This window comes from Thunnus thynnus, chromosome 22 (genome assembly GCF_963924715.1).
Source record: "Thunnus thynnus chromosome 22, fThuThy2.1, whole genome shotgun sequence".
NCBI lineage: Eukaryota > Metazoa > Chordata > Actinopteri > Scombriformes > Scombridae > Thunnus > Thunnus thynnus.
The window spans coordinates 357,746-478,464 of NC_089538.1; the positions used below are offsets into that span (position 1 = coordinate 357,746).

A 120,719-nucleotide genomic window follows, 5' to 3' on the forward strand; every position below is an offset into this window, starting at 1 on the left:
GTCTACAAAGCACTGATTGGTTATGTGAAAGAATGGATTGTCAGGGCCCTCTCATCATATTCTTGGCAGAGAATAACCCCTAACCCTTTTTTTCCAAACTAAGTGTTGTAATAACAGGAGTCCATTGATATGTGAAGTGATTTTTTGGACACTACACTGTGTAAGAGTGAAGTTATTGAATATTGTTTGAATTATCTCTTTTTGGTGTTGCACTTTTTAGACAGTCCTTGTGCCCTTGTCTCACAGCCAGCTGTACATAGAGAACAGTGTTATTAGTCCAGCTCTGAAGAAAATAAGGTTGTAGCTTGTTGTCTACCTTACTACAATAGGAAAGAGGCCTCGTTTGTATTTTAATGTTTCACTGACGTGTTCATCACTCTTAAATTCTATAATGTGTTGTCTTGTGGTATTTTTAGCGCCTTTTGTTAATGTGCTGTATTTGCAGCACATTTTCTAAATGCTGCCCATGTGTTGTCAAATTAATGAAGATGTTTTCTTAATTTGCTTGTGTTTTGTCTATTTGCATATGTTTTTTTTTAAGTTGCAGCGCATTTGCCCTTGTTGGCCACTGGCCACTTTCCATTTTGAGAATGCATTCTGGATATTTAGAGGAAAAGTTAGTAATGTCTATAAGAATTAAGTTGTCATTTAGAGAAAAAAAGTAATATTATGATAATAAAGACATTTGCCAGGAACAAAATTGTGAGAAGAAAGTCATAATTTTGAGAAAAGTATTTTATTTTTGAGAATAATGTAGGATTATGGGAGTGTGAAAAATGTCAAGTAAAAATATAATGATACTCTGTATACACTGTTGTACGTTAGTGAAAACTTCACATAATATGTCGTAATGGGACCATCTACTCATGAATACACTCAAAAGTAAGAACAGAACTATGCACTGCCTGCATCTGTTTTGGAGCATATCTGTCCCTTTATCCCGTATGATCTACACTGAACTGTAATGTCAGTGTACACAGGAGCGTGTTGCATGCACAGCACTTGCTCACAGGCTCCTGGTGTGTGAGCAGCGCTTAGCTGTTGGATGGGTTGACATGTTGTAACAGCTGCAGCAGTGTGAGATTGCTGACCAGCAGCAGGAGTGACCTGCAGAGCACTGGACTACACTTGTCAAATCTGCAATGAGCAAAACACAACACACAGAATGGTGCTGCACACAGTTTTTAACATGTTAAAGAAGTGGCCAACCACTTCTTTGACATATATCCAACCAACAAAGTTGCAAGTCTAGTGTGGGTTTTGTCAAGTTGTTTCACTTCCTTGTTGTTTGTCTGCAATGAAAATGTCACTACAGTATGTTCCTCTAACACTGTGGTAGTAATATCCTGTATAGTTGCTGATTCACTGCAATATTCTCTGATCTGTCTGGACTGTGAGAGCTATTTTTAGTTTGAAAATGATTTAAACAAAGGTCTATGTAACTGTAAAGGATTGTCTTAAGAATGTTAACATGTAGTTATTCAGTCACTAAAGACACAATGTGTTAAAAGTAGTTTTTGGTGAGGTTTATGTTGAGCACACGTCTCCCAGTAGTGTAGGTTTTTTTTTTTATGTGTGCTTTTCTTTGCTAACAGGGACTGACGGCTTGTATGTGTGGCAGAAAACTGCCACACAATTCTTTGTTCCTGATTTGTACAGATCCACTTTTGCCATTATCCTGCAATCCCACGTTAAAGAAGCAGCCTGTGTGACAGCTTGTGGTCCTTACTTCAGCAGTGCAGCTCACAGAACACAACGCAAATAAAACAGAACTTCATGTGCAGTCAGTCAGTTGAAGCTGTTGCCCCAGCACACACTTTACCCAGTGATAATTGATTAAAGGTCAAAAAGTTACTTCTTCTTAAATTTTACTTGTCATCAGTAGCAATTCACAGTAGTGACAAAATTTGAATTTGCATCCATTTCGATCAGGGATTTTTCTTTTTTTGGAGCTAATCCCCTTCATTTTCCAGCAGTTGGGGGAACAACAGACGTGACTTTTCTTGGTCTTGACAAGCTGCACTATTCCTAAAAAGGAGCTACGCTACCAAGAGTTTCCAAGGCAAAAGAGGTTAACTCACGTTTCGGAACACAGAGGCTCCCAAACGCTATTGATTTCCAAAGGAATGGATATCTGGCATTATTATCGGCATTGAAAAAAAATTTTTTTTTGGCCTGGTGGGGTTCTTGTTGGCCTGGGGGCCCGCCAGGCCTGTACAATTATAGGGGAAATGCCATGCATTCAAAAACAGTATACAGAAGTATTCATTTTATACATGTAAAGGATATACTTGTGCAGACAAAAAAAACACATGAATATTTACTCCTGTATGCATGTGTGCATGCACACCTGAAAGCCTTGAGAGAAGGGAGGAACAAGGTGAGAGAGAGAAAAAATTCTGTTTTTTCTTTTAGGACAGAAATCCAACACTACAAATTCAAAAAACGTTTCAAGACTACACTACACTGGAAAAATAATATTAACAGCAACATTAATAAAAGGGATGTTTGAAAACAATTTTAATTTGACCAGGTTGCTCTGACACACGTCTCACACCCCTCAGTCTACGCCTTCACATCACATCAGGCTGTATGTCTACATCAACTGTTGCTTTATTTACTGAGCTACATGACCAAGAATTGTGAAATGTGTTCATATGTCATGTCCACATCAAGGAATGGCAAGACTGCTTAAAGGTCTTGATATATAGGACACATTTTGAGGCAGTTAAGTAATGTCAGATATATCTAAAATGTCATATTTTACCATGGCGTATGGTGCAGTAACTGCTTTTTGTCTGGATGCCTTTCTGTCAGCATCACAGGGTGACGTCAGATTCTTCCAAACCTGCTCTGTCAAGTTGACAGAAGTGAATCAAACTGCACAGGAAACACACCCATTTTGCTGTCAAAATAAAAGCATGGACCGTGACCACGTAAACTTCTGTGGAACTGTGATGTCATATGGCAACACTCAGGATTTAGCATTCTCCACCAGAATTACAGCTTTTTAAAAATATCCTCTTATCATAATGCAAGAAAATAAAATCACAGAAAACATTTTAAAGAAAAAAAAAGCAATTTGTTTAGTTTTTTTTAAAATTGCCTGATTTTGGTTGGTGATTAGTCTTTGCTCAGTTGGGTGGGGTTGTGTGCAGGAAATCGGACCTATGACGTCAGTATCTAAATCTATAGGCTATACGCCTACAACCTCTTGACCTCTCCAGTGTTTCTCCTCTGATATCTGATGATTTGAGCTGTTTGTATGAGTGTAAATTAAGTAAATATATAAATAACACTTTTTTTTTTTTTTTTTTTTTTTTTTTTTTTACAAAAATAAGTTTAGAAATTATAAATTTATCAAAAGTTTACTAAATTTGAGGATTTTTTTTGTTTTATATTATTGCAATTAGAATGGGAATTAATTGGACCTTAGGACCCAATTTTCTTTGATATGTAATAGACTGAACTATTAAAATAAAAATCAGTTAAGAATTAATAATGACAGTAATAATGACAGGCAGCCTGAGAGTTCACTGAGGTTATGTTTATGGGTTTTAACCCCACAATTCAAAACACAAGGTGGTTATTTTATAAGCTGATTCCAGTATTTTGTTTGGACTATTTTTAGGCCAACAAAACAATAATTAATAAAGGACGTGTGTCCTCTGTATTTTTTGCCTGGCTAAATTTATAGGCTAGAAAGCTTCAAAACATCATAAATGGACTTTTAGAGGGTGGATGAGACGAGGTTGGCCGACGACGCATCTCTCTCACTCTTGTTTTTGTATAACTGCCTGCTCAAGCGGCCCATAGAGCGACCGGTGCTCCCGTCTGACTCTTACAATTACATTTACATTAGTTGTAGAAATTGTGTACAAGAGAAAAACAGATACATTCTGTATTTGCGATTTAGGACCTGACAGCAAATTCTCCAGTGTAACGTTAATGTGTGAACTCGGCAGCAACAAAACACAACACTCTCCGGTAGTTAAAGTCGCCATGACAAAGATGTCAACGATAGGGAAATAAGCCATATTAAAGCAACATTCATCTGGGGACAGGATTGTTGTGAATGATCTCCAGCTACACTTTATATTCAATGTCACTAACAATTTATGATCAATAGAAAATTTATTTCAAAGTAGAAAATGTTACACTCCATAATGTATTGTATTCATATCACGAGGTATGGGCTGGGTCCGCATTAACTTGCCGTTCGGTCCTGATGCGGACCGAGGTCCGGACTTTGAGAGGCCCTGTGGTATGCAAATGTACAAATGTGGTCACGACTGTCTGTCTCCTACTCACAGATCCAGTTCTGGACCGCTTCGAATAACAATGCACTTGTTCTGTGTTACATTAGCAGGAGTTTCCATGTGCAAACTCTCTCTGAGGTTTGAAATGATACAAATCATTTTATCTGCTGCTGCAAAGGTCTTCAAATTGGCACTAAACAAGGTTTAGTATAAAAGCAAGAAACTGATTTTGACACAACTTGCTATTTTTAAGTAGACAGTTTGTGATTTTGTTATAATGCTCAATTACACAGCATGGACATGATTTGACTAATTCTCTCACCATTTTGATGTGATGCTATGTAGAGGTTGGCAGTGGTGGGAAGTAATTAAGTACATTTACTCAAGTACTGTACTTAAGAACAATTTTGAAGTACTGGTATCTTACTTGAGTATTTCCATTTGATGCTACTTTATACTTCCACTCCACTCCCAGGAAGACTAGCTGTGCTTTAGGGCACAGCTAATGGGGATCCTAACAAATATATTTCAGAGGGAAATATTGCACTTTCTACTCCACTATATTTATTTGACAGCTTTAGTCACTTTTCAGATAAAGATGTGACACAATAGACAATATTACAAGCTTTTAGATTACAACATATTGTTGACAGTTTGTGATTTTGTTATAATGCTCAATTACACAGCATGGACATGATTTGACTAATTCTCTCACCATTTTGATGTGATGCTATGTAGAGGTTGGCAGTGGTGGGAAGTAACTAAGTACATTTACTCAAGTACTGCACTTAAGTACAATTTTGAGATTCTTGTACATTACTTGAGTTTTTCCATTTGATGCTACTTTATACTTCCAGTCCACTACATTCAGAGGGAAATATTGTACTTTCTACTCCACTACATTTATTTCACAGCTTTAGTTACTTTCCAGATGAAGATTTGATACAATGGATAATATAACAAGCTTTTAAAAGACAACGCATTGTTAAAGATGCAACCAGTGGTTTCCAACCTTTTTGGCATTTGACGTCTTACAAAAAGCAGTGTGTAGTCGGGCTCACATTTCAGATGTTAATTAGTTATGTTAATTAATCATCTCAAGACCTCTCAGCTTTATCTGGTGACCTTTTGGGAGGGGCCTGACCCCTAGGTTGGAAACCATTGTACTAAACTAGCTACCTGTATATGAAATAATTCAAACTAGCTTTACCTCCAGCAGCTAAAACAGTAACATGCCACTTAGACACTGATGCTTCAGTATTAATAATCTAATGATGTCATATATAATGATATATCAGTCAGAGGGACCAAACCACTACTTTTACTGCAATTCTTTAACTACATCAAGCTCATAATACTCATGTACTTTTACTCTAGTAGGACTTTAAATGCAGGACTTTTAGTTGTAATGGAGTATTTTACTACAGTAAAGGATCAGAGAACTTGTTGGAGGGGGGTCAGATGCAGTTGTTGCCTTGAGGGGGCCTACTCTGTTTTTCTCCTGCATGTCCGTCAAAACGCTTTTATTTTGCAAGTGTCCGGAAGTGTTGTACATACACACTCTCTCCTTGTCAGAAGTGTGTCTGCACAGCCCGTCTGTCTTGGCCGTCAGCAGAATAAGCGTTGGAGCTTTCGGTGCACAGACAGAGAATTCCCTGAAAGAATAAAGTAGCTCTCCGCAGCGCACAGGCTGATCCGGGCTCCGGGTTAGGGTCCGGGTCTATGGCCTGATCTGTACCGGCGGCAGATAGGCTGCAGCTGAAGCCTCCGAGATGCTCCGAGCTCTCTGCAGCTGCTCAATAACGCCGTCACCGATACCGGCCCGGGGACACAGCTATGCTTTTCCGACGGAGAGCCAGGTAACGTTAGCTAGCTAGCACGAGCTGTCAGAGAGGGAGAAAAGGGAGGAGATGGAGATCCAAAGAGTGTTTGCACAGATTGGGGATGCAGTGATTGTGGGAATGAACGGTGGCGCTGAGTGGTGATCCTGTAGGGAAACAGAAGGTGTGGGTGGAGGGCTCGTTCAGCCGCAAAGGCCTTTCTCTCACATTTATTCAATCCATCTGCGAGGACGATTCTCGTCTCTCTCTCTCTCTCTCTCTCTCTCTCTCTCTCTCTCTCTCTCTCTCTGTGTGTGTGTGTGTGTGTATGTATGTGTGTGTGTAAGTGAGAGCTGTATTATGTATCTTTGTGTCTGTATTGGTAGACTGTGGGTGGTGGCCACTGCTGTCTTCTCTGTGTATTACCACTCCTATTGTATATTCATACTACACATCTGCTTTTTGGAACTGTTATGTAACAATTTGAACTCTGCTGTCCATATGTTTAGAACATATGATTCATATAATACTGATAGTAATGATAAGAGGGAGAGACCTCAGAGAATGTTTTCAGAGGGAGCCTGTGTGTCCTTCATACTGTTTGGTTCTGTATGGACCCTGATGAGACATCGCCACACCATCTCCACACTTTACTGTGTATATACTATATATATATATATATATATATATATATATATATGTGTGTGTGTACACTTCACTTTTCCAGCAGTTGGGGAAACAACAGACGTGACTTTTCATGGTCTTGACAAGCTGCAGCATTTATTAACTGACATACTGTAGTCTGTACTGTACATTTAACGCCAGACTGACAACTTACCGCTAACCTTTTCCTCTGCTCTGCTCGCATTCACCGTTATTTTTCTGTCACTCGCTCTCTCGCTCAACCACTCACTCGCTTACGCTCTGCCCTATTCCTTAAAAGGAGTTACGCTACCTTCAGTTTCCCAGGCAACGACACAGACGTTAACTTAAGTTTCTGCTCAGCTGCTCCCAAACGCTATTGATGAAGCGAATGAATGGATATTTGGCGTTATTTTTGACATTTAAAAATATATTTTTTGGCCTGGCGGGGGTTCTCTGCCAGGTCTGTACTATTATAGGGGAAACACTGCTATAAAATGTAAGAATCTGCAGAAAGAAACAGCCCATCACAGTTTCTCTCGAGCCCAGGGACATGTCTTCAGATTGACAGTGTTGTCTGACCACCAGTCCAAAACCCAAACATGATCTAAAACACAGAAATGCAGCAAATATTCACATTGTAGAGGCTGAAAACAGAGATTAGTTGTTTTTTTTTTGTTGCTTGTGGATTAGGGACGTGCATCTCCATCACTGCGATATGCATCACGATACATTGCCAATGATCCAATACATTAATAGATACATATCGCGATATACCAGTCTTGACGATAACCATGATATTTAAAAAATGAAATATTGATATCATGTCAATAATACACAATAATACACATTATTACATGATAATATCATGTAAATAATCCGTTCTTGCTTTGTCTCCCCCCCAGTGCTCCACCCACACTTTTTTTATCAGTTCATCTGGTTGCCTTCTCACTATCCATTAAGTGTATTGTTCTTTTTGTTTGCTTTTGTACAGTAATTGTTACTCCATCTCCCTACACTCGTATTTTGAGTGTAATTCATTTGCCAGAAAAGAGACAAAACACACAGCAAACAAAGTTAAATATAAATTTGACTTTCTAAAAATTTTCTATAGATATTGCATTAATATTGTTATCAGAATTCTTTTGGCCGCGATAATTGTCTAGTGAAAATCTAATATCGTAACAGCCCTGATATGAAGCAGCTACCACTGCAATACAATACGATTCACCCATAGACCATGAAAAAATATAGACGTTGTGACCATCGCTAAACTGTCACCATCTTGCATTTGACCATGATTGATTTTGATTTTTGGAGCCAGAAGTGACCATATTTGGATGAGGGGGTGGAGCTGACCCTAGTGCTAGCTGCTAGCTTGGTTAGCACTGTGCATTTACAGTCTATGGTTAACTGTGATAATGCTAATGTAAATGCTGATTTTCGCCAGCGAAAAATAGGCATAAAACCATTAAAACAAAATGTACTTACCGGAAAAATTGAACAGCAGACTCCTTAGAGGGTCTTTTATCACAACCAAACTCTGAACAAGACTTTTTTAGGCGACCAAAATGTTACAATTAACTTTCATGAACTGAAAACACTCTGTGAAATAGCAACAGTTATGCCTATACTCTGTGAATCTGGGGTTACGCCATGGTAACGTTACGTAATTAACATTGTTGCCATGGTAGCGACTTGTTAATCACAAGGTAACACGCCGTAGAGCATACCTTGCTTTATTGTCTGTTTTACTCTAAATGGGACCATCATTTACAAAAAGAACATCATGCTCACCATAAACTCATTAGGAAAGTGTTTCCTGGGGTAATAAATCAAGTGAGAAGTAGGGTCATTTTCTCATAGACCTCTATACAAACAGACTTCTTTTTGCAACCAGTGGAGTTGCCTCCTGCTGGCCATTAGAAAGAATGCAGGTTTAAGGCACTTCCACATTGGCTTCACTTTTCAGACCAGCAGTGACCCACTTGGATTCACCCCTATTGCAATGCAATGCGTTTTGACACAATTTGATTCAACACAATGCGATTTAGTGTGATACGATGTGATTTAGCCTGATGCAAAAGAATGATGCTATGCAATTCAATATGACACAGAGAGTTTGATTTTATTTCTTAAGCATGCAACACATCATAAATTAACTAAAAAAGTGCCATTTTTACTTTACATATTTGTTTTTCCAGTACTGCAACTCCGCAAGCATCTCATTTATAATGTTTCTTTTTGATCTGAAAACACTTGGACCTATGGCAAACAGGCCTTTTCAAAGATGTTAGAAATGATGTACCACAAGTTCATCCTGAATTGTATCCGGTGCACACTTTTTTAATCGGGGCAATCGCATCATGAACGTTTATGCTGGTCCACTGACATGAATCGGTGAATCTTCCTATCCCTATTTTTATTATTGTATTATTTTTCACTTAATTATTCGGTGTAAAATATGAAAAAAATGCAAATTATCAGCACAAGTTAACAGACCTCAGATGTTTTGTCTGAACAACATAAAAAGCATTCACATCCCAGCGGCAACAAACAGGCATTTATCACATCTGAGAGGCTGGAAGAACCTGCAGATCATATTACTCAGTCAAATGTTGTGCATTTCTTGTGAAAAGGTTCTCGAATTAAATATCTAGCCTAGAATGCTTCCCATATGAAAAAAACTGAATGGATAATCTGGTTTTTGTTACTTTTGCTGTACAAAGCCTTTGACAGTTTTAGGCTCCTTTCATATAGATAATCTGATTGGAGCTTAATTTCTTACCAGTACGTCTGAAGCATTTTAAAGAGTACAGTCTAGACCTGCCCTATGTGAAGAGTGCCTTGAGATAACTTCTGATGTGATTTGGCGCTATATAAATAAAATTGACTTAAGTTGAAGCAAATTTACTGACTAGAAAGCTTCAAAACATCATAAATGTACTTTAGAAGGTGAATGAATGAGACAAGGTTGTGTGTAACTGTTTAAAGTTATGAATGTGTAACAATCCAGCAGCGTGACCAAGCAGAGTGCTCACACTCACTGCATTTATTGGTACTGTAAATTTACATTGTGGTATGCAAATGTACAAATGTGTTCACAGCCGTCTGTCAGTTGTTTAGAGGGGAAATGTCTCATTGGTGGAACTGCAAACAACCTATAGACATCTGAAACATGACATAGAGACACAAATACACACTGATTTTTTTGTAAGAGGTCATAAGCCAAAAAGTTTGGGAACCACTGCTTTAATCTTTAACAATGCAGTTTGATTTATAATCTTATTATTATGCTATTTTATGAAAAACTTTCATCTGAAAAGTAACTAAAGCTGTCCAACAAATGTAGTGGAGTACAAAGTACAACATTTCCCTCTGAAATGTAGTGGAGTGGAAGTATAAAATGGAAATATTCAAGTACAAGTACCACAAAATTGTACTTAAGTACAGAACTTGAGTACATGTACTTAGTAACTTTCCACCACTGGGTAGAAGATACAGTTTGTGATATTGTTATGATGCTCAACTACACAGCATGGACAGGATCAATGTTTCGTTAATTGTCTCAGCATCTTAATATGGTGCTATAGAGGTGGGCAATTTGAATATCTGTCTGTCAGAGTGCATTTTTTGCAATAGTGATATAAATCATGATCCAATACAATAACCAGACTGGAATGTCTGATTTGGGTTATTCCAGTGAATTAAATACCCCATAAATCCTGTAAATTCAACATTACTGTAAAGTGGATTGACAGCATTGCAGTGACCTATCCCCTGTTTACATACAGGCTGTTTTTTGTCTTTCTTGAGCCTGAAGCTAGTGGAAATGTTTACATACTCTGTTCTGATTGGACCTGTTGCCACTATATTGCAACACATCATAGTAGTTCATATCCGGAGTGATCTTGTGGTATTAAAGGAATAACTATTATTCAATATGACAGGGCATGTTTATCTCTTCGAATCAAAAATATGTTTTCAGTTAATGAGGATTTCACAGTGGGACAGATTTTTTTTAAATGTAACTCGTTTATTTTGACATGAGAGCTGTCAAAAACTTCTATCATGATTCATCTATATAGAGAGATCGTCAGTGATCATGTTCAATTGCTGTTCACCCGTACACCTGAGGGTGCCTCTAAACTCCCGAAATGAGCTCCTAGCTGACTTTCGATGTTTTAAAAATATCTTGTGTGGTTTGGCTGCTATATTAAAAGGGAGGTGATGCTGTTTTATTACATCACCAGACTTCAAGTAACATGTTAGAAAACAGACCTCTGAGTCTTCATCCTTTTTTGATTTCTTGCGTATTCCCTGTTCATGTATAGAAGAAATGACAGTATATATACAGCAGGTCCTGTTTTCAGGCTGCTTTCCTCCCTGCGATGATGATGATGATGATGATGATGATGATGATGATGCCTTAGTCATGTTTGTTTTATGACTCATTCCAACCTCTCCCTCTCTCTACCCCCCCCCCCCCCCCCCCCCCCCCATTCCACTCTTTGTCCATCTCTACATCTCTTTTTTACATGACATCATTTGCATGGTCCCTCATGCATGCCTTTTGTCCATCCACCCCTCATTCCACTCTGCTTCTTATTCTACTCCCTTCTTCTATTCTTGTCTCACTCTGTGTGTCCCACCCTCTCTCTCACCTTCTGTCCTTCCTCCTTCATGCTCTCTCCATCTGCCTGCCTCCCCCACCTCCACCTCTCCTCCCAGGATGTTGCGATGGCTGGTGTGTGGTCGGTTGGGTCCAGTTTGGATGTGGAAAGCACTGCTGCTCTTTGTGGCCATTGTTTTTGCAGGCCAGCTGCTCGGAGTCATCTTCAACAAGAGGTATCTGATTTCATGTTGTTGATTGAATTATTAAAGTCTGTCAAAATAGGTGTTATTTTCATAGTTTTGTCCATCCTTTCTATCTGTAATAACATTATACTCACCAAGTTAATAGGAGAGAACACAAAACATCACCAAAACAAAATCTGATGGGTCAAGAAACTCAAGCAGTTGGCTTGAAACAAACTGACAATTTATCCTGAGTTTTGCCTCTCAGGCAACGTGGGCCTACATACTGCTTCTGATTGCTGGAGCTTGTTAAAGTACCCTGTGAACAACTAAAAAGCTCCATCTGATTTGTGTTTTTGGGAAAATCTTAATTAACTTTATATATTTCAATGCAACAATGTGTAATTATATAGTATATATTGTATAAGATATATTTAAAATATGCTAGAATGTTAAAGGCACTGCTGCATTTATTAACTGACACACTGTAGTCTGTACTGTACATTTACTGCCAGACTGACAACTCGTTGTCGTTGTAGTATTATACAGCAAACACTGCACCAAAACTTGGTCATTACAAGGAAGTAGACAGAGACAACTGGTGCTCTTTTGTATGTGCACAACTATTAACCTGAGTTGAGTTTTTCAGCTTGCAGCTGTCTGCTCATCATGTAACTGTGGTGACCACAGCAACCACACTGAGGAACTGAGGAGAACAACACAGAAACTAAATGTACCAGTCATACCCTTAATCACTCCTCAAAAGATACAAATATATCAATGTTAAAAACAGGCCTTGAGCAACATCAAAGTCAGATTATGTTAATGATATTAGTTAATATGCTGTTAACTGTGTGTTATTCTTAACACTATATCTAATTTAAGCTATAACCTGGAGTAGATGGATGAAGTGTAGCTGGTAGTTGTGGCAGCAGAGTTATGCACACACAGTGGTGGTAGCTGCTCACTATTCAACAACTATTCAACTGTATCAACAGTTCAGTGTCTACACTGTGGTGTTTCTTTTTACACAACTGCTAGATTTACATGTATGGCATTTATTTTATCTAAGTAAAGACAGAAAGAATCAGAATCAAATTTATTCGCCAAGTAGCATGGAATTCAGTGTGGTCCAGATGTCAACAGAAAAAGCAATAAACAGGAACATTAAACAATAAACATAAACACAAACATAAAAGTGTAAGAGAGTGACAGTCATTTACAATGATTCTGTGTAGTTGGGGTGGATGATGTGCATGCATATTAACATGATAAAAACTGTGTGCAACAAAAGCAGAATATAAATAGACGTATAAATACCAATGTAGAAAAATAAATACATATAAATTTGAGTGTAAATAAACTATGTATGTATATTAACACAATATATACTGTATGTAAAGTTAACAGTTAAAAAATAAAATGTATATACACAGTGTAGGACAGACAAAGAGTATATACAGTGTACACAACATGAATTTGAATGAGATATGGAGTTTAGGTGGAGTTGCTGTTTGCAGTCGTTTATTGTCCTTGTTAAAGATGGCTATTACCTGGGGAAAGAAACTGTGGAGGTGGCAGGTGGTCCTGGTTCTGATTTTCAGAGGGGAATTTTCGGAAGAGGGACTGGCAGGGGTAAGAGGGATCAGACATGATCTTACCCACTCTCTTTCTGACCTGGGAGTTGTAAATGTTGTAATGTTCAGGTGCCTGAGTTTGTTGAGGAGGACATGTCGGACTCATGTCGGCTGCATGTCATCATTCAACCGCTGGTTGTCAAGATGGTATCCACCACACGACGTGGGCTTCATAGACAATTGGTGGACTTCCTGGTTTAGTTTATTAGTAGAGTTAGTAGAGTTTATTAGTAGACCAAAACCATGACAACCCAGAGCTGAGATCATAAGGCAGAGCTGCAGTCCTACACACAGTTACCCACCCAAAAACAAACAGAAACTGTGTCTGCCACCTGACCACTTAAAAATAAATTAAATATAAAGTAAACAGAAGAGGAGTTATTCATAAAAATCTGATAACAACACACCGCCACTGCAATAGTACAACAAGATAGGAGAATTAAATGTGGACTCTTAAACATTAGATCTGTCATCTAAACCCGTATTAATAATAGATCTAATCTCAGATTATCATGGCGTTGCAGGTATTTTCAAGAGGATTGAGGATTTTCAGTCACGATTTAGAGCGCATCATAGCACAGAGACAGCACTGGTGAAAGTTACAAGTGACCTCCTAATTGCATTGGACAAATGCCTTCTCTCTATACTTGTCTTGTAAGATCTTAGTGCTGCATTTAAGACCACTGACCATCACATCCTATTACTGAGACTTGGACAATGAATTGGCATTAAAGGAACTGCATTAAGCTGGTTAGAGTCCTATTTATCAGATCGATTTCAGTTTGTACACGTTGATGATGAATCCTCCATGCACACAAAAGTTAGACATGGAGTTCAACAAGGGCCTGTGCTTGGACCAATGCTATTCACCTTATATATGCTTCCTTTAGGTAATATTATTTTGGAGCACTCCATGAATTTTCATTGTTATGTAGATGATACCCAATTATATTTATCAATGAAGCCAGATGAAACCAATCAGGTAACTAAACTCCAAGCATTCTTTACAGACCTGGATGACCTGCAATTTTCTGCTACTAAACTCAGACAAAATTGAAGTTACTGTGCTTGGCCCTAAACACCTTAGAAACACATTATCTAATGATATAGCTACTCTGGATGGCATTACCCTGGCCTCCAGCACCACTGTAAGGAATTTGGGACTTATCTTTGATCAGGATATGTCCTTCAACTCCCACATAAAACAAATCTCAAGGACTGCCTTTTTTCACCAAGGCAATATTGCAAAAATCTGGCACATCCTGTCTCAAAAAATACAGAAAAACTAGTCCACAAATCTGTTACTTCTAGGCTTGATTATTGCAATTCCTTATTATCAGGCTGCCCTAACAAGTCTCTAAAGACTCTCCAGCTGGTCCAGAATGCAGCTGCATGTGTACTGACAAAAACTAGTAAAAGATCATATTTCCCACTTTAGCTTCACTGCACTGGCTCCCTGTGAATCCAGAATAGAATTTAAAATCCTCATCTACAAAGCCCTTAATGGTCAGGCACCATCATATCTTAAAGAGCTCATAGCACCCTATTACCCCACTAGAACACTGCGCTCCCAGAATGCAGGCTTACTTATGGTTCCTACAGTCTCCAAAAGTAGAATGGGAGGCAGAGCCTTCAACTATCAGGCTTCTCTCCTGTGGAACCATCTTCAAGTTTCGGTCTGGGAGGCAGACACCCTCTCTAAGTTTAAGAGTAGGTTTAAAACTTTGCTTTTTGATAAAGCTTATAGTTAGGGCTGGCCAAGGCTTGCCTTGGACCAGCCCCTAGTTATGCTTCATAGGCCTAGACTGCTGGGGGACTTCCCATGATGCACTGAGCTCCTCTCTCCTCCTCCCCCTCTCCATCTGTACGCATTCATGTACCATTAGTTCATGTTACTAACTTTGCTTCCTCCTCAGAGTTTTTGTGCTTTCTCATTTCACAGGTTTCTATGGTTCATGGTCATGGACCGCCTGGTTATGGATCACCAGCTTCTGTGGGTCATGGTTGCAGACCCCATGCTGCAGTGGTCCTGCTTGACACCCATGCCTGCTATTTTAATTATTATTAGTCATATGTCTATTATTGTTATTGTTGCTTTTATTATTTTTGTTGCTCTGATTCTCTGTCTTTCTCTCCCCTCTCCCCATCCCTCTTTCTCTCTCAACACAACCGGTCAATGCAGATGACGCCCATCAGAGCCTGGTTCTGATTGAGGTTTCTTCCCGTTAAAGGGGAGATTTTTCCTTGCCGCTGTTGCCAAGTGCTTGCTCATGAGGGAATAATGGGTCTCTGTAAAATAAAGACTACAGACTAGACCTGCTCTATGTGAAAAGTGCCCTGAGATAACTTCTGTTGTAATTTGGTGCTATATAAATAAAATTGACTTGGCTTGACATCAGTGATGACAGTATTAAAAGCAGAGCTGAAATCCACAACCAGGATCCGGGCATAGATGTGGGGGTTGTCCAGGTGCTGTAGAACATGGTGCATGGCCAGACTGATTGTGTCTTCTACTGACCTGTTGGCTCTGTAGGTGAATTGCATGGGGTCCTGAAAGGGGTCGGTTATGGATTGACCTGCTACAGGATGAGTCTTTCAAAGCACTTTATGATTCTGGAGGTTAATCCTAATAATCTCTACTCATTTAGGCTGGAGACAGACTGTTTTTTGAGGACTGGGATGATTGCGGTGGTCTTAATGCAGGCAGGCATAATGCACTTGGTCAGGGACTGATTGAAGACATCAGCCAGGGTTGGGGACAGCTGATCAGTACAGTGCCTGAGTGTTACCAGTGACACGGTCTTGGCCGGCTGCCTTCCTTGTCTTTTGTCTTTTGAGAATCCTGCTGACTTGAAGGCTGGTGATTGTAATAGAAGGGAGGCCAAGATGTCACAGATTGATTGTAGATGGTTTGGGGAATTGTGGAAGAGGTGAAATGTATGACTTAAGGAGTCGGTATACAGGAGCTGTACAGGGCCATTTCTGTAACTTTCAGCATTCATACCCACTCCACACTGTGATTGGCCAGCTGTGCAGATGTGAGAAAGTTGTCGGGGTTGGAAGTCGTCTCTCTAGCTCTCTTTTTTCTGTCACTTTTCATGTGAAAATATGAATATTTTCAAACTGTCTGATAATATGCACTGTTATCCCTGTATTTAAACTATATCATGTTTCCCCCCTCTCTATGACGGCAGAGTTTGTTTTCATATTCATCTGCTGAAGAGGGAAAGTTTCCTCTGTGCTCATCTAATATCTCAGTTTAACATGTGTACCTACAAGCATGATTTATGACATCACAACTAGTTTGGAGCCAGTCATGGTCCAGTATTCTACTAACAGAAGTGTGATGTAGAAACCTCAAGCCTCCAGTGCACATACACTGTGAATGGACTTTACAGTGAAATAGGAGACATCTTGTGTCCAACAGTTAAACTTTTGAAATGAAAAATATTTCTATATATTCATAGATTCAGGATTTTTAATGAGGCAGAAGGAGTAGCTGTAATTCTAATCATTGCTAACTCGGTACAGTACCAGTCAAAAGTTTGGACACACTTTCCCATTCCCTTGAATGAGAACGTGTGTCCACACTTTTGACTGGTACTGTAAATGAACTTTTGTGGAAAAATCACATCAGTTATTCAAAGCAGTGCATTCTTATGTCTTAAAACATGTCTGGGGGGAATCTTCAAATGATCAATTGATGATCAAAAAAAATGTTTATATTAATTAATTTTCAGTTGATCCACAAATTGATTAATTGCAGTAGTCTCTACGATCTCAGACCTGCAGACATATTCTATTTGGAGGTGAAATGACAAATTGCTTGTATAGCCCTGCATAGTGTGCAGATTATTGTTGTCTGCTATGGAGCAAACCATGTCCTCACTGTGAATGAAGTAGATGCTTCTTAACAGATTTACTCATAGTTTGCTCCTGAATCTCTTCGTCTGCACTTCAGTTTTTCTCAGCATACAGTTTAATTTAAGATCAAAGGGACAGTGCCTATATTGTGCACTTTATGAGATGTGACAATTCTGTTTTCTCAGTTTACTGTAGCATAAGCAAAAGCAAAATTCATACCTTCCACATGTAGTCACCACAAAGGCATCACAGGAAGTGTAGTAAGATGTATAGTAATGCCCACATAAGTGCTGACAGCAGTCAGTCTCATCATAGAGCACAAGTGGCACATTGGTTTAATATTCAGCACATAAAGCAAACATGAAATGTTAACTGTGTTTATGGACTCAAAACCTTTGCAAATACACAAAATCTTGGCTAAGAAAACATTTTCTTATTTTGCTGCCAAATTTAGACATTCCTGCACTACCCGGAGGTCACTGTGAATGTCTATATCGCAGTTAATGTAATTTCCAATGTGTATTGTTCCTATCAACATCCAAGTCATAATTATGACAGGGGAACGTTTTTTTTTCTAGTTTATCTAACTTGGTGCTTAATAATAAAGAAGTGCCTGAAAACCAAATGTCGATGCCTCTTGTCAGCCAAAGTCCATCATTCCAGGGTTGTTCAAGTCAAATTGAATGGATATAGTAATATATTGTAAATACACTGTATCTTTAACCCTCACAACCAACTCAGTAATTACACACAACTGTCTTGAGTTGTCTGATGACATGACTGCTCAGTGTTATAGCTTCTAGTGGCACTTTAGTCCACTAACTTACCAATCCTCTGTTGAAAATTGTTAGTATTCCCTTTTAATGGCTAACATGATCAGTGGTGTAGCAAGAGTTTTCTAGTGTTGTTGCAGTGCTAAGTCTCTCCAGTCCCAGGGCCTTCAGATGAACAAGTTTTTCTGTGTTCTACAGAGCTGTGAGGGAAAAGTTCAGTTCAGTATATCAGGCTGCTTTGTCTTCAGAGACACATCCTCTCATTCACATATCGTCACCTTCCTAAAATAATGGCCCAAGTCATTTTTTGACAAAATCGTCTCCTCATGATGCTGGCCACCTCTGGTAAAATCGCCCACATCCTCAGTTGAACAGATCATGTGATTCTACCCCTATCGTATAATAGCCTCTGTCAAGAGTGTGACTAAATCGTCAAATGGCGTAGTTATTTAGTCTTTTTATTCAGTCTTTTTAGTCAGCATTTTATTCAGCAAAATAGCTAAGTTCATGACGCTAGCATTTAGCAAAGAGTGGAAAGGCTCCAGAATCTGTGGCTGTTACAAGTGATAGGCTTTCTGTTGACTCTTTTCTGCCTTTTAAACAATATTTAATCTACAGTTTTGAATACGGTATTGTAATCTAACAGCTAGAAATGATGTGTATAACTAAAAAATTACTTTTGTGTTTTTATTTAATGAAAATTTCACTTGAACATAATATTAGTAATCATAACATCATTTGACCAGTATTATAGTATGCCTGTTATGCAGTGTCTATAGGCAGCTTGTGGACTCCTAGGGGTGCATGCACACCATGATGATTTTTTTGTGTTTTCTGAGAAACCTGAAAAAAATGAGTTGAAAAAAATGGCCATTATTTTAGGAAGATGACAATATTTCTCTGCTCCTGCTTCTAGTGTGCTCTAGTGCCACTAATACAAACACAGCAGTGGAGAAGTACTCAGATCCTTTACTTAGGTAAAAGTACTAATACAGCAATGTAAAAATACTGCATTACAAGTGAAAATCCTGCATGAAAAATCCTATTTAAGTAAAAGTATTAGCAGTATTGAAGTAAAAGTAGTGGTTTGGTCCCTCTTACTGATGTATTATTATATATCACATTAGATTATTAATCTATTAAAAAGATTAATCTATTAAAATTATTAAAACATTAAAAAGTATAGGTGTGTAAGCAGCATGTTACTGTTTTAGCTGCTGAAGATAAAACTAGTTTGAACTACTTTTATATACTATTAGCTAGTTTAGTCCGGTGGTTCCCAACCTAGGGGTTGGGCCCCTCCAAAGGGTCACCAGATAAATCTGAGGGGTTGTGAGATGATTAATGGGACAGGAAAGAAGAAAAAACAAAGTTCTGGTACACAAATCTGTTTTCAGTTTTTCTCTAATCTTTGATTTTGGTGAAATAGTGGATCATTTATTGAAATGAAACCATGTGAGAAGTTTAGAGGTAAAAATCACTATTTGGTGGAGCTGTTAACAACTCATAGACATCTGAAATGTGACCCTGACTACACACTGTTTTTTGTAAGACATCAAAAGCCAAAAAGGTTGGAAACCACTGGTTTCATCTTTAACAATGCGTTGTCTTTTAAAAGCTTGTTATATTATCCATTGTATCAAATCTTCATCTGGAAAGTAACTAAAGCTGTGAAATAAATGTAGTGGAGTAGAAAGTACAATATTTCCCTCTGAAATGTAGTGGACTGGAAGTATAAAGCAGCATCAAATGGAAAAACTCAAGTAATGTACAAGTATCTCAAAATTGTACTTAAGTGCAGTACTTGAGTAAATGTACTTAGTTACTCTCCACCGCTGAATGCACACAGTCACAGCTGGGTATCCAAACCAAACGTGTCCATAGTATTAAAACTCTCAAGTATCGAAAAAGGGCATCACATGTTTGGTGAGATTCATGATCTTGTTGACTTATTCTCGAACAGCCCCTGATTTAATCAGGATTTTGCTAATTCAATATACTACTTTGTTTAAGCAAAGATTTTGTACAACCATTTTGATGATTTTAAGATGTTAAGATAACATAGAGCACCGACACATTTAAGAAGTTTGGGTTTTGTAATTCAATATTTTTAATTTAACCATTACTTTGCTCCCAAAGTAAGGTATCAACCAATAACACTAAAACACTGTTACCCATTCTAACCATAACCCTCTTTCTGAGTTTTTCAACCTAAACATCGTGAAAATACTAAAGTCAGTTATTAACCTGAAGTAGACTCATGTCTAAGGAATAAGTTTAACAAAAATGGTGTTACTGTTTTCAAGTCAAAGCTATTCTCTCAAAGATACCAGTACACCCACATCCAGGGCCTCTACAAAGCTTACCATCTAGCTCATTCACTGTATCCTATAAACATCTGGGTCCAAGGGCCCTAAGGGAGGTTCAGGTTGCAGTCTCTCTGCCTGTTGAGAGCATTCATGTGGTGTTGTTCACAGCCAGAGCATAAAACCAGGCTTCTGTTGCATGCACACCGACCTAAAAGAAAACTGTATTTTTTATGCTGACACGATTTTGAGGCCCTTAATGAGACTTTTAATGAGAAACATCTGCAGGATGTGTTGAGTTTCATGTCCTTCACAGGGAAATTGAGCAGAAAACGAACACAGAAAGAGTCCTTATACTTATTCACCATATTACTATCATGTTAGCACCATTGACTGTATATACTGTATATATGGACATCATCACAGCTCTAAAAGTGAAGCAAAAACATATCCATCGCCCCCTGGTGGCTGGCTGCGGTATGGTCATAAATCTGGCCCCCTCCATGTTAGCGGATGTGATGTGTGAAACTAAAACAATCAAAGTACACGTCAAATAAATATATTTTTCCCAAAGATGCTCTCTGTCATTTAAGGTCATCCTTATCACGCTGATGTTTGTTCAAATAGTAATTTTTCTGATAAGTTCGTTTTTAATAAGTTATTTGACAATATATAAAAAGGGGTGTGACATCATGATTGACAGCTGTGACAGCTCCAAACCTCCATCAGGCCATGGTACGATTGAGGTGGCGTGTCCCGCAAGCCGTCATCCCCAAGTATATCCATCTGCAGCCACAGCAGAACGTGAAGGAATTTGAAGGAAGTTGATCTTCCAAATATAGTTTGTGGGCTAGTAGGGGGTCGTCCACTAATCGGAAAATTGGCAGTTCAATTCCCGGCTCCTCCACTCCGCATGTTGAAGTGTCCTTGGGCAAGATACTGAACCCCAAATTGCTCCTGATGGCTGTGCCATCAGTGTGTGAATGTGTGTGAATGGTTAGTTTCCTCTGTTGGGCAGGTTGGGACCTTGCATGGTAGCCCCTGTACCAATTCAGCGTATGAATGTGTGTGTGAATGGGTGCTATACAAGTACAGTCCATTTACCATTCATCAGTCGACAAAACTTGACCGCTTTCTTGTGGTTAGCACTGTCCCCTAAATACACGCAGAAAGAAGTTATGGGGGTCAAACCTGCTGGTCATCTGGAGCCTTTCTGTATGAAGTTTATATCTTCTCCCTGTGTCTGCGTGGGTCTCCTCCAGGTGCTTGGGTGCCCTCCCACAGCCCAAAGGCAAGCAGTTAGGTTAACTGGAGACTGTGGTAGACCGATGACATGTCCATTGCATACCTGCCCCTCACCCAGTGTGAGCTGGGATTGACTCCAGCTCCCAGTGAGTGATTTGCAGACTTTGTTTTGCTCTGGCTTTAGCCTCTAAGGCCCATGGTGGAAGTTGTTGGGGGTGCCTGTGAGGAGGCCTGCAGACACTACTCAGGGCTGAAAAGAAGTCTTCTTGTGTCTTTTGGTGAAGAAAAAAAAAGTTTTTATTTAAAGATAATTCTCCTAAAAACAAGGCTAGAACTGATCAGCGAAATTAGGATCATCAGTCAAAGACAATGCAGTAAAAGACAGGATGGAAGTAAAACATTTATTGAGTTTAAAGCTTAATGATTGACATTTTAAGTAGTAGTTTGAAACTTTAGTAAAATGTTTTTATATATCATCATAACATTATTTATCATAAATTACCATGAAATTATAGGTGATTTTAGGATTGGTTTATTACAATGCAGCAATTTTGGTATACTACCATTATTATGAAAAGCTTAATAAACAATTTGATCGTAATTTGTAATTTGCCAGATGACACGCATTTGTATAAATGGGGTTTATATAAATTGAGGTTTGAACACAAAGGTAAAATTTTCCTTCCATCTGTCCTCCAGCAGTGTCCAGCCAGCTGCTCGCTCCATCTTCTCGTCCCCTGATGCTCAGGGGCCTTCTCTGGGCTCCTGTCAGCCCCACACCCACATCATGTTCCTCAAGACCCACAAGACAGCCAGCAGCACTGTGCTCAACATGCTGTACCGCTTTGGAGAGGAGCGCAACCTCTACTTTGCCCTACCACTGGGCTACCAGCTGGGCTACCCGCTGCCCTTCAACGCTCACAGGGTCAAAGGTTACCGAGGTCCGAGAGCCATGGAGTTCCACATCATGGGCAATCACATGAGATTTAATAAGCCAGAGGTGAGTTAATCAGAAGAGAAGAGGGGGTAGGGGGGATATAAGCTTGACACAATGATGATGGGATATTCTGTAGTCATGTGGATACACTGCAGCTACACAAATTGTGCCAAGGGCTCAATGGGGAAAAAAGAAAACGCCAGAGAGAGAGAGAGAGCATGAGGGAGAGTGTGCTGGTTCTGTGGGGCTGTCATCTTTCTCACATAAAGTAGAAGTATCCAAATGCTTCAAATAATTGTATATTTAGCAGCAGTAATCCTGCAGACAACAGCCAGAGAGGAACTGGGGCCGGTTTCATTAAAACTGCAACATGCAAGCTGTGACTTGCAACATGAGATCATTTCCTCTTGCGTAAATTTTTACATGTTTAATCATGTCAAAAGAAACACCGCTTTCTTCACATCCTTGTCAAATTCAAACGCTCATTTGAATTAAAATTATAATGCTGAATTAATTTGGAGTTTACATATAATACTGAAATTAACAAAAAAAATAAATATATAATTAAAACAAACTTTATACAAACAAAATTTATATTCTGTTCACCATATTTTCATCACCATGGCTGGCAATTTATTTAAAAGGCTTTTTTAGATTTTATGATTTTGCCTGTAGTCTATATTATTCTCTCCTCTCTATCTCTGTGACTGTCACATGACTGCCTCCCATCACAGAGCGCTTTGCTTTAGAAAGATGTTTTTTAGCATCTAACTTGACGTCAAATCATTCCCTCTTTATTTTTCTGTCACAGCGAAGAGCTGCTCCGATGATGTTAGCTGGATTCACATTTTCTATTTGTTTTAGGTCTTCTACTGTCTCTCCTAAATTTGTTCTGTGTTTGTCTTCTGATTTCTAAAAGCAGGACTCGAAGCTGTGCAGTGTTTTTACCTTTTGAGAGCTTTTTTGTGATTGAAACTTGCCCAAAAACGGAGTGGATCATGGAGCCTTATATGGCAATTTTAGGGGGGTGGATTATGCTTTTTGTGATCACATCCCACGAACACGCACCTCCTCATGAAAAGGTGGCATTCATCAGGCTGACACAAGTGATTTACGACAAGTCCAAGCAGTTAGGAGAGTTTGTTGAATCCCACGCAGGATTTTCCTGTTTTCCTCCCATCGCATTGTGCAAGAAGAAATATAGGAGAAAAATGAGAAAACATTCATGCAAAGGCCCAAATATTCCATTTTTTGTTCCATAAATCATTATAGTTCATTAATCTCTGTTTACTACATGATTCTTGTGATAGGGGTGGATGTTGGTGGGCCAGTCATAGTCCCACTCTACCACTTCACTGTAATACAAAATGAGGAATCTGATAAATAATGAAGACTAGTCGGATCATGCACTGAGCAGCTTTTAATTGCTTGGAGATTGTTTTGCAACCTGACAGTGGTTTGGCAGCCTCACATTTCAGTTTCAGCAGCATAACATAGCAAGAATGTTGTTTTAATAACAAAAATAATGGAGGACAAGATGACAACGACGAGTGCCTGACATCCCTGGGATGTCATCATGATATAGTCCATTGTTTAATTGCTGACAGTGAGTGACTTTTATGTTTATCAAGAATTAAATTGTTGTAAAAACTTAATATTCACCGGTTTTTAGATTAATTTCTGCATGAAAGGGGAAAGGGGATTTTGAATAACATAATACATGTTATGTTTTCTATTCATAGCTTCATTCCACACACTGTGTATTTATGTACTTCCACAAATACATAGATACATAAAATTATAGGGTTAAGTCTTCCTTTCCTTCATGCTCCAGAAAAGGGGTAGCCAAATACGATGAATTTACCAACTATAATTACTAAATTTCCCTATAATAATAATTGTTCTTTTCTACTGTCAATACATTCTGAATTGAGCAAGTGTGAGAGAGGGGATCATAAGTCTTCTAATGAAGCAATATTAAATGTCTTTGGATGAAGGTTAGGAAAGTAATAATATTGTATTACTTTGATGGCACACCTGCTGTCTCAGCACGCCAAAAAGTGATGATATGTGAACTGACAAACTCACCTCCTCAACAGGTATTGTACGTTAGTGGTGTAAATTCCTGAATTAATTTGCAGTTTATCAAATTACTATAACTAACTGACCTAGTCAACCTGGGACTTGTGGGGCCACTGTAATGCTGATAAAATACTTAGTCCATTTATCATGAAATATCTGGTCGATAAGGTGGTTAAATGATGGGTTTTAATGTAGAGCAGCATTTGCAGTTTTTACACTTATTGCTCTTGAGCACATCATTAAAGGTCCAAAAATCCTTTAGAATTTCATTATACTGTGATTCAATGTATTTACATTCTGTTATTGTCTGTCTGTACCGTAATTTCCATTCAAAATTACTACAGGATTCAAATTGCACACCCACGCACAAGAGATTCACAGAAACGTGCTGCTCAAGGTGTGTTTGCTGATCCCACATCCCAGAATTGCTGATCCCCAGTGGTCAATGCTTGTGTCGTAGCAGCTACTTAACTGATGGACTAAGCAAGCATGGACACCTTGGCAATCCTAGCACAAGGCATGTCAAAAGCAATAGGGAAAAGCAAAAACAATAAGAGAAAGAAAGAACAATGGAAAAGGAAAAGCAAACACAACAGGGAAAAGAAATAAGAAAAATAAAGGGATAAAAGTAAACAAAGCTATATAAAAGTAAATACATAAACAAATAATAAGTAGGCACATAAATGTGAAAATATGTGAAAATGCTAATAATTATTCTTTTATATTTTGTTATTTCTCTTTATATTTACCAATTAATTCATTCATTTATTTATTTCTCTTTATATTTACACATTTATTTTCTTATTATTTCACAGATATGTTTGAGAAATGAAAATGTCTCATTTCAGGCATTGTATATTACTACTGTTTGCAAAAGAGTTTGTCTTCTTCTGTCTGTTAGGTGGAGAAGGTGATGCCTGCAGACACGTTCTACTTCTCCATCATCAGAGACCCGGTTGCTCTGGCTGAGTCCTCCTTTGCCTATTACAAAGAAGTGGCACCTGCCTTTCGGAAAGCCAAAGGCTTGGGCGATTTTGCTGATGACCCCAGGAAATACTATGATCCTCGTCTCCGCAACAACCACTATGCACGCAACCTGCTGTGGTTTGACTTTGGCATGGACCACAATGCTAACTTCTCAGTGGCTCTGGCTCAGCGCGGTGAGGCCATGATCCACCAGGCTTTTAAGCTGATTCTGATATCAGAGTACTTTGACCAGTCCATGATCCTGCTGAGACACGCCCTCTGCTGGCCGCTGGATGCTGTTGTCTCATTTAGTCTCAACGCTCGGCAGCAGAAGCCCAGCAGCATAGGAGGGATGAGTGGGAGCTGGATGGGCAAAGCGGCAGCAGTGGCTGGTGTCAACGTTAGAGGTGGACGCTCACAAGCCAAGACACCGCCCAATCTGTCACTAACGGAGGAACAGCGGGAAAAGCTGCGGCAGTGGAATGCCTTAGACTGGTATTTATACAAAGCCTTTAACCGGACCTTCTGGGAGGAAATTGACAGGTTCGGTCACACCCAGATGGAGCAGGAAGTGGCTCTTCTCAGGATGCGACGGGACGATCTGGCCCGGGTTTGTCTGAGGGATGGCGGGAAGCCTGTGGAGGCCCACCGGATCCGAGACAAAACCATCCGGCCATTCCAGAGCGGATTAGTGAAGATCCTTGGCTATGAGCTCCAGCCAGGGCTGGACAACACCACCAGGATGGCCTGTCTGAGGATGATCAGACCTGAGATCCAGTACAAAGATGTACTGGATGTTAAACAGTTCCCACGGGCTCAGCCGATCCAAGCCCAGCCAGGCCAACAGAGCCAGGGACTCATGATAGCAGCCGGTGGCTCTTTTCTGAGACAAGACTCGTCCAGGACAGGAGGAGAGAGGCAGGTGGGGGTAGAGGGAGGGGGGAGGACGGTGGAGAAGGGGGAGAGAGACTGGGATGGAAGCCATTTAATGAGGAACAACCAGACTTTGATACGAGTGCAAGAAAAAGGAAGGTTGAGATAGTTTGAGGTGAGTCTTGTCCCTAAATATGGTACCTTTGACTAATGAAACTGAAAACTGAGCCGAGAAAACAAAAAGCTCCTCCTTTGCACTTCCACTTTTTTGGTCATTTGCTTGTTTTCTTAAAAACTGTCTCTGCTTTTAGTTAGTGTAATTCTCGTGGACTTGCCCTTTGACCTCTGAGCGCCTGGGATGCTTTCATGGCTGCAGTAACAAGCTGAAAGATGATGGTAGGTTTTGTGTCATAAAGTGAGAGGACCACTTTGTTTTTGGTATGGTAAAACACTCCTGAAGTGTTGGCAGGTGCTTCTGCTGCAGTTTATTACACAGTGATGTGTGACGGTGGGCACACAAGCCTGTTTTATTCCTGGTTCACGAGTACTATAAGAGTTCCACTTTTCATGTTGACATTGGCGCACATGCTTGAAACTTCTCAAATTAAAGATACTTATAGTCACAGTTTGTGTCTCTCATGCAGTCCAAGTCAAACACATCTGATTTTCTTGAAGCTAATCTTTGAAAACACAGGCCTTTAAAAAGATAACCCATGTTTTAAAGGTATTACCATAATCCTCAGACTCTGGATAAATAAATATTTTGTCTGCTGCACAACAAAAAAAGATTTAAAAATGTTTTTTCTTCATCAAAACAGAGTTGATAGCCAGAAATGTCACATGTTCCAGCTCAATTAGTACAACATGTACAAAAGTTTTAAAAAGTATTTATTCAGTCATCCTTTTTTTTTAGAAATTGTTGTTCCTTTGAGTCACTTTATATTTAATGCAAAATAATGCATTAATAATACTTTATACATAATATACTTTAATTGCTTTACACTATACACTATACACTAAGGGGCGGTGTTAGTGAGACAAACAGCAGACAAACATAAGACAGACACACAAGGATGGATGGGGGGGGGAGCGGGAGTGAGAAACAGTGAGGGATACTGAGTCTCTGATATCTTAGGGCAGGGAGTTCCAAGACAGAGTTTATCTTGTATATACTGTATAAAATGAGCAAAGAGGTGTGCTATTTCTAGGGCTGTACCGAATGTTTTGAAGCTTTGTTCGTTGCCATGATATTTGAACAGCAAAATCAGTAATCAAATATTTGTGTATATATATATATATATAGTTTTTCCCTGGTGGTGGGGGGGGGGAGTAGAAACGGAGGCAGCGAAGGCAGCGAGGGAGAGTGAGTCACAGTGCAGATGCCTCCTCCTTCTCCATGATTTTTTTATCATAAAGGACATTTTTTCTTTCATAAGTTCAGAGGAGTCTTTGAGATGATTGCAAGTGTTTAAGCACCTTCTGGGTTTTTCAAAGATTGTCGGAGCATTTTTCAGAACAGCACACACTCAGCTATGTGACTAATGCCATGGTAACACTTAACCTTGCGAGGCAGCTGGATTCATGAGATCACGCGAGAATCCATCTCGTCAGGTGGTTCAAGTGTGCTTGTGGCTGAACCAACAGTTCAGACAGTTCGGACCAATCACTGTCCTATGTGAAACTACTGGCAGCTATGGGTGTGGTTTAGGAGTGATGACAGTGAGAAGTTAGTGTGATGAACAGTGATAGCCAGTGATAGTTCATCCAATCACCTGCCAAGTTTTTTTTTTTTTTTTTTTTTAAAGTGCCTGCCCTTTTCTGAACAGTTTCCAAGGATGACTTCTCAGAAGGTTCTGTGTAACAAACCATTTGGCACGTCAGGTTATGGTAACACATGAGTGGCACAAACTGGGGTTAGAGTATGTATACTGCATTAATGTTCCATTGCTGATATGTTCTGTAAACTCAGCATTGGCTGGTACTTGCAGGATAAAGGTACTCTTGTAAACAAACTTAGTTCAGCTTCAAAGTCAGTATTGAGCCCCCACTAGTCTGAACAGCTTGTTGAATATCTCTTAATAATACAAGAGGGGAAAATCATCTGAGGCCTACTTCTGTTCTCAGCTGCTTGATATTTACTAGGAGACTGGTAAATAACATTCCTTCCTTCCACTATCTGATAAAGTAGATGGAATGTATCCACATGCAGAGCTGTTCCCATGGAGATCCACTTCTTTGTTATGATGTCAGGTATTAAAAATACAGTTCATCAATGTGGGCTGAAAGTACATCTCAAAGCAGCTGCATCTTCAAGAAATTTTGTCCTCAACTCCCCAGAGTTCCTCCCAGATCACTGAGTGAGTAAACAAAATCACAAAGCGTATCTTTGAACTTGAGCCTAGTTAAGATAACTTTGTTAATGCTCACAGGGCAAACTAGACAGACACAGCAGATGACATACAGTACTAACACAGAAAATGACTTTTTTCTGTTATTGTTGTTCAAGGAGCTTAAAAAAACAATATAAATACAATTGATTAACTTGTAAATAAAAGCAGATCATAAGTGATGCGCTAAAATTAAGACCAATAAAACATACAAAATTTGGAACTAATTATGTCAAAAATACAACCCATATTTTTAACATAATTTAAACTTAAAACAAGCAAATGCCACCTGTCACTCTTAAATTTCACAGCTTTGGGCACATAAAAGCTTCAAAAGAGCTGGGTACTTGTAACTGATAACTAAGCACACCTTTGACATGCTCACCTGAAATTAAATCAGATCTGCAAGTAACGATTATCTTCCTAATCAATTAATCAATTAATTATTTGGTCTATAAAACATCAGAAAACTGTGAAATGCACAATTTCTTGTTTTGTCTAACAGTCCAAAGGCCATGAATATTCAATTTACTGTAATGTTAAGACAAGGAAAAACAGCAATTTATCACATTTGAGAAGCTAGAATTACTTGAAAAATGATTTAATCAGTTATCAAAATTGTTGCAGATACATTTTTTGCCAATAAACTAATCAAGTAATTGACAAATTGATCAGTGACTACATTTCGAGAGATAGTCAGAAGTGCTGTAACAAATGAGACCATGGTTGAAATGTTGGGCATCACTGTCTCAGACTGGTGGTGCTGTTAGTCCTGATGTTCCTCCAATTGAACACAATTTCTTTGATTCCTGCTCTCCACCTCCACCCTGCTTTCTTCAGCTTGGAGTAGGAAACTGAATCTCCACCATCTCTGGAATGCAGCGTTAGATGTGTTTATCTGAGCGAGTCATGTGTTCTATTATAGGGATCTGTTTATGCGCCCTGAGTGGTGCCGCTTCCTTGTCACAGTGCTGGGGATATTTAGTCATTAACATCCTGCTGCGTGATGTTTCCAGTGGAATCTAATCATCTTTGTTTACGACATATATAACAAAACAACATCTCTCCCCTTTCGTATCTCTATCCATAGTCATGTGCACCTACAATCCAATAACACAGTTCTGTAATTTGTGTGCAAACAATGTGTGTGCATGCTGACACTGTCTGGCTGCTTTTTCAAGACAGCTTTTGTTGAGAGCTCAGTCTTTGTGCAAAAACAAATAGAAAAATATAACACATATGTGAGTCACAAAGTCGCACTGGTTGACTGCATTTTTGAAGCATTTTACGAGCAGGTGCAGTTCCATGTTTACACTGAGGGCTTTAAAGAGGCTCTGGAGAGATTTTATGGTTCCCAAAGCAAAGTGACTCACTACATTTGAAATCAAGTAAAACCTCCTCATTTATATCTCAATCTGATCAAAGTCAGTATGTCGTCTGATGTGGTTCTCTTTAGGCTCTGTAACATGGAAATAATTGACAATTCTAAATGTAAATGATAGCTGTAACAGAAATTAGCACATCCCACACTGAATGCCATGTAAGCTATAGGTACCTATATTTACTGGTTGTCAGGTGGTGTGTGAGGAAAACAGAGCACACACAGAAAACTCAGGCAGGTACCTTGCTTGATACTGTGGGATGGAGAGCAGACAAACTGGTTGGTGTGTGAGCAGTCAGAGTACTTCCACCGTCAGTTGTGGTTTTCACTTCGAGCTGTCAGTCAGTACAACACAAGTCTTTCCTGCAGTGCGTACTGTTTAAACACTGGTCTCATTTTTGGTACAGCCATCATACTTTGCCATTGCAAAGTCTTATATAATAAAGAATAATAATAATAATAATAATATAATTAATAATGTATAGACTATATAAATATTTTACAAGTAGGTGTCTGAAGTGGAACAGATGTTATTCTTCTTGCCTTCATATAGCCAGTACGTGTTAAAAAAATAAATAAATAAAAAGGAAACACTCCATGGAGTGTGTTATTTTTCACTGCATGGCTTGGAGTGAACAGCAATTTGACAGAGCTCAAGTATTTATTCATATTTTGGCACAGCTCACGCTTTCCTTCACCAACATTGGAAAAAATGCTGTTGAATGGTGATATCTGAAAATAATGCACATCCTCTGACCAATCACAACGGAAAATTCTCCATGGAAATGAATTTACAATTTACAAAATATTGATTACAATAAGTGTAAATGCCACACAGTTTCTCTTTGCGCACATGTAAGAACATATTAGCCAACATCAGCAATAATAAAAGGTATTAAGCAAGCCTGAAATTTTAGGCAATTTGTGAAAAATGCTGAGGCCGAGTCATAGTACACATACATCGACATCTTATGCAGCTACACTTGACAATATATTCATATTGCCAACTGAATATATGCACAGGCTGGTCAGAGTGTTCAGGTGCAGGTATGGAAAGAAAGTCTGGAAACAGTTTGAAGTGTGTTGGAGCTCTGATTGTGTGTAAAATATCCAATATTCCACTGAACAGTAGAGTGAGTTCTCCATCCTGTGCAGAGTGAATGGTGTCACCTTGCAGCACATGGCCCTTTGGGGGGATTGGGTGTACTGCATTGTGTTCAGAGTGGATACTTCCTCTGTTTCCTATGGTGACAGGAGATTGCTAATCAGCTTTTACAGTCATCTGGTTTAGACATTGAGTCAAAGGGCTGATAAAGAATTAATTAAGCTTTAACAGTAAAGGGACATACCAGTGTTTACATTTTCTTACCTTCCAGCAACGACTGCATTATATTTATTTCACAAAATCTGAAACTCAGACTTGCAGTCTTGAAATTTCCTTCAGTTACAACTATGTATCATTACAGTGACCTTTGCAAAATAGAGCCTGACCAATACTTAGCCCCGATCCAGGATCGTCAGACTATGTATCACAGTCCTGCATGGCCTTCTCCTGGTAACATTTCGGTTGTTCAGCAGAATAAATTTGTTACAGGACAAATAACTCTGACCCAGAAAGCTCTCTTCTCTTAAAGTCAATACAAATTATATCAAATCAAAAACTGCACACAATCCCTCCTTTCCTCACACAGACTACAGTGTGCATGTCGGTAGTCTCCTTAATATACAGTATCTTGTATTGACTTTGAAGGGACCTTTCTTGATCAGAGTAATTAGTATTTTTTATTACTTTGCACTGCCTGGACATCCTGTATCCCACCTTATAAGTTGTTACCATCTAGTGGGTTTGTATCAGTTACGTTAATGTCAATTTTTTTAATGAGCTGCTCATTGACTGAGATGCCAAGATTCCAGGGGATTTTTTTTTTTTTTTTTTTTTTTACAGTTTTTCTGACTTAAACATAGAACATAAACATTATTGATAAGGATTTCTTATATTTTGGTTATAGACTATTATGACATTGTTCAGTTAAAAAAAGTAATCTTTGGCATTTCTGTACTGACATTACGTATCAGACAAATCAACAATATATCTGTGATCTCGATGCTTTGGTCAGGCTCTAATGCAAGATATGGAAGAAAGTGGCCAATTTCCACAACATGTGTGTGTAATGCTTATTAATTAATTAATCATAGTTTTGGTGAAGCTCCGACCTTCCCTCCAGAGACACCAGCAGGTCAGAATTTCCATTTGTCTACATGCATGTAAGAATATAAAATTCTAATGGCAACATTGCACGCTCATGAAAAATCAGCATGTTGGACAGTCAAGCTTTTTTTTTCACAAAACGTCAGGTGTGGATACAACATGACAACATGCTCCCAGTTTTTTTTATTTAAGTGACCCTGTGATCTTTCCTCTAGTCCCACCATTAGGACAAACTTTATGTGTTTAGCTATAAGAACAGTATGTTCAGTATTTGTTCAGTTTGTTCGAAGGAGGGATATTGTTTGCACCAATGCCATACATTTATTGTGCCGATATAAACAAGCCCTACATGCTTGTATTGCAGTGAAGAACTGGACTAAACCTGTGCTCGGACAGCTCTGCTTACTGAACTGTAGGACACAGATGCACAGAATATGTCTCAGAAACACTACCACTAGGATTTGTTTCATGCCTTAGGATGCAGTCATATTATGGACCAAGGTCCTTCTGTATTTATTATTCAAACTGATATGTGTACATATTGTATTTATCAGGATTTATTCTCTTTGGAGATCAGCGGTGGCGAGGGAAGGAGTTGGTATGTCACAGTATGATGGAATTTACTATTGATGTTGATGAGAAAGTATTGAATCTGCTCACACTCATCCCATGGTTGAAATAGTGATGATAAATGTCGCTCAGTAACTAGAGCTGGGTGATAGTGGATGTTTTGACGATTTTTTAGTTTCACTGGGATTGTAGCGTGATGATAGGGTCATACAGTGCTATTGTTTTACAAAATGTCATCATACAAATTTAGAATTTAAGCCAACTGTAATTAAATCTAACAAAATGAATTACTGAAGATTTTGTTTTGCATGTTGGTAAGGGTGTGTGTAATACATGATGGTGGAATAATCCAGTACATTGAAAATTAATTCAATTATTTCATATGGGATTGTTTTTGTATACATATTATGATATTGATTTCAACCATGTTGCCCAGCCCTGTCTGTATAAATAAGTATTCTCCCTCCTGACCTAAGTATCAGTATTCATTCATCAAGAGGTAAAGAGTAGGCCTACAAATCATAGAAATATTCATATTACCATTATTACTAACTGTTGTTATCTTAATATAATCAGGTAATTACATCATGATCATCAAAAAATGGTTTGATTCCTCAAAATGGTGAATAAATCACAATATTGGGATAACTGAAGAATAAAGGGGTGTGTTACCTCTAGACAACAATACATTACATCTTGATCTCAAGATAATGCTTAGACAAGGATCAGTAACCACAGAAGAGTATTGCCTTCACCCAACAAAAAGAAAAAGTGAAATGCTGTCTTGTAGTTATGACCCTTTATTCTTATTCCTCATCTCAATATCTTGTAATAAGGAGATCATAATTGGTGTCTCATAAACACAGGATGTTTATCTCGTAATTGAGAGCTGCAGATCTTGTAATTATAATATATTTTCTCTTGATTATATTTTCTTCTAATTATTAGATGGAGATATTGTGATTATGACAAAGTTTTCTCATAACTATGAGACGCTAAGTCACAGTTAGAAGATACAGAAGCATCTCCACTTGTTTTCTATGGTGTACAGTGTGGTTCCATACATGCTGTGTGCACACATCAATGTTTCATCCCTACAAACACTTCTCCACAAACTCACTCTCTGGTGATAGGTAACAGAAAATAAAGTGAAAACTCTGCTTAATTTTCATGCTTGTCTTCCTAACATACTATTAATCTTTGTTTTTATTCTTCCAGGCAAAATCTGGTTTAAAGAACTCTTACTGATGTGGTACTGTGACTTATTTTGTAGCTTGTTACTATTATAAAAGTTTTCATATGTGAACATGTTTTATGTTACATAGTGTGTAGGAATGATGCAGAGTATAAAAGGTACGTCTTGTCTTGAGGACAGAATGAGCAGAAGCTCTGGTACATAGTATGATTCATCTTTTATCACGCTCACTTCATTTTAACAGTTCCCATCGCTGTCCTACAATTCCACAACCCCAGGTTACTACTGACAGGAGATAGTTAATTTAACTTGTTACAGATTTCACTGAATTTGAACTGCAAGAGTTCATTCAGAAAGCAACAGTGTACCTTGGCGTGGATTTTACTTGAAACTGCGTATTTTTGTTTTTGTTTTTTTTAGCAGATCATGCTCTTTTTGTGCATCCATTGAGTTGTTTTTTCTTGTACTGAATAAAAGCAACATTTCTTTCACTTCACTCATTTGTCTCCTTGATTTTCACATGTTGATAGCCAACATTCAGTTATCATCAGCTGGATGATACAGTTGTTGATGGCATCAGTAACTTGAAATCAAGTCATTCAATAGTACAATGAGTCATAAACATGTAGTTTTTACTAAAGAATATGTTTTTCAGTGGTTAAATACCTCCTGAAATAATGTGGTAAGCAATTTGTAACATCGGAGTCTTTATACTGATGTTGGGGAATAGAGCTACATGGCTCAAGAGGGAGCTCTGCCCAGTCTGGGAAATGTACTCAGGTGACTTTATACTTCACTTAAATACTACATTTTTTCTTTATTTATACTTATCTACATCTCAAAGGAAAATATTTTACTTTTTATGCTACCATATTTATTTGATCCCTGTAGTTACTTTGCAGATTCATCATTTACATGCAAAACATATGATCAATTCATAATATAGGCTGCTGTTATACAGTTAACTACACACTTTATAAAATAGACTATGAAATCTGAACATTAACCTCTGCTTTAAACGTAATGCATCAGTATTAATATAATAATACGCATAATAATTATGATCACTTTTAATATAATTAATTAATTAATTAATTAATTAATTAAAAGTTATCATTAAGGCTATTGTACTTAATGATCACTTTTACATTTAATACATTGTACATTATTAAGTACATTTTCACAATTTTTAAGCTGTCTTTAAACATAGGTCAGGTGCCCATATGAATAGTTAAGGAGGTTTTCAGCATCAAACTCCCACTGTTTCCTTGTTGAGCTGCGTTGGACGTATAGTAACAAAAAGGGGGACTTGGCACTAAAAAGACTGTAACATTGAAACATATCTGTCACATGGAAGCCCTGTTCCTTAAAGTTAGGCGCATACGCCACACACATATACATGCAGCACTCTCCTCTCAATCTCGTTGTTGGTCGGAGAATTTTACCCGACAGCTTGTTTACCTAGTGTGTAGGTGTTTGCTAACATCGACATGTACAATGCACACATTTAAAATGTTGTGGTTAAGCAAAATAAGAGACATTGCGGTTGTGTTAAAAGTAGTCGGTTTACTGAGTTTAAATTGTGCTTCCTTTGTCTTCTCTGTTGTGCTCTCTCTTTCCCTGTCAGTCCGGGAAACGCCAAACTCGACCTGGAGCAGTCCACGTGGTTAAGTAGAGGGGTTCCGGGGGAAGAGACCAAATGCGGTAGAGTGAGAGGGGTGTTTTGCCTTTTGGGGGGGATTTCGCTCTTAAAGTACTCTTTTTAAGAGAAAACATGTAAAGTAAACTTAAATGAATTTCTTTTTGATAATATATTGTTATTTAACACTGCTGTTCCTGTGAGTGTTTTGTAAGAGATAATTGATATTGTTCTCTTGAGTAGGTGGAGTCCACCTGTAGAAAAACGAGAAGGCTGGGGTGGCTTGAGGCTGCTGGTAAAGCAGAGATGTGCACGGCTTCAGTCCGCAACCCCTGCACCCCCAAAGTGCAGTTTAGAGTAGTGATGGGAGATATGAAGCTTTCTGAAGCAGTAAATCATATGGGGCAATTGTGTTGAAAATGGTTCACTGTTTTGAAGCATTTGATACAATCAAAATGGCATCTGCTGGGCAACTTTGATATTGCTTTTATATGTAAGGATTCAGGACAAGACATCATGAAACAGGCAAAATATAAGTAAACTCACTGCTATCATCTGTTTTCTGTCATATTTTATTCAATAAAGGTTATTTACCAAAAACTGTCTCAGTGTGTGGATGTACACATATATATGGAGAATAATAATATATAACAATTAGTCATTTTTTAATAAGGTTTATAGTAACCCCTTACTACTTTTATAAACTCTTTGATGAATTAGGAACAGTAAGCTATGTGACAGATCTATATTATAACTGGTTTTAAGCAGTGACATGAAATAAAAGAATAAAAGTGACTGTGCTACAATGATAATACAGTGTTAAGGATATGCTTGTGTAGCTAGGAAAGTGATTGTGTTAATGAAAAAAGAAAATAGAAAACGTGTGGTGGATTTTGATGTGTATGTGCAGGGGGTTCACAAATTTTCATTAAAAAACAAAATAGGACCAATCAAGTTAAAGTGCCCCCACACATATAATCTGGCTCTTTTTGCTGGTGTTGCCTCCATTATCCCTTTTTCTCCCTCCCTCACTCTATCACACACAGCCTTTTAGTCACACACTCTCACTTTCAGCAAGTTACTTTCTAGTTCTCTCTCACTCACAATAAATTTTTTTATCAGTCAACTAAACCTGTTTGCTGATCTGAGTATGCTTGGGTGTGTGTGTGCACGCACCTGTGTGTTGGTTGGTGTGTCTATCTACAGTACAGGTATGTGTGTTTCTTTATGTCTGTCCATTCTATACTATGTATCTAATTTCATACTACTCTTACTTTAATTAAACTGTCCCTGGCTGTCTCTCAATGAAAATTTGGCATATGCAAAAATGCCCTCCTCTCAAAAAACCCACAAATTTTGGAGGGATTCTGCCCACTTTTAAACATTATGGGAGATTGACAAGTGCCCGCCCCACATTCAACCCATATGATTCAACCAACCCAGTTCAGAAATTAACCAGCACATTCACAGTCTCATGCATGCGCACAACACATTCCCAGTACGTGTGTCACGTAAAGAAGCTTCGTTTGGGATGGTCAGGTGATTTTAGCCATTGTGAAGTGAGGAGTCCATACATCCTGCCGCAATACCTTTGCTTTTAAAGGTCGATACAGTGTCGAGTAGTCTGCTTCGAGTGTAACCACTAGTTTAGAGTTGATTTCTTTTTTGTTTGTTTGTTTGATTTGAATTTCCCTATTTTTGAGCAAAGGGTTATTTTTTTGGTCAGTTAGTTCTTTTTTTACTTTGGAAAAACAATGTGCAATGCAGTTTTTGTGCCCACTGTATATATCTGCATGGGACTCCATTGATGTTGAATAAAACTCACTTGGACTGCTGAACTCTGCCTGCAACTCCTCATTCTTGCAACTCCACACCCATCTGCAGAGGCGAGGCTCTCCAGCCTAGTCAAAATGTTTGAAACATTTATAAAGTTCCAGATGGGAAGAGACAAACGACAAATTAGGAGTCGACCAAACAGGAGCATTAGCTAAGTGTCCTTAACCATCAGGTCACCCAACTTCAGCTGGACCTAGAGGCAAACAGGTCAGCATCAAGAGGCATGGGGGTGCTGGTGGGAGAACCCAAGTTGGTCAGATTGGAAGAGTCTGACGACACTGAACATTTCTTGACCACTTTTGAAAGACTGGCAGTGGTGTACAAATTGCCACAACAAGTTTGGGCTGTTCGCCTCATTCCCCTCCTGACTAGCAAAGCCAGGAGAGCTTTTGTAGCCATGGACCCCGCATGCACCACATACTATGATCAGCTGAAAGTTGCCATCTTAAAGAAATATGAAATTGGCAGAGAAAGTTACTACCAGTGGTTCCAGGCCCCTGTCACACCAGCAGATGAGTCTCCCCAAGAACTATATGCCCATCTTAAAGACCTGTTCTGCAAGTGGGTAGATTTCACCACAGCCACCAAGGAACAGATCATGGAGAAGATTGTCCTAGAACACTACTTAAGGGTGCTGTATCCAGAGGTGAAGGCCTGGGTGGAAGATCCAGAGACAGTGGCAGAGGCAGCAGAGCTGATGGAGGCTTATGTCACAGCACACAGGGGGCCAGGAACCTACCGCTATGTTGGACAACTGCGCCAAGCCAGAGGTTGGTCTGAGGGTGTGCAAAAAAGGGATGGTCTAGCCAGTAACTATGCCAGCCAGCCTAGACCTAGTAAACCAGGGGTGCAGGAATATACCTGGAGTGAGGCACAGTCAGCAGATTATTGTTGTTACAACTGTGGTGAACAGGCCATACTTATCCAGGGTGCCCAGTTAAAAAGCATAAGGCTACCAGTTTGTGTTATGTACCCAGACCTGAGTTCTCCATTTCCCTTGAGACACAGTCAGATGCACCAGTTATTTCTGTGCAGCTTAAGTGTGTTCAGCCTTACTTGACACAGGTATCTCCCAGTCTCTTGTTCAAGCGTAGTTGGTTTCAAGAGAGCTGTGGCACAAAGAGGACACTGTCCCCATCATCTGCATCCATGGGCATGAAGAACAGGCCCCCACTGCAGAGGTATTCATTGTGGTGAAGAACACAGGTCAACTTAATGAAGGTTGGTATAGCCCCTGAATTGCCCTATCCTTTCTTGCTAGGGACAGACCTGCCAACTCTGTATGACCTCATTCAAGACAGTTCAATACATTCAAATTTTGTGGGGTACTTACATGCTCCAGTCCAAGGTACATCAGCACCCTTGCAAGAGCTATTGGTAGGTTCCGCTCACCCCAGAAAGTAGAGATATCACTGCCTTCAGAACACCGTTTGGACACTTTCAGTTTACTGTCCCCTTGGCCTCCACGAAGCACCAGCTACTTTCCAGCGGCTGATGGACAAGGTCCCTGCAGGCACAGAGTTTTGAAGTCCATGGAGAAGACAGCGGGAGTGGAGAAGACAGAAAAGCAATGTGCAGGTATGTTTACACATAACTTCCATTTTAGTAATGGCAAGAATGTTATGTTTGAACTTGTATCTGTAGATTGCTTTTGTTTAACTGTCTGTGATGTAGTAATGGGTTAAAAAATACATTTTATTTTGTCATCAACCCATCAGATTCTGTGACTTGCAGTGTTGGAAGAAGTACACAGATCCTTAAGTGAAAGTATCAATACTCAAAGTTTTGGGGGTTTTGGAATATTGTGCCTTTGGACCAATGGGCAGTCCCCATGACGAGAGAGTGACTAGTTAATTGAGCTAAGCTAGCAGCTACAGGCTGACAAAATAATCTGTATTTTTTTTTAACTCATTACAACATCACAGATTGTTAAATAAAATTAATCTATATGCACCAGTTCAAACATAACATTCTTGCCATTACTAAGATGGAAGTCAACATACCTGCACACTGATTTTCTTTCTTCTCCGCTCCCACTCTGTCGTCTCCATGGACTTCAAAAATCCCTCTTTCATTTACTAACTGTGGATGTTGCCAAGATGTCGCTCTGATCAATACTGGCCAATAGAGACGTGTCTTACATCTTTCAGTGCAGGTCCCGCCCATAATATTCAGCTCAACAGCAAGCAAAACATTTGGATTTGCAAACCAAACTTTTGGATTCCCAAACAAATTTTTTTGATTTGAATTTTAATCACAAATTTATTTTATTTGCAATAAGACATTTTTTGATTGCAGTGTCAATCAATTATCAATTATTGATTATAAAGCAGGGTATGCTTTAAGGCGTGACTCCCTTGTGATGGACAAGTTGCTACCACACCTACAGTGTTGGTTGGGTAACATAGCCATGGTGTAAACTAAGATTCACAAAATCTGGGGTTTATATTCATGAAAGTTAATTGTAGCATTTTGGTCGCCTAAAAAAGTCTTGTTCAGCATTTGGTTGTACTAAAAGACCCTCTATGGAGTTTGATGTTGAGTTTTTTTGGTAAGTAAATTTTGTTTTGATGATTTTAAGCCTGTTTTTCGCTAGTGAAAACTGGCATTATCATTAGCATTATCACAGTTAACCATAGACTGTAAATACACTGTGCTAACCAAGCTAGCAGCTAGCAGCTAGTGTTAGGGTCAGCTCCACCCTCTTGTCCAAATATAGTCACTTCTGGCTCCAAAATTCCAAGACAGCAATGGTCAAAATGCAAACTCGCGGCTTCAAAACAGGAGTCCACAAACCAATGGGTGACATCACAGTGGCTGTGTCCATTATTTTTTACAGTCTATGGGGGCACCTTAGAGGGAACTTTATCATACTGTGAGGGCACTTTAGAGGGCAAGACAGTATTGTCACTGAACTTAAGGTGTCCCAGTCTTCCTATGCTTAGCCTACCAGTAATGTCCAACACTTTTCACACTTTTCTGTAAGGGCTCTACTAAGGTGCTTTTCCACAAAGCTGAAATCATGCCAGGTTTGGTTAAAAATATGTGCTAAAAGTGGACGGATTTTGGGGGCACTTAGATGAAGAAGATATGAGTCAAGATTATCTGCACCAGTGTTTTTGCATGCTTTTAAAGTCCATGAAGTCCATGTAAAGCAATAATAAATGTGTTGTGAGTTTGTCACACCACAGAAAAATGTGTAATTACATACCCAGCCAAATTTGAATGATTAAAAAGATTGCCAAATATATAAAATTACGTTTCAAAATAGTGGAAAAATAAGCAGTATTCTCTGCTCTGAAACGCTGGGGGCATGTCCGCTGAAGGAACTGAAAGCACAGCCCAATTGAACAGCCTGTGAGTTTTTAACGCTCATACCAAACTCCTGTATAGAAATACACAATTTAAAACAGGCCTTGTTTGTAGATTTAAGGCACGCAAGATGGATGATATTTTAAAAAATAAAGTAACTTTAGGAGCCACTATTTAATTGGCACATATTTTGTAGGTAAATGTGGACTTGTTTCAGTAAAAATGTAACTCATTGACTAGTTAACAAGCCATCCATCTCCAATCATTATTATGTTAAATTATGTTCAATAATTTTTTTTCAATGGAGTTCGGTGCGCTTAACGTTACTCACTTCTCTGCTGAAAAGTGGCTTCATTGTGGCCATCACCCTTAGAGCAATTGCCACTCACCTTTTGGTGAAGTGCTGCCAGCACATGCTCTCCCTCTGGCTGGGGACCTCCTAGCCGAACAGCTGGTGCTGAAGTCGAAGCTGCTTAAGCTGGTTTAAAATAACTCCTTGAGCGCTAGGGTTGACCGAAAATGGCCCTATTCGCCAATAACAGCAGATTATCCAAAGTGAATCGTAGTTGTCTCCAATGAAAGTTTGTAAAACTTTTCAGTGTAAAAATAGTTTCTATGAGTATGTGCGCTGTAGTGTTTATATAGTGGGGAGGGGTCATGCTAGTAACCCCTCTATATCATTGAGCCACCATTTCAGGCCCTCCCAAACAATCCTGAACACAGAAATGGTAAAAAACAGTTTAACATTCTAACTCATCAATGCAGTACTACATAGTTCACAGTCTTTTCATGTTTTCAGCAATTATTTTCTAACATGTATAATGTGTTTAAAAAGAAATCTATGATTTTCCTTGACATGGACTTTAACATAAGCAGAGCTTTGTAAACATCTGCACTGCTTACCAGGCTAAAAGAAAATTTGCAGTCAGACAAAGCTGAGGCATTGGGGACTCCCTCTGTTGGACAGATATGGTAATCGTCTACAGTTGAATCAGCAGACATTAAATAAAGACCAGAGGAGAGGAAATGGTGATTAAAAGCTTCAACTATGGATGATCTATCAGAAATATGACCAGATACTTGTTTGATTTGTGCTGGGAGATGTGACCATGATGTATTCCTAAGAAATGCTGTAGTGTTCCAAACTTTAGTGGAACTATCACAGGCAGAGAGAGCTGACTGATAATAATTTTATGTAGCCTTCCTGGTGCAGATGTTTCTTTGTTGCCTCAAGGTTAACCAGTCTTCAAGGGTGCCGCTGGATCTAGAAGATCGGCTGTTCGATTCCTGGCTCCTCCAGTCTGCATGTCGATGTGTCCTTGGGCAAGATACTTAACCCCAAATTGCTCCTGATGGCTGTGCCATCAGTGTGTGAATGTTTAGATTTCCTCTGATGGGCAGGTTGGGACCTTGCATGGTAGCCCCTGTACCCATTCAGCATATGAATGTGTGTGAATGGCTGAATGTGATTCATACTTAGTTTTAAAAAAATCCTAAAGATTAAAATGTTTATAATTTCTTGTGGTGATAATTTGAGATTGAGATTTAGTTATCATTAATGCCAAGGGCAAAAACTCTAGAAGCAGGGTATTTGTGTGGTCTATTAGTAAGTATAATATCAATTAATGTGGAGTTAAGAGGATTTTTTAAAAATTCTGTCTGGTGGGTTTCTCTATAAACTGAGAAAGATTAAGTTCCAGGCACTGTTCTTTTAATTTGTTAGAGCTGTCAGAGAGCCAGCACAGGTCAAGATTCCCCATTATTATTAACTCAGAGGAGCCATAGAGTGACCAGAGCTTGGCAATATCTTCCAGAGCTTAAAAATGTGCTGAGGGGGAGTGATACATACCAACAATGGTCACGTACATGTCCCTACCCAAACAGGGAACACAATATATTCATATTTCTTGAGCTTAGTGCATGAAGTGATTTTGTGGACAGTGAGGCAGTCTTTTACATAGATCAGTTCATGGAATTAACCCCATGGGGAACATGAATGTCTGTGCCTCATTTTATGGCAAGCATGGCAACAATCCTAGTGTCAATCTGTAACAATGAAAACAATGAGCTTTATCAACAGTGGCAGCTGGTGACTTGAAAAATTGGGGAGGACAGGAGGAAAACCAACATGGAATATGTATTTTCTTAGTATAAAGAAATATATAAAGTATCACCAAGTTTATAATCTGATACAGGTACAGATCAGTGCTGAACACTAGAAAGACTGAACATACGTATTAATACATGTATCAAATACATGACTTACACACTCTTATCTATATGGACCACATACAAAACATAGTCTACAAAGCTGACATGTTAACACTTGTTATTCTAGTTACTTTAAGCGAATTACTCAGTATACAACTCAGCTTAAAAACGAACTGAAGAAACTGTCACAAGCCAGCAGCCAGACCTCCTGCACACTCATTCACAAATCACACAACATCAACAGGTGACTGAACAACCACTCAATTAAAAACTGGATCAATTCCAAATGAATGAGTGAGTCTGGACAGCTCACTGTAACTTCAACAAGCAAACTATCCACAGCACATTATATGATCTCTGCTACATTCTTGTTAAGGAGATAAATTCACACAACAGCCACAGAGACATTTAACCATCAGAGATGAAATAAGTGACCAAAGAGACACAGAGAGAGAAGTTGTATCTGACTCACGTTATCTGATGTCTTCTTTCTTTCACAGAAATTAAGTATTCATGTCATAACGTCCATTTGTGGCTGTGGGTCATCTTGTTTGTTAGTTTACAGAATTTTGTGGCTGCTGGTTAACCAGTCTGATATCATTAGTAACAATTACAAACAAACTAACTCTCCTGGTTGTTTCATTATGTTGTTAACTTTCTATTGTCGTTGAGAGGAGTTCACTTCAGAGCAGTGGTATGTCGGGCCGCAGCCTGTAACCGTTCTCCCGCTGAGGGTCCAAGCCTGCACAGCTGAGGCTGAGCGATTTATATGGAAAGAGATTAATATGGCTCTGGTCCTCCATTGGAGCGTCATTTTACGTGTCTTGGCCAATCATACCTTAGCATGAAAAAAAATTAAGTACATTAAATTGATGTAAGAGATGCCGCCCGAGGAGGACAGCAGGAGCCTGTCCTCCTCTGCCCCCCACTGCCCCCCACCCCACACCACTTCACACAGACTGCCCTTTCTCCTCCTGCCCTGCAGGTGTCGCTGTTGAAGCATTTTAATCAGAATTTCAATAATGGATTTTTTTCCAAAGAGAGAAAAAATATTTTATAAATGATACTGAGATTTGGTAATGGTTTATTTCAACCAAATATTCTTTTTTTATATTTTGATCTCTTGCCTCTCAAAAAACCTCCTTTGCCTCTATGAACCAGCCTCCTCTGGTGTATAATGGTGTTATGGATGTGTTGGTGTTTTATCAAAGACAAAGACACATTTTCTTTTTTTTGAATGTATTTTATGCAAAAAATACATATATTACTATATGCACACATAGAAAAATTTAGACTTTTCCATTAATTACAGGCACGCCAAAATTACATTTTCAAAAGCATAAGTTAAGAAAGCAACACATGGACATATGAACAATATCTATAATATTCACACCTTCCACAAGACAAAGTGTACTTCCTTCATTTCGTACAGTTTTATTTTTCTTTGAGAGGCATGTTGAATAAGCTTCAGACCAGATTATTGTATGTTCGCCTCATATAGCAGGTGTAAACAGCTGACACAATTTGCCATCACAGCTTTGTCGCTTTCTCATTTCTTTGGTCATCTATGTTTGTATAGGAAACACCTAAAAGAGAAAAAAGTGATAGGTATTAGAGCTCTACAATTCATACTACAATGATCACCATGAGGCCAGCTCACAAGTTTTAGTCCCAAATATCAGAGGTCTTTCCAGGACACTTTCTGGACATTATAAGAAAATCCTATAAGAAGATCCTTAAAATAGAGTGATATTGGCTGCTAGTTTCTTATTTTTACACAAAAACATAATCATTTTTCAGATATTATACCTAATATTTAGTTATTAAAGAACTGTGACAAAAGTATCAAGTGGGGCCGGGTTTTTGAAGTTGATAAATAAACTCTAGATTAGATGATCTAAGATCACACTAACGGTAAATCTTGAACAATATGTTGAAAATTAAACCAACATACAAATATAAATAAAACACAACAAATAGATTTAAAATGTTAATTAAATGCAGTCTAGAAAACATTTATGCACTGCAATTTATATTTGCATATCTGCCAAGATACATGCCAATACATATGTGTTGGGTTGGACCTCTGGAAAACTGTTATTATGGGGTCCAGTTGATTTTTTTTTTTTTTTTTTTTTTTTTTAGTTTCATGACACTAATGTCATGAGAAAAAGGTCTGATTCTCATTTATAATCTGCACATTTTTATCAACTTTAAATTTAAGTTAAATTGCATACAAGGAAACAAATACTGGCAGTAAAACAACAAATGTTCTCATAACTTAGAGAGTGAATTTATTGATGAGTCATCTCATAAGCAGCTGGGCTGCTAATTCTAACAACTTTATATACTGTGAGTGGATTTACACTCCAAAAGCATCAGATTTTACACACTTAACTCACGTTTGAATGTAAAATTGTCATTTGGAAAGTAACAGGTTACTAATATCAAAACTGTGAATGTAGTAAATTAGAAGTGTGATGTATCCTAAACTGGAACATTTAAGTACCTCAAAATGTACTTAAAAAGCTTCCCTTTTGCCTTCAAAGATATTTAAACAGTAACATTAATTTTGGGAGCCATTTTTAGATTTAGTCTTAGTACTGAAATAAAAAATGTACCCGAGTTTTAGTCAATTTAAGATTAGATGGTGATCATTCTTACTTGTGGATTTCAGGCTGAGTTTTTTCTCCTCACACTTGATTTTCCTGTGAAAAAGAATGGAGGTGAGAGATGGACATGATGAACACATTCTGCCTGAACAGAGGATTTATAGATACAGTGAAGGCAGTCAGTGAATCAAACCCTTCCCTCCCCACTGCTGATACAGTATGTTCCCAGAAATTCTTAAAAAGGGGATGAATTTGTAATTTTCTCTCACCCACTGTGAGATGACTGCTGCTTCTGAATTACATAAACTTGTGACCTGGAATGAAAATGAAACATTTTTCTTAACTGACCATATCCCTGCTGCCAAAACCAAGCTGGACAAGAGAAAAGAAGAACTGCCAAATTTATCTAACCCCATAATAAAAAACTATTGAACATATGTAATATTTTTAAATTCGTTAAGCATATGGTTTATGTGTTTTCAAATGTAGTTTCATATGTTTTTCTGTATTGCACTTGTGTTTTTATAATATTTGGGCCTTGATATGGGCCCAGTGTCTATTTGTCTGGCAGCAGTAGAGACTCACTTGGATTTTCGTTTGCAAACACACACGAATGTCATCACAATTATGATGACAGCCACTGGGACCAGGACCGCAATCAGGATGATCCATTTGGTTTCTGTAAGACAGCAATAAAATAAACTTTGATTCTTATGGAACCTACTGTCTATGCAGAGAAAGATAAAATATGTCTTAGGAAGTCTTGACAAGAGAAATAAAAATATCAAAATTTTCTGTCAGAAAGTCCGTCATAAGTTTGACTTGCTTCTTGCGGACTTGCAGTAGAGTCAATGGGCCGTATTTTAACGATCTAAAGTGCACGGTCTGAAGCGCATGGCGCAAGTGCATTTAGGGTGTGTCCAAATCCACTTTTGCTATTTTAATGGCGGAAAAATGGTCAATGCGCCAGGCACATGGTTCAAAGGGGTTGTCCATAGTCTCCTGATTAATCATGGGTGTGTTTTTGGCATAACATGCAATAAACCAATCAGAGTGTTATCTCCCATTCCCTTTAAGAGCCAGGTGTGCTTGTACCTTGGTGTATTGCTATTATGGTGGCACGTTTGCCAAGTAGAGAGAAGGAGCGCAAAGTGAAAGCATACGATCCATAACGAGCACACTGGCCCCTGCTGCTCCTGAACCCTCCTGTGACCAGCCCCAGACCACCAGTTTAAGATCCTTAATTTGTCCTTAATTTCATTAATTTGTTGAAATTTATTTTCGTTTGTTTTTTGAAAAGGTTTATTTTTTTGATTACAGCTTTTGTTTCTTTGAAACCATTTTGTTCAGTCATGGAGTAACAGGTAAAATCAGCGAGGTTTTAATTGCTGAAAGTATGGAAACCTGATCACTGTACTCTCAAAAATGCAAAGAATATTTGTTAAATATTGTTCATAAATTAAATCATTAATTTTAATCATGTAACGAATCATCAACACAGTTATCAGGACTTGATCAGATCTTCAATGTGCTGATCCTGTTGCTGGCAGCAGCTAGAAGCTGTGCAGATTCATTTCTTTCTTTAGTTTAATCATTGTTTTCACCTCATTTATTTCCTCATGTTCCTCATGTCATCATGTATGTATGTATGCTTAAATACCTACGTGTTTTGCCACGATTTGGTCAAGTAATTAGACAATTTTATCTGTCATTACTGCGATTAGTTAATTCTGATAAATATTATGACTAACCATTATGACATGTATTTTTTTAAATATGTTGATGTACATAATAATATTATTTCACATTGTAATCTTTTTATTTGTCATCTTTTGCACGTTTGTGCGCTGCTGTGCGTCCGTGTGTGTAACAAGCAGAGTGTATGTTGTGTGCCTGTGTAGGTGAATATTACTATCTTGATAATGCGCCCTTAAAATGAGTGAAACACTGTGCCATTGACTTTAGACCAGGTTTTTGTTGGTCAATAGCGCAATCATTCTGTGCTGCCTCAAGATAGCAATGTACCAACAATGCGCCTGACCACACCTCATTTTAAGACCAACACGCCCACGGGCACACTGATGGGCGCAAGTACATTTGCTATTTAAACAACGTGGGCACTGGATGGGAAAATAACAACTGCGTCAGTCTTAAAATAGCAAAGACACTAACATTGCGCTTGGCGCCACTTTGCGCTGGGCGTAAAATAGGGCCCAATGTGTAAGCTTTAGTTTTACTTTTTGTCCTGAAGAATGAAACAGATGATTGAGCAGCTCTTACCGAGTCCTCCACTCTGTGTGATCTCCACCTCACAGTTTGTGCCCTCAAAGCCCTCAGCACAATGACAGGTGTATTTGTTGTTGCTGGCCTCCTTACATATTCCTCCATTCAGACAAGGGTAACTGAGGCAGGGGCTTGCTGCAACACAGAATAAGACATTATTGAGTTTATGAATATTGTAATGTTAGATTTACTATGCTAACAGCCTACCCTCTGGACCAGATGTTCTGCACGTATCAAACAGGTGCATCAGGCTGCAATTGCATCTTTTGTGTCAAGCCACATTTCTCTCCTAATTGCATGTTGAGGATCAGGCAAAGAATAGGAGACAATGGCATTTCATTACATATCAAGAGGAGGAGTGTAAGTTCTGCATATAAAACAACTTTTAGTGTTTTTATCCAAAAAATCCACAGTGAATATATTTCAGTGGAGAGATGACATTTGTTGCTTTTTATTACAACCGCAGAGAGCTTCATCCTCTTCATTATCTGATATTTATTAAGACAGACATTCTGAACAGAGCTGGTAGAAGTCTTTTACTGCACAATCTTATTAACTTGAAATTCAGTTGCTTGAATATCCATTAAAGATAATGTCATTTTGGGGGCAAATCTATGTAGTTTTTTTTTCTCACAATCATTTTTTTGCATTGTTTCAGAATCACTGTGTTAAGGTACTAAAAAGAAGCAAAAGAATAAAAAACACAGCAGGTTTATTAACAAGCTTACAATGTTTTTCCCTTTGCCGTTTGTTTTTTTCTTGAGTTTTACCAATTTTTCAAGGCTACAAAAATAAAAAAAATATATGTAAATGTTTTTTTGAGTTCTAAAAGGTGTTCATCAGAAGCTTGACATGGTGGCTAAATATGTGTATGTATAGTTAGTGGAGTTTGCACTGAAATGACATTGGGTTTGGACTGGAATTTAATTTTGGAAAGCGCCTCACAAACACACACACATACACACCTCTGTAGCAGTCACGTTTGAAGTCGTAGATGGTGCAAATTTCACCATGTTGGCAGGTTTTGCGTTGGCACACAGCGCCGGTGCTGGTGCATTCACAGGACTGAGAACAGTCTTCAGTCACAAACCTCTCCTTCAGCTGCAGGATGGAGGGAGAGAAGAGAGAGAAAGGATGAAAAAAAGACTATCTTTCTGTTGCTGGTGCAACTGTTCCATAAGGTGTTGTACTCACAGGGTAGTATCTGTTGAGGAAGGTGCAGCCACACTGTGTGTATGGTACACAGATTCCCTCACTCATGACAAAGCCTGCGGCACACTGGCACCCCTCCACACAGGAAGTGGTGTCACACTCGGAGGGCGCGGCCAGGTCAGCACAGGAGGCAGGGCAAGGTGACATACAGGAGGAATAGGTGCTGTTGCCACCACAGGAGAGAACTAGGAGAGACCGAGAGAAGTCACACGTCTCATACGGATAATTGCAGATCATTTGAACTCATACAGTTCAATTTTAACAAGCTAGTTGTAGTTTGCAAAACCACAAAAGGCATTGTGGACATACATGACTGTACAAGACATATTGAGATTAAGGCTATGTTGAACTCCACAGTACTTTGACCATACCAGTGGTTTTGCTTGATTTAGTGCATTTACTTCAAATCATGTATGCTTCATTCAGATTACAGCAAAACATTTTGCTGATTACAGTACTGTGTTTTAGAAATGTGAATAACTGTGTCTCCAGTTCCAGGCTTCCATTGGTTTTCATTCATTTTATACAGTCAAAGAATCCATAAGCAGACACTTGCTTAAGTTGAGTTCAGCCATTTCTGTCAAAGTAACATTATTGTTATGAGATAACACACTGCAAACTTTCTAGATTTATCTTCACTTATCTGGATTACCAAGCAGCAGTCTTCTAATTGATTTTGTAGAAATGAATTGACACACAAACAGACCTGCGCAACATGCATTCAAAATAGTCATAAAAATGTCTAGTTTAAAGGATTTGAAGTAAATGGGGTGAAAAAAGCAAGCCACTGGTATGGTCCTGATTCTAACATACTTGTTATTCCTACTTGATGTGAATGTTGTTGTGTGTCTTCAGCATCTTACCACAGTCCAGCTGCTGCCTCCAGGATCCCAGTTTGACTCCTGCCTCCTGACAGGCTGCAGCGTACGCTTCATAACTGGCACAACGCAGCGCTACACCATCTGGCTCAGCACACAGGTCAAACAAGCAGTCACTGAGGGACAAACACGGACATACATACTGAGCATGAACAGGCTGCCGACTCACAGAACCACATTATCTCGCACAGGGACAATCTGGAAGAGGGGTGGTATATTAAAACTACATTCCACACATTGGGACTACTCACTCCTGGTAGGTTTGGGGTGGTAGGGTGGCGTGGCAAGCAGCAAATGGTCCTTTGGAGTCAGACAGTGCTCCACATTGAGTTAAACTGTTGAAGTCATTGAGCTGAGACTGAGAGCAGTCTGATGTCTCAAATCCTGTATCTAGATCCGTCTCCACCTCCCGCCTGGATACAGATGGCAGAAAGGATGTGAAGACAGAGGGAAACAGTGCTTTGTTAATGTTGCTGTGTCTAACCTGACACACAGGGTGCGAACGACAGGGGAGTCGGGGAACATTTCTGAAATTTTTGGGGTTCTCTAAAATATGACAATATGCTATTTTTGCCATGAATTTCTATTTTTCTGTATCTTTGTCATCATGGATCATGTGTAAAATTAGGCTATTATTGATGTATGACTCATGCAATTCACTTTAACACAAAGGTCAGAAAAAAACAAACCCCAACATCTGGAGACTTACTCGGGTGTTAGACTTCAGTCATATGACCAAATTTCTCTAGATCATAGCCTGAAGAAGGCTGTTATATGGTCCATAAGTCCAGGAAATTGCTAGTAAATGAAGTTTAGAATATCTTACTGATAGGTGTTTCTAAGGTCAAGAATGAATCTCTTACCTGTGGGCATGGACTGTGTGAGGAAGGTCATAGATCCTCAGTCCGTCAGCCTGTCTGTCACTGACCCTCCAGCTTTCTCCGAATGCGTTCAGGTCCCTGATGACTGTCCCGTCTGGTTTCATGTACTCGTTTCTAGTGATGTCATCATAGTTTCCACACAGCCCTCTGACATGGTTCTTATAGGTACTGGGCAGTATGATCTCTGATTTGTAGACACACAGATAAAGGAGGGAAATGATTCACGAACAAGTCAAAGAAGAGCTCAGTTAGTAAAAGTTAGCAAAAGTTTCTTCTTCTTTTACCTCCGCGAATATTGCCATCAAAGCGCACAGTGAGCCCGAAGTCAGTGGTGAGTTGGACCTGCCTGGACGTCATTGTGATGCTCAAACCATCAACTGGATTGAGAGGAGGTGCAACACGCTCCCCATTCACCTAGAGGAGATACAGCAAATTCAGTGTTTAGTTTTCACTAGAAGGAACAGCAAAAAATAAACAGTGCTTCCATCAGACAAAGACAAACTACTAACCAGAACTTTCTTCTTCTGCAGGAAGCGGATATTTAGACCGTAAACATCAATATACATCTGATCCAGGAACGACACCCTCTTGTTCCACCCACGTCGGATGTTCTTCCCCCTCACCACCAGGGGCGACAGTGAGTTTGGCAGGTTGTGGCCCTGAGTCAGGATGTAGGTATGGCGCCCCTGAAAGTGATGGGTGAATCTGTCAAATGTTCGATAGTGAGGATCCCCAGAGATGCTGCACTTGTCGAACTCTAAAGAGGATGATAAAGTACATGGAATATTTAAAATGCATTATGACCAAAACATTTCTTACACTAACAAAGCTTTTTGTAATATGACACATAAGGCCGTTCAGACTGATAGACTCACTGGTGGGTTTGCAGTAGAGGTCTCCATATTTGTCCAGGGCACACATTGAGTTGGAATCACAGCTGTGGTCCTTACATGTGATTTTGCCACCAAGGTTACAGGTACATGAGTCAGCACATTTATCTGTCAGCCATGAGTCTCCCACCTACGCGCGCACGCACACGCACACACACACACACACACACACACACACACACACACACACACACACACACACACACACACACACTCATTTAGATTTATAGACACTACTCAGTATCAGTTTCAGTTGGACTTTGAATTAAAATATTTTTGGTACAAAGATGTATTGCTACATCTGACGATATTTCTTTTCAAGTTATATTTGTGGAACCTTTGCAGAATTGCCTGCTGCTTCTTTATACCTGACAGCGAAGAGTTTCAGTTGGTGTTGTGAGACAACCGCACCATACTTACACTTATGCACTCACAATATGCTTCTATTGTACTTATACGGAGTTACAATTGCCTCTTCCAGTGTTATGACATTTTTAATCACTACATTTTATACCAAAAAATATATATTGCCTTTATTTTAAACTGGCTTGGAGCATAGTGTTAGTTAAGGCAGGGCACTCAAGTTGTGGTTGTATTAGCTGTTTGTAGTATGCTTCACAACCATTGGCGAATTCACAGCTGTGTGGCTGGTAACATCCTATCATTTCCATGTAGGTGTACATTGCAGACATTATAGCCTGATGCTATCACTGTACTCTGCTTGTCACACTCATGCCAACGCCAACACCCTAACCTCCTCCCTATGTGGTAAGGAGGAGAATCTAACTGTGTAACCATTTGCTATAAATGGTCACTCCTTGATATGTCTCTGATTGAATTATATTGCAGACAGACCTTTATTCATTTTTCTATTCTGTTTTGTACTTTTGATAATATTTTAGTAGGACATCTTCCTGTTTTTTTTTAAGGATCCAGGATGTGTTGAGTCTTATTAACAATAATGTTCAACAATTTAAAAAACTGCAAAGTCGCAAAGTAATGTAACAACATTTTTTTTCAAAATAACTCATATACTTTCTAACTTTCTCTATTACCACAGAGTGGTGAGTATCGACATGTCTGTTGTACTGATGGAATTAGTGCTGTGGAACATTGTACTGAATTTACCATGTGAGTTAGTATGGGTAACTTGGCCTTTAGAATATGTAATATTTTATTTGTTTGGCTATAATTTGTTCTCTAATTAAATACCATTTATCTGAGACTGCACAAACTAAACAATGTCTACTTTTGAGTCCTCAGAACAGGTCAATGCCTTAGTGTAAACAATTTCCCTCTGTTTCATTTGAAGGTTTTCGAGAAATCTGAAGTGGTGACAGTGTTCAAAATTTCACAAGAAAATTCTAATTTTTATTAGTTTTGATTTTATAATGTTTTTTCTATAATTAGCGCAAAAAATATTATTATTATTACATTATTGGGACAGTATACAGCTGTAAAAACTAATATTAAATTTACTTTTTTTCTTTCTCCCTTATTACCCATCAAATTTATTTTTGGTATAGACCCTACCATTTGTCTCTACTAAACTCTGTGCACTAAAACATTTAATCTGCACCTTTAATGCTTATAAATTGTATGTGTTTCTGATTTCAGTATTCAGGATGTTGTGCAGTATGATACCATATCCAGCCAGCAACAAAATTGACTCTGCTTCACTCACATCATGGTACTCTCCATCTGAGTCCAGACAGCCACATTTGTCTAGACGGACACACTTGCTGTCACTGAGGACAAAGCCGGCGTCACACTGGCAGCCCTCCACACAGGTGGCTGGGGGGAGGTGACAGAACATGGGGAAGAGGTCGGAGCAGGTGGGGGGGCAGGGCGTGTTGCAGTCTGAATAGTGGCTGTTAGGAGGACAGGGCAGGGCTGCAGGAAGAGAATTAAGTATTAAAAGAGTAAAACTAGAATCTTTTCTTCATTTAAAGTGTTAATTACTGTTACTTACGACAGAATGTGTTGTTCCTCCAGCTGATGGTAACTCCGGCGCTCTGACAGGCCTGAGCGTACGCCTCCACGTTGTCACAGAGTGTCACCTGCATGCCGTCATACTCACACATGTCGTAGACGCAGTTACCCAAGAAAGCCTCGGGAGGCACCAGAGAGTGGCAGGGCTTGAAGCGGTCAGAGAGGATGACCTCGGCACACTGAGCCTCGTACATCTTCTCTTCTTGTGCTGTGCAGTTGGGATGGATGTCTGGACGAGTGTCTGGCTGACAGCTTGAGAGAGGAGAGTGTTTGGATGAGTGCTTTCCTTGGTGACTTAACTGATATCATATAGATATATATGACAATTTGTGCATCTATTACTGTTATTTCTAGGCTGGATTATTACAATTCCTTATCATCAGGCTGCCCTAACAAATCATATCTCATAGTACCCTATTACTCCACTAGAGCTCTGTGCTCCCAGAATGCAGGCTTACTTGTGCCTGCATTCTGGGAGCTTACTTGTTACTTAGAGTCTCGAAAGTAGAAGGGGAGGCAGAGCCTTTAACTATCAGGCTTCTCTCCTGTGGAACCTTATTTCAATTTTGGTCCAGGAGGCAGACATGCCCTCTAAGTTTAAGAATAGGCTTAAAACTTTTTGATAAAGCTTATAATTAGGGCCGGACTAGGCTTGCCCTGGACCAGCCCCTAGTTATGCTGCTATAGGCCTAGACTGCCGGGGGAATATTCATGATGCACAGAGCTCCTCTCTCCTCCTCCCCTGCTCTCCATCTATATGCATTCATGTACCATTAACATGTTTCTAATTTGGCATCCTCACCGTAGTTTTGTGCTTCCTCGTCTCGCAAGACATCTTCGATTGCGGACCGACTGCTGTCCAGTTTGACACCTATGCTGCTGCTATTATTAGTCATATTTCTATCATTATTATTATTGTTGTTGTTGTAGCTTTTTCTGTGTCTCTCTCTCCCCTCTCCCCCTCCCTCTTTTTCTCTCAACCCAACCAGTCAAGGCAAATGGCCACCCACCTAGAGCCTGGTTCTGCTCAAGGTTTCTTCCTGTTAAAGATTTGCTGCTATCGCCAAGTGCTTTCTCATGGGGGAATGTTGGGTTTCTATAAATTAAAGAGTAAGGTCTAGACCTGCTTTATGTGAAAAGTGCCCTGAGATAACTTCTGTTGTGATTTGGCGCTATATAAATAAAATTGAGTTGACTTGATCTGCAATAACAAAGAATGTTTTACTGATGCTCTGGTTGATTTATTGCAACTACAGTACACCACCATGCATATTTGTGCTCCCATTGGAAGGACTCTCTTTGATGGTAAAGACCCCACTAAATCTTCAATATGTTGTGAATTCCAAATACAAATTTGTTGGGTGTAGCAAAGATTGCAGCCTTTAGGGGCTGCTAGTGGCACTTTAAACTGTTCAAGGGTGGCACTAAAAACACTTGTTGACACACTGCTACATTATTGGTAAAGATGAAGTTCACAGCCAAGTGAAGATAGGGTTTATTAAAAACAATGAGCTTATGTGAGCTCACCATTACAGTAAGATACTGATATTATGAAGCCTAAAAACACATCAATGAGCCACACTATTGCACTGGATGTCTGATGGAAGCACTATTGTTCCCTCATAAAAAGTTTTTGAACATGTTAGTTTGCTAAAGGTTTGCAAAGCTAAAAACCATTAGCAGGATATTCATAATACATCTCTACATCCAGCACAGCTCTAATAATGTTAACAAGAGAATATACTTCTAACTGGTTGAAAACATAGTGCTGTGATGTATCAACCAGTTGCACCAGTTTACTGCCATCAAACTAGAGACCTTGTTATATATGTACAACTATACAATATATATACAACTTTCATAGAATTTATCATAAACCATACTGACTACAGTGTACTTTGTGATTTTTGAAATACTTATGGAGCATGCAAATGGTTGTCAGAGTGAGTAGGGTAGAGTTCCACTGACCCAGGATCACTGTCTCCATCTGATTTCCAGCTGTTGCCCAGTTCAATCACATCCTTGGCTGGTTTCTTGTTGGGCATCAGGTTGTCGTCAGACGAGTTGTAGTTGTAGTTCCCACACATGCCACACAGCTGGAGAGAAGCAAGGCGGAGCAACATTATTTACACCGAGAAATTTTGGAGGAGGGACAATAAGACAGGCAGACTGGTGTTATGTCTTCATACCTTGTTGAAGTATTCTCCAGACACAGTGATCTCCAGGTGATGGACTCCGTCAAACTTCACCTGCAGACCAAAGTTTGTGTCCAGCAGACTGTAGGATCCACTGGTTATCACCTTGACTCCAGCTACGTCAACGGAAACAGGGGTTCGCACCCGCCGTCCATTCAGCTAAGGCAAGATAGAGACGTCAGTCCACCATGAATGATTTAAGTACGCTGTTTCCCATTCCTGTTTTCTCACCAATATCCAATAAATCTAAAAAAAAATAAAAAATGTAAAATGTTCCTTACCAGAACTCTGCGGCTCTTCTGCAGTTCAACCACAGTGTCATGAGGCAGGTAGACCTTGACAGAGCGAACATAGGAGGCCTCTGGTTGACCACGCTCCTCATTTTTGGCCACTATCTTGAATGGCGTTACCTTGGTGACGTTACACACCTAGAAGAAATAACATTGTTTTGTTTTTAAGTTTTCTACAGTTCAGAAGTTACTACAGTGGCACAAACATAAGAGATGTTTGTAAAGTTGAAAAAGAATGTGACATAAAATTCAAATTCATTCCATACCTCCACCAGAGTATAAGTGCAGGTGCCCATGAAGGTGTGCATCACACTGTCAAAGGTGTAGTAATGAGGATCTCCAGCCACATGACACACTCCTTTACCTGAGGAGTGAAATGATATCCAGGGAAAAGTGACAAATATGTTTGATAATTTTGTGGTCTTTTCCATCATTTCAAAGAGACAAAATTAAGACTTAAGTTGTAATAACCAGACCCATCCTTTAATCTGGGTGTATTGTAAGGGTAAGAGTTAAATGACCTCCAGGGCAACTGACACAGCTTCAGGTGTAATGAATCTTTGATCATTCAGTCTATTACATGTACCTGTAGAGTGGCAGTCCAGCACTCCTTCCACCACTTTACACTCCTGTGCGGGGCTGCACTGCCAGGGCTCGCAGGTGATGTTGTTGTTGCCATTACACTTACAGCGCTCTGAGCAGTCCATCTCTGTGAACCAAGAGTCTCCAACCTACACACACACACATAAGAAAAGATATTCTCTTGCAAAAAAATGAAAATCATTCCCCATGAGCGTTCCATAGTAGAGCACACCTACCGGCCTGTACTTTCCATCTTCATCCGTACATCCACACTCACTGAGCGGGACACATTTGTCCCCACTGAGGATGAGCCCGGGGTTACAGATGCATCCCTCCACACAGGGCTGGTTGCAGGAGCCACCAGAGCCTGCAGGGTCCTGGCAGCTGGGCTGTGGGCAGGCGGGGCCACATGGGGTGTAATGACTGCCTGGGGGGCATTTCAGAGCTGGACGGGGGTATCACAGAAGAGGACATTGGTAAGTGGATGTTTTTGGGATGTTTGTGAAATACACAATTTTATATCTGTCATTCCTCCCCAAACAAAAAAGAAAAACATGTGCATTATGCATAGTCTAAATCTAAAATCATAGTGTCTTCTTCTTGAAACTCAAGGCTATACTAAAAATTATAAGAAGCAACTGTAGTACCAGAAAGATATCATGTAAATAGAATGAGTCAAACTACAATATTGCTGCTAAGTTTCAGTGAACTAATTTGATTCAACACAAACTTGTGGATCAGAAGCACTTTCTCTCCTTTCATAAAGCAGGATCCTGTATTTCCTCAGCTAAAGAATAAGTTTTATTTTCTTAAATCAAGTCTATTTAGTGTTGTAATGAACAGCAGCCACTGTGGCAAATGGCAATTACAGGAACTACCATTATAACCACAAGCAACTGGTCACGCCAGACCAAGCCTGAGTGTATGGAACTGAACATTCATTCTAACAGACTTGACACACAGACTTACGACAGAAGGTGTTGTTTCTCCATGCGATGGGGACTCCCCCAGCAGCACACATGTCGGCATAGCTCTCTATGGCTTGGCACAGAGCTACTGTCTCGCCTCCAGTGGCACACATGTCATACACACAGTTTTCAAAGTAGGGCTCAGGAGGCACGACAGAGAGGCAGGGCTTAAAGATACCTGAGGTCAGAGAGGGAAAGGAGTAGAGATGTAGTTGTGGTGAATGCTATTAAATTCATTTTGCTGTGATTTTCTGGGCTCTAGGCAAAAATCCTAGAGCCCAGAACATCAGAACATCCTCTTGAACCTGCTAGTACAGCTCCTATTTTAAAACATTTTACACTTTACCTCTTCTATGAAAATTTGCTAACATGTTTTCTGAAATATCAAATGGAATCTGCACAGTAGGCTGTTTGTGATATTGATGAAAATGGTGATAATGAATGATGAATGAGGACAGTTACCATTGGGATCAGTGATCATGCCGCAGCTGGTGGGCTTCTCGGCCTCCTCCTGCACTTCTTTATCACAGTCCTCCTGTGTGCCACCATTGGTACAGCTGGAGAAGAGGTGGAAGATTCATTACAATGGCATAAAGTGATGAATGTTGGTTATGTGCTTGAGCGTGTGCATATTTGTGGATGACAGATGACTGTCAGTCTGTCACCTAACACTTTGGTCTAGAGCATCAGATGCCCAAACCTTTTCTCACAGGAAAATTCTCAAATACAAGCCAGTATTAAGATAATGGTTAAGTCTAAAGTAATATTTTTCATGGCCAGCATGAACAAAGAAAGGGTGGTCCTTAACATTCAGCTAAAAAATATCAAGAGGGGGTGGAATGATCTGTGCTATAACGGCTCATACGATAAGTTTCATCCACAACTGAACTCAGAGAAATGGTGAAAAGCAACTGGAATTAATGAATGAGAACAGCATTAAAAAGAGAAAGTGAGAGCAGCAGACAGGAGAGTGTGACTGTGGACATTATACTGAATTTATAATTCAGCGGGTAAACATAGAGGAAGTGGTGAGTTTACCAGTTTCTAATATAAGCCTATTGCAAATTAAGGCCTGGTTCTCTCTGCAGTTCAGTATTTTCTGTAACAGTAAGTGATTTCGTTACGTCTGACCGAATTTGGAGAGTGAGTTCTGTTTGTGCATGTATTCATGTTTGTGTGACTCACTCAGGCCGTGGGTCAGGAACCTGCCAGCTGTCTCCCAGCTCATTAGTGTTGGCAGCGGGTGTTTTGTTTGGTTTCATGTTGTCATCTTTGGGGTTTCCATTGAAATTTCCTGCCGAGACAACAACATTAAGACTCACCACACAGTGACAAATCTCATGATAAAAAAGACATGACATTAGTCATTAGTTGTTATATTAAGTTTATGGTAGAATGAATGAAATGGGACACAGATAATTGCTGATACTGGTTCTTACCACACATTCCACAAAGCAGGCCACTGTAGGAGGTTGGCACTGTGACATCAGCGTGATGGTTACCATCGAAACGCACCCTTAGGCCGAAGGATGTCTCCAGAACAAGAAACTTCCCACTCAAGTAGATCTTAACTTCACTGATGGAGGTGACAGGTGGGACGACCACTGTCCCATTGACCTGCAGAACAGAGACATATGTATTTAGCCATTGTGATTTCTGCAACAGTGGCCACTGTGGCAATAAGTGGTAATTACAGGATAATGGCACATTACTCTAATTATCAATTATTTATTATTTTGTGACATGCTGAACGTACGTTTTCCTTTTGTTGCTCTACTGCAAAGGTGGCAGATTTCCCTCCAAGTCAGACAGGATTGTACATACATGGTTGCCAAACTTCTTTCTAAATCTACCACTGTATCAGACACATTTAAGTACCAACCCTCTGAGTCAGGTGACATACCTGCACTGTGCGGCCCCTGCCGAGGATGACGGTCACACCACTCACATTGATCACCACAGCCCTGACATAGGAAACCTTCTTGTTATTTCCTCTGTGCTCATTCTGGGTGTCCACGGTGAAGTACGACAGGCCGGAGGAGACATTGCAGGGTTTTGTCAAGGTGTAGGAGCAGGCTCCCATATAATGGTGGGTGTATTTGTCGAAGGTGGTATAGTGAGGGTCACCTGACACTGAGCAGATACCGTTTCCTGTGGTAGAACAAGAGGGGGAAGAACTGAGCTTGATTTGATGTGTGCACTGACGTATGTGGAGTCTAAACTTTGTCTGTTGGAGTTTGCTGATGTATCTTAGTCTTCCTCTATTTTGAGCTGAAAAAAAAATAAACCATTGTAGCATGCAGTACATGGAATGGGTTGTAAATCAGATTAAACATGTAAAATGTTTATGGTTCTTTAAGGAGTCTCTAAGTTTTTTTTCCACTGTGAATTTTATACACCTATGCATGTATGTATGTAATACTCCAATTTTATACTTATTTGAGTTCCCAGCTGCATTATTTCAAAAAAAGATATTGCATAACAGCACAAATGATCAGTTTCCATCCAAATGTTTTCGTGTGAGTCATGAAAGTCCAGGGCTGGATTCACCTGCTGGGGGCCCCAGGGCAAAATAATGAAGTAGTGGGGGCCTATTAACCCCCATTTCTCCCACTCTCTATGCATTGTATACAGTATGTATTCTGCTGAAATAATACATGGCCCCAGGCTTACAGTGCGGTAATTTGATTAGGCACAAACTAATTTAGGAATACGCACTATAAGCACAAAATGAGCTGAGATAATGAAGAACTGAAAGATACATTTGATACATTGACACAAGACCCCTCTCAGACAGGACCTCCTGACTTTAAGGTCCTTGTGAGTTGGCCCTAATGCAAAAATGAGCTGCTGGGTGCCGGTACAACCCCCTCTCTTTCTGTAAAAATAAATAATATAAACAACATACCCAGAGGGCGGCACTCATACTCTCCGTCTTGTAGCTGGCAACTCTCAGTGGTTGGTTTACAGCTGCTGTTGCGACATTGGATCAAACCTCCACTGTGACACACACACCTCTGTTCACAACCCGGCAAGTACCAGTCATCACCCACCTAACAAACGCACACACAAAATGCATGAGGGTCTTCTCTCAGTCTCTTAACTGATATTAAGTACATGCTGGTCTGCACAAAGCTCTGACCAGTGTGATATTTCCAAGACCAAAACATACATTAAGCTTCCACCTGCTTGCTCATATCTCACATAATAGTCAATAATAATAACTATTATTATTATTGTTATTATTGTTATTATTATTCGTCCACTAATCGGAAGATCTGCGGTTCGATTCCCGGCTCCTCCAGTCCACATGCCGATGTGTCCTTGGGCAAGACACTTAACCCCAAATTGCTCCTGATGACTGTGCCATCAGTGTATGAATGTGTGTGAATGGTTAGCTTCCTCTGATGGGCAGGTTGGGACCTTGCACAGTAGCCCCTATACCCATGAATTCAGCCTATGAATGTGTGTGAATGGGTGAATGTGATTCGTAGTGTAAAAAGCGCTTTGAGTGGTCGGAAGACTAGAAAGGCGCTATACAAGTACAGTCCATTTACCATTTACCATTGTAAATTGTCGTTGTTGTTGGAATTTTATTATTGTAAATATTCATCATCTCCACCCATTTGCTTACATGATGGAAAACTAAAACAATAAAATATCTTGAGTATGTTCTTGAAATATTTTCAATCCTATTTTTCTTTTGCAAAATCATAATAGTATTTGTAATGATTTAATATTATTTTTATATTTTTTTTGTATCCTTTACTTCCACCAACCTTTCCACCACAGCTAAGCATAATAGCTCTTCTGAGATATTTCTGCTTTTTCCATGTATTCATTTATTGATGTATTCGAATATTAACCTTCAAAAACATGTTACATGAACTCTGGTTTATGTTTGTGCCTATTAATGGAGCCACAAGCATTAAGGCAGACTTACTTCACTTATTTGTTTCAATGGGCTGTGGGCCATGAATTATATTTTTTGTTACTTTAGACCATCTTAATGTTTTTTCCTGACTGTTCTGCTCACCTTCCCTTTGGCTATTTTATATTTTCAACATTCTTTAGCACATGTTCTGAGCAGCGAATGCCTACAATTGGTTGTACATTGGAGTATGTCAGAGCTGCAAAGCTAAGAAGCCATTAGCTTAAGATTGATGGCATTTGTATAATAGCCTCACTCCTTCACTTAACATGAATAATTCCTCCATCTGGTATTAGTATGCTTTGCTTATAATTCAACCCAGAGTACCATTCTTGTTCTCGTCATGTTGTGTAATATTGACAAACTTCATTGTTATGGCAAACTGAGGATCAGATTAGTACTGCTTCATGTGCACAATTAATGGAATGTGATTAAAGTCACTTGAAGCTCACTTACAGGGTGATAGGTTCCACTGGTGTCCACACAGCCGCAGTCTTTCAGTGCCACACACTTGTCATTGCTGAGGATGAATCCTGGGTTACACTCACAACCCTCCACACACACGTTCTCACAGCCGGATGGTCCGACCACGCCTAGACATGTCTCTGGACAGGAACTCACGCACAGAGAGTAGGAGCTGTTGGGAGGACAGGCCAGCGCTACATGGAGGAACGGAGGCATGACAGATGGAGGGAGGATGGACAAAGGCAGTGTATTAAGGAGGAGCAGAAGGAGAAGCAGAAGATAGACGAGTGGAAGGAAGGTAGGATAGAGACAGGGATTGATAAAAGGAGGGACAGTAGGGTTAAGACAAGGACAAAAAGTTTGATGTTATGTTGTGGGTCGGATGATGGTTGTTGTTCGAGCTTTTTCTGGATGAATAACACAATAGTAACCTTCTGGCTTAAGATTAATTTATTCGTCTCTGCTGAGGTGTTGAGGTGATTAAGCTACATGTCATGTCCAGTTACTATTGTAGCCACCAGCCTCCCGGATGTGAGGATATGTTGGATTTCCCAATCTTCTATGACAGTAAAGTGCATATCTTTGTGTTTTAGCGTGCTAAACTAAGATGTCCAATATCAAAGTTGAAATACTGATGATGGTCATTTAAAGGTGCAATATGTAGAATTTAGTGACATCCAGCAGAACGGACTTGGCAGAAATGGAACATAATATTCATAAGTATATTTTAACTAGTGTATAATCACCTGAAAATAAGAATTGTGTTTTCATTACCTTAGAATGAGCCCTTTAGGTCTACAAAGGGAGCGGTCCTCTTCCATGGAGGTCGCCATGTTGCACCACCATGTTTCTACAGTAGCCCAGACAAACCAAACACTGGCTCTAGAGAGGGCCTTTCATGTTTTTTGCAAGTTTCGCAGCACCCGTAGGTTCTCCTACACGCTTGGAAGCGGTGGGGGAGGGTATTCAGTTGGTTGAAATCTGTAACCTCACCACTAGATGCCACTAAATCCTACACACTAGTTCTTGAAAGGTTGTTGAGATATTTCACTCTGGATTAATTGGGCTGACCATTGCCATCCCTAGAGCCTAATCCAATATCCCTAAAGGTTAAATACAGTAACTTTTTCTCTAAACATTTTATGAGAGATATTACAAAATATATACATTTTCCAAGAAAAAATAATTAATACATTTGGAGTGACAGGGACATTATATTCAGTGACCCCGATGAGAAAGATACTAGCTGCACTCAGGATGTCCTGTGCTCCAACCGGAAGCAGGAAGGAGTGTGATCTTCTCTTGGAATGATAAACTATGTCATATTAAAACAATGAACACTTACGGCAGAAGTCTGGAGTCCTCCACTGATGGACTTTGGCCCCAGCACTCTGGCAGGCATCAGTGTAGGCCTGGAGCTGGTCACACAGCACATGCTGCTGGCCGTTAAACTGACACATGTCATACACACAGCTCTGGAAGAAGGGAGTGGGATTCACCACACTGACACACTCCCTGGAACAGAGAAAACACACTCAGTCAGTTTGGGGAGGAAAAGGCACATGTTGCTGATTTCACTTATACCACCCTCTCAAGTAGCTCTCAGTTCTTTTCATGTAAAAATTACAAATATAGAAATACATGAAATCACGTCCTAAAAAAGATAGATATTGTGGGCTCTATCATCCACACATTCCTTGCCAAGGAAAGAAAGAGCTAAAGCCAGATTTCACCTCATGTGTATTACAGTTTTTTACGATTGGTTACCACATGGTTCAACACTGAGAATGCATCTTCAAAACTCTTCACACAGTCAACTTTACCAACACACTGCTGGGCACAGCAGCTCATTTTACACACAAAAGCAAATCCTTTCAGCACACACTAACACAACAATTCATGTGTCAATCAGAACACACTGAGATAAAAACACTAATGGCAGGCAGCACATGAGGATCTTTTTATGACAGTCTGTGAAGTTACATCGCTGTTTTATTTAATTTATAGTTTTTTAATGTTTGATAGTGTCAGAAATGTGTTTATTATGTAAATACAGTAAGATGTAGTAAGATACAGTGTATTCTATAGGAACGAGTTATAGAAATGCAGCAGGAAAGCTTTCAATGGGCTCTATTTCTGACACCACATCTTGTTTTTTGGTTGAATATAGATGTATTTCAGTGTTGTTATGATTTGGCAGATTGCTGTCCATATGAATTATTTAGAGTTTGAACATAAACTTAAGACTTAAGTGAAGATGTAAATGTGTAAAATGTGCTGCCCAATGGGCTCCAATGGGCTTGGAGCTGAGAGCCACAGAAAGGGTCAAGAAGTCAGAAAGTATTATGTAGTTGATCTGTCTGTTTATGGGATCTGATGACAGACGTGTGTGTGTGTGTGTGTGTGTGTGTGTGTGTGTGTGTGTGTGCGCACACATGCGTGTCTTTGTGTGTTTTAGTGTGGTCCAGAGTTTAATGCCGTTCATATAATATCCCAAGAACAAACTATAACTGTAATCTGAAGTAAGATAAATGAGATAGTTAGATAATCTTTGCAAGGATACCATAATCTGTGTGTGTTTGTGTGTGTGTGTGTATATGTGTGTGCGTGTATGTGTTTGATGACTTCCTCCAATAACCATTGGTCACCTCTTTCAAAACAAAGTCCTCACTGTCTGCATAGTTGTAAAACAAGTACAAAATTAAAACAGTAAAGCATCATTTGGAAATATTCAGACTGAATCACATCCTCCAACTACCCTTTGCCACAATAGTCTGCATAGTCTGATGCACCCCCACCCAGTCAGATAAATAAGTGCTGACACTGCTCACAACAGGGAGGTGTCTCTTTTTGAAGTTCAACATTAATTTCATATCCTTGAGTCTGATGAAGTCAACATGAGAAAGTGTAATTCGAGATTTGTACCATGCATTCTAGTTTTAGCTAAATTAAGGAAATGAAGGACATGAAACTAAGTCGATCATTAAAATGAGCAGAGACTGTGGTCAGCCTGAATTCATGTTTTTTTTTTACCATGGATTCCAATAATGAGTTTTCAAAACAGACAAAAAGTTATCAACATGTCTATAAAGGTTTCTAAATCTACTTAATAATGCAGCTCTCTGCTGTCCAACCTTAGGTTCAGTATGTTTCAAGCCCTCATATTTTCACCAACATATGACGAAATACACTTCTGTGTTTTTGGGCCGATAGAGCATGCTCAGTAGAGTCCTTGCCCAGCCAAGCCAGTTCAGACCATGCATGTCTGAGACTTCCACTGGCCAAGCTGGCTGACTTCCTGTTGGTTTCCCACACATATGAATGGTATAAATTAATTTGATCATGCTGCTCTTCTAGACTTTCCAAATGTTATTGGACTGTATAGATCAAATTCTGATCATGAAAAGAGTTATTTTTCTTGTTGTCTTTTTTCAAAAGGCAGGTCAATAATTCAGACAAAAAGTGGTTTCCTCACCTGAAGGGACCAGCAGGATCTTTGATTTTGCCACATTTGTCTGGTTTCACCACCTCAGCCTCAAGTTTGGGGTCACAGTCTGGGTCAGGCTTGGTGCCCGAGGTACACCTGATCAAACACATCAAGAGGGTCAAGTTTATGCCACTCCTTAAGTCAACAACCCATACAATTTAATTCATTCTCAAGAATTATAGCAGGAAGAAATGTGAGAGCAGGTGAGTAGGTAATTGAAGACATTCTACAGCATTATCTTTGTGTCTCAGCTCTGAGCATGCACATTTAGAGCAGACAAACTTTATGTTCTTACAAGAAATACATTTTGAGATCAAAATGTCTAATTGTGTGCTCAGAATTGAGACATCCAAGTACTAATCCATACATTGCATGCATAGCTTATATTGTAGGTTTATATTTTTACTGAATGCATACACAGATTATAGAGAGATTATGCAGAGTGTATCCATGAGCCTATTGACATGTACTTTAGTCACATGTATGATTTTCCAAGGAATTGTAAGGAAATCTGTCACTTCTAAGATTACAGAACAGGGATAAATGTGCATAAACTCACGAGTCGTCCTCATCCTCTTCTGTCTGCCAGCTGTTACAGAAGTCATTGACATTTCCTATCAGAGTGCCATCTGGTCTGGTGAAATCATTGTCTGCGTTCCCATCGTAGTCACCACACAAACCACACATCTGGTCATAGTAGGAGCTGGAGCGACAATAACAAAGAGGATACAGGATTAGGAAATGTGGAGGAATGTCTTAAGAAGACTTAAAAGGCCAAATACTGTTTAGCCCTTTAATGGAATTCTACAAAGAGAACGAATGTAAAAATCCTTTCATCTCATATAATCAGCCAGGGCATCATCAGTAAGAGATGTATGACCAAATGTAGAATGTAGAGAGGATTTATTAAAAATAGCAATGACCTTTGAACTACAGCTTGCACAGATGCCAAGGTGATTTCTTCTTTTCATGAAATATACCTCTGTAGTTGGGTCAACCTACGCCAGGGGCAGTGATCAGGTGTTAAATTGTATTTAAAAGAGAATAAAAAATGACCCTCAGCATTTACAGATTTTTTCCAGACTGTAATGACCGGATTTAAAGAAATTCATCAATATTTAGGATTTAAAAGATTTGCTTGGTACCCATATCATTCTGCCTTTTAAGGTGTGTTTCATGTGTGACTAAAAGTCAATTCAAAGAGGTGTAGATGCGTCAATGTAAGTTGAAAATATTTCAACTTGAGTGAAAAAATTAGTTGATTGATCAAAAATGTATGGAAATCAGAAGAAAATGAGAGGATGCTGGAGGAAAATAACAGACAATAACTACATTGGCTGTTTGGGGCAAATAAACATGAACTGCAAACAGTCACAACAGTCAAATTAGCAGTTCATCATTTCTACAAAAAACGTGGATTGAAAAACAGCTGTACATAAATGTTAAAATTCAGCATGTATGTCAGTAGAATCATAATAGTTTCATACATTTGGTGTAATTCCAAAGACATGTCAATTATCAATTTAGTTTTGGTTGAGTGTCTTGGAAGTGTTATTATGGATCCCACTGCTTTTCTTGGCAAGACACATCCTGCTATGATGGCGCTGCTAGTCTAACTGTATGTTCACTGTATGTTCGAGCATGGATGCCTGGCCAATCCTAGCGCTTGAATGCTATGTGGGGTGTATCTTGCCAAGAAAAGCAGTGGAATCTAACGTGTCTTGGAACGGTCTGTTTTACCCTGTGTCTAGACAGCAAGCATGTAAGAGTCATTTTTCACGTGCACGTCACATGCAACCGATACGCTCCCATTTTAATCTTTGCAGCTGTCTGCACCAGCTCTGTGTAGGCAAATAGTATTGGTCTAATATAATCATTTAAATGGCCTCACCAAATCAATTTCTTTAGTTTTTAGTTCTATCATTATTATAGTAACTAACGTATGTGTGGATGTGGATGTGGCCTTTGAAGCTTTTTCCTCCAACCTCTAAACTATGGAGGACGCCATTTATAGAGTTTGTGACACCATGTTGCAATTTTCCGAATAAAAAAAGAATTAAAGAAATACACTATCACATGTATGTAAGTAACCAAAGAGGTCCTAAAATATCCAAACAATTCAGAGTGTTGACATATTTGATAAACATTAGAAAAATACCTGCAGAGGAGGGTCAACCTCTGACAGAGTGTCACCATTGATTATTAAGTTTGAATGAACCTCTACCCATACCAACCTGGAAACTGAGATCTGGGCGTAATGGTTTCCATCCCAGCGCACCTGGAGGCCAAAGGGTGTCTGTAGGGTGACGTATTGACCCGCAAGACTGAGAGAGATGAGAGGAGAGGGGGAATGCGGAAGGGCCACCCGCAGACCATTAACCTGCAGGATGGAAGGAAGAAAATACAACATAAAGAAGATGTTAAATAGAAGCTTCAGGTTATGTTTGTTACATATTTGTGGTTTCTGTTCAGCTTTTCAAGTTGAACAGGGCACACAGGGATTTTTTCTCTAGCTCTATTTTTGTAAGATAAGATGACGTATTGAGAGTGGGAAAACCTGTTTGATCTGTGGATGGATCAAACAGATGAGTACAAAAGAGGATGAACAGGAAGAGTGTGGATAGATTTCTGGGATTATGGCATTAAAAGATATAGCAAGAGAATGCAAAGATCGAATGAAAGGTGAAGAGAAGAAGGGACAGGCTTTGAGTTGTAATTTCACTAAACCGGAGGATTAATACTGATAAAGAGAGTGATACAGCTGGTGTGTGTGTGTGTGTGTGTGTGTGCGTACATTCATTTGCACATGTTTTGCTTAGTCATCCTCTTGTGATAATGACAGGTTGTAAAGGTTATCTACACACACACAGAATACATTGTGTACAGGTGTATATGTTGTCATTCTGACCATTGTCCTCCTGGCCTTCATCAGGGTCACAGTCACTCCATTCACAGTGACATAGAGCTTTCTCAGGTAGGACACACCTGACACTCCTCTCTCCTCATTCTTCCCCTCTACTGAGAACCAAGGACCTGCACGAGGAACACAACACCATATAGTACCACAGATATTGTGTGTTAATATTAAAAATGAATATTGGTTGATATGGTGCATGACTCGGGCTCTACCAAGTTGTCCTGCTATAGCAGGTATGGTTTAAACCAGACTTCTGTGACGGATCACGTCAAGACAAAAAATCAGATAAATAGTTTGTGTTGAAATGTGTTGAAATAGTCTTATTAATGTAAAAGCTACATTCAATAGTCAGTATTCAGATGTCTCTCCTACCTACAGCTGTCACAGTCAGTACATTTACACAAAACAGTTCATTGTTGGCTTTTTGCAGTAACTGATGAAGGTATGGTTATTTTAATTTATCATGCAGTTGTAGTGCCACCTCCTGGTGTATGGCCATCACATTTTATAGGATCACCCAGAGTTGATATGTGTATACAACATGTCATCTAAATGTGGATGCAATTGCATGATGTGTTATGGCAGTTCATGTCAAATAGGTACACACACAAGAATTTTGAAACAATTATAGGTGACAAAAACAAAACAAAACCTTGCTCATCTAAACATTTCTGGTACACAATTTTATGAAAAAAAAAATCTATAATGTAACACTTATAAATGTCTAAACCTGTTCCTACCTGTGTTGTTCTTGCAGGTTCTAGCAAGTGTATATGTACATGTTCCCATGAAGCTGTAGAACTTCTTGTCAAACGTGTTGTAGTGAGGATCTCCAGAGACCACACAGTCCTGAGAACCTGAGAGAGAGGGACAAACAGCCTGAACAACTCTAGAACATTAAATTACAGCACAGCTGAGATAGCTATGAGCGGCTGATTGACTGCTTTCCTAAAACAATGACTGAATTGTTCGATTCTCATCTGATTTTGATTCATATCTGTCCATATTCTAAGCTACATGGATATTACTATTAACCACTGTGTTAGACTAAAAATGAACACCCTGACCACTTTAACAAAGAAGAAGACTGGTAATTACATTAAAATTGGAAAAGTACAGCTTGCATTTAGGATATGTTGGTTTGGGTGCTAACCAAAAAATAACTGTGATAGCATGATGAGGTAATCAGATTTTTCTCTTCAGTACAATTGAGTTACATTTTTCAACTTGACAGAGAGCTGATTTGAAAATAGAACTTTGAGATTGTGTTCCAGAAGTTAAAACCATATTCAAAATAACTGATATCTGTAATAACAGAAATTACCAAAAAACCAGCCTTGGAACATAACCTAACTCAACAGTATGGTCTTCTGACCACTCAAAGTGCTTTTTACACTACACTCATTTACACACTGAATAGGTACAGGGGCTACCATACAATGTCCCAACCTGCCCATCAGAGGGAATCTAATCATTCACACACTGATGGCACAGCCAGCAGGGGCAATTTGGTGTTCAGTATCTTGCCCAAGGACACTTCAACATGTGGACTGCAGGAGCCTGGAATCGAACAGCCTGTCTTTGGATTAGTGGATGACCTGCTCTACCTCCTGGGTGGCTGTGGCGCTATATTGTGTGGTTCACTCCATTTGCAATTTGGGATAGTAAACCTTTGGAATGCATTTCAGTTTTTAACTAAGACCGAGAGCAGTAGCAGAGGCCTTCTGTGACAAAGTACATTTCCACTGTTCCTGTGTTGGGATTTAGGTTGTTAGAAAGTTTAAATGGAATCATCCATGTTTCTAAGAGTTATCTGGGGCATCCTTACTTACTTACTAAAAGTATTGTTTTAGTAAGTAATTTGTTTTTCTGTCCATCTGTCACTCACTCACTTCTTATGGTGTGGTGGGTGTAAACTTACCGGTTGGATAGCAGCCCAGCTCTCCACCCTGGAGTTTACACTCGTGCATTGGTGGGCATTCAGAGGTCACACAGGTGACAGAGAAGGCATCACATCTACACTTCTGCTTACAGTCCTCCACATAAAACTCCTCTCCAGGCTGAGACACATGTGCACAGCGTTAGCAGAGGGAAGCCTCAATCAAACATTTATAAAGTGTATTGATGAAGTAGGGTCAGTGGAGCAAATGGGGTCAGATCAACACAACAGACAATTCAGTAGAGTAGCATAATGGGCACTGTTGGCTTTGTTTGTGTTTTTCACATTTCAAATATGCACTTAAAGAGGACAGCATGTGAACAGAAAGATGTCCTGAGAAATGTATAAAGCTCTCATGCACGCACACACACACACACATACAGACACACACACACACACACACACATGCACACACGCACACACACACACACACGCACACACACACGCACCCTTTCTTTTAGATACACTTCACTGTACCTCATAATACTGGCCATTGTGTTTGCAGCCACACAAACTCTTTTTCACACACTTGCCGGCACTCAGGATGTAGCCAGGATCACACACACAGGCCTCGGAGCAGGGCCCACTGCAGGAGGGAGGTTTCCCAGAACATGTCTCCTGACAAGGGTCTGCACAGGGCTCATAGTGGCTGTTCAGGGGGCATCTCAGGGCTGGGGGAGGATAGGAAGCTGAAGTCAGTGATAGGACAGGCATAGAGGTATATGCTGAGACTGAATCAAGCATCTCAGACTTGACTCCTAGCAATTTAGCACTCCTCTGGTGCCCCCCTAAATATTGCCTGAGACAGGAGTCATTTTCTAAATCAAAAAAGTAGTAAATAGTAGTGGAAAGTAGTCAAATGCTTTACTCATAGTCCTGTAGGACCAAATTTGCATCACTCTTTGAATTTGAACTTTTAGCTAGTTTGCAGTGATTTCCTACTCTGAGAGGCTTGATAAATACAGGCCCATATCAAATAAGAACCCTTCCTGACCCTTGGAATGCAACTTTCGAACTGCTTTCATCTCACCCTTTCTAAATCTCTCCATCCACCTATCATTTCTATGTCCATTCATTCACCCAACACTCACGGCAGAAGGTTTCATTCCTCCAAGGTCCGATTTTGACCCCACGGTCCTGGCATTCATTGATGTAGGCTTCGATAGCTTCACAAAGAATGGGCTTGGCTCCATCCAGCTCACACAGATCAAAGACACAATCCTTGAAGTAATTCTGAAGACACATATAGTTTGTTGAGTTACAATGCTTAATTCTGTCTGTTCATCTTAAAACAAAAAGTAATAACTTTATTTTTGTGTTTAAATTCCTTTTCCACTGTGACAGTGATTTCTGTCTCCTGCTTTTTTGATTCTTTGCTGCTTCAGACTCTTTTATATCTGGTGCAGAGGACTCAGTACCAGCACTTACAATACCTCATGTTGTGCTATCAGGGGCTGGTTTGTCAATCCATTCTGTTATAAACTCAATTAACTCTAACAAAACTGTTGCAGCTGGGCATCTGCAAATTTTCAAGGGTTTGCAGATGAGACAATACCACACAAACCCACTTTTACTAATATTCCATTATGACTCTCTACTAGTCCAAAGCTCAATCTGAGCATCTGAAAATGGCTTAGTTATTTTAATGACATTGTACTGCTGAATTTCTCACAACATCAAAAGAGGGAACAGCTTTATATTTCTGTGTACTGTGTGTGAATGTTGTGAATTACATTGGGGTTGACTTTGGGGTGACACACAGCGAAGGGACCCTTTTTGTCCAGCAAGATGCCGCAATATCCAGAGCTCTCATAAAGTTCCTGGTCCTCTTCACCACATCCAGGGATGGTGGTGTTGGGTTTCTTATTACACCTGCGGACACAGACAGTCAGTTAGAAAAGCTCTGTGTGTGTTAGTTAGTTTTGTCCCTTGTAATTATATTGATCTGTACCCATTTGTTTGGCATGGAGACCCAGCATTCTGTATTTAAAGACTCAAAAAGACATTATAAAATATATAATCATATAAATAAAAGGCACTTAATATAAATTGTGAAATAATCTGATACATTTTGAAACTCAGACTAATATTAAGAAATTGTATTATGTTATTCTCTTTTCTATTTATTTCTAATTCTAGCAGTTTTTTTTAAAAAAACTGGGGACAAAAAAGTTTTATTATGATTTGGGTGAATTGGCCCTTTATTTTATCTAGTTTGACAGAGAGATAAATATATGTGGGATCATCGGATTAAGTCCTAAAACTATCTGTGTCTGCTCGTATCCAGGCACACGCCTCTGCAAAACTCACTCTGGATCGGTGTTCCAGCTGTGTCCAAAGTCATTGGCATTGGTGGTCAACAACCCATCTGGTTTACGGAAGTCGTCTTTGGCATCTCCATTGTAATCTCCACACAGTCCACACAGCTTGTTCTGATAGCTGAATATTACAAGAAACATTACGAGATTACAAGAGTTTGCAACTTGTTTTCACTCCAACCAAGCAATAGTATGATTATCAGAGTTTATTGTCAGCATTATTTTAAAACTTCCATTACAAATAGTATTCTGTCCTGGGCTGTGGTAAGAATACATGTAATGAGACAGCCTCCAGTGACAGCAGGTGTTCAGTCTACACTCACTCTTTGATCACTTTGATGTCCATGAAATGGTTTCCATCATAGCGAACAGTCACACCAAAGATCATGGACACAGTGTAGTGCTTTCCTGACTTGAACACAGACACACCAGGGACCGGAGTCACTGGCAGGTTTACTTTGGTCCCATTCACCTGTATTGGGAGAGCAGGTGTGAGTAAGTGTGCGAGTGAATGAGCGCTTACTGAGAAAATAGAAATGGTAAAATTATTGAAAACTCTTCATATAAAATCTAACACTTTAAAGTTACAATGGCATTAGTGACCGAAAAGGTGTATTTTCAGCAGAGAATGCAAGTGATTTGTGGATATGACAATAGTGTGTTTCCTGCCTTCATTTCTTACTTGCACAGTGCCACCTTTGAGGATGGAGATCTTCACCATGTGTACGTATACATGTACAGCCTTCAAATATGAGATGGTGGGCCTGTTATAGCGATTTTCATCGTCAGCATGGACCTCAAAATGTGGCAGAGTCGTTTCATTGCAGGGCCCAGACATCAAATAGCTGCAGTTGCCCATGAAGTTGTAATTAAATTTGTCAAAGGTGGTGTAATGGGGATCACCAGACGCTATGCATGTAGATGTACCTAAGGGAATAACAAATAAAGTTATTTTGTGACAGACAGGTTTTACTGGCCTGATCAATAATTTTAAGACTAAGAAAGCCCTAACTTAAAACCTAACATCTGTAGAATAAAGCTGATGGTGACGACAAATCACCCTGGGACTTTGGTCACTTTTGGTCACAGTTGACAGTTACAGGACTGTCTAATGCTAAAATGTAGTCTAAAAGTAGCATAAGTAGAGATAAATCATTAGGTCAGCAAACTGACTCAGTCAGTCTAACATTAGCTATAGAAGCAGTGCATAAAAAAGCATTGGCTAAAATGATAGCTCCTCTATTTTGGACTCAGTATGACCACACCCTCTGAGATCAACACTGTCAAGACTTTTTCTAACAGGTCAGTATGCTTCAAACAAACAGCTTGTTGGATTGTCAAACAGCGTTAAAAAGTTCAAAAGCAAAGCAAACACCCCCACCACCATCACCACCACCACCACCAGACCTTTCAGCTGTGAGAAAGTCCTACACCAATCTGACAAGCAAGTCCACTTTACACAGTGATTCACCTGGTGTGCAGAAGTGAGATAAAAGGCAAGGGGTGACCTTCTCCCTCATGCTCTTTTTTTTCATTCTTCTCACAGCTAATACCATTACATTTGTGTGCACAACCAAGTGCACCACTATGAATGTCTTTGTGGAAAAGTGGTCAAAAGTGTGAACCGCTACCCTGTTTGAACAATTCTCTTAAACAACTCTCACTAGTCCCTGAAAAGACTTTCTGCCTTTGAGTGTGGCTGTTTAGAACATGTTTTTCCTTCAGACGTGGTTGGACAACAAGTTCCTGTATAATGTATTGACAAGTTACAAGACATTATTACCTTTAGGATAGCAGCCTGCAACACCATTAACCTCACGACACTCTTCAGTAGGGTCACAGGAGTTATCAACACATTCCAAAGTATAGTTCCCTGCACAGCGACACAGCTTTGAGCAGCCATCTCCAAATATGACCTCACCAGGCTGAAACAAATTTAAACAAAGGATCGGTATTGGCAGAGTGTACTGTATGTCATCAGAACTACATAGTGTAACCTACTTGTCATTTACTGTCTTGTCATTATATCTTTGTACAATGGAATATTATCAATGACATCCGACCTTATAATAGTTATTTTGGTCATCCAGGCAACCACATTTCTCCAGTGGCACACAGTGGCGTCCCTTGAAGACAAATCCTGGTTTGCAGAAGCAGGCACTGATGCAGGAGCCGGTACAGTTGGTGGAGGGTTCCATACAGGTAGGGATACAAGCTGGACCACAGTCTATATACTCAGCATTAGGAGGGCACGGTTCTGTACAGCAGACAAAAGAATTGGTTGAAGAAAAATGAGGGAATATAAATTTGATAAGGAAAGAAAGAAAGAAAGAAAGAAAGAAAGAAAGAAAGAAAAAGAGGGAAAAGAAAATTAGATAAATAATTAATGAATTCATAATTATTGGAAACCTTTGATAAGGACATGTCATACTTGGTGGCTTGGTTGTTGTTGGCCGAGGAGTTGTTGGTTTAGGTGTAGTTGGTTGAGGAGTTGTTGGTTTAGGTGTTGTTGAATGAGGAGTGGTTGGTTTAGGTGTTGTTGGTCGAGGAATTGTTGGTTTTGGTGTACTTGGTCCAGGAGTTGTTGGTTTAGGTGTAGTTAGTTGAGGAGTTGTTGGTTTAGGTGTTGTTGAATGAGGAGTGGTTGGTTTAGGTGTTGTTGGTCGAGGAGTTGTTGGTTTTGGTGTACTTGGTCCAGGAGTTGTTGGTTTTGGTGTAGTTGGTTGAGGAGTTGTTGGTTTAGGTGTTGTTGAATGAGGAGTGGTTGGTTTAGGTGTTGTTGGTCGAGGAGTTGTTGGTTTTGGTGTACTTGGTCCAGGAGTTGTTGGTTTTGGTGTAGTTGGTCCAGGAGTTGTTGGTTTTGGTGCAGTTGGTCGAGGAGTTGTTGGTTTTGGTGTACTTGGTCCAGGAGTTGTTGGTTTTGGTGCAGTTGGTCTGGGAGTTGTTGGTTTTGGTGTACTTGGTCCGGGAGTTGTTGGTTTTGGTGTAGTTGGTCCAGGAGTTATTGGTTTAGGTGTAGTTGGTCCTGGAGTTGTTGGTTTGGGTGTAGTCGGTGTAGGAGTTGATGGTTTAGGTGTAGTTGGTTGAGGAGTTGTTGGTTTAGGTGTTGTTGAATGAGGAGTGGTTGGTTTAGGTGTTGTTGGTCGAGGAGTTGTTGGTTTTGGTGTACTTGGTCCAGGAGTTGTTGGTTTTGGTGTAGTTGGTTGAGGAGTTGTTGGTTTAGGTGTTGTTGAATGAGGAGTGGTTGGTTTAGGTGTTGTTGGTCGAGGAGTTGTTGGTTTTGATGTACTTGGTCCAGGAGTTGTTGGTTTTGGTGTAGTTGGTCTGGGAGTTGTTGGTTTTGGTGTACTTGGTCCAGGAGTTGTTGGTTTTGGTGCAGTTGGTCTGGGAGTTGTTGGTTTTGGTGCAGTTGGTCTGGGAGTTGTTGGTTTTGGTGTACTTGGTCCGGGAGTTGTTGGTTTTGGTGTAGTTGGTCCAGGAGTTATTGGTTTAGGTGTAGTTGGTCCTGGAGTTGTTGGTTTGGGTGTAGTCGGTGTAGGAGTTGATGGTTTAGGTGTAGTTGGTCCTGGAGTTGATGGTTTAGGTGTAGTTGGTCCAGGAGTTGTCGGTTTTGGTGTAGATGGACCAGGAGTTGTCCGTTTAGGTGTGGTCAATCCAGGAGTTGTTGGTTTAGGCATAGTTGGTCTTGGAGTTGTTACCGGTGGTAGAGGAGTTGTTGGTTCAGCTGTAAATCATGGAAATGTCTGTCACTGACACAGCAAATGCTTCTAATGGTGCAGTGAGTAATTTCGCTCTGGTCAGATTCTCACCTTTGCAGGCCATGACACACACAGCATCAACAGCAATATCTGTCTCAGGAGTCTCTCCATAGGTACCCACAATCACAAACTGATATAAACATAAATGTGACAAGAAAGTTAATGTAAACCTATGTGCTCACATGCACACATAAACACATACAGAGACAGACAGAATTCTAGTACTTACCTGAATGGCAGCAGTTCCCAGGTAGCGGGCCGCTGCAGGCTTCCAGCCTTGGCCCTGGTTCCCCCTGACAGTGAAGAGAGCAGGTCCAAGGCTTCCACCTGGTAAGTAGACAAACAAATTCAAGACAAACAAATATTTTCATGCTGCCTGTGTTCCTTACTGTATGGACATTAGGATAAATTCAGTCTTTACCTGTGGTGATGGTGTGGACACTGAGCTGCATGGTGGTGCTGGTGCCATACAAGTAGTAGTGGAAGTTCAGGTCCAGACATCTCGAGGAGGGAGTTATTAGAGGACTTCTGATCTGAGCCTGGACTCCAGGGACAGCCTCAAAAGAATCCATCAACATGTAGGCGCCGACTACATATGGAGGGGTATAAATAAATGATTAACATTTAGGTAAGAAAACAAATACAATAAAATAAAGACATCATGTTGCTGATTGATTCTCTATACCACAAGAAAATACTTTTCTTGTGGTATATCCATATTTGAGGATATCATACCCAGATGCAGCACTGCTGGCCTGCCACGGTCGACAATAGTTAATGTGTGTGTAAACCAAAAGTGGCCCACATATGGTGCAGCAAATGTGGCCTGGTTATCTTAAAACATACCTAGGCCAGTTCTGACAAAGATACGGCACAGTAAGCACTGGCTTGACTTGATGTGAACCTAAAGTGGCCAACATATGATATGGCAAATATGGCCTAAATACTATACAACAAATTTGGCCCACTTTTGGCAATTGTATGGCACAGTCAGCACTGGCTGTCATAGTGTGAGGCTACTGTGGCCCACATTTGAAATAGTAAATATGACCCATATATTGCTGAACATTATCGGGCCACTTTAGGTAAAGATGTGGCACAATTGGTACTGGCTTAACTGAATGTTAGCCTGAAGTGGCCCGCATTTGATGCAGCAAATGTGGCCCATTTATCTTAAACATATCTGGGCCAGTTCTGGCAAATATACGACAGAGTAAGCACTGGCTAATCAGGATGTGAGCCTAGTATGGCCCATATTTGAAATGGTGAATTTCCAAATATGGTTGAACAGTATTGGGCAACTATAGGTAAAGATGCGGCACAATTAGTACTGGCTAATCTGGAAGTGAGCCTGAGGTGGCCAACATATGATGCAGCCAATGTGGCCCAGTCATCTTAAAACATATCTGGGCCGGTTTTGGCCAAGGTACGGCACATTCAGAACTGGCTAATCTGAATGTGATATGTTATGATATGATATGATATGATATGATATGATATGAGATATGATTTACTGTGGTTCTAAATTAATCATAAAATTTTAGCGGTGAAGATCAGTATAGGTGCATACACACCAATAATGTTTACAACTGGAAATGCTCCCAGAAGATTATTTTTCTAGAGCAAAGTGTGCCCTGGCCTCCTCCTTTTATAAATATGGAATTTACTAAAGGTAGGGTACACCACCTTTTAACATCCTTTTGGATTTTTCATCAATTTTGTTATAATTGGTTTCAAACATATTGGAAAGAGTTTTAGTTATAGTTACTCCAAGATTCTTCATTGTTTTAGAATTCCATTTCAGATTATATGCATCTCTGATTTGTTGGGATGGAGATTAATTAAATGAAAGGATTTGTGTTTTTGTGATATTCAATTTATGCCCTGAGTAGTGTCCATATGTTTCTAGTAGGTTCATTAGATTTGGGAAACATATATCTGGTTGTTCAAGAAAAATAATGACATTGTCTGTGAGAAGTCCAGTTATTTGTCCTCTCCCCCCTATAATTACGCCCTGCAAGTTTTCATTCTGCCTTATTGCTTGTGCTAGGGGTTCAGCATATAAAGCAAAAAGAGTAGGAGAAAGACAGCAGCCCTGTCTTAAACCTCTTTCCGACTGAATCCTATTAGACAGGTTTCACTTTATCTTAATCCTGGCTGTAGGCTCATGGTAAATAGTTTTAATACACCGAATCACATTTTCATCAAGACCAAATCTCTTTAATAATTCATATAAAAATACCTAACTAACACAATCAAATGCTTTTTCTGCGTTCACACTAACCAGAACCATACTTGTGCCCTTTTTTTGAGCATTGTCCACAATATGGAGGGTTCTTCTAATATTGTTGCGTGCTTAACATCCTCTAATAAAACTAATTTGATCTTCGTTGATGGTATGAAAGTGTCAAATCTTTTGCAAATGATTGATGTAAATATCTTGTAATCTACATTTAAAAGTGAGATTGGCCTAAAATTTTTAATTTGGTTTTTTGTCTTTGCCTTCCTTAGGTAAAATGGCAATAATTGCTTCCTTTCATGATGGGAGAGCCCTGCCCTCTTTAAGGGTCCAGTTAAAACAGGATGACCTGGTGATTTAATGGCCTTTAGTCTACTAATTGCAGCTTCCAGGCCCCTACTTGTAATTTGTGAAGTAACGACATCATTCTGTACCTCACTCTGTGACCCTGTGACTTTCATCACTATTATTTAATAAATAATAAATTCTGGAATAGACAAATAGTACCAAATAGTGTGTATAGTACCAAATAGTGTGTATAGTTCCTTTCGAGGGGGTGGAGTTCTCTTCAAACATCAATTAGTCCCATTTCCTGCACTAATTTGTTAATAGACTTGTTGTATTGGGACTAAGGTTCATCACCACATTAAAGTCCCCTCCACATATAAAAATACTTTTAGTCTCTAAGGCAATGTTTTGAAAAAACATTTGGTATTTTCTGGGGGACATATACATGGACCGGTGTCACCACTTTGTTTTCTATTTTTCTTTGACTGATACATACCTTCCCTCTTATCCCTGACTTCTTTATGGCATTCAAATTGGACTGCATTTGTGATTAGGATAGTCATTCCCCTCTTCCGGTTAGGGTTGTAGGAACTACAAAATGCATTTCTAAATCCAAAACATCTTAATTTCTCATGTTCTTGTTGAGGCAGGTGGGTTTCCTGTAAAAATAGTACTTGAGCCTTCTGTTGTTTCAATTTAGCCAGGACTTTGCCCCTTTTAATTGGATTATTTATCCCATTTACATTAAGTGACACCAATTTTATTTTGACTTGAACATCTGGACAACGTGTACTAGAGAAAAGAATGAAAGAAAAACAGATGACTTCCAAGTATAGGTGATTCCTCGCCACCCTGAGTCACTGTTGGGAGGTAGAGGGGAGAGCCTCCTTCCAGAGGGCCCCTCACTAGAGGTGAATTACACCATTTCACGCATCCTACTAGTCCAACATCATCCAATAGCAATTATTTGGTGGTCCAAATGAAGTCTTAAGCATTGATCAAAATTTATTTAGCCCAATATATACCAGCATCAAAAAATAATAAGACAAGAGGGAAGTATCTTCCCTACCAGTCAGTCCTTATTTGAATCGCTAAGTAAACCCAAAAATAAATAAATAAATTGTCCTTCAAAGTCGAAATAAAAAAGCTGCATACACTTGTTATATTGAGATTCACGCCACAGGCAAAAGTCATGTAGTGGTCACCACTGGTTCTACAAAGGGGCTAACGAAGTTTCACATACTGTCACAAAATAAACATTACTTGGAGGGTGTCCACTCAAACTCCTGTAATCTTTCCTTTGCTGGACACGTGGTCTCGTCTACACTTTTCTACCCAGCGCGCTGCCATGTCATTGCCTGAAGAAGACACTCCATCTCTCAGTCTGGCTCTGTAGCTCTGTGGCCTGGTGTCTCTATAAAGTAGCTTCTCCTCCTCAGCTCTTGCGCTGTATCTTGTGCATTATCATACAGATGGGTGACAAATTAAAATGAAAAACCGGTACAGGCCTGAAAACTTGACCACTACAGTGAGGGGATAGGTGTTCAACTGGGTTGAGATCTGGCAACTGCGATAGCAGGCCATAGCATATGTTTCACATCATTTTCATTCATTCAGTGACCCTTTGTGCCCTGTGAATTGGGGCATTGTCATCGTGGAAGAGACCACTCCCATCAGGATAGAAATGTTTCATCACAGGATGAAGGTGATGACTCAGAACAACTTTCGATTGATTTGCAGTGACCCTTCCCTCTAAGGGGAAACGTGGACCCAAACCATGCCAGCAAAATGCCCCCCACAGCATAACAGAGCCACCAGATCCCCTCACTGTAGGGGTCAAGTATTTAGACCTGTACCAGTTTTTCCTTAAATTTGTCATCTGTCTGTATGTGCGTGTTCCTGAATTCCAGTGAATGCACATCTTGTCCAGTGGTAGCATTAACAACTCCAACACCACAATTCCCTATCAGTTTGACGGCGAGAATGCATTGGACAGTGCAGCAGGTAAGAGGCTAACATTAGCGACTAGCTTTACTAGCTGTTATTTGCTGGCATGCATGACTAACATTATGTTGATACCATGGCCACTTGCAAACAATAAACAGGCAGTGTCAAGTAACTTAGGTAGAAAATCAGGAGAATCAGGTCCTTTCACACATATAGCACACAACAGGAGATTGTCTGTGTCAGACACGTTCTCACCTACTGGAAATACTCTGGTTTAGGTGTGGGGTGGCACCTAGGTAGAGTTTGCAGGTGGCAGGACTTGATGCAAAAAGTATCCTGCATTAGTAATTCGGCTTTTTTAAGCTTTTCACCAGAAATAAAACAGCTTTTATTTTATGAGAAATCATAGGAAGTCCTCTTTCCTATTAGTGCCAGCTTCACAGCGGAGCATTCAGGCCCAGTCAACATAATGCAGCTTAGCTAGCCTGTTGCATATCGTGTTCCCTGTCTATTTCTGAGAACCATGCGCGTCACACGGAGAAAATAGGCGAGACCTCGAATCTCTAGATGACGCAGCAGCTTCTCATGCGGGCTGTGTGGCTACTCTAAACAGGTTAGAGCATTCAATTCTAGAGATTTGAGGTCTCGCCTATTTTCTCCGCGTGACGTGCGCGGTTCTCAGAAACATGGGCGCCAAAATGAAAAGCACACGCACTGCTCATGCATCCAGTGTGTCCCAGGTGTAATGTCCAGATAACTTCAGGGTTGCAGTGCATGTGTGAAAGAGGCTATGGTCAAATCAAAATCAAATCACGTTTATTGTCACTGGTCACTTCAAGTATAAAGGCGAGTGAAAGTCTTGGGTGCTTGCTCCACAACAGTGTATCTGTATAAGAAACAGACATTACCCAATACACTAGTCTAAAAATGTATAGGCCTGATTTAATACAGGGTTAGACTGTTGAAGCATGAGGTGAACATAAGCTCCACTATTTTTCTGTTGCACCGACTTCTCAGAGAACAGCTTTGGATCAGCGGTCTGCCGCAGTGTTTCCAGAAGTGCTCACTGGGTCACAGCACAAGCTGGACGTTAGATACACAGCTGATTCTGTAACCACTGGATCAATGGATCCACCACTATACTCAGAACTTTTTCTCTTACTTAGACACATCGACACTTTGTTAGTGTCTTGTATTTCATTTTATCTTATACAGTTTTTTAAAAATATTTTTGTGATCTATAATTACCTTGTTTTATTTTGCTTATTGTATTTTGCTTCTATCTTGCTATTCCCTACTGTGCTCCCTGTGATTACTGCTTAGCACCTGAATTTCCCCTATTAAAGATGAACAGACTTTACATGACTGTACTGATGGCTCATTTGGCTGCCAACTCACAGCCACAGGTTTTTATTAACTACTATTACAGTGATTTAGTTATGATTATGTAGAGTTAGTCATTTGTTATCCTGTCTGGAAGAATATAACTGTTAATGTGTTTAGGCAGCAAAATAATTTGTATTTGTATTCAAATAAAAGTGGAAATAGGTGTTAAAATCCTAATTTTTCATTGCACTTCTAAGTATAGGATAATAAAATGTTAAAATAAATGTTCCTCAATAAACTATTGCAGCAACAGAAGGTTCCCAAAAATTAATCTTTAATTTTATCTCTTTTAATTTTCTATTTGGACTTTTAATTTAATTATGACCAAAAAATATCCTCAATAGACATGACTACATCCACCACAAATCTTTGGTGCAGTGCAGTTACATTCTGCATTAACTAGCTTACAGCTAGCTGAGCTAGCTTACTTTGCGTTACTGTAGCTGTTTTCATGGTAAGAATGTTCTAAAGCTCTGATGCTAACGTAACAGTAAAATGATGCAGATAATTTAGTTAACTGCCAGATCATCTTCTTAACTTTATTGGTCTGTTATCTGATTTATCAATATAAATTAAAACACATCTTTTCTCCCTGCTATGTAATATATTTATTGATAATATAAGTTGAAATAATTAGCTTGTTACATAATAAAAAGCCCATGCCATTGAAAACTGTATGTAATAGTGTAACTAATATGAGTTTCCACTGTACACTTATTTCGGTTGCAGAAATATTGTAATATCAATGTGGATGCAAAACACATCCTAAGTGTTGTTTAAGTGTTTGTTGAAGATGAAGTTCGTAGTTTGAGGCTTCTATGATACCAAGTCATGAACAAAAAGGAGAGGGTCAGGAGGAAAATAATGTTAATGTTAATGTGTGCAGGTAGTAGATTGGTTGTTAGGGGTGAACATCGCCTGCAAAAACACTCAAATTCATGCAAATCGCAGGAAACAGTATTCAGTCAGATCATATTTACTGAACTCATGTAACTTTAATGTTCTTTTGTGTACATGATTGCATCGTTCGGGCAGACTGTGAAAACAGTCAACTACAATTCCATACAGACTTTTGAAAAGAAGAATCACTTACATCCAGGCTTTGAGAAGTCATCCTCGGGTCCGGTGCCTTCAGTGTCTGTCGGCCCAAGCCACTGACCAAAGCCGAACACATCGGGATTTTCAGTTTCAGTCGTCCATCCACACAGATCATCAAGAATGTCGAAATCACAGCCAGAAAAACAAGCTGTGGAGAAAACATTTCTACAATCAGTGATACAACAATGAGTGTGTGAGTGTGTGTGTGTGTGTGGTCATGCTCAGCTAACTCACAAGGACATGCTCCTTCAGTGATGACAATGTTGTCCAGAGCTGAGTCACAGGAAGCACTGAGGTTTCTTTGAGCCTCAAATACAATCTATAAACACAGAGGGAAAACATCATCATACTGATCGATAGTATGAAAAAACTGTTGTACTATAAACTCTGGATATGAGTTATAGATTGATTTTAGCTTTGCAGTCTTATTAGACTACATATGAATTCTCATGGCATTTAACTCAAGTTACAGTAAGTAAGCTGCAGTTCATTTAGCTCAACTTTGTGTTTCTCTTTCCCAAAACAGTCGCTAGGTTTCCATCTACTGCTGTCATGTAAATATTTGGAGTTGGGTCATCGAGGCGCCAATTTTTCAGTTGGGGGCCATTGACTAATAACCTCTGTTTCTTTTTGAGGTGTCTCAACCACTAACAAACAAACAAACACACACACACAATGACTTTTTATTCATGTCTGGTTTGTTGCAGTTGGCCGCTATCAGTCTTCCTGGCAGGTGCAGGGGAAGAGGTGTTTGTAAGTGAGATATGGCTAATTCTCATAAAAGATTCACTGTGCAGGAAGTGATTGAATTGGTAACATCAGTTGAGACTGTACTTGAAATTAAATAGATCAAAAATTGAACCCTTTTATACTGTAAATGCTACTGTAAACATTTATGTCTTATCTAATGCAATGTACCCACTCTAGGTAAATATTAATTGTATAATCCAAGTAATTTATACAAGAGGATGTGGATTTAAAAAAAAAAACTTTTATACATTTATCTCAGCATTTGAATTCTGACATCCATTTGAATTTTATACCAATTTCAAAATAAAATGAATAGGCAATTATGTATCAGAATTTACACTACAATACATTTCTTAGAAAATGTGTGATTTTTTTTCCTCCTCATTCATTACTCCAGTTCAGATTTTTTTTTTCATAATAAGACTGTTACCAATACAGTTTCTGTCAAAGTGACACAGACTATTTTATGATGTCAGAGAAATACCAGACAAGACAACTAGTTTTAAAAGCCTTGATGTCAGAATGAGTTGTTTCAGATTTACCTTTTAACTATTTTAATGCAACACGCCTGTCAGTAATACTTTATTGTGTGTTCAAAATTTCAAGATTTAAATCGTTAACAGTGAGGTCTGAACAAATACTAAAAATTTTAATTATGTTTTCCACTCATGATCTAATTACCAGATGAATCCTAGTTGCCATATTGCTGCTCAGTTATATGTCTCCATGTTTGATTGTTAAAGCAACATTTGCAGTGACCTGCTAACACTCACAGTGATGCTCTGACTGCTGGGTTTGGACACGGTGACGGAGCCCTTTAGCCAGGATGGACTCTGGAAACCAGTCTTCTTCCAGACCTCTTTGTCACTGCCAGGCGTCCTGGCCAGAACTCTCAACACATTCTTACTGTCAGAGCCATACATGTAGTATTGGAACTGGACACAGATCTGAGAGGTTGATGATGAGAGGGCAGGACTCAGCAGACGAGCCTTCTGTCCATTCGACACATTGTCACACTCATGGTAGATATAGAATCCCTCTGCGGACAGATCGAGACAGAAGTATGATATGTTTTTATCTTATCATGATTCGGAATTCAGTGTTTCCATCCTAGAACTCCAAATTGACCCCAGTCATGGCCTGGTTACGAACAAGGTAATTATTCATGAATTGTAATGAAATGATTCAAATAAACCATGCATTCAGAACTGACTTCCATCAGGGTAGTCTCCACTGGGGCCTGTGCCAGGTGTCGGGGTTGGACCTTTGTGTCGGGTCCAGTCACTGCTGTCTGTGTTGTCCTGACTGAAACTGCAGAACGGCTCACTGTCCTGGTTAAAGTTACAGGAGGTCAGCACTGCTGCTAGAGAAACACAACACAGGCAGATGCATTAGTTCAAAACTGACAATGTAATACAATGTTTTATCATTTACCACCATTGTAAATGTAGTTATTGCCAACATTTTGTTTGGTTTGTGAGATAAATTATTCAACTTACTAACTGATAAAATTTCATCACTAGGTTAATGTGATAATTAATCAGTTTAGAGATGAGTCAAAATGAAATACATTTTCTAAGGATTTTCATGGTGGCTCTGGTATTAATAGTGCTGCCTCAAAGCAAGGCCATGGGTTGCCAGGTCAACAGTCTGCGGTAAAGTGGAGACTAAATTATCACTATATGTTAATGTAAGCATGGCTTGACTAACCTAGCTAGGTATTACAAGGCAAAAGGGGCAAAACTTTTGTCATCTTCAAGTGTCATCTTCAATGGATGGATGAGCATGGGTTTGGTTTCAGAGGTGGTGGGGACACTATGAAGTCAGGGGTGTATTATTAATGCCCTCACTACTTAAAATCACATTTACATTAAAGATAATGTTGAATACATCTTAACTACAAAGAACACTGTTCTTTAATTTCTTCTTTTTTTAATTCTCTGATAATTTGTAACTTCTTTTTGAGGGAATATTTTAAAAAAAAAACATATCCATAAGACACTGGCTGCTACTCTTTGACCCTTACATACTATTCACAGTGGACCCATTTTTACATTTGAGAGCAATAAAAACACCTCAAACACATTTTTAGCCTGAAATGTTAATGTGTAATATGTGATGTGAATATCAAAAAATTGAAATATTTAAACTTTTTAAGTTCTTTGTGCAGCTGGTACACATTTTCATACATAGAGAGTGTTATCGGTTAATTTTGACCTGCATTTATTAAAAAACTCACTTTGAATCACAATTCAAAAATGTTGCATTCTGCCTATTCAATAACATTCATTGAAATCATTATGGCTGTTATGGTCTCTTAATTAAGTGTGATTGTGAAAGTTTGTCCACAAACAAATATTGCAAAAAAATAAAATGGTATAGAGAGCTTGTTGCTGTGATGACATATAGTAATATTTATGGCTTTCTATAGGTTGCTATATGAATGTTTAAGCTGTGTTTACTCATAACACAGGTGCGCAGTGTATAAGTGTCTGAGAACTAAAGTCCACAACCATCTCAAGGACAGTGTGGTTGATGCAGCGGATCACATGCTGTGCTACTGGCTCAGCTCTGTGGGAGCATGCCATCCAAGTTATACTTATATTCAAAGTTACATTAGTTTGCCATTTAATTTATTGTGTTAAAGTGTGCTGAAGACAATCAACTTACCATTGTCTTTGTATGTTCTGTGGAGGCTGAGGAAGACATAGGAACAGATTCAGGTTAAAGTTTGTTTCCCTTTACAGTAAAGTACAAAAACCTAAAAGTTCAAGAGGGGATATCACCAAGGATGAAACATTTGAAAAATTGTGAACCCATCCTTTAAATAAAATCAGTAGTGAATACTGCAGACACTCTTTTGAATGAATAATGCAATCATAATGCAGTCATTTGAATAATTAGCAAATTAATTGATTTATGGACTGACAAAACAATTAATCATTAATCCTTTTGATATTACAGTTTTAGTTGTTCATTTAGAAGATTTGCTACTTTTCATATGATGTGTAAACTGACTTGATTTTTGTAGTGTTAGTATGAGAAAATAATTGATTTGAAGGCATTGTTTTCGGCATTAGGCAAACCTGTTTATTATTAATGTTGACATTTTATAGGTTAAATGATTATGAAAAAATGATTTTTCAATGATGAAAATTTTGATAAAAATTTTCAAACAAGATTGATTTGTCATAATGAACATGATAGCTGTTGGGAAGTGGCTCACCTGAGCTGTGTCTGTGGTCCAGCTCTGCAGACACACAGCCATAAGTGCAGAATTAGAAACTTGAATGTATCCATGGCTAACTGTTAGTTAGCAAGAGAAGATAGAGGGACAGAGCAGAGGACCTTATATAGAGATCTAGGATGGGTTAGGGGGGTGCTGTGTGGAAACCAGGGTGGGTGTCTTGAGTGGGTGATGTGAATGCTGAATTGCTGCATTACTCAGTGTTGCAAAATGTGTAAATGAGTAACTGTAAGAGATAGGGACGAGGTGTGTTCTCTTTGAGTGTGAGTTTAAAGGTGTTTATGTGTTTATGTGTGCTTTTTGACCTCTCAGCAGTTTACAGGGTGGGTGGGGATGCCCATCAAACACTATATTACAAATAAGAACTTGTACTTTAAGACATTTTAGAGCTTGTTGCGTAATAAACAGAATACTTTGATCACATGGACACAGCTTTTTAGCATCGTCTGTATCTTAAGGTGTGTAAAAAAGGCTTGGCTCTCATTATAGGTTATCTGGGACATTTTAATGTGTCAGATAACCCATACATTTTCCTATGTTCAAATATTTATTCTGGAGCAAAAGCAATACCATACTATGACTAAACATACAGTAACTCGAGCCTTTTATTAGACTACCATTTGTGCTTCCAGCTGACCCCTCACCCCCAACTTATGGATAGTGCCTACACTGCAAGCTGGTGACCTTAGACCAACACACATCACAACATAAAGCAGTAGAACATCTATTCCACATTACTTTCCCTGTTGTGATGTTTGATGTGGTGTTGTCACCATGTTCCTAGGTCTCTACTTGCGCAACTGTGGCTTAGAGGTAGAGCGGTTTATCCACCAATTGGAAGAACAGCAGTTCGTTTCCCGGCTCCTCCAGTCCGCATGTCAAAGTTTCCTTGGGCAAGATACTGAACCCCAAATTGCTCCCAAAGGCTGTGCCATTGGTGCGTGAGTATGTGTGAATGCATTAGATACTCCTCCTAATGAGCAGGTTGGCACCTTGCGTGGTAGCCCCTGCCATGAGTGTCGGAATGTTGACATGCAGTGTAAAGTGCTTTGAGTGGTCGGAAGACTAGAAAGGTGTATTATAAGTGCAGTCCATATACTTTGGTAACTACAATGTTATCGCAGCTGATAAAAATGATGGAATTATTCTTTTAATGTCTAAGGCTCACTTACTAGCTTCTTTCAGTCGCATCTCAGGTCGTCCTCAGTGCATGCAGTTTGCTAAGTTGTCAAATGTTTGCTCTAGTTGTTTTGAGAGCCACCTGGCAGAGGTGGGAGTAAGTCACATATGTGCAAGTCACAAGCAAGTCTATAAGTCAAGCAAGACCAGTCAAGTTATATGAAATTTTGATGATCTACCCCAATTTCCATATTTAAATCAGTTAAGAGACAGTGGTCATGAAAAGTTGAGTTTTATTTTCAACATTAATGAAAACTTTTTTTCAGCCTGCTAACACTTTATAAATCTTGCTGATATTTGACATTTTGTTGCAATCTATAACAAGCCTCCTAAATGAACAACAATGGAGAGTGGGGCTCTTAATTATACTATAGCCCTATAGCTCTAAAGCTGTAAACAAACCAGCCAAAAGTTAGCTACAAAGAGACATTCACGTACCTTTCTTTGTGGGTTTTGTAGTGACAGATGAAGTTGGATGTTGTGGTGGTTGTGTCACTGATTTTTGAGCTGCAGACCTAGGCGTTGCCCTGAAAACAGATGTCTCAGAACCATGTCGATTTGTGGCACATCAATCCGCTGCTGCTTTGGTGATTTTATCAACAGGATCAAACTAAATACTTGCTGCAGACATGTTGCAATAACTTATTTATAAGTTTATATAATTCATTTTAATTGAACCAACTCTCCAACCGGCACAGATCATAACGTTTATTGTGGTTAAAGCAGGAAAGTCAGTGAGTCAGTCTGCATTGATCTATAAATGATTCTTACAGTATCTGCTGTCCACAGCTGTTTATACTGTATGAAAAGCTTCTACTTCAGTTCATTAAATCCCTGCAGCATCTGAGTGCAGCAGGACAGATATCTGCCGCGCCAGCGCAGTGCCGTTACGCATGACCGCTCACTATGTTTACCTTGATTAAATCACCTGATGTCACCAGGCTTATACAGTATAACCACACACACCTCATCACGCATGAACATGTATATCATTATACCAGCCTCATCAACTTTCTTTTTAGCAAAAGTAGCGTCACATGTTTTATCCTTGAAACACATTGCGATGCAAACACAGTTGTGTAACATTAATTACTAAACTATGTGACCATGTACAAGGTGAGATACATCAGAATTATTGCTGAAATAGCGTTGGTCTGATATAATCATATAAACAGCCTTACCAAATCAGCTTCTTTATTTTTTATTTCTTTTGTTATTATAGTAACTAACTGATGAAAAACCACACTCAATCTGTCTTTGGCTGCAGTTTGGGGTGATGTGTGTTCATGTCATGATACTCTGAACCATCCAGACATTTCCTGAAGAAAACTTTTTGTTTGTTGAGCTGTCTCTATCACATTCAACTGTGATTGGCACAACTGTTTCAGAGCTAAGAGAGCAGTGATGTGATGGGATGAGAGAGTATTTAATAATCACCACACCCACTAAATAAATGATCTATATTCAACTTCACTCAACCCTTTGCATGTCGTGCTACCGCACATACATGGACCAAAAATAGCAGGTGCGCATAGAGATGCCCACCCAGTCCGCATGCCAGACCTACCACCTTGCGCTTGTCATTGTACTTGCGAATTTAAAATGAGGCTCCTTATCCTTAAATCTGTATTTTATTATTTTTGGACTAGCCCCCTCCATGATAGCTGACTTGTGCATTGGCCTCCACTGGTCTGCCGCATCCTAGTAGGTTCCTAGGTTTGCGTGCATTGCACTAGAAATCAGCAGGACAGATATGTTGATAAATCCGATCATGTGCGATCATGTTTCAAAAACAAAACGTAACTTCTCAATATCTAGAAAAATGCAAATATTGAATTGAAAAAGTCTTCTTTCAAGTCATCTGTCTCAAGTCTAAGTCAAGTCTCAAGTCATGAATATCAAGTCAAAGTCGAGTCGAGTCTTTTACCAATGTTAGTCAAGCAAGTCTCAAGTCCTCAAATTTGTAACTTGAGTCTGACTTGAGTGAAGTCATGTGACTCAAGTCCCCCACCTCTGCCATCAGGGGTATGCTAGTAAGACTCCCCTACATAACTGGAATGTCAGAAGATTTAGCCAGAGTCTCCAGATCACAAGGAGTCAACAGAGGAAGACTGGAGGGGTGTATGACATCATCATGACATCACACGTGACAGCTGTAGGGAACACTACATGAGTGGAACAGCAAGGACACCTGGGCAAGAGGCTGAATGAACACCAGACACAGACAAAATCAGTTGTCTGTGAACAGACCAAAACCACTCACAGCATCCACTGATAAGAGGTCAGAGGTCATCGACCAGGAGTAAGTGGACGGTCAGAGAAAGGACATTCACATCTGACAGCAGAGACCATCTTTGAGCAGAGACAGAGGGCACAATCTCCCTGCGTATAAAACCACCTGTTATCACATGAACAATGTGGCTGAAAGTTCCACAACCATTTGGTTCACTGAGCAGTCCCTCCATATCACGAAAAGTCTTTCGGTCCACTCGGGTGCGCTTGTTCCGCGCACTGTCTGCTGTCCACCCCAGGCAATGCAGATCTTTCTTGAGCCGCTCCTCTTCCTACAGCTCCATGGTGATCCCCTGGCCTTGTAGGCCCTCAGCTGCCTCCCAAGCAGAGTTGAAGGCCACTATTTCACTGTTGATATGGACTTTCAGCATAGTGGGATACACTATGATTTGGTGCTTGATTTTTTTGACTTTCCATTGTTTTTTGATGACTGTGTATTCCCTTCTCTTCTTCTGCAGTGTTGGTGAGTAATGGTGATCCACAGTGATTCTCTCCCCTTTGTATGTTAGATTTTTCTCTTGCCAAGCTCTGAGTAGTATATAGGGTTTGATACAGACAATCGAGAAAGTCGGGGAGGGTTTCATTTTTTATGTTACAAATGTTAACTATTAACAAAACTATTAATACATGTAAATTGCTTCACAGTTCTACATATAGAACCTTTAAACATCAAACATTATTGTCAGTATCAGTTTTGCATGAGCACAGATCAACAGAGGATTACTGTTTATTGTGCTTGGTAAAGTTCATGACATTTGTTGGATTATTGTATTCCTTGTGTAGAAATGGAAATTGGAAAAGCTGACCTGATACTGATACCAGAGAAAAAATTATAGGGTCACAAAAAGCATGTGGAATCATCTTCTGATGACAGTGTACATTAAATTTCCACATCAATTTGATGGCTGTATTGTTTGCGCATCATAAAGGACAGGTTCACAATTTTTCAAGTCTGCCGTAAAACAACAGTCAGGTGCCCCTATGAACATTGAAAGAGGTTTTCCTCGCTGTAATCATTCCTCCTGTTCATACTGGAATTTTTTTTGCACAGAAGGAAGACTGTGGATTTTGGCTCCCATCACTTACATTGTAAGGGCATTATGAAGGGATCTTCTAAATGTCAGTATGAACAGGAGGAATGATTTCAATGTTCATTTGGTCACCTGACTCTTGTTTGAGGACATACTTGAAACATTGCAAACCCGTCCTTTAATCTGGACCAACAACGTTAATGAACATCTCTGTGATGTTGTCATCCAAAGGACTGCAAATGGCAAGAGAACCAAAAAAACTCTCTACTACTACTACTACTACTACTACTACTACTACTCAATGATGTGTAACTTTTTACATTCCATCAGATTTTGTAGGGTAAAACGTGTCATTGTCTTCTTATGGGTTTGCATTTTCTACTTAGACACAAACTGTTGTCAAACTTTGTTTTCCATAGCAACCAATCTGACTTAAATTTCCATTTGCACTTTGACCTCTGTTCACTCCTTCAGCAGTGACGCTCACACTGCTGAGCTTTATCTGTGTAATGGAGACAAATGCTCCAATCTGATACTTGCCTTAAAGGACAATACTGTTACAATACAGTTACCTAAAGGCATCTATAAGACTTTAGACTGACTACCACCAGGTAGCTACTGGTTTCTTGTCATTTCAGTACTTTCAGAAAATCAGTTGTCAGAGACTTCATATGTGATTAGTAAATTTGTTTGATGGCATTTTTGTACTTGTACTTGTGAGGTCCCTCAATAATATAATACATTTCTTCACCCCTAACTCCATCAATGCTTAATCCCAATCTATAACCTAGAATTAAGCTATACTGAATTCTAACCCTGACCCTAAAACTTAACCCCTTTAACGCTAAAACAGACCCAGGAAGTGAGGTTAGGCCAAAATGTCAAAAAATGGGAATAGAAAATCACACAAACACACACACACACACACACACACACACACACACACACACACAGTTGTACAAATAACAGGGCTGTCAGTACTTAATGGCATAACATTTTGGCACCTGCGGTAAACATAGATATTTAAGATGAAGATAAATATGAAGGGCAATAAATAATTGATCAAGTAAAAATATTTCATTAGAGAAAACTGAGAAGAAGGTGGTCAATTCCCCTATTGATCTAAAGGGGAAATCCTACAATAACCAGAATGAATTGTGTATGGCACCGTTCAAGGCCACTAATGGCGTGTTAGCAGTGAGCAACGTTATATCTCTTTACTGAGGCTTATTTTCATTTACAAAACATTACAAAACAACTAATTGAGTCCTGTTGTATCGTACCTGTGCGCAAGGATCATAATCATCTTTTAATTGCTATTACTTTATAGTGGCATGTTGAGAGTTTAATGATGTGTTGATTTACTATGGCCATAAATGATGGAGACTTGACTAGACTAAAATAATAGCCCTGTTTAGGGCTGCACAGTATTGGAAAAAACTGATATTGTGATATCTTTTTTTATCTGTGATATATACTGAGATTGGGGGTAGGGGTGGGGTTGCTGAGCAGCCACACCCTCCTCTGTTATCTGTTTAGGAGTGGCTGAGATTGTCACGAAAATGAGAATAGCTGGTCCACTTTAAAGGTCAGTCCACCTTAAGTGAGCCTGGTCAGGTTCCAGTGGGCACCAGGTGTATCTCATTTATGCTCTATTACAAGAGGCTAACCCCTTCCCTTTAATCAGCAGGTGGTAAGCAAGACATGGGAACTTGGCTTGGGTCTTGTAACTGTTTAACCAACAGCGGGACGAGGTGCTGCTGATAACGGGAATACATGCACTCAAAAGCCGCCTTGCGGAACTGAACGCCTGTCTCTAGCATCTGGGTGAAATTATCTGACAATAGCCATGTTGCATTCATGTTTGCAGGTAGGTGATATGCAGACTCTGCATGCACAGCAATCAGTTCGCTATGTGCTCTGTTGATAGGGTACACTCAAGTTGTGGAAGGCGACTAGTAAGGCCTGCTTTGGTTGTTTGATAAATTCATGAATTGCACCCCTTAACCAGAGCACATCAAAAGTTGTAGCATGACATGTTTGAGTTATTTACCTTACTTGAAATTGTGCATCCTGCAATATGACTGTTGTACTATTGGTTTTAACAGTATGTTTGCCTGCTGAAATATGGGTTTTGTATAGGCCTACTGTGAAACTGTTTCATTGCACATGAAGAAGGTATATTTTTTGTTAAAAATGCCAGCTTAGGCTGTGTAATTTTATATTCTTACAAAAGGAAAGTTTTAATAAAGTCTTCTATTGAACCTACCCTCTGGCTCCAGCTACTGATTGAGTCCTTTACCATCAACCCCTCCCTACGAACATAGACACTGGTCCAATATTCATTTAAGTACCCTGTGGTCATGAGGTGTTGCTGGGGTTACATAACCAAGCGTCCTCAGCAGTCTTGCCATAATCAGTATCAGTCCTGAGACTGGACAGCAGCTGTCCTATCATGAAATCATTGATGACTTTGCTTCTAAAAAGCGAAAGTTTTGAGGATGGTGATGATGATGTTAACAATGCAGCTAAGTTCCTTAAATTAAAATATTTTTTTAATGTGTAAAAAGTAGTGTTTGGTCTCATTTATATGCATATGGAACATGATGCAGATTTGGTGTGTATTCATGAGTGCTTGAAGTGGGAGGGGGGGCAAACAAGATTTTGCATAGGGTCACTAAAAAGCTAGTAATGACCCTGCTATTAAGTATTCAGAGTTGGCAAAGTCTGATATAATATTTTGTGAGAAAACAAAGTCAGGTTCACCAAAGTACTACAAAGTTTGTTGCAGCGCAGAGTTTTCACTTCCGTCTCTATTCTTTCCATCCACACTGGACACCTGTCGATGCTGCAAAGCCACTCTGGCCGAAGAGCCGCTCTTTCAGCTGTGGCTGTAATGTAGCTTCGGTGGTACGATATCCGGCTTAATAAGTAACCACCTGTCTGCATCCAACATTATATTGTGAAGATATTTTTTTTCCAAATACATCTTAGATTCAGCTTTTCTGTCCACCTGAAGCTCAGAATGGTCAGGGTTTCTTCGTTGTCAGTGGTGTCTCCGTTGTGTTGCATCTGCCACAGACACACCAGTCATCAATGGACCCAGTTGATGCTTCAAAGCCGCAGCGCCTGTCTTTTGGCTGTGGCTGTAACATAGTTCCGATATTCACTTCCTCCTCCATACTCTGTTGTGTCTACAGTACAACATTCCTCCTCATAGCAGTAGCGCCATATCTCTGATTCCAACATCATATGACAAAACTAGTTTTCTTCCAAATACACTGATATTTTAGTGTCGGCTTTTTCCTATTGCTAGTGAGAAAACAACATGGTGGATGGATTGTTTTGGTCCCTGAGATCAGAGACCCCCCTTTGGCAGTCCTTGAAGGCACCACTACAAAAAAGGACAAAAAGTAGTTTTGTAGTTCAAGGCAGATCTCTGGAGACCTCAGGAGACTTTTGCACCTAAATGAAGAGGGATATTTTAATACAGAGAAGACGAGAAGAGGAAAGTTTAATGGCATTCATATATAGTTACTTTCCACATTAGAATAATAGGAAACAACTTGAAAATTAGTGAAATTATAATTTAATAGTAGTATAGTATTAGTTTTTTCAAAGGTGGACAACATTGCTCCCAAATAATTTTTAAAAATCATGATTAATCCAAAACATTTTGTTGGTAGCTCACTGTTAACCACTCATTAAATGAGATGTTGAAAGTAAATTAAAAAGATGCACTCCCCTACTTGACCTCTACAGTGAAGGGATCTAGTGGCTCTGTAATGCTGTAGGGGGAGCATTTTGCTGGCATGGTTTGGGTCCACTTGTCCCCTTAGATGGAAAGGCCACTGCAAATTAATACAAAGTTTAACATTTCTAGGAGTGAAAAGTGCTTTTGATTAATGCTGGATTTATTTTTATTTACAGTGAATCTCAGACAGGCTGTTTAGATTACCATTTAAAATACTGGCCAGCTAAAAATAATAAAAAAAAAAATACTGTGTGTCATTTCAGAATGAGCAAAACCAATAAATGCTCTAAAAATAAAAACAGTAGTAAAAATAAAAAAGTTGAAATAACCCTTAACCTCAGCTGCTCGGTAGGTGGTTACTGGACTCCAATCATAAAAAGATATTATCATCAACATGAGTCAGTTATGTGCATACGTGTGGGGATCTCCCAGTCTCATAAAAAAAAAAATATATATATATATATAATCCCACCCAATAAGCTTAGTCTACTCCAATAAAGATGAACGAAGAACATTCAAGATATGGAGAAAGCTGATGATTTTTACAGTCTACTGTACTGCATCTATGGAAACACCCCAAGGGAGTGTCAAGCAGGTGATGAATCACTGACCTTTGTACCAACACAAAACTGTGTTGGTACAGCACCTCAGTTTCATGGCTCAATCCATGTTTTTTTTGCTTGGGCAGCATCTGGACCAGCATGTTGATGCTGTTCCTGGATAGCCTGAAGACTGGCCTCAGGTCAGCTCTAGAAAAAAACATGGTGAGGATAGGCACATTAGTGTTCATTTGTGTATACCTTTGCAAGGGACTTTGGTCCTGTTAAAAAAAGTTCTTTTTAGAATTAGATTGTTTATTAATAGTTATATTTATGTATTTATCGCTTATTTATGTTTTTACTATTTCATATTTATTCAACTGCATTCCCAATATGAATTGTCAATGGTTGAAACCTTAAATTTCCCTCTAACATCTGACCTGTTTGATCAGGTGCTTGCTTATGATTGAGAAGGTTTCTATTTCTTTCATTACTTGATGGGTAGCGTAAGGCACACCTGTTTTCCCAGGTTCTGAGTCAAAAAGTTACTGTAGCCTACATAATTACTGTATCATAGACATGAAAAGTCCTGTTTGTGTTGAAGTCTGTCCTGGTTAATGACTAATAATATATGTGACACAGATGAGGTATATGTACTTGCATTGATTTGTAGCGATGTTTATGCACCTAACTATACCAGGCCTGTCAGACTGAGTATTGATCTTGATGTTTGAGTACCAAAAAGATAAAAAAACAAGGTATGTATGTGGAATGTAGGCTAATCCATTTCAATATTAAAGTATTAAATGTATCAAACCTCCCCTGTATTTACTAGTTTATTAAGTAGGCCCAGATAAAGCTAATGTAGTCTAATAAAACAGCCCTGCAATAAATGTTAACTTAAGTGAAGTAAATAAGTTTTTTATATAATGTTTTTGGGAGTTGTTTGTCCATCCCATTTATATGAATGAGAATAGACTAAATATTAAAAATACCCCAATATAACCCTGTACAGTTCAACAGCACCACAAACTACAGCTGACAAAAAAATAAACCGACACCTATCTAATGAAGACTTGAGACAATATTAAATTACATTAGTTTTTATGTAGGCGTACCAGGTGAACTGTCAAGTCTACATAGAAATGAGTAGACTGGTTAACAGCAAAGCATAATGATTAGACAGATGTACAAAGTTATAGAGGCATGCTTAAATGGCACGTTTCCTCTCCATCCTCCACCACATCCTGGCTCTCCTCTGTCAGATATTCGCCTCCTCAGTTGGGCAGCCTCTTTGTAGAGCGTACAGCTGCATCTGATCCATTTCACTACGATCTTTCAAATTTTCCCATGTCCGAAGTCTACTTTCTCTCACTTTCTACTTTCTCTCTGTTCGTTGATTCACCACCAACAACTCCCACAAACTTTTTCCACTGGCTTTTTACATGTAGGCTACAGATCTTGTAACATAAATTATACACATATTCATATTTTTTTAATGAAGACGAAAAGAGGCAGGGTTGTGTTTTATATCGTAATTCGTTTTATTGTAAATGTACATGACATTGAAGATAACTGGCGTAGACACGTACGCCTATTGCCAAGACGAACCGAGGTGGTGACGTCATGTCATCAAGTACACTGCTGTTCCAATAGCAGAATGACTATACTGCGTCCTACCGTCCTTGAGAGTTTTTACTCCCGAGTCGAACTTGCCAAGTCCCAACTCCCAAGTCCGCGAGTCCAAACTTGGCGTACTTGGTATTGAGAAACGCCCTAACTCTTGCCGTAACTGCAAAACGTGATTCAATAACGTTCGTGTCATAATCTTTTTAAATGTAAATACAAAAATATAAGCCAATTGCTATACCATTTATTGTAATTTCAAGTGGGCAATGTGCTTCTCCAATCTTACAGTAGCTGCGATGGCCGAGTGGTTAAGGCGTTGGACTTGAAATCCAATGGGATCTTCCCGCGCAGGTTCGAACCCTGCTCGCAGCGTTTTGACATTTTAATTTGTGGGGTGTTGTTATTGGTGAAACACAACGGCGATCTCAAACGATAGTGACAACCTTTTTAGGAACTATCGAAATAAACATGGTACGTAATGTGAGATTTACCCTTGTAAAGCTAATTCTGTTATTCTATGAAACATTAAAAGCGTAGTGCTTTATAGAAGTGTCCTGGATAACGCCTGCGACACACAGTTTACGTGAGCAGTGCGTGTGCGTCGCGAAACCTCTTCCATTTCGTTTCGGCGCCCACGTTAAAGGTTACAGCAGCCACACAGCCAAGCCACGGCTGCTGCATCGCAACAAAGATTCGGGGTCCCGCCTATTTTTATTTTATTATTCTTAACAAAAATAGACAGAGGGAATGATCTTTTGACAGTCATATTGATATCATACCAGAAACATTACACCTTTCACTATAGTTTCAATGTCTATATCTGTAGAATATGTCACAGACATGACGTATCAGTACTGCGTGTCAGCCTGCGTGGTGCACGCCGGGGCAGAGAACTCCTCTGGCGGGGAACTCCAGCACGGACAGTCGGTGACACACGGAGCTTCTTTTCACTTTCTGTGATATTCAAACCGGGGCTCCTGGCTGTTGTTTCACCTGCTTCCAGGCGGAGATTTGGTGTTGATACTTTTCTTATTTGTTGTCAGTTTCCCTCCTGAAAGTAATGAGGTGTGTTTGTGTGAGTGTGTTTGGCTCGTTTGGGGAATTTGGTGTCATCTCGAGGGATACTCTTCACTTGGAGCGGTGACAGCGGGGGTTTAACTGGCGGAATAATCCGTGTAATCAATGAAAAAAAAACCCGTCCTTTGTGAGGAGTGTATGTGGCTGACAGAAGTATCCCCAACCAGACCCCACCATGCCTGTCAGAAAGAAAGCCGCTTTCACCTTACATATTTGTATTTATTTTTCACAATTGAGCACACGTATCTTAACATTTTACTTTCTAAACTAAATATAAATTAAATTTATAATGAAATGATATGAAACATTCTATTGATGGCTATTATCAAAGTCAAACTCTATGTAGATAAAGATAAAGCTGGCAGTCGCTGCGCCGCAGCAGCGTGCGGACCGCAGCAGGTCAGTAACACACATGCACCGCTCAGGTGGAGGTAGGTTGTGTGTCCCTGGTGTAAGGCCCATTCAGATCAAATCAGGCGGGGCTGCGTTCAGCCGCAGGGTCGAGCGGATGTGTCTGGTGTTGTGGGCGTGTTTATTTGTGCTCTAGAAGTAACAGCTCTGAAACAATCAGAAAATAACGTTTTATTGAGCTGACTCACCAGCTCTCTCACTAACAGCGTTCCCTCTCTTCATTCACTCTCTAGCTACCATAGCTGCGCGCTCTCTCTCTCTCTCTCCTCTTTTTTAAAATGAGTCGGGAAGCCGACAGAAAAGTATAACTTAACTTTTAACGTTATCACACGAAGAGAAATGTCCTCCCCTCGTCCTAGTAACGTATTTGTACTCCCTGATGGTAGAGTTCACAACTCTGAGCAGTCTGATCTCCGGCTGTGATTGGCCACCGCAGCCTTCAGCCGCAGTGACGTCAAGTTGCGTTTCTCCAAAAGTCTCTTGTCCATTGTAACGTGACATTGTTACACTTAAGTCACTGTAAGTTGAGTTAAACGGCACACAACTACAAAAGGCACCGCTGGGATTCGAACCCAGGATCTCCTGTTTACTAGACAGGCGCTTTAACCAACTAAGCCACGGCGCCATGTGATGTAACACACCGACATAATCATTTATATACTAGTGATATGTGCAGAATTAATAACATCTTCTGGAATAGATTTTTAAATTTATTCGTATTAACTAATTTCGAAAACCAGAGTTTCAAATCACACCAAACTGACACTGAATATATCGGATTTGGCTTTGAACACCCCACAAAGGATGTTCTGTAGATACTTTCTGGTACCACTGAGTGGCGCTAACATGACGTTACAGTCAATAAGCAGCATTCATAAATAAACTCTGGAAACGAGTTTTGACATTTATCGTAGTAATACAGCATAGTTATACAATTAGCTTCACTACACAAACTAACGATAGACAGATAACAACAACAACAACAACAATAGTAATAATAATAGTAATAACAATAATAATAATAATAATAATAATAATAATAATAATAATAATAATAATAATAATAATGATAATAATAATAATCAATCAATCAATCAATTTTTATTTATATAGCGCCATATCACAACAGAAGTAATCCCTAGGCACTTTTCACATAGAGCAGGTCAAGACCGTACTCTTTAATTTACAGAGACCCAACAATTCCCCCATGAGCAAGCACTTGGCGACAGCGGTAAGGAAAAACTCCCCTTTAACGGGTAGAAACCTCAAGCAGACCCCGGCTCTTGGTGGGCGGCCATCTGCTTTGACCGGTTGGGTTGAGAGAGAGAAAGAGAGGGAAAGGGGGAGGGGGGACAGAAGAAAAACAATCACAACAACAACAATAATAATAATAATGATAATAATAATATGGTAATAATAATTGTTATTATGTTCTGGCTATTCATAAAAGAGTTATTTTTCTCCAGATGAGGTTGATAAGTCTCATCATGAGGGACTCTGATAACTTAGTATAAATTTAAAGGCTCCTCATGTCACAGAGTCGCATAACTACAAAAAGCCCATCCTTACACAATCCCAGATCATGCCTGGAAATGCAAGTTAAAGAATATAAAGACCAAACTAATAATCTCTCTGCTGTTAAATGAGACCCATCAGTGTCTGAAAAACACATAACATCTCTTTTGCAATCAGATTGGAGTTCCCATACTTGTGATGAGTCAGGACTGGCCAAAACATACTAAGTTACTTTCATGTTGTTCTATAAATATAACACACAGTTTTCTCCAGTGTGTAACTTTCATTTTCCATGACTTACTTCCTGTTACTAATCATCCCAGCCACCAGGCCACCTCAGCTTCCTCTTTTCAAACCACATACAGTCACTAATGCAACACTCACTATTTGGAATGAACACTATGTTCTCTGTTAATACTGTCAAAGTCTGCACTGGCACGAAACAAAGCCACAGCAGGACTGCATATGTGTCTGTGTTGACTCAGCCTGACCCAACTTTATAACTGAGTTATCACTTCAAAGAGAATAAATATGTTTTCTCATGAGTTCATAAGATGAATAATTACATGTAAAATAAATTAAGAAAATAAATTGACAACAAACTAATAGAAAAATTTAAAAAATGAAAGTGAACAAATCAACAACAATAGATAATTAAACAAATAAAAAAATAGACAGAAATTACTGATACCAGCTTTGATATATTACATTACAGAACTACACAGAAGCACAAAATATATATATAGCAGCCAATGGGTCATATAGTTTACATGTCTAATGGCAACAACTATTGCCAATTTCTCTGTGCAGAATGATGTTTGTGCCAAGTTTGTTTTCACATTCTTCTGCTGAAGGAAGAAAGATTCTCTGAGCTCACCCTAAATCTGAGTTCAACATGTGTACCTACGAGCATGATTTGTGACATCAAAACTCATTTGGAGCCAATCATGGTCCAGTAAGTAACTTACACAGGTGGGATGTGGAAACCTGAATGCCTTCAGTGCACATACACTGAGAATGGACTTTTCATTTTCAGTAGGAGACATCTTGTGTCCAACATTTAAACTTTTGACAAAGCAAATATTTGCATATTCCTAGTTTCTGGATTTTTCAGTGAGGAAGAAGAGAGATGTAACTAAACCTTCTTGTGGGAAATTATAGCGGACACTAATTATTGTTCAAAGCAGATTTTTAAACAGATAATTAAGCAAACACTGATTTTTTTCTCGTGAGGACAGTCTCCTATGCACAGACATGATCACTGTGATAGAAAGTCATAATGTCATGTTCCCACAATAAAGAAGACTTCTGTATATCACTGGGGGATTTTAACACAGCAGATAGTCTAATACCAGCTAGCCCAACTTTAAGATATAGCATATAAAGAGTTTCCAGGTTTGTGTGTTTTCTGCAAAATGTGGCTTTTTGTGATAAAACATGACAGAGCAGGTTATGGGGGACACGTTACTGATCTGGCAATCCTTAACTTCAAGCTTTATTGTCTGGCTACAGCCCTACAGCAGTAGTAGGGAAGTCAGTGATGAACAGAGGTCAGTCTGAAGTGGTTAGTATTAAGCAATATCACACAAGGGTGTGCTTTACCGTCATTGTTCGCATGACAGTGACGGTGAGTGACTCAAAAGTAGGCAAGGTGCAAGCGCCTTCCTGACTATATAACTGTCATGCACAAAGCACACCCTCTTGTGTAATATTGCTTAAAAGAAAGACAACTCAGAAGTCCACTCTGTGTTTTACCGCAGATGATTTATTGATTGGGACAGTGTACAGTTTTAAACATTAAAGATGCACTGCACCGGAGTTAGCTCGAAGCTAATTTGCATCCGTAGTCCCCCACAATCACACACCATACCAAATACAAAATACAAAGCCACACACAACAGCACATCACATACACCTACAATGTCAATTAGAAATGAATAATGTAAACTAGACTCAGTGGTCACACAGCTGTAGCGGTAGATTTTTTAATTTGGCATTGAATGAATTTATTGAACTACAGTTCTTCATATCATCAGGTAGGGCATTCCACTGAGTTGTGGCTTTCACAGAGAAAGCTGACTGCCCAAATGCAGTGTGACGAAATGGTATGGTACAATCTTGTATAGAGGATATTCTGGAGGATCTAATAGAACTTACTGAGCGAGTGTACGCAAAGTGACATAGTGGAGGAGGGGCCAAACCATTTAAAATTTTATAAACTAGGCACAAATGTGAGAATAATCTAAAATTGTCAAAGCTCAGTAAATTGTATTTGTCCAGAACCCTACAGTGATGGAAATGCATTTGCTTTTTGTCCAGAGTTTTTAGAGTTTGTTTATATAAGAGGTTTTATGGCTGTTTCACCAGCCTGCCCCCAACATGTGATTCAATAAGACATATAGCAAAGAATCATAACATGCATAAATATCTTGGCTGCGTCCAAAGAGATACAGATTCTAATATGTCTAAAATTTGCTGAGTTGTACTTTACGGTTTTAACATGTTTCTTAAAGTTCAAATTTGGATCCAGTGTCACGCCAAGATATTTAAAAACAGTAACTATGTCAGTTTTTTCACCTTTGATAAAAATATCAGCATCAGGAGGTTGTACCATAGTTTTAGAGAAAAACACCTTTTGTCTTGTTTACATTTAGACTCAGACATGATTGATCAAGCCAATGTGTTATCCTTTCCACGGTGGCTCACTTCAGTAAGGAGGGGAGCACTTGTTTTACGACACATTTCCAGGAAAAGAAACCCGTCTTATATTCGGACCAATACACAAAAAAAGTTCAATTATCTCATTAAAAAACCTTAAAATGACATGTACTTCTCCTCCCTCACTGAACATTTCAGAATCTATGAATATGCAAATATATTTCATTTTAAAAGTTTAACTGTTGGACAAAGGATGTTTCCAACTTCACTGTAAAGTCCATTCTCAGTGTATGTGCACCGGAGGCTTCAAGTTTCCACATCACACTTGTGTTGCATACTGGACCAGGACTGGCTCCAAATTAGGTGTGATGTCACCGATCATGCTTGTAGGTACATGCCTCAAACTGAGATTTAGGCCTAACAAGACCTAACAATATAAAATATATGCTATTACACACACAGCCCTCTACTGTTGCTGATGAGTCAGGAGACAGACTAGTCATGATAAATGCAGACATGGAAAAGATACTAAATGTTACAGTTTCTGACTCATCTTTACATCATGATGTGACCCACACCTGCTATATCCATCATTCTTCTTCTGCATCCCTGGTCAGCAATTTTCACTACATTCCACAGTACAAAAAGTTTTAGAAAGAGCAAACAACACACTGATGGTTTAGCTCTTCTTACCAATAGTATAGGAATACAAAAAACAGAAAGGCAAAAAGTTTGTCCTGAGGATGGTGCTAGAGTAAAGGTCATTCTAAAGGCTTTATTGTCTGAGAAGTGTAAAATGTTCCATTTGACAATGAAATATATTGTTGACAGTTTGGCCTCAGGTTTCTATGCAAACTGTAGTGGATCAGGAAGATGTCTGATCTTGTCCTGTAGTTCTATTTAAATCTTTTTAAAAGGCTTAATGACTAAAGCCTTGTTTATACTCGCATGAGACACCATGGTGTGGGCCTCCTCAGATGGCATGTGAGCTACGAGCATGCACAGAGGTGTTAAAGCTCAATGTGTTGTTCGTTGCGGTATTCTCCGAAATGCCAGGGGGAGTACAAACAAAATGTTACGTGAACACTATAAGGGTGTGCCTGAATACAAATATGTTATTTGGCAAAGCACAAATAGTGGGTTTTTTACGAACATTTGTTTTATACAAATATTTTAAAAATCATTTGTTTTGGGGAAGAAGAAAAAAACCATGTCAAATACCAGTGTGTAGGTCGGTTACATCGCTATCTCAGTCTCTCTCCTCTGCTCCCCTGTTACGTCTATCAGCAGGTCTCAAGTAGGGGAGTCACATCAACCTGCTATATGACATCACTCCTGGAGTTGGGGGTGTTCACTGACACTGAGCTACTGACACAAGGAAAGTGCTTACAAAGGACTCTCCATAACTTGTTTGTCCCCTTCTCCTTTTCAAAAAGTTAGGTTGTAAAAAATAGGCAATAAATGAAAAGTTCAAAGCAAGAATTGCATTTGAAGTTCTTCTCTACATATTACACGCTGAACTGTCTCTGTGTTATGGATGTATAAATAAGTAGATGTCTGTCTGCACATTGGAGATGCATTTGGTTTAGCTCAGTAGTCAGCTCAGTCATCCGCTTTGTAAGATAGTTTATTCATAAACACCTATTTTAACACTTTAATATCCTAAATTAAGAGTGTAATAAAAATAAAAACTGGATTTGTATGCCTATTTCCACTTTTATTCGAATACAAATACAAATATAAATAATTTTGCTGCCTCAACAAATATAAATACAAATACAAATACCGGACTCTCTGCACATCCCTAATACATGCACTGCCCTGGAGCTCGCCGTTGCTGAGGGAAAATTTGTTGCTTATGGCTATTAAAACTGCAAAGGTGCTGCAAGAGGAGATGGTCTGTCCATTCCTTACATGCAGAGAGACATCTCGATGGGGAACATAGCCGTATTGTGAGGCCGATGCGAGCTACTGATGAGGAAATGCACTTCAGCTACTTCCATGTGTCCATGTGCAGTGTGCACCTAGATACAATAATTCAGAGGTGCATGACCAAGCGTTGCACCTCTGACCAACTTGTGGAGCCTTCGTGCTCGACACGAAAGACACAATGACATCATTTTTGGTGCACTCACTCTTGCGCTGGGGACACTGCATCGAGCATAAACCTAGTTAAATGAGGTCATGATTGCAAGCTTGTAGTCATTCAGAGACTTAAGCTGTGTCTCAATTCAGGGGCTGCATTGTTCAAAGGCTGCATTTGAAGACCGAATGCATCACAGTGGTGGAACCGAGGCTGTCCAACTTCGAAGGCTATCTAGGAATGCATTTTGTACGCATGGTTACGCATGGTTACTTGCGTAACCAAATATAAACTGATAATATATGGTCAGTTTATCCAAACAACACCTATTTGATAATTTGCTCAGACGTTTTTGGAGATGTTTCGGAGACACTGGCCAGGTGAGACCAGCCGGTCATCTCAGCCGCTAGCAGCCCAGCTCTTGAGATGATCGGCCGGTTAATATCCGTCATCATCCCAGGGAGAACATCCAATGAACTGATCTGTGTAGCTCTTTGGTAATTTACTGCTGGCTCTAATGTCTCCACAGCATTTTGATTTTTGAAGATAAATGTTGTTCTCACAGATGAAATCTAAAAATTGTAGCTGTCACCTGGGCCGAATTATCCATATATTGCATCGGGCGAGCCAATAGATGCATTTTAATCAGCATAAAAAATATAAAGTTTGATGTGGTTAAAGCAGTAAAGCAGTCTGCATTGATTTATAAATTAAAATGATTGATTCTGACAGTATCTGTTGCAGCTGCTTTATACTATATGAAAAGTTTCTCCTTCAGTTCATTAAATCCCTGAAGGATCTGAAGGCAGGAGGACACAGATTAATTAATCTGTAGCCTCTACACTTCAGGCTGCTCAATTAGAATGGGTGACATCAGATTACCTGAACTCTTTAATACTGTGTGTAATGAAACTTCCTTCCAATTTTGTTTGCAGTTTTTCAGTCATGTTTTATTTTTGAAATGTCTTACTAATACTGTTGCATACATTTTGCGGTATGATATGACAATTTACAAACTTGAGCTAGTGTAGAATTAAGACTAAAAAAGCATTTGATTGATGTGATCATATACAAGGCTTCTTCAAAGTTTTTTTTTTCATTATTTAGTTCTTTAATTAATTGTTAAAAAACAGCAACACGTGTGTGTGTTCACATGGTGCTACCAACCCTCCCCATTGCTGACTTTTAGCTTCTCCAAGCACTAATTTAAACCTCTTGCCATCCCAATGTAAAATTTTCTAGATCCACCACTGATTGGTCAAGGTATTAGAGTTGTATGAGATGCTCTAGGCCTGGCACACCCAGTAGCCTACTGGTTAAGATGCATGCCACTGCTATGTCTGCTTTTTTGTATGTCATCAGCATCAGCAACATGTATGTCAGCTCTGTACTGTTGCTAAATAATAAAAGAATAAAATAAAATACAAAAAAACAAAAAATATTGAATTGATCACCTAACAAGGCATGGTGGTTAGATTTCGTGTCCATTTTGTTCTGGAATTGCTGTGATGGCATGCAGTAACGATGATGATGATGATCTACAGCAACACTCATTTTCTTTTAATTGTAAAGATTTAGATTTTATTAGTCTGGTCAGTAGCCTACAAATATTACAAATAGCCCACAATATGAATATTACATGGTCATTTAATTCTTGAAAGTATTATTTAGTGACACAAAATGTTTGATAACAAGCTTCTCAGAATAACATCTGTACAGACTAATGTTAAGATCCGACATTGTAATATTTGACACATCAATGAAGGAAAATACTGTGTTGTATTTCTTGTATTTGAATTTCTTTATGTCAGTATGTGAATGAACTGAAGGTGCACAGGCAATATGATGGTATTCTTTACATGAAAAAAAATCTAAATTATACAATCTAAGTAAAATAATGTAGTAATATGGAGCTTAGAGAATAAATGCTGTCATGATGTCACACAATATTTTAGTATGCTATCATTATGATATCTTTATTTAAACAACAATTATTGGAGACTTCCTGTATATTCTAGAGGCGCTGCTAGAAACTTTGGCTTGACTGCTGCTGCCTGATCATGTCCACTTTCCAGATGGAATCCATCTCAAATTAGCCTGCATTGTATGTTGATTTTTTCTAAACTAACTGCACAAACAGTATCTTGTAAAGACTGATATACAGTAGTATACAGTCAGTATAGAACACAGTTGTCATCTTCTGTTGCCTCTGTGCCTCCCTACTGCAGCTGCTGTCACTTTTAACTGTAGAAGGCGATAGTTGGACTGGAGGTGCAGCTCTGCAATGGGATGATCACAGCTTGGACTGGTTTCCTGGTGCTTTACATCTTTTTTTTTTTACATCCTCTCCTTTTTTGTCTCTTTTACCCCTTGTGATGTCCGTATGTGGTGAGAAAGTCAGTGCATGTGTCACAGAGGGGTTCTCCTAAGGAACATTGCTGCATGGGAAAGATGAGTAGGATTTTATAAATAAAGTGGAAACAGCCGGTGGAAACAAGCATGCGCAGTTGAGTCTCGGAGGTGCAGGCTGGGCTGGGATAACATATACCCTAGAACCAGTGGAATGGGTAAACAGGATATGTGCTCCTTTTATTACAAACAACCCTCTGTTTCTCCTTCTGTTATTGTCATAAATCTCTAACTTTACTGGAAGTGTGCATGGAACAATGTGTTCAGGGTCGAGCCTAGACTTGTACTGACAACTCTGAAGCACTGAACCTTCGCCAGCACGCAGAGGATGATGGGAAACACAGCAGGGGAAACATGACTGAGGCTGAAGGGGCATGTTTGTTATAATACTGTAAGAAGTGAGTCACTGCAGAGAGTTGTGTGTGCTTTTTTGCTCCTGTAGTTTTTATATTAAAAGAACAAGTGGCCTTGCATACAAAGATGGGGAAATATTTTGCCAGCTTCCCTGGCACAATGATCAAATTCAGGGCATGCCCCAGTACCCTGATGCATTCCATGTGGCCACGGCATCTGCAGTTGGGATCCCAGTGATGTTTCATGTATTCCCCATCTGTCCTCTCCCCTTGTTTCTTGACGTCTCTCTGCTGTTGCTGTCCAATAAAGGCATGAATTGCCCCACCCCAAGAGAAAAAAAATAAAGTTAAACCTGCATCAACTGATCTTTTTGGCCACTTGGAATTGAGTTTCTTTTCTTTTTTTTATTTAGAGAGATGAGACAAAACAGGTGATACAAGACATAACAAGACAGAACGCAATCCAACGGATGACATGACAGGATTTATGTGATAAGACAAACGTGCATTGAGGATTTACAGCGATAACAGCAGAAAAGAAAAATTCAGATGTTAGTACTTATGCAGGTGTATGGCAGTCTGTTATACAGGATTTCTGTGTGTGTAGGTGTGAGTGTGTATGTAAGTGTAGAAGAGCAATTGGGGCGAGTGGTTATAAAAAAAAGATTAATAATAATGATAACAAGTAAATAAATAAATATATATTTATAATATCCCCTCCCTTTTATAATATAAAGGGAGAGGAATGGAGAATTTTTTTAATTAAAGAGAATAATTAAGTTAAAGTCACTCATCTCCCCCTCCTTTCTGTCAAGCCGCACCTCACCAGCCACGGCGCCACGGCCTGCCGTCCCAGAGGCGAAGCAAGGAAGGAGTGAGGAAGAGCGGAGGGGAGGAAAAGGGAAGAGAAGGAGAAAAAGGGAAAAATGGAGAGGGAGAATAAATAGGGTAAGAGAAGAAGATATCCCAGTTACAGCCAATATTTTCTTTGTGTGTGGAACTACATATTTAATTTGTCACCTACGTGTATTTCTCCCAATCCTACACTGAATCAGTGCATCACAAAGTGCAGCATACCTCCATCCTCAAACACAAATACACCCACTCCATCACCAAGCTCTTTGTGCACTACACATTACATTATGTCATAATCTGCACTTTTCCTCAGGTGATTTGATTAAGTAGTGCCCAAAATTAGAGACTGAGACTATGCTGTTGTCTGTTAAAATGCTGTGAATTTCCTCATGCTGATAAATTCAGGCTAGATTAGTCACCAGGTTGACATATTAGTTTTTTAAGTGAAATGTCTCAACAACTATTGGATGGATTGCTATGAAATAACAGGAAGTGAAACATCTAGCCCACTGGGTTAAAGGGCACCAAACTTCAGACTGCCCTCTTGTATAGTATTTATTTGTTTAGTCTTCTTGCACAGACACAGATGTGTATCTCTTGCAAGACACTGACAGCAAACTTATCAAGGTTCTGAGACATAACTGAGTGTATAACTGTACACACTCACAAAAACACTGATTCATAGGCCCTCATGGGTGGTGCAAAAGTAGTCAAGAGACAGTGAGTCATTGTCCTCGAGATAAAGGTACAAAAGAAGGGGTGAGGTGGAGGTAAATCAATCAGGACTTGATGTGCAAATGAAAGTAGCACCAACATACTGTGTCTACTCCTGTAATGCTGGATTTCACAGCTCCATGTTTGAGGTGGTATAAGTTTTAACAAGACTAAGAGTCTGCAGCCATGCTAGCAGCTTTGTGAGGTTTTTGTACTTAGATACAGTGGTGCCTTGAGATGATCCTTCAGTACTTTGAGATGCATCAGCATGCTAACATGCTTGATAGTTATCTTAGTTTAGCATTTTAGCATGCTAACATTTGATAATTTGCGCTAAACACAATTTAAAACTGATGTTGATGGAAATGTCATTAGTTTTGCAGGTATTTGGTAATAAACTGATGTATATGATCAATTTTGACCACGTGGTGGTGATAGATGAAATCACAGGATCTCCAAAGTGATTGAAATTCATGAGTGTCTATACAAAATTTTATGGCAATTCATCAAATAGTTAGAATATTTCAGTCTGTACAGTCTGTACAAAGTGGTGGATCGACTGACTGACATCCTTATAGCCAGATGGATAGCATGGCTTACCAATAATATAACTCACCTGTTTAAGTTTTATTAAGCCGTAAAGTTATGCATAATGAAGGACATGGCTACTTTGAGTGACAGGTCCGCCAGCCGCTAGGTGGCTTGTTTCAGCCATTCAGCCCGCCTCTTTCCCCTTTTTTGATTGGCTGGGAGTTAGGCAGAGTCACGTACTGCCAAGATGGCGACGGCAGGAGTGGCTCACTTTGAGCTTCAAAACAGCTCTTCAGAAACCAACGGGTGACGTCACGGTAACTACGTCCATATTTTTATACAGTCTATGGCTAACAACTTGAAGGGGACAAAGAGGAACAGGCTCGATAAACTGACTTGGTTCCCCAGCAGTCTGGCAAGTATGGCACATCCTGACATACTTTGAAACATCACGCTTCAACAGAGATCAAAAGAAGCAGCGCAGGACACATTGATACATTGTCTTTATCTCCAAATGTCCACGATCATCATGCACAGTTAGCAAAACTACATCACGGAAATTACTCAGCACAACAAACTGAAAACTAACTTCCCACTTTTTCACCGGCAAATCCTCCTCAGGAAAGTATGCGTGTGCCACATCTCTTATTTTTTCTACTGGCAAATCTATCCCACAACAAAGAGGAATCAGCCTTCTGATTCTGCACCCTCTCCTCCCTCAAAACAGGTGGAGGAAGATCAGGCAGTTTTGGGAATCAGGCCAGAACCAGAACCAGTACTCATATCCACACACAACGGTCTCTGCTCCAAAATGCGAAGGCAAAGGTGAATGATGCAGAGGTGATGGTGAAAACACTTAGTTCTTAACTTCAGTAGTGGACAGAGCTCCTTACTATGACGCAAGTTCAACATACTCAGGATATCGTTTTGTTAGCTGGCTTTACTGAGCCTAACACTCGCCATCCAGTAACCAGTACTATGAAGCTGGCAATCAATTAGCTCAGTCAACTTGGGGTTTTCCTATCCTGCTACGAGTACATTCATGTGAATGAGGTAGGGTTGTTAATTACAAGTGACATCATCAGAACCATGAATGAAATACTTTAGTGATCCCAAGTATCTGCGGAAAACTTCTGTTTAAGGGACAGCAAAAAGTCATATTTGGCAAAGTGAAATATAAACGAAAGTCTGTAATCATGTAACAGAATAAGAAGATGTAGAAATAGAAATAATTTCCAAATATTAAGAGTACACTAAGTCTTAAAATACACGTAGTTATTATTATATGTGACTTGATGAAGAATGAATGAAGAAACCATTCTGAATATGTCACATAAAAAACTTATAAGTAATGCCAGACTATTTGTGCTACTGAAGGAAAGAGTGGAGACATAGTTAATGACTTATGAGGTCTATCTGACCCAAATGTTGTATTTATAATCATGGGAGCCAATTAACAGTGGATATTGCTCTTTTTTATTTATCACTTTATTGTAAACTCACTTTTGTCAATGTCAGGATCCTGTAGGAATGATGACTATTTTGATTGACAGATTATTATCTGATCCTCTGATCAGATCACATCTGGTACCTACACCATCTCCAATGCAAACCAATGCATGAAGTCACACCTTGCCACGTTCATCTTTATATACAGGGTATGATGTAACCAGAGGTGTTGAGAAGCAAATAAAACAAATTCGCCAACATGTTTAAAAATAAGTTTTCTTACCTAAAACATGATTTCACAACTTGATGTCAATCAGAATGATGTCACAAAACATAGGGATCCATTGCCATACAGGACAATTACAATCAGCAAAACAGAGTGATCAAAAAAATGAACTCAGGCTCAAGGCACAAGGCTCAGAATGGACATTTTTAGGATTTTTTTCATAAAAAGTATGAACATGTATACTAATACTACTATGCTACTCACATGCAAAATGATGGCATTTCTGATGGCCTTATTTGTCCAGAAAAAAACAATGTATGGCATACCTGGCTGACACATATAGTGACCATGCAATAAGCTTATAAATGAGGGGATTTAGGCCTTTCTGCTTTGTGGGACAGCTAATAATGAAGACAGAGAAGGCAGAGACATGCATCACAGACCTCCTCACCATAATCATGCAGTATTGGTCTATATGGCTCAAGAACTTAAATCTACCTATGGTTACCTGTTTACCTGACAAGTGACCTTTGGTGGTCATGTGAGCAATAAATGTCATTTCTGCAGGAAGCAGAAAGAAAGACTGTGTAGCTATCACAGTTTTATAAGTAGGATGACCATATTTTCAAACCCCCATACCAGGACCCTTAAGCGTATATTACCACAAGTTCATGCACGCGCACATGTATGCACCATCGGCGTTTTCATCAGGATGAGGGACAATTATTTCAGCGCTTAGCACACCTACCAGGAGTATCCAGATGGCTGTCACCGGCGTTTGCCCCATTGAAGTAGGTTGCAGAGGTGCTAATTCCCACTTGTAGCAGACTTGCCAACCTGTACGTCAAGTCCAACAGCAAGAGGCAGCAGCTTGTAGCCTGCCAAAAAGCAATAGAAGAAGAAGAAGAGAAGAGAAGAGTTCGACCAATCATAGCACCGGATTCATTCTTCCAGCCTTCACCCAAATATATGGTCCATACATCCATGATATGGTCATACTTGACAAATACGTAATGACATTAGAAGAGACTGCAAATCGAAAGCAACATTTCAATGATTTTAACCCTCTCGATCCCCCTTCTCACTCCAGCTGACTATTTCCTCAAGTGAGGACTCTACTTTTAACTCCTTTGTAAACGTAAACGGACTGGGGTGGATGTGAAAAGTTGAAATTGTAAATTGTGTTAGGTTAACGCCGACCTTCCAACTTTGGGAAAATATTTAACGTTAATAACTTGCTTGTTCACCAGGCATTTAAGGTGGCAAAGTAATGTTAGGATATATTGTCCGTATGTCGCAGATTGTAAAACGTGACTTTTTCATAGTGTGTATTCACAATTATTTTTGCAGCCAAACCTGTTACTGTAATGAGAGGAGCAGTGGCACAATGGAAAAAAAGTGAGTTAATGTGCCACAGAAATAACGTTAACATCACCTAGAAAGTTACTAGGAGGCATGTGTGCACAGGTGTGTGTAAAAGGCAGAATGGGCCTGTTTCCTGTTAGGTGTGTGTGTGTGTGTGTGTATGTGTGTGTGTGTGTGTGTGTGTGTGTGTGTGTGTGTGTGTGTGTGTGTTTGTGTGTGTGTGTGTGTGTTGGCACTGTAGTCTATAACTTTGCCTATTCTGAGAAAATTTTCTGAGAAAAATTTCAAGGAAACACCCCCTCACTGCAAATTAAGTACAATATTTAAGGAGGGATGTAATTGTGTTGTCTGCTTTTGCGGTTGTGTTTTCTGCTTTTGCGGTTATGTTTTGTTATTTGTTGTTGTGTTTTGTTATTTGCTGTTGTGTTTTGTTATTTGTGGTTGTGTTTTGTGATTTGTTGTTGTGTTTTTTGATTTGCTGTTGTGTTTTGTCATTTGTCATTGTGTTTTCCTATTTGTCATTGTGATTTGCACTTCAGGGCCACCGTAGAGAACTGTTGTATTAACCAGCTCTAAAATATTTATTTAATTGTAGCCACAAAATAGTCTGGTTTGGGTTTTACAGCTACATCGTCATCATCTTTTCAAATTAGCTGAAAATCATTGAAAATTTTCAAAAATCAAATTGGCTAAAGTTTGATTATTGTGGAGGTTTAAAAAATATAAACTATACAAATGCAGCAGTAGTGGGAGGTTAGTGTTTGGCCATCTTAATATGATCTTTTATATCGGTATTTCCACTGTACGTGACCGAAAATGTACTCTTGCAGTGTGTACAGAACGCAGCATTTTCATTGGCAGGCACTTGATGAAGCAAGGAGTAAGTGTCCTGGAGCTCTTTAGATAAGACCGACTCTCTCTTCAGCCATGAGAGCTAGCCGTTAGCATAGACCACTGACAGGCTCTGTCAGAAAGAGCCGCAAGCATCATAGGCAAGCAACGGTCTTGACAACGATATTGATAGACACACATACAGACAAATCAGTGTTGAATTCAGATGTGTGGTGCCTTGTTTATGGTTTTATATTGGGTTAGGTAATAATGAAGTGGGACAGAACATGATAAAGGCCTATGTAACTGCTGAAAACAAGTATAATATAATTATTGTGGTGAAAACTGGGACAATTTGCTAGTGAATGTAAAACAAAAACAAGACATTTTAGTGTTTTACAGGTATTTGTTGGGATTTGGCACACCCAGCTTGAAACTGGAACAATCCTGGACAAACTGGGACATCTGGTCTCCGTATTTATAACACCTTTTAGGCAGGGGGTCAAGATGGATGGACGGGCATAGAAAGCATGTGACTTTGACATCAGAGACCACAGCTTGTATCCAACTCCTACCAACAGTAAACACTGGCTTCCTTTAACCATGGCCACCATCTTTCTCTTACTTCAACCAAGTAGTTTTAGCTGCCTAAAATGAATTAGACTTTAACCATAAAAGTGGCAGATCATAGGAATTATTTTGGAAGTTGGAAGATTTGCTGAACCAACATTTGAATATGAGCTTTCTTGACCCTGGAAATTGCAGCTTGTCAAGAAAATTCTCATCAAAAAGTCCAACTTACCTTGCCTGAAAGCGTAAACTTTAAAGAAAATTCAAATCAATCAAACATGTGCTTTTTAACTAAACAAGCAGTACAAAACTGATCTTCCGAAGTACATTGATAATTCCAATTCTAGTCACTGCCTCTACATCCTGTGTTGCTGTTTTGTGAATAAACCACGCCATCCAAGGAAACATTGGGTGGATCTGGGCAAGATGCAGGTCCATGCCAAGTCCAGACCATTGCTAAGATGCCAAGAGTCCAAAATGTGTTATCTGTGAAATCACTGAAGGGCTTATCTGGATTTAGGCTTGTTACAGCGTTAGAGAACAGGAATGTGAAGTGTTCCAGACTCTTTGTGTTTATGTGTTTTATCTTGTTTTATCAGCAGGAGCTGGTCAGGTTATGTAACTGTGTTCAATTCAAGTATGTTCATGAATGCAGTGTACCAATCTTCTGTCTGTACAGACAGTCTGGTTCACCATAACCTCACCCACTTACTCACTCCAACCACATGCAGGTAAACACAGACCAAACAGTAGAATTTTCCTTTTACCTCCTGCCTTGTGGTTTACCATCATATACTGTACATCCTGTTGCTTACACACTGAACTCTCTGCTCACAACAACAAAGGAAGGATTATGTAACAAAGTCAGTTTAGGCCTGCAGTATATAACAATATTTTGAAGGCCCAATTAGTGTCTTGGGTGGATAGGTTGAGCGGTGCCACTAGGCGTCATAAGATGACATCAACATCACACAGTCGTCATATATAAGTTTAACAGTGACACACTGTTTCACATATGATACTGACTTTATTTATCAGTACTTATGAGTTGACTACCTTAGTATATGTCTTGTCTGGTTTCCTGTCCTGACAGGGCATTCTCCAGAAAAAGAGAACCCAGCCCTAGTGACTTCAGTTCTATTGTAGAATGGGTAACTGTTCAGAATTAATTCAACAGAATGTATAACTTAAGTCACTTTCACTCCTGTAGTTTCGTTCAGATGGTCTGAATCCATTGTAGTCTTTATATCTTGTATTGTAATATTATGGGGGGATAGTTACTGTGTGGCTGCTAGGTTTCACTCACTTTTTAATGAAGACCTGATAAAATACACAACAAACCCTAGCTTCTCACTTTCTGATGTATCAAATAAAACCCATGCTGGAGTGCATATGGTTAAATAAACATACAGTACTCATTATGCCAACAGCAAACACTATGTTACGGTTTTTTAATAAAATGCGCCTGACTCATGGTTGGAAACAGGAAGGGAACAGTGGTTGAAACGGGAAGCAAACAATGGCTGTTATTGTTATTGTTAAAATTACTGTATTACATGAACAATACACTAACAATCATTTGTGTAACTGTAACTGTATCGAGAATTTAGGAGTCTAGACTGTCAGTTTGAAAATGTTTTAATATGGTTCAACATTTCACTTTGAACAATTAACTTGAAGCCTCATGGATTTGTCTGTCTGCACAAACCTAAAATGATTTTACAAAATACACTTAAGCAAATGAAATTAAAAAAAAGTTACTGCTTTCACGCACTGCAGTTCTTTAGTTTTTTTACAAAAATAATTTACAAACTTGTAACAGAATTTTGTTGAAAACATTACTTGACACTATATAATATAAAAACTGAATCCCTAACCCTTTATTCAAGGCTGACAAAATATAAATAAAATTAAAACAAAACAAAATTCTGTTTGTCCACATGTATATGCTTTGTAAACGATAAAGTAATTTACCGTACAATTCTCTGGCATAGAAGACAGGTTTATGCTTTGAAAATGATTTGACTATAATGCTTAGCCAAGCCTCACGTACTGACAGTTGGTTTTAAGGTTAATGAGAACTATAAAACTACAAAAGAGCAGACCACTACACTTAAAATGATTTCAAGTACTGTACTTCTTGACAGCTGTAATATCAAAATCTTTAGAACAGAAGATGTGCAAGCTTTCAATCTGAACAGTTTTTTCTCCATACTTTCAAATTCTTCAATGTCATCTATTCAAACTTTTTGCTTAATGGTACAAAGCAATTATTGCAAAGTTGTTATTTATTTTCCTCTTGACAGCCCACTGACCAAAGGCAGGTTGCAGCAGGAACCCAACATGTTAGGCATCATCACATTGCCTAAATATTGTACTGGGTAACCAAAATGCTTCAGCATTCATTATTGTAACTATGCCTGGTGACATAGTGAATACTTGCACTGCTAAATGGCGAACTACTATAGCTGGCAAGCTAACAGGTAACATGCTAGCTGGCTAGGAACATATTTGCACTAGCCAACCACAAAAGACTGCCAAGCTAGCTTAGTCACTAACTGAACAATAAAGAAAATAACAGTTTGTAAAGAGAGGGACTACTGTATACAGTATTTGAACTATTGACACCTGTCTATGACTGCCTGCAGACCATTCCTCTACTGTGGAACAGTTTATACTTCAGCAGAGCAAAGTTATATCAGTGGATCTTGTGACACAACCTTAACCTGCCTTCTTTTGGACTTTCTGGCTCTCTGTTTCCTTAAAGGTCAGCACCTTCAAGATGGTTTGCATTTGCTCATTGACACATAAATTAGCTTGCCAAAGTTCACAAAATTTTAACTGTATGCAAAGGCTGAAAGCTTTGCATGAGTTTACTTCACCTCTGAGAGTGGGTCTACTCGAAACATTGATTCCATTGAAGTGACTGCTTGACCAGAATGTGACAGGACGTGTCACACCAAGAGTCAGTACATGATGATTATGATGCTTGATGGGAACTCATATTACCTCATCACACTAGTGCAATTCCATTCAAGTCTTGTTTTTTACAACATACCACAGTCCTAATAAATTCCAAGACTAATAAGATAACCTTTCTTGCAGTCTCTACTGTGAACTCAGGAAGTGTGGCTATCGCTTCCACTTGATTCACTTCCTGTTTTCAATCCCATGAGGCATCTGCTGTTGTCTGATGTTACATGACAAAAGCAGGGCTTTTCCAGTTTGTTCTTTCTAGTGCAAACAGGGGGGCTCTACAATTGAGCCAGAGTTGCACAAACATCTCTCTGACAGAAACCAGCATCTTGCAAAAGCACATCAGTACATCTTCCATGCGGATTGTGCGAACCCCAGGAGACTCCACTCCAAAAACTGATGCAGGCAATATTAAATATTTTTGTGTTGTTTTTCATTAAATAAAAACAAGTCATGCAATTCAAATGACAAAATATGTTGTCTCTCCTTGCTTTTAAAAACGACCCAAAGCTTTCTCTGATCTGATGCAGGCAGGAACCATAGACTGTATAAAAATATGGACGTAGTTACCGTGACGTCACTCGTTGGTTTCTGAAGAATGGTTTTGAAGCTCAAAGTGAGCCATTCTGGCTGTCGCCATCTTGGCAGTGCGTGGCTCTGCCTAACTCCCAGCCAATCAAAAAAGGGAAAAGAGGTGGGCCGAATGGCTGAAACAAGCCATGTAGCAGCTGGCAGACCTGTCACTCAAAGCAGCCAAATTTAAACTGGTGAGTTATAAAAAATTCACCCCCCGTGCAGTTGTCATGAAAGGGGGAATTATCTATAGAGATCAAAACTGTTTTGTACTTTTTTGTACTTGGCTGTAAACATGTTTATTTCTGCTGTAAAGTTGGGCATTTTAACATGGGGGTCCATGGGGATTGACTCGCCTTTGGAGCCAGCCTCAAATGGCCATTCAATGAACTGCAGTTTTTGGCACTTGCGCATTGGCTTAATTTTTCAGCCCTGGAGGTTGCCGCTTGGCAGGAACAGAGAAATGTATTTGATTGTTTCCTTGTCTGCCACCACTATGGTTAAGGTTTGGTGAGGCACAGAAACTACTTTTTCAGGGAAATAACAGGGTTAGGAACAACTTATTCATTAAGGTTGCTGGCTATTGTAAGTTGCATGCTTTGTTGAACCATCCATCCACTATAAAGGTTTGTGACTGTAACTCACTTATCTCTGCCCTTGCTCTGGACATTTCACACAGCCACTAAAAGGTCCTTGTCTGTTAAATGTAAGCCTACTGTCATATTTAGGCATATTTAAGTGTGTTTGTTTTTCTTGGGAGGAGTGTCTTCAGGAAACATCCAAGCAGTCACATTTCCCAGAGGTTTTACTATGCCGGATTAAAGACTTATAACATCCTGTCCATCATTTGGCAGTGCTGTAGATGACAAAACTTTTGGTAAAAAGCAAAGACTAGCTTGACGTCAGATTCAGAGTTGAATTATAACCCATTAATTAAGTATTTGTTGTCTGTAAATGAACCGTCTGTAACACCATCGATTACAGCTGGATTTAGAATGGAATATAATTTCTTTTAGAGATGCAGGGACTGAATTAAAGGGAGAAATATATTGTTACTTAACAATGACCTTAACATTAACCTGTTGTATTGTTGAGTTATCAAGGATACTTTAATGTTTTTGTGTTGATAAATTTTAAAGATATCATTAAAAGAAAGCCTTAACATGATGACAGTGAGGAAAATACTTCAGGCTCTGAAGTCCTCCAGTCCTCCAGCCAGCCAATAGCAAAGCTTCAAATTCTGGATTTCAAATTCCATTCATCCCTTGGGCAGTCTAAAATCGTCTAAAAAAATGTTTCGATTAAAAAGTTTTTAATCGAAACATCAAACAGTTATATAAAATAACACAATAACACAAATAACATAACAGCTCAGATAACTACACAACGCAAAGACAATGATTCAAACAAGATGCAACTACTGTATGTGGTTTCAGTGATAGAAGCATCCATACCAACCACAACAGCAATGATAGAGAGCCTGAAAAAAATCTTCGTAACAACTGACAGACTAAACATCATATACATTCGCTGAACAAATCTGAAAATATTGCATTTTCCGCTGAGAATAAAAGGAATGGCAGCCTTTTTTTGTTTTTGCAGACAGAAGCTTGACAGTCACATGACGTGGATGCAGGCCAATAGAGAAGAATAGGCCAAAAAAACATAGGCATCTTTCAATTTTAGAGCTTTTATTGTGAAACTAATACATTTTGCACTGTGGACCAATGTACCTATTACATATTTTGATGTGAGACTGGGTTGCTTATTTGCATGATGTATCTTGCTACCAAGCTATTCTAGAGCTATTTTCAAGTCAAGTCAATTTTATTTGCATAGCCCAATATAACAAATCACAAATTTGCCTTCGGGGGGCTTTACAATCTGTCCAGCAATCCAACATCATCTGTCCTTAGACCCTTGAATAAGGAAAAACTCCCTTAAAAAACCCTCCAAAATGGAAAATAAACAGAAATTGTGTGTACATGACCAATTTTTATTTATTGGATGGATAAAAAAACAAAACAAAAACAACAATTTCCTGCCATTGTCTAACACAATGGAATTTCTGGACTGAGGAAAATGACTCGTTGCTGATAAAACCCAATCAGTGTACTTATTAACAATCACGCTCTATAGATTTAACTTTATGTCCTAATTTATATTGTAGCTTTGACCTTGATTTATATATTAATATATGTGTGT

General features: G+C 39.3%; 2 protein-coding genes and 2 non-coding genes across 8 annotated transcripts; 2 read left to right on the plus strand and 2 right to left on the minus strand.

The window, feature by feature from the left end:
* The first annotated feature begins 5,832 nt into the window (after positions 1–5,832).
* gal3st4 (galactose-3-O-sulfotransferase 4) lies at positions 5,833–34,439 on the plus strand. Of its 4 annotated transcripts, none has more exons than XR_010925350.1 (5): positions 5,833–6,118; positions 11,453–11,569; positions 22,043–22,343; positions 25,264–27,075; positions 27,302–34,439. XR_010925350.1 is itself a non-coding variant. In XM_067579591.1 (5 exons), the coding sequence occupies exons 1-4, from the start codon at positions 6,096–6,098 to the stop codon at positions 26,368–26,370; spliced, it is 1,548 nt and encodes a 515-aa protein (XP_067435692.1). In that variant the 5' UTR covers positions 5,833–6,095; the 3' UTR covers positions 26,371–26,376; positions 26,513–34,439. The 4 variants fall into 4 exon arrangements, 3 of the variants coding, with proteins under 3 accessions (XP_067435692.1, XP_067435691.1, XP_067435693.1); XM_067579591.1 differs by having other exon boundaries at positions 25,264–26,376; positions 26,513–34,439; XM_067579590.1 differs by having other exon boundaries at positions 25,264–34,439.
* A 9,724-nt stretch (positions 34,440–44,163) lies between these two features.
* On the minus strand, positions 44,164–87,554 carry zanl (zonadhesin, like). 2 transcript variants are annotated; one of them, XM_067580071.1, is made up of 53 exons: positions 87,474–87,554; positions 86,918–86,943; positions 85,461–85,610; positions 85,021–85,286; positions 83,732–83,816; positions 83,493–83,645; positions 76,961–77,128; positions 76,769–76,866; positions 76,591–76,669; positions 75,213–76,505; positions 74,845–75,038; positions 74,565–74,706; positions 73,464–73,708; positions 73,105–73,253; positions 72,774–72,902; positions 72,197–72,335; positions 71,555–71,696; positions 70,941–71,134; positions 70,446–70,584; positions 69,265–69,381; positions 68,516–68,640; positions 67,842–67,987; positions 66,167–66,310; positions 65,596–65,703; positions 63,466–63,635; positions 62,112–62,314; positions 60,633–60,777; positions 59,628–59,875; positions 59,164–59,341; positions 58,910–59,018; positions 58,187–58,281; positions 57,726–57,902; positions 56,993–57,201; positions 56,761–56,905; positions 56,441–56,538; positions 56,166–56,312; positions 55,879–56,043; positions 55,658–55,785; positions 53,670–53,941; positions 53,382–53,590; positions 51,683–51,827; positions 51,317–51,564; positions 51,092–51,221; positions 50,790–50,991; positions 50,178–50,339; positions 49,912–50,042; positions 49,031–49,233; positions 48,802–48,937; positions 47,834–47,971; positions 46,139–46,232; positions 45,823–45,867; positions 45,606–45,649; positions 44,164–44,527 (listed from the first exon to the last, which is right to left on the minus strand). In XM_067580071.1, the coding sequence occupies exons 1-53, from the start codon at positions 87,545–87,547 to the stop codon at positions 44,472–44,474; spliced, it is 8,937 nt and encodes a 2,978-aa protein (XP_067436172.1). In that variant the 5' UTR covers positions 87,548–87,554; the 3' UTR covers positions 44,164–44,471. The 2 variants fall into 2 exon arrangements, with proteins under 2 accessions (XP_067436172.1, XP_067436173.1); XM_067580072.1 differs by lacking the exon at positions 45,823–45,867.
* A 10,654-nt stretch (positions 87,555–98,208) lies between these two features.
* On the plus strand, positions 98,209–98,290 carry trnas-uga (transfer RNA serine (anticodon UGA)). Its single transcript has one exon. It is a non-coding gene; the product is annotated as a tRNA-Ser (tRNA).
* Positions 98,291–99,957: 1,667 nt separating this feature from the next.
* trnat-agu (transfer RNA threonine (anticodon AGU)) lies at positions 99,958–100,031 on the minus strand. Its single transcript has one exon. It is a non-coding gene; the product is annotated as a tRNA-Thr (tRNA).
* Positions 100,032–120,719: the final 20,688 nt, after the last annotated feature.

Bases quoted from the DNA above. Each gene is read 5' to 3' on its own strand.
- gal3st4 (XM_067579590.1), top strand. From the start codon at position 6,096: ATGCTTTTCCGACGGAGAGCCAG. The intron at 11,570-22,042 runs GTATCTGATTTC...TCTGTCCTCCAG, and splicing joins GGAGTCATCTTCAACAAGAG to CAGTGTCCAGCCAGCTGCTC. The intron at 22,344-25,263 runs GTGAGTTAATCA...TCTGTCTGTTAG, and splicing joins TGAGATTTAATAAGCCAGAG to GTGGAGAAGGTGATGCCTGC.
- zanl (XM_067580071.1), bottom strand. From the start codon at position 87,547: ATGGATACATTCAAGTTTCTAATTCTGCACTTATGGCTGTGTGTCTGC. The intron at 86,944-87,473 runs GTGAGCCACTTC...TGTCTTCCTCAG, and splicing joins GGACCACAGACACAGCTCAG to CCTCCACAGAACATACAAAG. The intron at 83,817-85,020 runs GTGAGTGTTAGC...CTGTGTTTATAG, and splicing joins CCAGCAGTCAGAGCATCACT to ATTGTATTTGAGGCTCAAAG.